This window comes from Copidosoma floridanum, unplaced genomic scaffold, assembly GCF_036245765.1.
Source record: "Copidosoma floridanum isolate Cflo_tuat_1 unplaced genomic scaffold, Cflo_Japanese_pri ptg000014l, whole genome shotgun sequence".
In the NCBI taxonomy this organism is placed as follows: domain Eukaryota; kingdom Metazoa; phylum Arthropoda; class Insecta; order Hymenoptera; family Encyrtidae; genus Copidosoma; species Copidosoma floridanum.
In genome coordinates, this window is record NW_028321891.1 from 3437648 (window position 1) to 3540651 (window position 103004).

Genomic DNA, 103004 nt, shown 5'->3' on the forward strand with positions numbered 1-103004 from the left:
TATAAACTTTTGGCTCTCAATTTATAATAAATCCCAAGATTTAGCGGGAAAATTGATCAATGCGTACTAGCTCCAATCCAACTTGCTAATGAAGAGGTTCGAATAGTATACTTATATAATGTTACCAAGCTACATTGCTCACACGCACCCGCCCAAGTATACATACGAGGTCTGGGTCTTTGGCAAAAACATCAAGTGCCAAAAGCGTGTAAGATTACCAACTACTCAAAGTAAAATTACCAACTCAAAGGTATACTAACTAGATGATATATTTTAAAACTTGGCCTCGACGACTCGATCGTTAAGTAAATATTAAGTGAAAATCCTTCAAACGGTCGATAAATGTTGTAAGATATACTTATGTCTATTTTTTGTACAATTCTCGACGCGTCAAGTCCACAGTTAAAATTTATAACGTGATATAACTCGATAATGATTCAATTTCTTGTATAGGTTTATGATACTCAATAAACGTGACTATGGGCTTATGTTATATTTACCACAAAGTTGAATATCTCATGTCCCTAGACTTATTTCCATGCTTTCGTTGGATGTCTCGCATAACTGCAGATTTTAACGCTTGGTATCATCTGCGATTTCGTCAAATAAAAAATGGTTTGTTAAATTCACATTATATGTTTGTTAACGTGTTAATACATAAAAGGGCATTGATCGAGATCACGCATTCTCAGCAATAGCTGATTCAACTGAGGAAATTTTTTTTAAGTAATAAGAGCGATAGATAAGCTAAAGTCACTCGAAGCAACAATTTCATGTAAGTCCATCTCCTTGATGCATTTATCTTTTAAAAGCCCAAAATGTTTGCTCTAGTTGAATCATAGCTATAAATATATTATAAAATGTGTGAAAGCTTAACGTGCGTACTTTTTAAATCGATTTATACTGGTAACATGTGAATAGTCGTACATTACCATTATGATAATATATCATTCTATTCGTGATAATTACTATTGTATGACATTCATATAATACTTGGCGGGAAAAAAAATGTATTAAGATTTTTCAAAAAATAATAACACTGATACTGCATCATTGGATTCAATAAAGCGTTCCCCTTACAGACTTGGGCACAATTATTCAATGAAAATGACTTTGATTGTTGTATTTTCTAATTTTTTTTTTTCATAACGATCAAGAGATGTATAAGTTTATAACGGCATTCGTGTTGAAATTTGGTGAGTTTATGACATGTAATCCCTTAAAACATACGAGGCACTGATCTTTGGACTCTATGATGTAATTCTAATTTTTTGACAAATGCCACAAGTAAATACAAGCCGAAGGCTATAATATTACTTGAACAGTGCATTATAGTCCCGAAACAAAGATTAGTTTAACATTTTGTCGAACGAATATTAAAACTCGCGAATTTTCGTTCTCATTTATGCCAAGATCCACCACAGCTCTAATGCATAAACAATCTGCACAATCAGTCGAGCTAATTGTTCACTTACAGTAATTATGAAAAAAAATATTATTCATTGATATTCATTTTTGCGATAAACCACGTAGCGACGAAACCATCATTCCCGCAGAAAAAAAAAAAACGGTACTTTAGTCGTTCGAGAGGCCACAAGTTGACAATGCCAACTTCAAAAAAAAAAAAAAAAAAAAAAACGTACATGGTACACCCTCTCACGGGTTTCGCCCGAGCTCGTAATATATATATAAAGGAAAGCCACTGCAGTGGCATAAAAGTTGCCTCCACCCACACACCCCTTCTCGTGCACTGTATGTATATATGTATACAGGTTTCTCCCTACGGGGGGGACATGCGCAGTCGCTCCCCACGACCGATGGCAGCGGTGGCGGCAGCAACCCCCTCCGTAGCAATCAATAAGCTGATCGGGACGATCGCCGTCGTCTACGCGGTGCAGAAGAAGACGAGGCAGGAGAAAAACACCGAAGCTGTAAATTGACAGAGCCACAACTGTTTCTCGAACGGCTCCGGGGACAGCTGCTGGGGGGAGCTTCGGCCTCCGTTCCCCGGCAGGGGAGCCTCCTCCTCCTCCTCGCCTTGGACGAACGAACGGACGGACAGGATGGCCGACACCGAGTTCGAGCAGTTCCGCTTTTACTTCGACAGGCTGCCCCAGCACTTCAAGGCCCCCAGCGACTCCTACACGTGAGTTTGCCTCGACATCTATATATTAATGTATGTGTATTATTGTACACGCGTGAATACGATGACGTGCACTGTCGGGGGCCCACGTACTATATAATATATTACATGTTGGGTCACTCGAGGGATACTTCGTTGACATCCGAGTTGGCCTTTGTTTTGTTGCTCGCGTGGATCATCTTATGTATAATTAAACACGTCCAATCGACTAGACCTCGTTCCGGGGCTTGGCCGAGATCTAAAGAGGCACATCCATGTATATATACATATACTCGTTTCCATTTCCACACCTAATACCCTACTTATTCTCGCACCCTCTGCTCGTCGTATCTCGCAACCACCAACTTGGAAATCACTTCATTGTCCATCATGGCATCGGACTAATGTGTCCGTCAACTTTTGATAAAAGTCATATACCCTTACGTATATACAGGATTATAGCAGATAGCCATATGCGCTCTGTTAATGCGACGGTCAACCCACAACTTTCCATGCGGGTGTCGTTATCAGGCTTCCGTATGTATAACTTTCAATTATGGTACACATGCACAAGTATCAGGTGTACTTATGTGGCACCCGCGTTTAGCAAATATTCGGGTACCCCCGTATATACATTATGCTTACACATTATGGGTGAACAAACGGTAAAACGCATCGTTGTATCAAATTTTCAGTAGAAACAAGCCTGTACGGTCGGACGTGCGCATATTTGAGTACAAGCTTTTGCGACCCGATGAAATAATAATAAAACCCATGTTACACGGGTGTGCACACCACCATGTGTATATATGTATATCCTAAAAGAGGTCGGAGTTGCTAGATGCAAGGAAAATAAACAAGTTTGGTAGAGAAAAAAAAAAAAAAAAAAAAAAAAAAATACTCACACCCAATGATTATAGCTGTGCAATGATTTGTGCATAATTATTACACGTATGGTGGAAATAAAAATCATCACGTGTGTGGGTGTGTGTTGGAGTGCAGGCTGGTGCATGGGGTCATGCTGGACGAATCGCCGACGTCGTCGCAAGAGAGCGACAACGAGGCGGGCAGGTCGTGCGTAGGTGCGACGATAGATTCCGAGGACGAGGAGGTCGTGGTGCTGCACAGGCATCACGAGGCTCACAGCGGCCACAGCTCCGCCGACGAGGAGTGCGAGCAAATGTGCTGCTCCTCTATCGTCGCCGACAGCGACTTTAGGTATACACGTATATCCACATTATTTCTTTAGACGTTTTTTTTTTTTTTTTTTTTTATTTCTTCCCCCTTTGTCCATCTATTGGTATATATCATCCTTTAATTGGAAATCTCTCAGGTAGAACCTCTACTTTTTAATGTTAATTTCACGAGGGGCATATTTAACGATCTAGGGGGGGGAGAGGGGAGAAATATGCATGTACATAAATATATACAGAGCATAGCCAAAAAAATTGATGTACTTGAAATGCGTGTATATGTGTCAGCCTGTTCGCCGGATTGAGCAGTAGTAGTAGCTGCAGCAGCAACAACGGGGACAACATGGGAGGAGGAGGAGGAGGAGGAGGACTCGGCCGGGCGCGGGACAGCGGCCTCGGGAGCGAGGTGGGCGAAGCCTCGTCCTCTTGGCCGACGCCGGAGCACCAGCCCCGATCGGCTGGTCTGGGCGAGCGTAGGCGCAGACTGCCCGAGATACCCAGGCGGAGATGTGAGTCTTCTTGCGACCTTTGTTTTTGTTCTGGTCAATCGAAATCGTTCACCCGTGCAACGATGGAGGGTTTAATGGGACTAAGGGTCGTTTGAAAAAATTGGCTCGGTTAATTCGTTCGCTCGAAAATTGTGAAAACCGTAAGAAAAGTTTTTTTTTCTTTTTTTATCTATTAAACAAGTGAATTTTTACATTATTACGTAGGTTTAATAACATTTTTGCAAAAATTCACGTTTTTCCTTGTTTGAACATTAATTATCAAAGCTTGAAGGTGAATAGTTGGTTCTTGTTTTCTTCGTTAAATCTCACGCGAGTATAAAAAATTAAAAAAAAAAAAAAAAAAAAAAAAAAAAAAACTTAATATTGCTGTAGAACTTTTTGACTCAGCAATTTTAATTGTCGTAGTCGTTTTTTTGTGCTACTGTTTAAAAATAATTTAATACCCATTGTTGTTCTATGCAAGAATTAACTTTATAAATTTTTGATAGTTTAATTTCAATTATAAAAACTATAAAGTACCATTTTTTTCAATACTTTACGATGCGTAGGTAAACGAATTTTGCAATTGTTAACTCACTGGACTAAACTTGTTTTTCATAATTTAAATGATTATGATAATTTAAATCGATTGTCTACGAGTATTCACAAACGTTGTTTGGAAAAAGAATGTTTACGCCCTCTTTGGCACACCTAAACGAGCGAGCCTCATCTACAGAAGACAACTTAAATTTAAACCTAACTTAATTTTTTAGAAAATTTAAAACTGAACATTATTAGCTAAATTATTATATCCACCAAGTTCCAAAATCTCTCTGGATTCACGCGTATCGTGAACCATTTGAACCCCCATTATTTCTCCACGAGCGATTCAATGAAAGTTGCTTCGTGCTGAATAATTATACGCAACAACTTTAAAACGCAGCCACGCAGTCGTCGCCGTCGCTGGCGGAGGAGCTCGAGGCGGCAGCCGCGGCATCGGGAGTACCCTTCGAGCTACTCGAGGCAACGCATCGTAGCCTGTACCGGTTCATCCGCCGGCACCACGATGAAATCGACCTCGAGATCGGCGACCCGATTTACGTGCAAAAGGAGGCCGACGACCTCTGGTGCGAGGGTCAGTGCTCTTCCCCACAGAAATATGTATTTTAAATGATGCGTATACTAGTAACAACACAAAATTGAATTTATTGGTCGTGGACCGCAGGAGTGAACTTGCGGACGGGCCGACAGGGCATCTTTCCGTCGGCGTATGCCGTCGACATGGACTACAGCGACTTTGACCCCGCGACGCCGAAGGTGAAGAAGGAGCGCTACCTCCTGGGCTACCTTGGCTCCGTCGAGACCCTGGCTCACAAGGGCACGAGTGTCGTTTGCCAGGCGGTGCGCCGGATAGTCGGCAACTCGACGCAAGAGCCGCCATCCTCGCAGAGCTGCATCCTCGAGGTCTCCGATCAGGGTCTCAGGATGCTCGACAGGAGCAAAACCCAGGTATTATTTTGCCACTTGTCAGTTTTTTCCGTTACTGTATCTGTGTGGAGGTGGTTCTCTCGGTAAAAAAAGGGACGCAACTATGGCGCTAGTCCTCGGAGACTAATCGTTGAAATGTGATCGAAAAATTCAAGGATATACAGTATAGATGTTACAGTGTCCGGACCCTCAAACTTTATTCCTTTTGCTGGAAAAAATAAATGAATTTTAATTTAAAAAAAAAAACAAAACATTGTCAATCTTTTTAATAAATAAAAATGTATTTTCAATCAAGACTCGTGTCAAATTAAACAAGAGACTAATATTTGAAAGTATAGATAATCTTTGCTTCATTCGATGGACAAAGTTACAAATTATTTTCGTAATTGTGTAGTGCCTTCTTCTAACGTATTAATTTATGTACAACAAGAATCAATGATACATAGCAAACGGTGTTAATAATATACCCACTTGTACTCAAGTACTTAAATAACAGTGCTTGACAACTCGAGAACACAGTAGCCTGTTGTGAATTGCAAACTTCTTTTTTTTTCAATTTCAAAGCATCTAGAAAATAAATTATTATTGTTCTACGGATAAAAAAAAAAAACAAGTCGTACGTCGAGGGATCCACGTTAATTTATCGAGACAAGCGTCTTCATACATAAGTTTGTATTTGAGCACTTCTTGTATTGCGTATAACTGCACTTTTAAGTTGCGGGTCCTTGACCCTGCGACAAGCGCAACACGTGCCCGTATTATTATTTTTACATAAGCACATGTATTAATGCGCAGAAGAGCACTGGCCCGTGTCACGACTACTTTTACTCACTGAAGAACGTATCGTTCTGCGCCTTCCACCCCCGGGATCATCGTTACCTCGGCTTCATCACAAAGCACCCCACACTCCAGAGGTTCGCCTGTCACGTTTTCATCGGCCAAGAATCGACCAGACCTGTTGCCGAAGCTGTCGGGTGAGTTTTTTCATCGCGACGATCATCATATCATTACACATCTTCCATTTGGTTCGCTAACCGAATCTACATTGACGCTTGTGACCCTCGATTTTCAGACGAGCTTTTCACCGGTTTTACACAAAGTTCATCGAGACGGCTTTCCCCATAGAGGACATATACATCGAGTGAGAGTATGACATCCCTGGACGAGGAATTACTTGTAAATACGTTAGCTTTAGTGGCCAGCGCACGGCCAGACAACTGCGACTTATAAATATATGAAAATGACTATGTATTTGGAATCATAAATGTATAATAAAAAAAATACATATATATATATATACATGATCAACAGTTCGGTTGGATTTTGTAGCTTTAAAAAATACGTACGTCTATATGCTCGAATAGTATTTCGAGAAAGAAGAAAAAAAAAAAAAATTAATACGCACAGGTGAAAGTTGAAGGTGTCTTTTTTTCCCTTCGGTTGCGTTCTTTCAAAAGTATAGGTGGCAAGGTATAGTTTTTAGTTGAAATCCAGTTCACAAACACCTCAATGAAAATTTAAGCTTATGTAGTTAGAACGTATATTCTATGTAACATTAAATACTTACGCATTTTCAAAATGTTTTGGTTTAAAGCATTTATAAATTATGTGTACAAAAGACCATAAGTCATATTAGCGATTGATAAAAGTTAGAAGATTCCAAGTTTCACCTGTATGTATAACTTTGTATGTAGCATTTTGAAGAAGAAATCGATGCTACCTCATTGAATATATTATTATCATTTCGCGAAGCTAGTATTTTTATGATGCGCATCCGTTGTCAGAAAATTCAGTAAAATTGTATATGTCAACACATCGCGTAAAAATAAAAAGTTACTCGAATACACATGCTTGTAACGCATCGATCATGAAAATGCGATTAGGGAGATTTTACTTATAAGTACTGAGGAAAATTAACAAGTAGCAAAATTTATGAAAAAGACTTTGTATATGGGTTATTCTGCCAAAACTTGCAGTATTCGTATTAATTAATTTCGATTATTTTATAAACTTGTCATTATTACAATTTAAAAAATCAGACAGATAATAGTCATTAGTATAATAGGTACCAACTCCACCATGATAAGATAACACGTCTGACTCAAGAAAGTTTTTTTTTATGCCTTCTAGGCTACGATAAAATCAAAATATTCTTAGATTGTTTCGTTGAACGTTAATGATTTTTGAGTTACAATTTCGTAAAGTCTGCTCAAATAAGTTTACGAGTTTATAAATTTCAAAACTTAGATATATTCTAGCAAATAATTTATTTTAGAGACCGATATTTCAGAACACGTTCTTTATTAGCGAGCGAGAAGATAATGTTGGGATTGAAAAAATTCCTCAAATTATCATAAGTTACTATTCCTGTAAATATTTCTAAGAAGCGTCGAGTTGAAGTTGTGTGACTCTCCGATTATTATAATCGATGTGACGTCCTCAGGTACTATACTCCAGTGTTTTTCCTACGTTTACCTGAAATAACGTAACTTCCATGCGTTTACGTAACTGACCGTAACGAAACTAAAATTTGGCCTTTTAAATTTTACAATTTTATCACGAGATATGATTTTTACACGAAAATGGTATTTATAGCCATTACGTGCTTTTAAAAAATCAATTTTACTAAAAAAAAATATATTTTTTAGTCAGCACGTGGGGTATTTAAGAAACGACGTAATTTATCATTGCAAAAACAACTTGTGCGAATAAATGATCAAGTTTGAGGTGTTAGGTGTTATCCATCGATTACGTATACAACATCCAATAGAGATGATTTTGCTCTAGATTGAAAAGTACACGTTCAAATTTACTTTACGACTTGTAGTATCAGATAAGTCGTTATGCTCAATATGTACTTTCAGACCATAGGATCGCGTTTTTTTTTTATTTTCAATTATTCGTATAAGGCTTGATCGACAATATTCGAGTTTTGTCAGAATTACTTATGTGTATATATGTAACGTACGTCTAACATATTTGTCACCAGAGAAAAAATATTTAACACGATTCGCAGTTCTGTAATTTTTCAGAAAATTTATCATTTTTGAAATCCACCACCAATGTTTTGTAATGGATCCTTTGCATAATAATAAAAATAGCTTCTGAAAAATGATATTTTGGCCGAATAAAAAAGATTGTCTTAAAAAAAAAATATTTGGATAACATTGTGGATAAAAACCAAAAAATCGAACTCTGAAGACTTACAACTTTTGTGTTTGACTATTCATTAAAGTGTGTCAAATATGTGGTATTATTAAATAATTTTTATCATTTAAAGCATTAAGTCGACATTTTAGAGAAACATGTGCAATAGAAAAATTTATATTTATGTAGATATACAACTTTTTAATTTAATATTTATCGAAGAAAATAACTGAGGTAAACAAAGCAGTGTTCCAAATTTGTTGGGAAGAAAGTACCATCTTAGAAAATTTGTTTTAAAAAACTTGTATTAGACAACAATTTCTATAAAAATGTTTTTACTCGTATTTTTATAATTTTTTTTCTATTTTCAACAAAATAATAGTGGTGATGCTTTCTTTCCAAGAAATTCGAAGAGTGATGAGATACATACCTTTTTATTTTTCTCAAGTATAAAGTTGGAAAGAAAAGCGCGTTAAAATGACTATTGAATATTCTATTGAAGAGATACGAAAAAGCGAGGTTTGCGTTTTGAAGCTTGAAATTACCTGAATGATTGTGAATTTTCTTAGTTGCCGATGAAATTGATGAAGTAGTTTTGAAATAACATTAATTGAAAAATAAATTATGATAACGAAAACTATAATAAATGACGTTGAGGGAGTCGGAAAATAATCATTCTCAACAAAAAAATTATTTTATCGTGTTTAATTCGTTTTTTTTTTTTTTTTTTTTTTTTCCTTATTCCTCATAATTTTTACATTAATTTTTTTATAAGATATTGACAAAATGTCCACCTCTACAAAGTCTTGATAATTCAGTCTTGACACAATAATTATTACAGTAATGTTGATTTAAAATTATTAGAAATAATTCATTTTTCATTATGACAAATAAACCCTAAAAATTCTATTTTTCGTTAAATTTTTGTTTTAATTTATAGTCCTTATATAGTAAAATAATCGTTTTTTAAATTTAGTATTCCAACGTGTCAATAAAAACAGTCGATAATTTTAAATATATCTACGAATAATTTATGCCAAACCAACGATTAAAACTTAAAATTTTTTGATAACAACTTATAAAAAGTTTAAATTTTTTAAGAATTTCGTCAATTTGACAGGTACTTTTTCAGACAATCAATTTTAAATAAACTGCTCCTACAACAACGTGCTACGTAGGCTTATCAAGTTTGCCCTCTTTACTATAACGGTATACCTTGGTGGTCTCATGTGCCAAGGAATATTTGGATTTAAGTATATCTATATCATTTATCAACACCACGAAGAATTTATTCCAGAAACAAACATTTTCATATCTTAACGAGAAAATAATGATTTAGCTCATAATTTCATCAGACTTTTTAAAGTTATACCATATAATGAAAATGTGATCAAATCACTCTTGAATTTTTTTGCCCCTATATTAAATATAGAGCTGTATTATGATTTTCCAGTAGCACGCTGCAAGCAATTGAAACATTTTTTTTGTACATTGTAACTTTGTCGAGAATATTTCGACATTACGTACTTTTTAAATAGTTAAAGTTTTCTCGAAAAATGGTTGCCTATTTCAAGTAATTGTTTTATGTTGATGATACTGAATTAAGTACATTAAAAAATAGTGCTTAAATATATTTTAAAATCTCACCTTTGAAATATTCACAATTGTTTGTACAGTTCCTTATACGGACATAGAATAAAAGAAGTGATAAATAAGTAAAAATTTTTTAGACAATCCGACTTGCGAGAAAACCTTTTACATTTAGGAGATGCACAATCGACAAATTTTTTTTTTTTTTAATTTCTGCAGGTAAGTTAATAATATTAGCTTTTGTTTCAATCGTAATTTACAATATTAACAAGTTAAACGTAAGTATGATATATTCTACACGCGTCAATGAGCTATGTTGAATAATTTGGTCGTCAAGATATTTTGTACGATTATTGACAAACCGCGTCGAGTTTTCATTCTATGAATTCATTTGGAAATTAGTAAAAAAACACTGAGATTACGAGTACTTATTTGAGACTGCATTTTTTGCACAAAAACATTGTTTATTAACATGCAATCGACAGCAATGATACAATCGATCAAGATTTTCAACGTAATCAAGATCACGACCTTTAATAATCATTTCAAAATTTCACCTTGATCATTATTCCATTAGCTTTTAAACGTAATATCAATTAACAATTTTCATCAATATATCTTTTAAAACATGGATCGTTTCATTGACTGCTTAGTTATTATATCCTAGTCGGACACAATCATAATAATAACGAATATAATAATAGTGAATTATAAAATGATGACATTAAGATTAAATAAAAATAAAAATAATAATGATAAAAGATGCATCTCCAATATTATTCATGAAACGCGTGTAAACAAACATTAATTAAAATGTATCAACACTAGTAAAAAAATTTTGTTTACAAAAAACTTTTTGAATATGTACATTTATAAAATGGATGCTTAAACCAAGTCACGAATAAAAATGTACAACTGCAAGAATTTTAAGAACTTATGTAAGAACCAACAAAAGAACTTGAAATTTTCATGTGCAGATTGGTATTTGAAGCATGCACAAAAACCTGTATAAATAACTTTATAAATGTTTACGTAAACTCTCCTCATGCTCATTATTTTTTGCTGAAAATAATATATATCTCGATATAATTTTAAAAAATCTACGATTCTGCTTATAATTCGATTAAAATTTGTTTAAATGTATTTGATAACAGTATTAAATTTCTTGGTATAGTTACTGAAATTACGATGAGCTAAAGAAATTGTAGTAAGATTCTATGTCGAAACGTCTGGATAAATAAAACGTAATCATTATTATTTTTATGAATGTTTTCGTGAAAAAAATGTAACGACGTTCATCTACTGTTAACATTCCTAAAAGAGGGACCACGAGAAATAATATAACTTTTGACTATCAATTTCTATATCTAAACTGAAAGAAAAATATCATGAAAAACACTCCACAAGCTTGAATAGAAAATGAGAATTACGTTTTTGACTCAGTCGCATGAATTTTTGTGTTTTCAAGTTACTGTTTATACGAATTTTTCATCAACTAGCTATTTTTTCATGATGAAATCAAAAATCATACCTCTGATGTTCCCTCTCTCCATTGATCTAAAACATGATTTTTTGATAATTTTCACGTTGCAGTCTTGTAAATGAGCCAATTAAAAATGGTACCAAATAAAGTAAATACATCATACAACCTTGATTATCTGTATCTTAGCATAAATATTTTGCACTCAGTGTTCCCAGAATTATGTACACAATTTAAAGTCGAACACCACTTGGTAAAATTCTTATAAACTACATGAACTATTTACAAACTTAAACATTAACCATACATGAACAAATAAATCAATGTAGGGCACGTTTTATCAACAACGAAAGCTGTTCAATCTTTTCAGCCGGCCTTAGCAAACAATAAATAGCAGTTACAGTTTTCTCTTCAATCGATTCTACTTATTTTCAACTACATTTTGCACTCGCCAAAGAAATGCCCTGCACTGCTATGGTCTAGTCAGTTGAAAATTCTTTTGTTCTACAAGTTTTTGTATTATAAAATTTTCGGTTATTTTAAATTTGTACAATAATATTCAAACGACTAGACACAACACCTTTATTTTGCGACATTGCCGAACTTCCATACCCTCTATCTTTCGTTAACTTATACAAGCATAAACTGCCTTGTAACGAGAAGAATATCATCTCTCACTAGGTAGAGTATGTTTAGTCACTTTTAAGATTGCTAATTGCATATGCTTGAAAAGACCTATCAAGTTGAGTCTAAATGTTAGATTCATTATTTAATTTAACCAGAAATGATATAAATAAAATTTATACTTTCTGCTACCCGCATATCTTATATAATCTCCTGTTCTATTAGCCAAATGGAGCAATTATTTTAATTACATTTTATCATTTGACGATTTCAACTTTAATTACTGTTTTATCGTAAAAGATTTAAACTTTTACAATATTTAACTGATAAATATTTTATTCTCCGGGAGTTCCTACAAAAATTATCTTCTATAATTTACAAATACGTCGAGTTAAGCATTAGAAAATATAAAATGATTCATTTACCATTATGATGAATCAATAGAGGAAGATTATTAAACAATTTATCAACTATTTCTAAAGTAAGAATATACAACGTTATTTTCAAAATTATTGGAAAAATACGTGAAATTTGTCACTTTTCATCACAGCAATGACTAACCTGAGTTACTACTATAACTAGAGTTTAGTAGTCGTTCATTTGTATCCATGCATTGATTTTCTGTTGATTCGGCGGTAACTTGATTTACATCTTGGATGTAAGTTGGATAATCTAATTCTCCAATGATACACTGATTAGAATCATCTATATTTATCGTTTTCAGATTTTCACGGAGATCTAGAATTTTTCTTTTCACTGGCATCGATGCCAAGTCTCTCGTATCATCATACAATCTTCTTAACTTTGACCGCTGCATAAAAGATTAACGTTAAATTTTTCAACTAGTTGCAAAAAATGTTTCTTCATCGAAATCGATCTGTCACAAAAATAGCTAGATTATTTTATACTAACTTGAAGTTTATCCGTGACCGTGATGTTGAATGATGACGAATCAGATGTTCCATCCGATTTATTAGAAAAGGGACTTATCGTTTCCTCAGATTCCGATACTCTCTTGTGAGTCAATTCCACCACTGACCTTTCATCTTCAGAAGTGCACTCGGACACCGACCCGTCAACTTTATTTTTTAGTACACTGTGATTCGTTTTTTTTCTTTTATACAGATGGAGCCCCGGGTCGTCTACGCCAATTTTTTGTGCTTGAAAATTAGCTGGAGGCATTGCTTTAGATATTGCGACAACTTTTTTATACTCCAGCTCAGGAGGTGGCTCGATTATTTCTAAAGCCTTTTTTGTTATCGTTTCTGGCGCCTGAATGCCACTAACCAAGTCTTGAATCGCTAATTCAAGTTCTTCAGGATCTTGCGTAGGTGATTCATATTCACTTATTTTCAAACTATCTGATGAATCTGATGAATCCTATTTCAGAAAAAAAAATCATCAATAAGTAAAGGAAATATTATTGGACCAAGATTTTTTATCAAGATGGTTATAAACTTACATTGTCGAATTTGTGTTTTAAAGATTTTGCATTTTGCTCGTATGTTCCGGAATATGCTTCCTTCATCTCATTCATAAGCCTTTCCCCTTCTTCTTTCCTTTAATTGATCATGTAACAATAAACCAAGTTTAATAATAATGCTCATGTAATTAACACAAAAAAAAAAAAGTTAAAACTATAATAAGTTGGCTGAATAAGAAAATGCACTTACGTTACTAAAGTGTTGACGCAAACAAACGACAAAAAATCTTGATCTTTTCTATTGAATTCTAAATAGCCATGCGTTCGAAGATAAATAATATCGTCGTTTTTTGTTCGCAGTCTGTAACACGTTTTTCCAAAGTACTTCAACATATTGTACACTGTGAAAAAAGAAATTTTTATCAGTTTATTGGTTTTTTTTATTTTTTTTTTTTTTTTATTACCACAGCTGTAAACGATAACTACTGAAAGACTTACTGCTTTTTAAAACCATCATAATCCATTGAAGATCGTCTTTGTGGATGTAATTAAAGGCGTTCAATCCGCTAACTTCTTCAGGAAGATAACCAGCTATCGTAGCTATCCTATAATCGCAAAAAATAATCTTGCCGTCAATCAAATGTCTCGTGACATATTCGTCCTTAGTAGAATCCAAAATTGCTATGTCTTCGATTTTTTTTCTGTTTAGTAAAGTTATAGTCCCAATGAAGACAACATCGTTATTTGATCTGTTTTCTGCACAAACAAGTAAACTAATTCAAATAAAAACCTCTTCACACTTGACGATATTTTATTTATACTAGTGAAATGCAGTGTTAATTATATGCTTAGAGAATATTAGTTTACTGGAAAAGAAATGAAAAATGGAGTAAGAACTGATAAGGGCAATATTCAACATTTGATATTTAATAAATATAAATACCGCATTTCAAATACGATTTTGTATTTACTCCAGTATTTAACTACACGTATTTACGAATGCCGTAATTAAACAAAATACCCGACCAATGAGTATTTAAAAATACAACAATCCATTAAGATATTTTAAAACTTATACATTTATAACTACTGTATCGTGTCATTATAACTATTGTACCTATTTAACATCTGGAGTTATAAATACACCTTTACTGTTACTCTTGGTGAATAATAAAGATTAATTTGTAAACAAAAATTGCAATACGGCAGTTGAATGCCATGTCTCTAGAGCAGCTTATTTAATAGTTGTAAGGGAATTTTGTTTGTTTTCAAGAGAAGGGTGGGGTGGAAGGATGGATATTGGATTCTATGCAAGAGAATCAGAGGATGAAGCTATGAGTCGGGCGGTCGAGAGGGTGAATTGAAAATGCGATGGGAGACGCACCCAGTTGCCAGTTATCACCCGAGTTCTTTTTCCTCTTTCTGCAAGTGTCGTTAAGTCGTATGATGCCGCTCATGGATACGAATTCGTAACGCGTGTCCTCCCTCCGTGAATTCGAGCGCGTGGCTATGCGAAAGTACATGGTTTGCTTGTCGTCGCAGCCAATGTCCTCGGTGATTGTCGGGAGGGATTTCGAATTTTTGGACGTCAGGAAATTCTGCACCTGCTGGCAATCGGCCGAGTACACGTACGTGTAGAACGGCTGCCCCTTCACTTCTTCCTGCAATTTCATACAATCTCTCGTTAGTAAAGCTGCTGCTCCTAAATTCATACAAACGCTGATCTGCTTTTCTCGTCGCGTCGCGGATCGAGAGACGTCAAGAAGAGGCCAGAAATATCTCGTACACCTATTTGGATAAAAAAACAAGAAAAGTAGTAGCTCGATGCCGCGCAGCAGGACCCCTTCCTTCTCAGCAACGAGATCTGATTGACAACGGCTTATTTTCCTCATACATTTATCGTATATGAACCTCCTTTATATAATACACACGGAATTTCAGAATGACACAACCACGTTAACATTATCCGTATTCATTTTCTTTATCTCGAAAATTTCTGTTCATTATTTAACAATTTTGTTTCGTTACGCCCGATTCTCAGAAGTGCGTGGCACATTATTCCACTTTCATGTGAAACGTCGCGCGTGTGTGGACGATATACACATATGCTTGCCAACATTGACACCCACCAACTGAATTTATTTTTCGTTTTGCCACTACATATATAGCCAGGAGCAAAGTATTTCGACCAAAATTTAACATTTCCTTACTTTCCGATGCGAGGGTGTAATTTAAATGGTAGAAGCTAATAGATCAAAAGTGTGTATGATATGACTGCGTATGTATGTATAAAATTGTTGTGTTCAATTTAGCGCTTACGTCAACTAACGTCGGAGTGGCCAAAAAGGACACCCAACCTTATTTCAGGTTCAATTTCAATTTCAGAGGGTGCATTTTTTGTTCTTTCTAACTGTATTTTTTTTTTTTTAATACTTTCTTGGGCTGGGGCGAGGGGGTCACAACTACTTTGAGTATACATATACATGTGCAGAAGAAGGTGACGAATCGATGTTAAATCAAAGAGAGGCAAATCGTTTCGAGTGTTATATTCGAAACCGGTAAAAGTTCAAGGCTGAAGATTGAAATAAATCATATCATAATGGACAAAAACATTAAAAACGCAGCTTTGCGCTTGAGCCGATACGATATTATACGATTGCATTGTTCTTTCATACGAATAATCGCGATACGAAGGCTAACTCGCGTTAGGAATTATCATGTTTCGCACGATCGGTTTCTCCTTACTTGGCTTGTTTTAAACAATAGAACTGTTATACGGGATCCAAGTTGTGTCCCCTTGTTTTCCAAATATCCGAGCTGTCATAATTTTTTTTCTTTTTTTCACGCAACAAAGAGCCCCGGATCGATTGGTGTGCTCGAAACCACGCGTCGTAGAAAAATTCAGCCCACGCGTGCACGCGCTCGAGAATCGGGGTAATACTGTTGCTTTGCAAAATAAAAACTGAACAAGTATTTGGCGCGTGCACGCGCGACCGAGAAAAGGGGTGGTTACAGCAGGACCCAGAAAGGTTGCCATGGGAGCAGTTGCTCCCGGGATCAGCGCTGTAGCTCTACATACATACGGCTTTTTCTACATTTGTTACTATTTTGGTAAATAGGCGGTATTTGCCTGGTACTTGATCGATAATGCGTACGACTGCGTACAAATACGCGATGTATGTTTATTATGTGCGTTGTTGCCTGCTGCCTTGTTATATATCACGTGAAACGCGCATTTCGATGTGAAACATCTTGCGTTATAACGCCCAAGTGTACATATTATATGCTGGCACGTGCAGTTCATTTTTTTAAACACTTGAGTCAGAGAGACGGATAACTCATGTCAGTGGTATCGACATTTAATTAAGTACATCTCTCTTTCGCCACTCGCAGTTTTTATCGTCGCTTAATTTCGATGCACCATCGACTCGACATAATTTTTTTCAAATACGCATGCAGGTTTTATATTTTTTGAACTGAACTCGATTATGAGCGGTGTATCGGTGATACCATTTTTAAATCACCATTGTACTGAAATTTATTGGTAAAATATTATTTTAAAAACTTGATAATACTTCCTGAAGCGTTTTTTTTTATTGAATCGTTTGATAAAAAGTCTTAGAACTTTATGATTATTTGACAAAAATTTTAACTGTAACTCAGACACTTGAACTAATGAAAAATCTATCGGAAACTAACAATAATTTCATTTTCTGAGTATATCAGCACTTGTTAATAACGCAAATTTTTATCCAGAGCTATTGAGTAAAAAATTTGTATAAGTAGCCTCGTAAAAATGCGTTTTGTCGTACGGGATTGATGTGCTTGAACAGCAGACGATGCTCTTTTTTTTACATGTATTTAGATCATACCGATTATATAGTCTGTCCCCGCTTTGATTTATATTTTTTGATAATTGTCGATACTTCGTAAGATTTGTTGCATTAGTTTTTCGTTATTGTGGTAATACGTTATTTGTATTATTTCTTAAAAATAAGTACAAAAAAATACAGGTTGATTTGAAGATGAAAAAATTACGTGATTAAAAATGTATAGAAAATTCATGCCCATTCTTGACAATCTAATTAATATGATACTGATAAATTTCACCTCATTAGTACTCAATTTGTAATAGGTACATGGCCTCTAAAAGTAAAACTTGGATGATCCATGTGTTGTAGTGTAAACTGACGATCTGAGCATCTGAGGTTTCTTAATTTCCGGATGTGGTGCACACACACACACACACACATGAACGCGCGATTTTTAATGCGGTGTGGCGTTTTCTACACATGGATGCGGAACAGGTGACAGGCAAATCAATTACTGCCACAAATCAGAGAGGAAGGGAACGTGTTGTCAACTTATTTTACGTTTTGGGCTTAATATAGCGGCTCTGTTTACACTCGATCAAATTGAGAGAATATAATATTAGTTGTGTTTATTTTAGATAGTTAGTCTGGACGGCAAAATTTGGTTTTAGTCAAAAATTTTAATCACAATTTTTACTTTATTTTTTTTTTTATTGTAGCGTTTTTATTTTAAAGTTTATCACAGAATGCCGATTTATTTCTGTAATAGAAAAAAAAAGGATTTTTGTTGTTTTGCACATATTCTGAATCATATTACATGTGTAATTACCCAACAGTAAAAAGTTCAAAATTAAAAACATTTTTTTTAGCTCTACAGGTTACGAATTAAAAATAATTTCTTTCGGTATTTTTAATCGTTTATTAATAGCGGATGTAATTATATTTGGCTTCCTAGAAAAAACTAAACTGTGTAAAAGTTGAAATTCAGAAAGATGTACAACTTTTACCTCAAACTCATTAGAGTAAAACGTTATTTGGCAAAATTGTAGAAAAGTTTAATAAACGTAAAAACATTATTTTCAGTAGCCAAAGTTTTGGCAATTTTTACCAACTCATGAATCACTTCTGACTGCAAACCATCACGTTTAAGAAGAACTGAGACAGAGTTATCTGCTTAATTTGAATCTGATTAGATAAACATTATTTGATTTAGCCTTACAACTTATCTACAGACCTCGTTGTTTCTACACCTAATGTAACGCGCTCATACCACATTTACATGTATTACGTTTTGAATTTGTTCCCTATATCAATAGTAAGACGATTTATTGGTGGTTACTCTATTATTTGCTCCAATGAAAATATAAAATGTTCTACAGTAATTACCTTATTGTAACCGAGATGCTGTTCAATGTGATCGCTGACCCACACGACGCTTCCAGCCGATGTGATGACAATGTGAAAACCATCATTTCCAACCGACGCGTGTAATATCAATTTTCGGATTTTTTGCTCTACCGGGTCAAAATTTTCCGCTCTCATCTCTTCGTTATTCCGACCTTTCCAATTAAAAACTGCAAAAAAAACAGTTCAATATTTATCACATACAAACATAACAGGTGAACCAATGATCAAAGATATAATAAGTGTACCAACCGTAACACATTCGCAAGAAAGCGGAAGTTGCTCGCAAAGTGTTGATTTTGTCGGACTTTTTGCCTTGATCGCCCATGTAATTCTGCAGCACCGTGATGTGCGCGTTGAGGTTGTCCCTCCGCTGCTTCTCGGCCAAGTTACGACTTTGCCTTGCACTTTGGCTGAAATCATAAAAATTTCATTTTACAACTTCAAATTCACATGTTATACATAAAAATGCTCAAATCACTTGCATTCGATCATACGAGAACTCCTATACAAAGCACCGAGTATTTATTTTACACTGAAATATTTACATTTCATCGCTTTCTTGAACGTTAATTATGATCTTTTGGAAAATTGTTGATCCGCACCCGCGGGGGAAGGGGAAACAATATATTTATAACAAACAAAAAATAAAAAAATACGCCTGATGACTCGAGCATCGACGAATTGCCAAATCGCGCGTGAGTCTGCGTTCGTGTGAAATTTTTTTTCGCGTCTGCGCGACCACGTACACATTCACGCGTACATCAAGCAGTTTACGATAATCTGTCCGAAAGCAGCTTTTTACGGCTGGCACTTTTTTGCCGGCTTCCAAGAGTAATATGCTTGTTTACACAAAATTCGGGGATCTCGACGTTCGAATATACTTGTTTGTCCAGTAATAATGATATTCCTCTTTTCCTTTTTTTTTTTTTATTTCATTTTTTTTAAGCGCAGAGTTAGTCTCGTATACACATTGTATTCGGTTTTATATGAAACCAAAAAACCAAATTGTGTACACAATATCCTCTTCTTAAAACTCTAATCGTTACAATAGTATTTTCCAAGTTCTGATGTAGTGTAAAATTAACAAAAATAATAATGCGATAGCTTTCAATATCAGGCAATGAGGTATTGAATATTTTCGCCACAGCAGTGGTCGAAACGAAATGATAAAATTTATTTTCAAATCTAAAAAAATTGACGCTTTATCAGTTCTTACGTGCAATTGCACCACCTGATAAGAAGATGCATGTAAACAATCATTTCTTTCACCAAGGCCGCAAGATTCGTACTTTGGGCGTGTGTGTGTGTGTGTGTATTCGTTGGCAACCGGAGCCGATTTTATTTGTTTTGTATTTGTTTTTTTTTTTTTTTTCTTCAATACGCGTCATTCGGGCAGCATATTATTGAATAAAATCACAAGAGTGCACGGATTTATTTAAAGTTTAAAATAATGCTGATGCTTATAAAAACGACCGGGTCCAGTTTTTTCCTCGTTCAATCGACGTGTATGCGTTTATCGGATGATGGAGTCACGGAAAGGTTACTCCCCATCAACGTTTCCATTCAATCGGGTGAAATACACCTGCATGATGATGTAGAATCGGAGGAAAAAAAAAGTCACGATAACGCGGAGACAATCTTTTATCAAGTATACGGAGGAAAAAAAAGCTGAGCGAGCAGGTCGATAAATGCTCTAAACTCTCAAGGATTCGAGGAGTTTTTTCGGCGCGAGTGTATGTACGTGTATGTGCGCCAACCCTCGTGTACAGCATTTACTCGGCCGTAATAACGGCGCGGCGCTCGGTGCGACGTCCTCTCCGGCGTCAAGGTCCCGGGGAGCCGTGTGGGTGGTGCTTTCGATCGTCTCTTCCAGCCCCACGGCAACAACGGGAGACACACGACGCGACGACGAGCTGCCAGTCGCAGGAATGTGTGGTATCCCAAATTTATTCGATCCGGACTTTTCGTAGGGGGGAGTGATTTTTACTATTTTTTTTTTTTTTGAACAAATAAAAGTTCTGAACCACAACGTTTGAAATAAATAAAAAAAAAAAAAAACAGTATCAACGATGCAATCGTAAATATACACTTGTCCTACCTCGGGGTGTTTTTCGTGACATTTGGACGCAAAGTAGCCCTAGCGAGGATGGCGCTCAAACGACTGTTACGTGTGTACAAAACTGGACTGCTCGTATGAAAGCCTCACGATTATGAAATTCATTATTTCAAGGGCTCGAAAGTAGGCCAAAAGTCCCCTCCTAATTAAGTAAACTGCAAGGGTACGCGGCCAGTTTTCAGCGTATACGCCAAGTAGGGTAGGGTGGGGCGGCCGTGGCACTCTAACTTAAATCAAATGTAGAAGTAACATTAAAGATGAATTCAATATTAAGAAACAAAAAGAAAAATTGAAGTAGAATATTGTAATCCACAGTCAAAAAATTTTATTTTTTACATTATTGTCAATAAATGAACTAAAAATAGTATACCACCTGCCCTACCGTCGGGAGTGGCACCCCGTGGGGCAGGTGTAGCACGGTCACAATATCTCATTTTTATATTGAAATTTTTATGGCATTTTTCTTTCTGTTTTGATTAAGTAAACATCGAAGGGTTGTAATAAATTTGTTAGTTGTTGTATATTACTATTTATTTTTATTACATAAAATCTTTAACAAAACTTAAAGTATTACTGAAGCATACCGACTTATGTTTAATTAATTGCTAAATCACAATATAATACTTCTTGTTGCCTTATTTAAAATTATTGCACTCAAGAATTCTTGATTAAAAGATCTCTTAGATAAATCTCATCTGTCAATAATTTACCTACAACTACTGAAGTATTGCACTTCTATTTTGTGGACTGTTTACTTCAGGTTTATAGGTAGATAGGTAGGTGGGTATACCTATACGTAATAGAATAGGTTAGGCGCAGTCAGCTGATAAAAAGTGCAGTAAATAGAATACATACCGCAGCTGCTGACCGTGCTCCGCCTGCCCTACCCTCGGTGCTACGCCTGCCCCATTTTAATGAGGTTTTATATTGTTTATAACATTGTTCAGATAAATTAAAAAAAAAAAAAAAAAATAGTGTTTTGAAGCTGAAGACTTAAGCTATCAAATGCATCCATTTTCGTTAAAAAAATCTAATATTTTCGAGTTGTTTCAAGCCAATGAAAAATGAATCCAACTTTTTCTCAGCAGTGAAATTTTTAAAATTACATAATAAATCGGAAACGTAATTTTTCGACATAGAAAACATAGAGGATAATAGGATAAGCATTTCTTATTACATTTATGGCAAAATTCCATTTTTCAAGTCTATGATTATTGATATTATGAGGGTGCCATGCTGAGCCGCCGTGCTCTGCCTGCCCCACCCCTCCCCTATATAGGATTCGGCATTTAACGGTATAGCCGTTGGAAATCACGTTGTTCCCATTGTAAATGTGCGAAGGGGCGTCGTTTGGTTTATTTATAGCGGCCTTTGTGCCAAACGCGCAAAGTCGTTGGGTTTTGACACTCGGCGAGTTTGTTTACTCAAATAGACCGAGTTCGATAACCCGCGGCCAGACAGGTAACTCTGGGAAATCAATTTCACTGTACGTGCTCACTTAAATCGTGTGGCCCGATGCTTATTCGGAAGCCATCGGTCCCCGTACTCGTGAAAAATGAAAGGCCATTTTTTAAGCAACGAAAATTAATTAATTTAGATCAACACGGAAAATTCTTAGCCACACAGGGTTTTAATTTTAACACCAACTGAAGTAAACATTATGCTTTTGAATTATTTTCAAACTGAGTTTGCTGTACAAGATTTTATGTTTTTTTTCTTTTTTTTTTAAGAAGAGTGTACGTATACAATGTGGTGTTGACAAACATAGGTCCCGCCCATGGAAAATCAAATACATATAATCTACATGTGCAGTCATGAGTACGACGCTTCGTCAAATATACGCAAATGCAGATAACGAGAGCTGACAGGAGATGGGAATAATCTGGGATATGCACTGAAAAAAAATGAAAAACAAACTTTATCTTTCTAGAACTATAAACTGTTTATACTTCATCACAAGCATAGTCTTTTTACTGTTGTCACGATCATTTTTACTGTTGTGATTTAACGACGACAGTTACTGATAGAAGTGAAAATTATAATGAAAACAGTAAGTATATTTTCTAGGTAAAAAAAAAACCATCCATATTATTTTTCCACATCAACAATTGTAATTTTTAATGCAATGATTAGATTTAATTTTACTTTTTAGAACAACAAAAGTTTTTTACGTAAAAATATAACTATTTATACGTGACAGTAAATTTTTATTGCTGGCATCTAAAAAAATTAGTAGTTACAACCAGTATAACGCAAAGTTGTATTAAACTTTCAATAAAGTAGTAACACGACCAGTCAATAATACATTGTGTAATTTCTGGGTAAAATTTATTACATATTTATATTTATCTGTACATGCGAGCTGCTATACACACACCTGACGTTTGCTAGATAGAAGCGTGCATGTTTTGCTCACGTGTCATTTCTTTGTACAATAATGCATTTACGTATATGTATATGAGCATCGTACGTTCAAAAATAATATTCGTACATTTTTTTTTTTTTTTTTTTTTTTTTTATTCACACATTAATACACACAACTTTTTTTTAGCAAAACAAACTGGGTCAACTTCAAATCCACCGCTCGATTGTGAATCACATAAGAGCCGGGACTTTCAACGCGATGTTTACGTTCCGTGTTCTTATTTTCAAAAATCAACCTACAACACCGTCCTTCGGCGCGAGACTTTACCGGAGAACTATAAAAAATTGAAGAGCCAAACTTTCCTCGATGGGCGCGTAGTGATAAAAATACAGTTGGACGAAAAGGGTCGGGGTTGAGAATATTTCGCACAGAAAACCACGCCCAAATATTGAACCCAGTCGCACGTGTAACGTGTGTGCGTACGTATACATACATAATATGCAGAAACGTACACGACGGGATCTCTCGGCGGAACAACGCGTGTTTACCGATTCCATCGATTTATTTGTCGCCGCCAATAATTTCGAAGTCCCCTTTTCATCTCCCTATCTCACTCTCCTCTTTATCCGAAAGAAGCGTATCGTGACGAATATTTTGCCTCATTTGCAAGTGGCACTTGTTCAATGGAATCAAACTGCGGGAGAGAAACAATATTTGTACTTTTTTTTTTTTTTCTCTTTCCTTGACGCAATTTCAACGGGTTATTTTTTTTTCAACTGCAACTAAGTACTTACGGAAAAGGAATGTTTAGTTGAAGTCGGGAGAGGAGCACCATCAGGAGGCTGTATGTAGATGTAACGAGCGAGGGTGAAAAAAAAGGGGGTGAAGAGGGCACCAAAAAAGTTGGCGGGCGTCGGAATAGGTGCCTGTGGAAGAGGAAAGAAAAGTCAGACGGCGTCTGACGGTGCCGACAGTGCGGACTCGTTTGATGGCTACGCAAACTTTTGCACGTAACCACGCACGCACGCGCACACGCACACACACGAAAATGTTCGATAAAAAGCTGAATGGACGAAATCGCGAGCGAAAGCGAGCATCGGTGTGTACAGAAGGAAAAAAGTGTTGGGAAAGAAGGAGATTTAGGGGTATAGCGGAAGGTGACCTTGATATGCACATCACCGTCTTTCTTTTCTCTCGCTATCCCATTTTCTCTTTCAAATCGTTTTTTTTTTTTTTTTTTTTTTTTCCTCATATTCGCGCGTAAGTGAACGCGTACACGCACACGCGCGATTTGATATACTTACAATCAACAAGCTTTTGTTCGAGATCTAATTCTTGATTATATTTGTCTCAGAAAAATTATACTTGATTTCTCAAGCATTGCTTTTTTTGTTTCATTCGCAAACATTTGCAATTATTTAATTATTTATCGCACAGTTGAACACCCAAGATTTATCGTGAATGAATATGGTAAACAATACATATTATTTATAGAATCACTAGATTGCCGAATAAATAAGTGTATATGTACATAATTGCGTGCAATCAAAGTGGTTTGATTAACATTTGCTTATGAGGTGACATTTTTTTTTTTTTTTTTTTTTTTTTTTTTTCATTTCAAGTTTCATGCCAACCTCAATGTTTCAAGAACCAAAAACTAAAGATAACCAACTTTAAGGAAAATTATCAATGTAGATGGGATTAGCGAAAGATAAATAAACTTGTGTAAATAAGTGTACGAAAAAAAAGAAAAAAAATCCAAATCCACAGCATAATTGCAAAGACCTCAAGCAATAACAATCGAACAAAGATGTAGAAAAGGCTTGGTGTGTACGAAAAGCGCGCGCGCGCGTGTGTGTTAGTGTACCGTAAGTAAAGAGAGCAAAATTTGGCGAAGGCCACAAGTGCACTGAAATAAAGATAACTGCTTTACGTATACGTATAAAAAATTAACAGGCTATCGTCTGAATCCGACTTTATTTAGGACATGGGTCTTGTGATGTAATCATTTAATTGGGAACCATGTCACGTGGTTACGTCTCTAAAGTCACAGTATAAGTATTTTTACTCTATAAAACATATAAGCATATACATAAGAACTTAAAAAAAAAAAAAAAAAAAAGACAAAGAAGACGATATTACCGGAAAATAAAAACAGTATTTAATCAGTTGTAAGACGTAAGCAAAGTTGAAGCACGTTTGACGTAAACACAGCGTTCTTTGTCACTTTGAAACCAGCTCATAAGACTGTTGCTGTAATTATAAATTTTAAAATATTCTGTTCACCGTATAAAATATTGTAGAAATTAATAACATTTTAATTATTTGTGAGGGTCGTTCAATACTTGAGGTACTCTATGCAATTAAAGTGCTTGATTCATTTTGTTTTTATGTTTTTTTTTCTTTTTAATAATTATAAGATAGATAACATGTAACAATACAACGATTACAAGTGAAACGAATTGAGGTTAAAAAATGTGCAGTATTTGGGAGCTATGCTGAATAAAAAGTGATGATAAATAAGTACACAATTCTGAGGAACGCGTATGACAATGGTCAATTGACCTCGAGATTTTTTCTGATATCTTATGTTAAAAATCTCAATTTCAGCATAAATTTGTTTCGATATCGCGATCGAGTTCGAGTTTAGACTGCCACTTTACTTGCGGAAGGGGTGGCATGTAACATTTTCGTCACGTTTTCGTAACATCTAATGAAATGTGACAGTCAAAACATGAACTCGATCGCGATATCGAAGTGCTCGATCGAACCCCAGTAATGGAGACTCATATTATTTTTGTCACTGTCACAATGAGTAGCACATGTCTGAAAAACTGTAAAAAAACTACTCCTCGTATTAAAGACTCTTATTTTATTTTTGATTTTTTTAAAATAATTTTAGCCTCATAATTATTGAGTAATGCTTATGGTTAAAATGGCTGAGCGAACTATGTTAAGTACCTTTATGAGAAGATCAATTCGTATAAAACTAATTTTACAGTATACAACGTTATTGTATGCTTGATTATAGGAAATCACCTTTCTGAGTCCAATGGATTCGAAAATAGCAAAATATTAAGTATATTACTTTTTACAGTTTTTATATTGAGCACTCATTTGGCTAGTATAGTTGGTATATGTAATCAACACGTACGTTTTTTTCTTAAAATAATTTGACGAGAAGTTGAATAGCTATAAATTGCTTAATCGTAATCAAAAAATACAAATCATGTCAATGGTATCTTCAACTTTCAAAGTTACTTGAAAAAAAAAACTATCTATTACATTTTTAGTTGTAATATCGAGTTAATATTTTTCGAGTATTTTTTAATTTGAGATCTAAATATTTACATTATAAATTATTCAATAGTCTTGAAAATAGGTAAAAGTGAAAACTAATTTATTAATGATGCCAGTATTCTAATACATCGATAATACCTGTGAGGATTGCTTATCTAAATGTTAAAGTAAAATTATGATAAAATAAGTAATCGATAATACTTCTTGACTAATTATTTGTTTATTTACCTAAATTTTATAATGTAATTATTTTTAATAAAAGCTGGAGGAACTCTGCTTGTCCTACATATCAGCAATGTATCTCTCTGTAGTATCTTATATTTATATAATTATTTACAAACACAGTTTGAGTCATTCTTACTTTATATCAAGTTAAAACACTGTCAAGGTCATCGCAGAAAAATAGATAAAATAAGTTGTATTGACGTTACGTGTATACAGTAGTGATGGTTTAAATAATATTCGATCGTGTATTTCATAAACACTATCCATAGAGACTAACCTTATACCTTAACTCATGTCTCTATGAAAAAAAATCCATTTTGAAAGCCATTGTGTTATTCATTGTAAAAATAGTCAATTTACATCAAATATAAATTTCTTGCTTTTGTATTTTAATACGTTTATTTATCAATTCTAATCTATCTTCAGGTCACTACTGCACAGTAAAGGTACAATCAAGTACAATCAACAAAATTTAAAATTTTTCTTCAAATTTTCACTCAAATAATCCAAACCAATTATTATTATTTTGTTTTTTTTTTAGAAAGGGACTGTCATTGTACACATCCAAAGTTATGCTAACTGAAAAACGAGCATTCTGATGAATGAAATAAAAAAAAATAACCAAAATAACGTAGTAGAGCTGTAAATGTATAAGTGACAAGACTAATCGATGTATAAACGCCCAAGGACGTTCAACAGACTATGTTAATAGAACTGCTAAAATATTCAGCATTTAAAAAAAATTACTAATGTAAAGTTATTGTATTGGTTTTTTCCTTTTTCCATCTAAATACGCATTCTGCGATTCAACTTTACATTAACCACTACGTGAGAATGTAAGACAAGATAATTATAAGCATGTTATAATAAAAAATTAAGTAGCAAGTGTACGTGCAACAGAAACATCAAAATCAATTTTATACGGTATTTCTTGCCCATCCCCAATTATTGTCACCACAATATATCTCTGCTGCATTAGGTGTGAAAATACGCGTAACTCAAAAATTTTTAAAAACAGGCATTTAAAAATATGCATACCCATGTTATGAGAGAAGAGCTGTAAATTGGTATGTCTTCTCCATAAATATTCGTTGTTGTAAGAGTGTGCGGTCGTACAAGGCTAAAACGTTAAAAAAAAAAATTTTAAAAAAACGCAGCCGAATGGACCGAGGAAAAAAGTGTCCAAGTATACAAAAGTACGTGTGAGTCTTCTGCTGAGTGAATGCATGATTGAGGAGCCGATTGCCAAGATGAGGAAAGGTGTTTTTTCGTGCTATATAATTATATTGCAATGTATAGGTGCTGTATACATTGGTGATTCTATAAAAATTTCATTTAGAAGGTCTACTGTAATCGGAAAAAATTAAGGAACACCTTTGACTGAAAAATTTGCACTTCACAAATTTTATTGAACTTCTAGAGATGTATCAAAAATTTGTAAAGAAATATCTTTGTTCTACAACTGGACCATAACAAAAAATTTCCGAGTACAAGAGACTCTTAACTGGAGTTGTTTCTGGAATTTCTCATACATATACAAAAAAAGCGAGGTGACAGGTATTAATGTTATTTATATAGCGGTGTGAGAGAAAAAACAAGCAAAAAAACTGTTTCGATATCATGGTTTTTACTTCAACAAGTAGAAACGTAAAAAAGCATCCGAGCGCAAAAAAAGTCTGAATATATTACCAAAAATAGAGAATGATGACGAGCCGACAAGTATTTACGTGCATCCTGAATGAATCGCTGCCAAGGTTACTTATTTAATTTTGTAGAAAAAACTCGCTATCTAAAAATTATTTCACAATAAATAAGACATTGAAACAATTGAGATTAAAACTTTATTTTGTTCATCCTAATTTAGTAATTCAATTGTTAGTAAGATAAATCTAAGAACTATAATGACGTAAGAGTATGCATTTGGATTGAAAAGTGGACGGAAAAGGTTTGGAGAAAGCGAGGAAGATTAGGGAAACGTGATAACAAGTTTGGAGTTGCTTTGACCTTACAATAAAATAATATACGTGAAGAGAGGAGTTATTACCAATTAATATTAGTAATCAGCGTGTTGGCTTTGTACATAAGGCTTTGACGGCTCGACACACGTTTACTACGAAATATCCTACATTTACACATCAACGTAATGTAACTTGGTAATAAGCTCCCAGTCATAATTGTGTGTTTAGTAAACTAAGTGAAAGAAAACAAAACAATTAAGACTGAACGATGTATCTGTTAAAAGTCTACGGCTAATGTAAAATTACTTAACCTTCTTATTTAAAAAAAAAGCAATATAAATACCTTAATAAATTACTAATAGAATACTGATAAAAGGAAAAGGAAAAATTATGCTCAAGGCTACTTAGTCATTAACTACATGTTAAAAATAAAATACAGCTTTATTGACAATTAACTACTCGATGACGATATAGTGAAAGCTTTCTGAAGCATAACTTTTCATAGAATACACCAAGAAATTCTTTGAATTTAAGGTCTATTTTTAAAGAAAAAGGGAATGTTATCTTTATAAAAATATAACGAGTGGCAAAATTTAAACGAAAACAAAAAACAATTTCTTGGAAGAAAAAATAACATACACGTGGTGCAAATTACTTGCAATTTTGTTGTGAACTTTTCTTATTGACACAATTTGTGAAATAACTCATAAAATAGTAAAAAGTGCTTTATTTAAGTACAAACAATGTTATAAATGTCATATGGTTTATTTCTTTGGCCTTGTTGAATAAGCAATGTATCGTGCATTACAGCGTTTTTCTGCATAAGTTCTTTGCACATGGTAAAAGTGTTTTTGTACGTTATGTACACTTTTGTTTCGATTAATTTATTCCGTTTTACAAATTGCACTTCAAAATTGTAAATCTCTGAATACGTATGATTCGAATAACACACGTGTCAACTCCGTAAAATTTAACGTATGATGAAAATTCATACAAATTTAAAAACGTATCTTAGCAATTTGAATAAAAATTTAATAAATTATATCTTTTTTAGTCAATTATTGTACCAGATTTTTAAAACATAATGGAATTTACAAAATTCATGCTAAAAGGTTGATGTAGATTCAAGAGTGCAAATGTGTAATATTTGTGACAAATTGCTTAGCACTTTACCAACATTGAAGTTTTGTTTAAAATTATTCAATTTTGTTGAGCTATTAAAGTTAATTATTTTTAAAACGCTTATTATTAACACAAGTGATGTGCGTGTTCTGAAAAACAGCGATTTTGATGACGCGCTTAAAGCGTGTTATTTAAATTTTCTTAGAACAGTATTAGTATGTTTTTCACATTTGAAAATTTATAAGCAGCTATTCTCAAGGTAGAAAATCACTGCGCGCCTAAAAGTGTAGATACAAGAACATACTTTAAGTGTGGGTAGGGAACGTGGGGCGGAGGTGGGCATAGCCGATAAAATGGGCATGCAAATATTTAAAAATAAAAACATATTTTTAGCTGAATGCTCTGTAATATACATATACAACATCAATAGTTTCTCTATCCAAACAAATTTACCGGACTAAAAGCTTTTTTTTTTTACTACGAGCTGATTCAATTCTTAGTCGAAGATAACCTACAAAAAAAAAATTTTTAATCACTTGGCAAATTTATTATATATGACCTACATAATTATCCATGATATTATTCGAAAGCTTAGATCTTTAACTTTGACAGGCTATTTTTTTAATTTTTTTTTTACTTGTAATAAAAGAGTTATTAATAAATAAAAAATATGTGTTGCGAGGGTGGGAATGGGCACCAAGGTGGGGCGCAAATGGGCCCGAGCAAGAAAGCAGTTCCGCATCGAGCGTCTGCTATTTGTAGGTATAGGTATACCAGTTGTATGTGGATAGCTGTCAGCTGTCATACTTTATAGGTTAGGCTATTTATTTTTATTTTTGTTGATTTTTTATGTAGTTTTTCAAATAGTTTATAAAAGTATCGAAGCCAAAAGTGATATCGAAAATAAAGGTGACGAAGCCTTTAAAAATTAATAAAAAAAAGTTAAAATTACAATCCAACCAAGTCGATATACCTACAACACATGATACGATTGAAACGACAATTGATAGTGTACTTAACTCAAATATTCGCATCGAGGAAGATTGCATCTCGATTGAAAATATACCAATTATTTTTCAAAACGATATCTAATTCTTTATTTTAATTATTTTTCAAAATATATTACTTTTGAGTGTTGTATTAGCATGAATCAATCCAAAGAAATGCGATAATATTGTGATTAAAATGTGATTTAAAATTACAAGAGATTAATACTTAAAAATTATGTATATTATATTATTTGTTACAATATTTTTAATACGAATACTGTAAGTACTGCAAAACAAACTTAGATTTAAGATCAGTTTCAAAACCTACACACTTTCATACTGGGTTCATTATTTATCCGTGCCCATCCGCGCCCCACCCCCTGCTCACCCGTACCCTATGGTGAGGCACGAGTGAGCAGTTTTGGATGTTCTCGTTCTTCAGCATAAAAAAAGTATATATACATAGATTAAAGTTTAGCAAAGTATGGCACGGTAAAGTTAAGGTTCTTACCGTGTCAATAACGCTTGGACAATAATAAAATACTCAAAATTGTTGTCACAGTGAAATAATGAAAAAAAGGTGCCTACCTCCGCCCCACGTTATATTTATATTATTTCTCGTTCATGCAGTAGCTCTGCCTGATTTTTATTGTCGCGATTTTGTCAGTCACTTCAGACTTCTTTCAGTGTTATAAATCCTAAAAATCTATTTAGTAGACAATTTAATTACCAAAAAAAAAATATTGTTTGATTCATAAAATGAATTGTTATGAGGATTTTACTGCTTGCAGATTGACGCTCCACTGCTTAAGGGTAATAGTAAAGCTGATTAAGTAGCCTTCATAAACTTAAGTAGATAATAGCTAAAGTTGAATTATAAAGAATTTACTTTACGGGAGATTAAAGGCTTATCATATTAGCATACATATAATATATTATACACTTAGTTATTTACTTGAAAGTGAAATTTCTTGGATTTGCGAGATTACGAAATCGGTGTTCGAAGGTTTTGTTGCTGAGTCACTTACATCCAACGGTATTAAGATAAGTATTTATATTAAAACTTTAGAAATAGTTTTAGAAATGTCCACAAGTTAAGATATTCACGTGTACTGTAATATCAGAAATTTGCAATGAAATATACTTGCGACACATTTTTCCTGAATTTCGTTTTTGCGTATTCGTTTTTACCCAACTGCTTTACAAGACGGGCTATATGTTTTGGACGTAACCGTTTGTCTGGCACAGCCTATAATCTAAACGGCTTAACGTACTTTTATACACCAAGTATTGTTGTATTCATCTTGATCGCGAGAGTTACGTAGACGGGATGATTTTCAAAAAACTTTAACGTTTGTGGTGATTACTTGAACAAACTTTTCAAAGATTTTTCAAATATCGTGGAAAAAAAAAATACTTTCCAAGAATCCCAAATTTTGTAATACGCGAGCAAAAATCAGATGATAAGCGAGAAGGAAACAATTAAAAAGCTGGAAACAAAAATAATCTATAGTTTTCAGCATCGAGCATGGAATAAAGATAACCATAGCAATCGTTGGAGCTTCTACTACTACCACTGTGCAGCCATAAGCAGAACTTGGATGGAAATGTTTCATCAAATTGATTACCCCTACATGTATGTTGTACCGTAAAAAAAACAATATAATATCAAAGTTTCTGGAATCTTTTATCACCCCGCTGTCAATGCTCGTATATTCGTGGTCCCCCCACCCCCCCCTGCCTGCTGAAGATTAAGAGGTCGCGGGAGGGCGAGGTTGTGCCAAACTGGAGACACTCGCCGTTGCATTATATGTACTCGGTTAAATTCGATGGAATTGAAAAAAATTGACACCCTACAAAGATCCACAAAAAATACACGGGCTCGAATCACTCCGAATGTCCGTAAGTCGGATCGATCTATACAGCAAAACGCGATGAAGCGTTTTTCGTGCCTCAAACACAGGAAGTGTGCGTAAAACGCTCGCGATCACTTTGATGGATTCATATTATATAGGGCGCAGAGAGTGTTATCGGCGACAACAGACGGGCTACTCGGTAATTATACCTGTTTGGTGACGGTTTCCCGGCTGGATTGAACCGCGCGTGGGACACGGCAGTAACGACCCTGCGGTTTTTGTTCGACTTCTGCAGCTTCGTCGGTACCTCGAGCCGAAACGCGTCCTCCCTCTCGTCCCCCGCATCCTCCTCGTCTACGTTGTCCTCCTCGTTGACAGTGTCGACCCGCGCCGGGTACAACTGAAGCGCCGAGTCGTGCGACACCTGCTCCTGGTGCGGGGGGTGCTGGTACTGATACCACACGTCCGACGGGGACGATTGCAGGGGACACTCGGACCAGTAGGTAGGGGCGCGCACCGAGGACACGCACCTTTCGGTCCAGGCTTCGGGCTTCCAACCGTCGGAGACGCCCATCTCCTGGAACCAGCTCCTCGGGTGCGTGAACTCCATAGGGGCCCTCGGGTGGCCCGCTTTCGCGGACCGACACTCGGGAAGAGCCAGAGCTCGCGGATCAACGAGTTATAGACTGCCGATACGAGCTACTGACGGCAAGGTCCGCGAAATTCGTGCTTTCTGGCTTGCTTTGGACGGAGTCTGTGTTTGTTGTTACCTGCGTCACGGCTTCTCAAATTGGACGGGCGAGAGGGATATAGAGACGCCGGCCGGTCGCCGCTGCCAAAGCACGGCAGCTGGGGCTAATAATAGCCGTGGGCAACTGTAATCTGGTTGGGGCAGCGGGTGATAAATTCACGGGATGCGCGACGCGTGGCGCACGTTGTTCAACTGGCGAGGCTCTCTCGGTGAGCGGCGGACCGTGGCTTGCGAGAAGCTTCCCCGGCACCAGCCCGATGGCCTACGCCTATAGGCGCGAGATAAGCCGGGCCGCGCGCGCATTCCCGTGCTTGTTTTGCCCCACCCCCGGTGTGTGTAGGGCCGCGCGGCTGCGTAAGAGCACAGCTTTGTACGCGCTCTCGGTGCCAACCAATGGCCATCGCGGCCTTTTTTTTGGTGCGCTTTTTACGTGCGTGCACCTTGCGACTTGCAATCTTTGGCATATCGAGGGTAAAGCTACGCACTTTCGATTGCACTATATAAGTATACACGCAACAGGTGGTGCAGTTATCACCGTTTTGTTCCAACACGCCTGTGGTGGGTACCGAATGCGGATCGACTTGTAAAATCGATTTTTGAAATTATACGTCGACTTTTACTCACACGAGCATGTAATTGTGTTGCAGACAATAGAAGAAGTCTTTATTCGTGCCCTTCAAAGGCGTTTATTTCGACACGGATATTTTATGTGTGTACCACAGCTTGGTAGTCCGAACCGATTTTACGGAGGAATCGCGCCAACAAACAGATGCGTGATAACTGAATTTATCGCCCGTATCGTTGTAAACTTTGCAGGAAGTTTGCAGTCGGTTTAGAGCTTAACGCTCGTTTTCTTTCATTTTTTTTTTTTTTTTGTCTCGACGCGATCCACCCGAGTACCAACAAGACCACTTATCGACTTGTCCCATCCGTCGATCGAACCAACAACAAGTCTTTGCTATTATATACACATATCGTCGTGAATTAAATAGCTTTTGGGTATAAAAATTATTATTACGTTAGCATTGCGTGTCCCAATAAATTTTTCCTGCTTATGAGCGTTTACTGCGTCCTCAGTAGGAAAAATAGTGGAATATTCGGGCGCAGTATTTGTCCTGGCGATATACGTCATACAATACAAAATCTTCTATTGTATAATGATATAATTATGGTCACTAAACAATCAGCTAGCTATCAATTTATTAAACTGAGAAAAAAAAACTGTCATCAAGGTAAGTTACTCTACTATTTATGCGATGAAATCCACCAAAATCACCATTCACTGCTCATTGGAAAGTATTTTAAAATTCCATGAGGGTTTGTTACCCTCCCCTTCGACTAGGAAAGCATTTTCCACGCAGAGGGTGCCAAAATACTTTTCTAGTTACCAGGCCATGCGATTTTTACCGGTGAGGCTATGTTGCTTTTTCAGCCCTGAAATTCAGAAAAAAAATTCGTACTTTCACAAACACACTTTTAAATAGGAAAGTAGATGTCAAGAAAGACATGTCGAGTCAATGTCAAATATATTTTCAAGCACCGTATTTTGCATGATGAAAACACGGGCAGGAAGAAATATTCGGGCCCAAAGTTCGTTCCCACCCTAGGGCGGAAAGTAATTGACTGGCCGAAAGTGAGCCCACGGGCTCAAAGTTGCACTTTCCGCCCTCGATACAAAAAATGTCGTTCTCACCTCGGGCACAAACATACAACATTGTACTTTCTGCCCTAAGTAAAAAATCTACTATTTAGCAATTAATTTTATCACACAGATATACATACGCAGCACAATTAATAGTAGTTTCCAAGGCCCGAGTGTGCTTTCTTGCAAAGCTACGCCCAAGGGGCCTTTGGGAACCACCAAGATGGATGCACATTAGTGGCGATCGCTATTTTTCCTACCGAAAGTGCAGAAAACGTCCAAGTGTTGAAAAAAAAAAAAAAAAAACGCCCGAGGATCACCTGCAAATGGTAGCAATAGATAAAAAAGGAGAGATAGGTGTTAATAGTTTTTCTATCTCTTTCTAGAAAACAGCGATAAGCTCGATAAGTAGACACAGCTCAAGCCAATCACAGTGGAAATTATTGGTATCTCTTACTTTGTCTCTGTTACGGCATCAGAGTTTTCGTTCGATCTATTTTCTTATGTACATATAATCTTTTATTAATAAGTACTTGGTATTTGGGAAAAACGACGCAGAATAAATAATTGCGTCTTAATTAATAACAAATTATTGTGCGGTTATAGGTAATTCATATGTTGTACCTTCGTAGTTGTCGTAAGGTGACATATCCCAATATCCGAATAATAATCATTATACACTGGACTTTCAGCTATTTTTCGTAATTAGTTTTTTAAGATCTTCTCGTTTGACATTTGCAAGTGCTTCTTTTAAAATGTCTTTTTCTTAATTTCTCCTTCGTTAAATAATATAAATAAGCATAAGCATAAAAAATTTTACTTACTAGGTAACAGGAACTGAACTCTCGCTCCCCGAACATCCGGGTACCATTCTGGAGTCATCGTCGATTTCGTCAAACTCATCCATATTTATGAAATCCTGCGAGAAGTATGAATGTGTTAATGATACGGTGTAATGAAAATACATGCAACTTCGAAAATAAACTCATACAAGTAGTAGATTTGCAGCTAATTTATTCACACATGTGAAAGTATAAAAAAAAAATCAAATGACCAGTGATTTTCCAAAGTATTGTCAAGCTGACTAATTTTTTTTTTCTCATACTCGACTTTGTAAAACCAGATGTGCAATCAACTTTTTTTTAAACCAGGATCAATCCAGTCTGAATATTTACATTATGATTTTGTTACATGTATTTTTCGGTGTTTCAAATTAAATGACTTACCAAATATAATTTTGAATGAATCATTAGTCATATATTATTGACACATCATTATTTTTTATTATTACAATTGTAGATAAACATTATTTTCTATCACACAATAAAAATAGTTCGACTTTTTAAGAATTAGCCCATGAAAACTAATTAATTCGTATATACATTAAGTAGAACCTGACAGTAAGATCGCGCACCGAGGGGTTCAACACTAAAATTTTACTGATTCCACACTTTTGATAATTTCATCGATTGCTCTCATGATTTTACATACTATCTATAGGGGACGTTACATTGGTATAAAACGGCATTTTTTGAAAATAATTAATCACTTCATGATTAGACTCTAGAAAAAAAAATTACTAGTAAGGTTTTACCGTGGTCTATCGTTGTTTTGCATTGATTTTTACCATAGTTTCTATATACATAGGTAACATTTTGCAACGACTCCACCGGGATGACATGAAATTTTCAAAAAAACGTGATTGCAGTTATCTACCAATATTAAAAAAAAAATATCTAAGGAAACGCATTTTTAAATTTATACTTATCAACACTTATCTAAGTATATCGTTTTTCGATCATGACTTTCATAAACATTTGACGCTTGTTTAGGAACAGCAACAAATTTTTCTTGATTTTCAGGTTTGTTGAAAAATAATCAAATAGTATTAAAGAGACAAATAAATGAAAAAAATGTATCCTATAAGCATGTAAAAAATAGCACAAAATCCCACGACTTACGCAACACCTGTAGTTATGGCGCAATTAAAACGTAAGTGTTTATTAAAAAAAAAAAGTTAATAAATAAAAACGATAACATAATAAATAGCACATCAGACAACACAAAAACTCAAAAAATGTTAACGTATACGTTCAAGAATATTAGAAAAAATATTTGGGAACAATTTGTTGCAGGAACTGTTACTATTCTTTGATGCGTAGTTTATTTCAATATTGCTGTTACCACACGGTCATACGCCGTACTGGTTTTTTCATTCCCACTGTTGACTAATTTTGACGTTTAATCAGAATTTTTTTACAGTTTAAAATTTGAAAATTTAAATTTTTTCATGAAACCACTAACAATCAAATAAGTTTCATAACTTCATTTCTCTCTATCACTATTATTATTGTATTATCTTTTTTTTATGATAACAAATCGCTTGCACTCTGCTGATCCGCTGCCACTTGATATCTTACACTGTTGATATAGTTTATTATCGCATTCTCCGAGAGGAACCCTTACGGAAAGTTACTCGGAACTGTGATACGAAATAATCGCTGCAGTCAAAGAAAGCGACTGTATGCGTTGCTCGAACGTAATCAGTTAAAGAAATATCACTACAGAGCGCAGTTTATCGCTCGATAACTCAATTCCTTTTTCAATAAATGTGACGCTTATCGAAAGAAATTTTCTTTTACGGTAGTACCATACAGTTTTAAGGTCAAATAAGTGTAATCTGAAGTTAAAAAACTGTCAGTTTATCGAGCATGAGTGAAACTGAAACGATAAGTACACTAAAATAATGAAAAAAGTATTGTCACTGTAAATTATAAATGAGGGATTGAATTTTTGTGAATGTTCATATCAAGATTTCTGCAATTTTGTACATAAAAGAATAAAACGTCGATGTGCTTTTTGTAATAATTGTTTATCATAGACGTTATTTATAAAATGATAAAACGTCACAAATTTAAAACTAATGAAATATATTCTAAATTTAAAAAGTATTTTTAACTTATGAACCACTAAAAATTATTTAATGATAAACAAAAATGCTATTCAATGAGCCTTTGTTGTACATGATACGATAAAAAAGTTATTTTACATTGTAGTGAATAATTGTAACTGTTAAACTGTTGGTTGTATATAAGAATTTTGAATAAACTTTTTAAAAATACCTAGCTTGTAGGTATGTCAATGCAATCGAGCGTATAAATAAGTTATAATTTAAAAAATGTGAGCAAAAAAATAAATAACTAAAATTTTTTTAATTATGCAATTTACAAGGAACATACCCATTAAATAAAAAAAAGATGTACTAATGACAAAAGTAAAAAATAAATGCTTGTTTGATTTTGAGACCTGAATAGTCTAAATGTCTTAGGAAATTCTTTGACTTTGGCATTGGAAGTGAGTACATGAAACAAACAGAAGAAAGAAAAGAAAGTTTTGGGGTGATTACAAAATCAAAATACGAAGGTTGTTTCCAAAAGCCACTCCAGACAACGATGAATCTAAATCGCCTTACGTCATAAATTGCACTGTGTGTATACATGTAAAGGATTGTTATAGGCAAATTGTGGTAATTTTTGTATAAAGCATGCTTCTAGTTTACCCTGGACTCAAAAATTTCCAATATTTAGGTCATGGCTTTGAAAAATTGAAAAAAAAAATTTGTTCAGTTTTTACATGTATTTTTTTTATTATTTCCATACTTGTATTTTATTTGACGAATAATATATTCTCAGTGATTTATCTACAATCCCTGTTAGTCTGCGACTTAAAATCTTGGAGCTGAAAAAAATTTTTTTTTTTGAACTTATTCAAATTTACTTAAATTCATTCAAAAACTGTGTGGCTCAGAAAACAAATCACTAATAAATTTTTCTTCGAAAAATGTTAGAACAGTACTTAATTCCGTATTAAAAACTTTGTAATTTCTAGGTATACATAAGAAAAAATACAAACAGTGTTTACTGAGATGTGCTTTTGTAAAAAAAACTAATCCACTTCACAACCCCGAACAATATATATTCTAATTTTCTCAGATGTGTACATGTCCACAGTAAATACTGTTTACTATTGGCTACATCCACGACGATGGTTTGAGAGCCAGACTCTTAAATTAATAGGCCAGACGTAATCTAGCAAACAGTCTGAGGCGGGCTACGACAGTATAAAATGAGCGAAATTAATTTTTCAAAAGGTAGGAAGTTCACTGTTACAAAACACGTACAGCATTCAGATGCGTATCGATATGCTCGAAGCTTAGTGTATAAATTAAGACACGTATGTATAGGTAGAGATTAGACGGAGGATTTAAGTGTGAGCGATTTTGAGTGTACAATGTGTGCAGTCTCGTCTGGAGCAATGAACTCGATCGCTCGAGGGCTCTCCCGCGAACGTTTGACCCACATGTATTAAAATTGACGAGATCCCTCCGGTCCATGTTGGCCAAGCGCAGAGACACACTTTTTATCGTAATCTCATTTCTCTAACGAATACGTTTAGCTGCAATTTTGTCTTTTTACTTTTATCCAAATGTCCTATTTATTTTTAGCTATCATTTTTTTTCCATGTATCTTCTTTCTGAATAAACTTACTGTGTTATTGTAAATACTTTCCACTTTTTTACATCTCGCTCAAATCCAATTATCCATTTGTTTCAAAGTTGAATGTAAATCGCACGTGGTAAGTTACGATTTTCAAAGCGAGAATATTTTAATACGCGGAAAATTGTGCAAAATACAGCTATGTTGGTACGCGTGTCGTTGAATGGTTAAGTTATTAATCTTACACCTATCCTATCTACACTGACCCTCCGCGCAATCGAACTTCATCCAAGAGCAATTAAAAAAACAAGGGTAACGACAGTGATTTGAATGCTCAGAGTGGCTCTGGCACCAATTCAGTATTGGGCCAAAAAGAGAGGCACACCACTGATAAATCCACCAGCCTCAAAAGCTTAACATGCATGAACCATAACTCATAAAAACGGACATGACTATCTATGCATCGGTGGAATAAAACAGACGCCAATCCAGTTGAGCTAGTGCCGTGCAAGTATAATCATTAAACATTTGAATCGATTCGAGTTAACAAAGATGATTTTCGAAGAGGACATCGATCGAACACGACGCTTTGTTTCTCTCGTCACAAAGGCCTTAACGGTATGTCTCTCGTGAAAAGTATAAGTATATATACCTAAGGACAAAGTTCCTTTTGCCTTGCACAAGGCGGTAGTCAGCGAACTGCAGATATCACGTCTCCACTTTTTTTTCACTTTTTCAGAGATTACGCACTTGCCAATCAAACACTCAGGTGTATCACTTGAAGGTGTCTATACACGCTCAAAATAAAGAAAACATACATAAATAAGTTAATGGTACTTTTTTATCGTCTTAAAAGAAATTAAATCGACACTTATATAATCGAAAAGAAAATTTTTTGTTCTCAGTTTCATGTCGTCAGTGAGCTTGTAATAAAAAGTACACCAGTTATTATTTTTCCAATCACAGTTTTATGGTAAAACATTTTTTAAGTGCACCAGAACGAATTGTACTGGTGAGAGTAAAGTACAGGTCGTGTAGTTACAAAGAGCACAAGTTTCAACACTTTTTTAAACGAACAAATTTATAAAGTAACAAAAAATGTGAAAAAAAAAAAAAAATTAAATAATGTGTCAAGACACATAAACTGTTGCACTTTGCCGATTGTGTACTGAAATAATAAGTGTTTATCCGTTTCCTGCTTATGAATGCATATACACAAGTATCGGCCGCAATAATGCGTGAGAATGAGGGAGCCCGAAAACAAGTCAAGAAGTATCGCATATACATGTAGGCATATATATGAGTAAATGGAACGACGAGTAGGGGAGGACGAGGCTCGGAATAAGTATAGAAAAAAAAACTGACCACGCACGAATATATATGATACAGCTCGTCGCGTGACCTTGCCACAAAACATATACATGTATAACGTGACCGGCTTCTTTGTCGTTTAAACGTATATATAGTTGTAGACGTCGGTGCGGTCGTTATGTGGCCGACTGCTTCTTATCTCGCTCTAAGTATTACTTCATTTTTTTTCTTTTTCTTCTTTTTTCCGTATTTTTGGCTACATGGGCTTGCTATGATGTAGCGATGTACAAGTCCATGTGGCCATTACCAAATTGAGTTTTTCGGCCATTTCGAAAAAAAAAATATGATCCAATCTCTGTTTTGTAATATCAAGCTATTTATATTTTCAATGCTAAAAAATCATGAACCGGGTCCTAGACAGAAGCAACGATAAATCAAGCGACAGAGCTTCAATTAACTAACTTACTTTCAGCAAGAAATTCTATGAGTTATTTTTTGATTATATGCCTATTTAATTGAGGAACTATTATCGTATTGATTACGGATAAGTATCATCTACAAGGCCAAATTTGAGAATTCCGATTAAAAAACCTTAGAGGTTCGATAATATATTCGGGTTTTATATTGAGGCCAAGCAGAAAAAGTGAATTAATGTTTCACACTTTGTCCTCCTTATAGATAATTTAATTACATATTTTCTACAATTAATTTTTAGAGTCTTAAAAAAAAAAAAAATTACAATCTAGTAAGATTAATTCAGACTTAGGATTAATCGACTTTTTCAGATTTTAAATCGTCGCATGAATTTAAAAAATTGAAAATTCAATAGATTCAGCAATCCAGAAAAAAACTATAAGTAAAAATTATAAATGAAAAATAGATAAGTATTCTTTTTTTTACGTCAAAAAGTTGTCACAAAAATCTCCTCTTATTATATGTATAAATATAATTGTATTTGTACTGCATAGATTGGAATTGTAACAAAGTTAGTAATAAATATTAATTTAAATAAGGTTTTGCGTCTGTCAATTAACAGACTTTGATGTTTTTGATATTTATTAGCCCATTGTTGGTTGTTTATTGAATATTACTGAAAAACTTTGGGACTGACGTAGTACTTAGTTTAAATTTTGCCTACCACATAAGAACAATGAAATCAAGTACTTAAGTATAACTTTTTTTTATTACACTATAGCGAAAAACTGCCGTATAAAGTTTCAAAAGGAAGAATTAATAAGGAAGAAATTTTACACACTTTATGGATGCACTCGATTACAACAAGCTTACCACGATTATAAACGATGTACGTAGCCGAAATATATTGTGATATGGCAGTTAAAGGTCTCTCGTTGATTTGTAAACGACGGCGGAAAAAACAAGTTTGAGGCTCTTTGCTTCGATAATTCAACCAAACGTTGACTGCATGCTTCTTGGTGATATACACTTATGAGTAATTCTACAGAAATTTCAACATTTGGGTTACTTACGAGTACCTACCATTTTTCGGGGAAAAATTAATTTTTATGAGTATATTTACACGAACCATCCATTTTATCTTATTGAGTGTACATATTTAGTCAGATAAAATACCATATGATTCATACTTGTTTTGAAGTAAAAATTATCCAAACAGTACGAGTAAAACAATAAAAATATGAAAATAGTTCTGATTAAGCAACTTCTCAAGAGCAACTTGGCGATGTCGTTGTTCTATTATTGATAAAAAATACAATTCTGAATTTTTTTTTAACAACGAGAGAGATTCTTAGATTTTTTATTGTAAAGTTACAAAATTTCGTACTCCCGAGCGTGCTTAAAATCTAAATACATTAACTTTTGAAATTGTAAAAATTTTTATGATCTTTTGTAGTTTTCAGGGATAACTGAAAAATTAATGTCAAAACCTCCAAGTAGTGCTTTTATTTTTTGTCGATTCATCGTTTTTCCAAGAGTTTATCAATCAAAGATTGAATAAAGAACTGAAATCAGATTTGTTTACACTGCACTGAGTACATAATATGTGTTTATTAAGATAAGAAATGTTTAAAATAAATGTAACAATTTTTGAACTATTGCAGGTGTGTAAAAACAACTAAATTTGTTTTAATTAACGCATTTCATTTTTTTCCTCGAGACAAACAATTCAGGACAGGTGGAACGTGTTTTGTTATCTTTCGTAACAGCAATAACTTTAGACTTTATCAAGCTATAGTTTTTTTTTATTTGTTGCATAGAATAATTTTTCGAACATACATAGACGTAAATGTGAATTCTGCCTTTTTTAATTTTGAACCCTAATCTACTGTCCACGTCGACGTTTTTCATGATAAGCATTTAATGCAGACCAATTACAATTATCACGAAAAGGGGGAAAGTCTCACCCAAAAAAATTGTATGACATAAATTTTTTGGACCATTTTAAAATTGTTAAAACAAATATCTCAAAAAATTTAGAAAAAAAGGCTTTTTCTCCCCGGGGATTTTTATTTGTAAATATTTGTCAGAAATCCGAAATTCAAAGTATAAAGCACGCAAAACCTAGATTTTGAACGATAATTGTGACGTCAAAAAATAGTGCACAGATACAAATAAAATAATTAGGACTAGACCTTATTCTTTGACGATTAAGAAAAGCAACACATTTGTTGATTGTAACTTTGTCAAAACGAATATAATAACCATAGCTAAATAAACTTCAACAAAGCCTTGAAATTAGAGTTTTGGAGTCAAAAATTATTGTTGGGAACAAAAGTTACTTTTGTGAAAAATTCACGATGTTGAATAGAAAAGGATAGGTAGAAAAAAAAGAGATCTCAAATTATCGATGTATTTTTTTGAAGAAACTCTAGGGAGTAAGGAAGAAAACGAAATTAAATTTACAAGCATTGATCGAGGTCTGACGCGTATACATGAAATTGCCGTGAGTATGGCCTTGGTAATCTTTCGCACAAAAAGAAAGAAAGAAAAAAAAAAAAAAAAAAAACACGAAAAATGAGTAATTTTCGAACCGATTAGTGCGCGCGCGCACATATTAATGAGTCACATGCACTGTTAGCGAGAAGTAAAAAAAAATCATAGTGCACGGAAATAAAGTTATTTTTCTGGAATCAAAGGTAAACAACTGCGATATTGTCAACTACGAGCACCTTAGTCATGAAACACTTGTCCATGTGAGCTGAACTTATGGTGTTACGGTACCAATGGCGCACAACATACAGCACCCCTAAAACGCTCTCGCAGCCGTGTATATAATATACGAGTTGGAAGCTGACAAAGTTGGCGAAACAAACGACCAGCACATAGCCGTGTAAGTACAGACATCGGAACTCGAGTTCCAAGGTTACGCCTAACTCGGGCCTGAGCAGCTGGTAAGTATATAACAAGTCGCGAGAGAAGCGAGTAACTTGCTCGCTTGTTCATACATACGTACTCACAGATCAAAAAACTTTTGCTCCATCGGATTAATTAGAACGGCAGATGTGAGAATATATTGCCGAGCCGATACGTCGCGAATATTGAACCCCCACGCAACACTTGCCTTAGTCCGACCGATGAAAAAGAAAAAATATATTCATTGGAAACGATGAAAAATATTCTCCATGGCGTTTCATACGGTTCATTGTAGGTATATTATATTAACCGTCCGAATTTCAAGTCGTAGATAAACGCCCCAGACGTTTTATTTTCGCCTTTGCGGGGGAGGGGGAGACGCGTGCCGGAGGAATCGATTGGCCGAGTGGTCCAGAGGCGCCGGACCGCCTGTTTCTTTCTTTTTGTTTTCCCATGTAAGTGAGCGCCCATCTATTTTTAGGAAACCGACGGATTCGAGAGGGAAGGCGAAAATACAAGAGAGACGGCCAACGCAGCGTGTACGGGAGTAATCGACGGGTTGTATGGGTACTCCGTCAAAATTGATAAGGACTTAATTGGTGAGTTCGCGCGACCGCGCACGTCCACAGTTATAGACCTGAGGTGTCCACAAGTAGGTACACATCACGTCGCGGACGGAGATATGATTAGTACACGAGATGCCATCAACAAGCGACTCAAGAACACAAACATATATATATATATATATATATAAATAAGCAATCAGAGTGGCGTAGCGCGAGAGTATTGGAGGATGATATATACGTATAATATGGCTCCAAAAGGAAGAGTATATTATACTAGACACCGACAGAGTGGGGGTTTACTACTTGGTGTGTTTACGTCATAGCTCGTAGTAAATAATAAGCTCTAGCCACGCTATAGCCAAACAAATGGCGCCCTTGGATTGGTTTTGCATATGTGCTCGTTCGTTTTTTATTTTTATTTTTTTATTATACTTTCCCAACCGTGCATAGGTGGGCGGCTCTTTCGGGTTTACAACAATTCGACGATTATTATACCTTTTAAATTTTTTGGGGGACCCCCGCGCACGTACCCATACATATAAGTATAAACGAAGAAACGTGTGTTGTTAATCGATAGCCTTGACCAATTTTTTATTCTCTCTCCCTCTCTCTCTCTTTGCACTTTTAATTCAGAGAGCCGCACGAAAGCTCGAAAGTTACGTGTGTGTGAGTAAAGAGCGGGTATATACCTATACATGTATTTTTGTGCCTATATGCATCAGGCGTGTAAATATACGTAGTGTGCGTGGGCGTCGAAATAAAGCGATTAAATGAATGTGCATGATAATAATAATAATAATATGGCGATGATTAAAAAAATTTATAGTGGAGTGAACGATAACAAGGACAAAACACGAATTCTTTCTTACCTCTCGCGTCAGCTTGAACGGAGGAAGGTTCTAATGTACGTGTATGTATATATATATACAACAGTTGAGGAGGTGGCGGTGGCAGCGGGCGGGTGGAGCTCGCAAGTTCGCCGAACCAAGTCAATTGGTAGCTGTAGCAAAGTTACAGTTGGTACGGGTACTTTTGTATAGCAACAAAATCCTACGGGGCACTGCACCTGCCTGTATACACACGCACATGTGTACGAATGTACAATTCACTTTTTGACAAAACTTTGGCAATGGCGATCTTGTTCTCGTTGCGTTTCCTCGCTGTACCAGTGCCACCCGAACTTTGTTGTACCACTGCTGTTGCCGCCGTGGTCGCCAGTTGTCCCGATGCTATTGCACATTATTCCGGCTGCCGAAAGTAAGGATCCGTAAGCCAGCATTGATTCCACACGAGTGCGTCGAGATGCAAAAATTAATTGCTCCTCGATTGTTTGTGCTCGTGCATCTTTGCTGCGATCATCCGTTGTATACTTATTTTTTGTCCTCGCAACGTTAACTCTTCCTCCCTCGTTTTTTTTCTCTCGAGTGGAGCGAGCGAATAACAATGTTGTCAATCGTTCGGCCTTTTTGCTCCAAAACAACAGGACATCACTCTACATGATAATAATACTGAGCAAAACAAGTAACCGTATAAGTAATTAGTTTTAATGGGTATTATACGTAATACTACTCGTGTTGTTCTATTGCAAATCGGAGCACACGGTTATCGGACCAAGTGTGCCGCGAGCGACTGCGGAGTGAAGCCAAGAGGAATGTTACCTACCTAATACTTACACATCTATGTGTGCCTACACCGCAGGGAGTATATATTATGTGTTCCGTCTCTGTCTCCTGATGTCTTTCTCCGTTGTGCTTCGTGGATGTTATTTGCCAAAGAGTATACGAATATAGGTACACGCTTAACTACTCCCGATGACTAAAAAATTCAACATATCAAGCTCGGCAAAACAATGGTTGTGTCGGTAGGCCTGTCCGACGTGCATTATAATCCGTCCATATGTCGTTACAATATTATGTTGCGATTGAACGTACAGTATTGTGGAAGACATTTTTACAAGCCAGGAGGGATATCTCTTCACACATTGTATGTTGTCCGAGCTCACAAATGTTAACCCGTGTGCGCGTGTATTGGTACTGGGAAAAACCCCGGGGCCCAGGGAGGCTTAAGGGCTGTACCTATAGCCGCTGCATGTGCAGGCTGACCAAAAAATAGGAGGACGGGTGGGAAAGCTTGAACCAGTTTCCACATATACTTATGAGTACCGGCTCGCTTTGCGTGTGGACGAGCACACCTACATACATATATATATATACTCTTTACATCTCGAGGGCATTTTTTTTTTTTAATGTCAAACACTAAACACATTTTTGGCAGATCAGGGCCCGTTTTTTATTTCATGAAACAATAAGAGCACCGAAAACACGTACACGCGTAGCTACACGGCAAAAAGCATACATGAACCTATCGGAAAAATTGAAGGGGATGTTGTTCGTCGATGTCGGTAAGTTAACAATCGTGTGTTTGCCGTGACTTGAATTGCATTTTATTTGTTTATCTTCGGCAACACGGAGCCAACCGGGTAAGTACATTCTCGCGCAAAGGCCTCGACACGAAACGTCACGCGAGGCGCGTTATTCGTGGAGGTACGCGAAGATATGATATTAAATGTACGTTATAACAAACGTTCGTTTATGGATCCAACAGTTTTGCATAAAACAACACTGCGGATGCGTTTACGTTTGAAAGGGTGAATTGAGGAGAAAGAAGCGAAGGTTCAGTCATGTAACATCTTTTTCCCTCATCGGAAATTATAAGCTTTAAATCTATTTTCGCGCTTAAGTAAGTATAATTGTGCAACTGGACTTTTGGCAGCTCGATGTAGGCCTTTTTGATTCGCGTTCATCGGTCTTGGCTGTTAAACGTTTGACACGTGTTAAAAGAAAAGATACCGTTATCGCTGATGACTAAAAATTCAAATAAACAATGTTATTGCAGTTAATATAATGTACCTGCAGGACGACGATTCAAAAGATGACGCTAAAATAAGCGGCAAATGAAAGTGTGCAGCATATGCGCGCGCATAGAGCATACAGCCAGGGCAAGCAGAAGACATATCTAAAAAAACACGCACCCCCACAACATATATGTATGTATATATATATACAAGCTGTGTCGCGTTCCCTTTAAGCCCGCAAATCGGGACTTTTCACGGATTTAAAAGTACTTGATAAAAAAGTAGCAATAAGGACAATAAGTGTAACAAAATGAATGTTCTGAGGCAAAGAGTGACGAACGGCCTTGGCCGACAGCCAAGGGAAATAAGCGCCCTGTTCGTGCCCCGGCTCGCCATGTGCCAACCAAAATTATGTTGCACTGAATCTAAGGTACTCGTAACCACTTAGTTGATAAGTTGTGCAATTCATTTGTGCCCATTTATTACCTAGTACTCTATGTGAATGGAACACAGTCGTCGTTTCTTCCAGCTCTTTTGTTGTCCATCATACAACTCTATACTTACAATGTTTCTATCAGCTAGAGCTTTCGCGCTTTCATTTGTTATTATTCGTTCGTTCGATACAACACAGGGGCCGTACCATATAACTGTTTTTCTGTACATCGGCCTATGTTATAACATGGGCCCGCGAAGCTAAAAAAAGTTATATGGTACGGCTCCTGTTGTTGCTGAGGAATTGAGGATCAGTTGATAGAGTTCAGTACATGACACATATACTTACCTATACACTCACCAATCATACCTTTCATTTCGATGAATTCATTCGTGGAATAGAAAAGCACGTCATACAGTGATCTATCAATAGATTTTACATTCGTTGATTTAACACTTTTTATCTCATGATAGTATAGCTTCCGAATTTGTCTGAATTTGTAGGTTATGAAGAATATTTTACATATATACGCGCCATAATAATTTAAATTTATAATTGGAATATTTTTTGTAAAATTAATTAAGAATTTCAACGTATTCGAATTGCTACATATTCTAGGATCTTCAAAAATAACAATAACAAACTTTTCACAATATATGCGATAAAACTGTTTTATATAATGTTTTTTTAACCTTTACTAAAAAGTAATTAAATTTTTTTTTTTTTATATATATATTTAACTTTTAACAGTATTTTTAGCCCGTCAAATAAGTGGAATGTTTTTCAGTATTATCAAGTCGAGAAATGATGAAACCATTACGATAAATACGTTTACGAGTTTGTTTTCGTTATTTTTAAAATTTACTTTAAAAAGCAGTCAACAAGTTTTTTTATTTAAAAATACATAATCTCACCGTTCGATTAATTGTGCGAATAACGGTAAAAAAAAAAAAAAATAATAATCCATACAAACGCCGGCAATTGTCAACTATACCGTTTGTTATGAATATTTCTGACAGATAATGTTTATTTATCGTATCATTTTTGCGCATCAGAGGTTAAAAAATTTTAATTTGTAGGGATGTATTCTTGCAAGACTAAAGTAAAAATACTATTTAAAAAATGCAAATAATACAGATATCATTTATGTGTAAAAGAAATTAATATGTATGTAAGTACACGTTAAAGATGGGCGTAAAGCATGATATCTTACATAAGCTATATTGGCTTGACAAATTAGATAAAAGGTAATAGAGGAACCAACCATTACATCAATAATGGAAGACTTTGAAGGCAAACATATGTACGTAGTTATAGCCAGGATTTGTTTATCAATGACAGCTCGTATAACGTTATACGTTTGAAAACCACAGACTCAGTTTGCCGGTAAATCTTGAGTATGCGGGCGTTCGTGTGAGAGTATCTAATGAAATAAAATAATTTTAAAAAACAATTTAAAAGAAATGAATGGAGCAAAAAAAAAGTATAATACCTATATACTAATGTCGAGAAAGGGAGAAAGGGAGAGAGAGAAAAAGTGAAAGGCTCGCAACAACAGTATAAGAAATCAACGTCATCTCTAATGTACATTTATATACAGAGATACCTATGCGTGTATATCATAGTCTGTGGTGAGAGATTTCCGCCGCTTATCATTAACAACGTCGAAGAGAAGTAGTAAAGTCCTCTGCTATGTAAACCTCCGTCTGATGCAGACTTTTAGTGCTTCGACGTACTTTGCTCAGTTAACGCAACTGCTGCTCCTCTATTCTTACATACCTACCTTTAATTTTTCTTTCACGTGACACGCATCACACCATAAACACACAACATGCTTGGCGTTGGTTTTCTTTGTTATATTTTGGATTATTTTACTTTTCGATCTTTTCATCGGCAAAATTGAACGATCCCTCTGATTTTTTTTAAATTCAATACGTTTTGTTTAGAGATGGCGAAGTGGCGAATTCAGAGTCGAGAAGGATACCTTCGGTGAACTGAAAGTACCGGCAGACAAGTACTATGGAGCCCAGACCATGCGATCGGTAATGAACTTCCCGATCGGCGACCAGTCCGAGCGCATGCCAGTAAGTGTATATACTAAACCATACATAACTACAGCTTACTTTAGGACAATTAAAAAAAAAAGTTCACCACTGCATCAAACTTAAATCTAATTAGTACTTTTCAAAAGACATTGTATGTTAAAAATCGCAGAACACGCCGTTTATATAACGTTTGATCATCAAAAACATGAAATTTAAACGATTTCTCATTTCAGAAAGGTGTCATCGTCGCGATGGGCATTTTAAAAAAGGCCGCCGCCGAGGTGAACAAGGAGTACGGACTTGACCCAAAAGTTGCCGATGCTATCAGCAAAGCAGCCGACGACGTGATCAGCGGGAGTCTCTACGACCAGCATTTCCCCCTGGTCATCTGGCAGACCGGCTCGGGCACGCAAACCAACATGAACACCAACGAGGCGCGTATCATCTATACGACTGATAAATTTATCTCGCGTTAAAAAATTGAACCACACGCCGTATTGATAAAATTTTAATTTTCACCCCAACGTGCTTGTATTTAGGTGATTTCCAACCGAGCGATCGAGCTCCTGGGTGGTGAGCTGGGCTCGAAAAACCCGGTCCACCCGAACGACCACGTGAACAAGTCGCAGAGCTCGAACGACACCTTTCCGACAGCGATGCACATATCCGTGGCCCTGGAGATCAACAAGATCCTGTTACCCGGTCTAACTCAGCTGCACGCCGCGCTCAAGGAAAAGTCCGAGGAGTGGAAGGACATCATCAAAATCGGCAGAACGCATACGCAAGACGCGGTGCCGCTCACTCTCGGGCAAGAGTTTTCGGGTGCGTTACCAAAGCAGCTCGATTCACTGGACACTCGTAATGCTCTGTATGAATATTTTTTAATTTACCGTGGTTGTCGCGTTTGCACACAGGGTACACGAAGCAAGTGGAGTATGGTATCGCCAGAGTCAAGGACACGCTACCGAGGCTGTACGAGCTGGCCCTTGGTGGTACGGCAGTAGGCACGGGTCTGAACACGAGAAAGGGCTTTGCGGAAAAGACCGCCGCAAGAATCGCCTCCCTGACCGGTCTTCCCTTCGTATCGGCGGCGAATAAATTCGAAGCCCTCGCTGCTCACGATGCTCTCGTCGAGGTTCACGGTTCTCTCAATACCGTCGCTGTATCTCTCATGAAGGTTCTTTTTCTCTTGTTTTCTACGATTTACTAAAAACGTACATTCTGTTTTCGTTTATCGCTTCTATTTTTTTTTTTTTTTTTGACGTTATCGTTGTTATTGCTCAGATCGCAAATGACATCAGATTTTTGGGAAGTGGACCACGGTGCGGACTGGGCGAACTCTCGCTTCCTGAGAACGAGCCCGGCAGCTCGATTATGCCCGGCAAAGTGAATCCAACCCAGTGTGAAGCGTTGACGATGGTGTGCGCCCAAGTGATGGGCAATCACGTGGCGACGAGTGTCGGTGGAAGCAACGGGCACTTCGAGCTCAACGTATTTAAGCCCATGATCGTCGCCAATGTGCTCCGATCGACGAGACTGCTCGGAGACGCGGCGGCCACCTTCACGAAGAATTGCGTCGTCGGTATTCAGCCAAACATCGATAACATCAAGAAGATTATGAACGAAAGCTTGATGCTAGTCACTGCCCTTAATCCTCACATTGGTTACGATAAGGCAAGTATTTTTTTTATAGCGCCGTAACACTTTTAAAAAGTTAATCGATTTTAATCAAACAAGCAAAAACGTTTTCCGTGAATTTTAGGCTGCAGCCATTGCGAAACAGGCGCACAAAGAAAAGTTAACATTGAAGGAATCGGCGCTGAAAAATGGCCTGACTTCCGAGCAGTTCGACCAATGGGTGAAACCAGAAGAAATGTTGGGGCCTAAGTAAAGTGTCGTTAAACAATTATTTTTCACAATTATTGTTGAAAATCCATTTCCAATACGCTATAATGCAATGGATGAAAAAAAAATACTTGTCAAATATTGTTTATAGATACAAAACCTTTTGAATTATATATGTATAAAGTAAGATAAGACCAGTGTTTATTCATCATCATTCCTTTGAAACACTTTAAAAGTTTTTCCTACTTTTCGTATGAGATAAGAAGTCTTCACACAAAGTGATACGCACTATCAGAAGCGAAAAAGAGGGGGTAGAGGTCATTGAGTAACTTTTCTTTCTTCAGTGAGTTTTTTTCAAGTTAGTCACAAACTTTAGGTAACCATGTTAGGACAAAGTGTTAAGCGATTTTTTTCGAAAATTGGGCTGAGAAACCATGAAAAAGTGGGTATTATTGGAGTGCCATTTAATAAAGGACAAGTATGTTTTAAATTAAATAAGTATATAATTTTCCCCTCCTATTTTTATTAAGCTTTGTTTGTGTACAGAAAAAGGGAGGAGTAGAATTAGCTCCTGACGTCATAAGATCGGCAGGTCTCATTCAAGAACTACAATCTTTAGGTGCGTTTTCAGCAAAATAAAATGTTTTGAATTTAGCAAACCATTTTTTTCTTTATTATTATTATTATGACTGCAGGACTAGATGTTCACGATTATGGAAACGTACAGTATCAAACTTCAAACGTTGAAGTGGACAATATGATGCATTTAAATCACGTGGCTGGGTGTACACAAAAGTTGTCAGAAATGGTTCAACGTATTTTGTTGGATGGTAGAAATGTTTTAACCATAGGAGGCGATCACAGCATTGGTATTGGATCTATTGATGGTCATGTCAAAGTAAACAAAATGCTTACGCAAAAAATGTATTGTTGCAACAAACTGCTATTAAAAATTTTTTTAAATATTTTTTTAGATGAAGAAAAACGTTGCAATATTGTGGATTGATGCTCATGCTGATTTAAATACAAACAAAACCAGTGAAAGTGGAAATGTTCATGGTATGCCAGTTGCGTTATTAACGTCCGAACTAGCTGACTACTGGCCTTATTTGCCTGGGATGGACTGGCAACAGCCAATGCAAGTATTTATTGATACTTCAATGATACAGCATTTTAATAAGCAATAATTATTTTTTATTATAGGCTTTCAATTAGAAATGTAGCCTACATTGGTTTAAGATCGGTTGATCGTTATGAAAGATTGGTTATAGAAAAATTTGGTATCACTGCTTTTGGTATGGAAGATGTTGAAAGATATGGTAAGTATGTGTTCATATCAATAATAAAGCTGCAAAATGATTACTTGTTATATATCAAATTTTATGATGTATAGGAATTCACGATGTCATACATATGGCTTTGACGAAAATTGATCCAGATGGCAACAAATCATTGCACGTTAGTTTTGACATTGATTCACTGGATCCACTTGAAGCTCCAAGCACGGGAACCCCAGGTATGTTTTACTAGTTGGATACAAACTTTGCTTCATTTAATTTATCACACATATTTTCAGTAAGGGGAGGTTTATCTTTGAGAGAAGCTGTTCATGCAATGGAAGAACTACACAGAACTCGTAGATTAAATGCTGTTGACTTGGTAGAAGTTAACCCAAAAATAGGAAACCAAATGAGTGTGGATTTAACAGTTTCTGCTGCCATTCATGTAATACAAGCTGGTTTTGGATACACTAGAAGAGGCTTAAAAGCCCCTGAAGGTGTCACAGATATGCCACTACAAGTCTTCAAATAATATAATGCTTTTTAAAATCTCAAAACTATTCGGATTTTATCATTAACTTGTAATCCTTAAATTTATCAACTGTGAGTTCAACTCGCGATAACTCCGGTGAATTTTTGTCATAATCTTTCACTTTTACATTGTAAAACAAAAAACCTTTTCCATTTGGTCCTGTCACTGGTACTTTAAACCACATTTTTTCGTCATCAGCACCATAATGATCTGGATCAGATACCAGGATTCTTCGAGCTGTTATTGGTTTGCCCAAATACTTTACGGCATCTGCATGATTAGATAAAAGTTCCAAGGCCTTCTTGTAGTGTTGTGTCTCACGAATTCTACGATTTAATATAAATGGCACGGAATTTATTGCAACTACTGTCGCTAGGCCGCCACATACAGCAATTCTGAATGCAATCTTTTTCAAATGATCCATTCCTGTAATTGAAATTTATATTTATATAATAATAAACACATGATATTTTTGAACACATATATATACATATACACAAATTAATTTGACCCCTTTTACCTGTCTATGCATTCATAATTACGCGAGTACAACTGTTGTTTCTAGTACTACACCAGATTATTTATTACTGATTACTGAACTTTCTTCTCTGTGTAGTAAGTTACTTCTTTTGGTATCATGCTCCTTTTATCCCAAAAATCATTAAACTAAAAACACTTATTAAAAAGTATTTTTAAGACACAAAAAAGTAATGCTACACAATTAAGTTTGAATAAGTGTTGATTTTATTGCGAGGCATCTGATGGCTGTCTCTAAGATGGACTGATGTGAGCTTTACAAATGATTTGCAAGCGCAAGCATGGGCACTAGCTTTCTGCTACCGGCAAAAAAAAAATAAACCACCCACGCACGCAAACATATACATGTATGCACTTGTGGCGTCACCCACGGTCATTTTTCAAATATTTAATTCTAAATATCTACTTACCATATGCATTACAACAATTATTAACAACTATCTAATTTTACCAACTGATGGAAGTGTCTATAGATTCATATAGAAAAGAAAACTTGATTTTTTCAAATATGCTATCAAATGGACAATGAATTTTAGGCAATTAATTTCACTTAATAAGGAATGCAAATTATTAAACGAAGTTTTTTAAAATTCTGTCTAATAAATAGAGTTCTGTTGGTTTGTCAGATGATTGAAATTAAAAAATAAATAAGTAAAGTGTAAAAAATGCAGTATACTGTTTATGCTGTATATATATATACGTCGTGTTGTGAAACTCATCAGTAGAACCGTGAATAGGCCCTAAAGCAATAGCGGCATTGCCATGCGTGTAAAGTATGATAAAAATAAATTAATAAAATTATCTTTTAAATAAGTGCAAAAATGTTTTTGTGTGATATCTCGCCGTATTTATTAAACATCTCAGAGAAATAATTTCAATCCAGATAAAACTTGTATAAACTTTAGAAACATTAGAGTACTTAAAAACAAGTGTTAATTACGAGAAGTTTTTCGAATCAGCTTAAATTACATATTTTAAAGTGTGCAAAATGCTTCTTTCAACAAAGTTTTCACGTTTTTCCAAGTCGCTACGGTTTGCAACTAACAATCAGTGTCTCGATAAATTTACAAATGCTAAAAGTAACAGTTATTTGTCGCAAGCCTCTCATCTTCATACACTGAGAAAGGAATTTGAGAAACTACGCTTTTCTGATTTAAATTGTATTGAGTACCGCCCAGGGAAATCAGTAAATCAAATTTGTTGTTTAAAATATTCAACAGAAGAGATACCTCCGTTGCCTCCACCACTTCCTGAATCTGATGTGTTTGGTGCAATGGGTGGCTTAAAATATGAAGCAGTTGCATTGGATACCGATGAGAAGAAAGAAGAAGAAAGATTAAAAACCCTGGGAGGACGGGTGCCGCGTAAACTCAAACCATCTCCTGGACAATACGCTGACATGATGAAAGCTTACATGGATAAAGGAGATTTCGAATCAGCGGAACAAATAATTCTTGAATGCAGAAAAAACTACGATAAACCTACACCTTACATGTTTACCCTTATAATAAGAGGATTAGCCATGCAAGGAAACGTTAAAGGTTGTTACAAGTATTTCGCGCAAATGAAAGCGGCAAAACATAAAATCAAAGGCAATGTCTACACAAGTTTGTTTAATGCTTGTGCCAATTCGCCAAATTCTGATAAAGCCTTAATATACTTGGAAAAAATCAAGGATTATATGATGAACCAAAAAGAGCCTATGAACCATGCTCATTACAATGCATTGGTAAAAGCTTATGGACAACACGATGAGTATGAAAAAGCTTTGAAACTCTTTCAACAAATGATGGATAAAAAAATGAAAATTGGCATATCAACGCTGAATAGCTTAATGTTTGCTGCAAACTCGAATAAGGAATCTGGACTGAAGCATGTTTTACATGTCTGGCAACTGATGAGAAAATTAAGAGTAAGTCCTCCATAAATACTTGTAGTCAAATTTTGTTAATTACCTTGAAACATGGGAATTTTTTCACAGGTTCCGCCTGATATATTCACTTACAATCTTATACTGAGAGCCATTAGGGACACCAATTTTGGTAGCGATTGTTCTGTAAGTCAACTACTTCTTCCAAGTGAGGAATGTCCAGCAATTATTACAGACGATAACAGACCGGATTTGTTGTTGTACCCACCAGTCATTAGTTCTTTACCCTTGAAAAATATACACAAAAAAGCAACAAATCAGCTTTTACTGGATGCTCCTACTTCAGAATCTACAGACTCAGAACCTTCAGAGTCGACAGATTCTATGTTCTCAGAAAAATCTGTACAAATTTTACCACCGACACTAGCCAACTTGGATTTAGATGCAATTTTAAAACAAAATAAACTAATTCTGTTTGGGGGTGTTGAAGGATTTTTACAAAAAATGAAAAACGACAAAATAACGCCTAATGTTAAAACCGTAACGTATTTGATTGAACTAGTTCCAGATTCTGTGGCTGCAGAAGATGCGATTATAAAATATGCTCGATCAGAAAAGTTACAACTGGATATAGATTTTTACAATATGTTAATAAAAAAACGTGCCTTAAGAGGTGCTACCAAAGATGCCAAGGTAAAAAAAAAATTTTTATAAGAAAGTGTATTTGTCGTTTTGGTGTTTTATTTTTTTTTTATATTTTTTCAATCTCATTACAGAAAGTTCTTGACGACATTCATAGGGCTGATTTGAGGCCCAATATCGTGACGTATGGAGTAATGGCTCTTGCATGCAACTCGACAAATCAGAGTAAAGATCTTTTAGCAGCTATGAAAGCCACTGGTCATACCATAAATAAATATGTTGCAGATACATTGTTTCAATCTGCTTTTTATCAAAGAGATTTCAGTTTCACATTACAGTTGATGGAGATAGTTAGGCGCGAAAGAGTACGATTGGAAGAAACGACTTATGAGAAACTAGATACTTTTCAACAGAAAATGTCGGGATTGCTCAAAATGAAGGTGAAAATAAAATAAAACAAAATTTAAAATGTTAAAAAAATTTTACGTACGCTTATTCTATTTGTGTGATTCTTTAGCATCCATGTGCACAAAAGGAAGGATTTAAAGTTGGTTTCGCAACTTTCAACTTACGATACAAAACTTGGCTACAAGATATGGGTAGGAAAGTCGTAACAGAACGAGAATCTGTCGCAAAATGAAAAGAAAATGTTCACTTATTATAATGCAACAAACAATGATTTCAAGAGAATTCATAAATAAATGTATTTAATTGTTATGTACATTATTAGTCTAGTTTTTAATAAAAGTTGTTTTTCTATAAACGCCTGTCGTATTGATAGTAAAATGGAATAAAATCAAACGTATGTATCAGTATTTCATTGAATTCATAGTTATAAAAATAAAAAGTTAAAAATAAACTAACGCATGTACGAGGACCGAGTTTCCGGAACCCAGGGTCTGCTTCGAGAGTTACTTATGACACCTCTTGATTGACTCGATCCTCTGATGCTCAATTTATTGTACCCTGTTGGTCCGGTCGGTTGTGCTCCACATGTTTCCAGAGCTACGAAATCATCGACGTGCAGAGAAGGCGGTCTCGAGGTATTGGGTGGCCGAGAGCGAAATGGATCCGCTCCTCTTCCAACACCTCCGCTCACTGAATTTCCTCGCATCGAATTAGAATACTGATTTCTGCCTCGCATCGGTGCAACTGTAAATAACAAATGTTAATGGAAAATTCTAAAATTACGAGTAAGTTTACATATATTTATTCAAGCGACTCGAATTTTACCAAAAGGTTGTTTCGTTTTAGTTGTTGGCGCGTTTATTTGTTTTTGACCTTCCCGCGAATGCTGCACTTCTTCCTGACATTTGGCGTGGGTCGTGTAGTAAAGAGGCACCTTTGAGCACACTCTCTGTGCCTCTGATAACAAGTTGAAATCGGCAGGCAGCAACTCCGTGGCTAATGCCAACAAATCCACAGTATTGTCACTTTGTACGTCTAACAATGACTTTTTTATGCTGTTATTCTGCCTAACCGTCGTAGATCGTTGAGCAAACTGATTCAACAGAGCCTCGGGAGGCAACAACAAAGGCTCGAGCATTTCTGGCACAGATTCTTTTTCTTCCTTGTCTTCTAGACTTTGCAAGATTTCGGCCAAGTCGGCTGCTTGTCGAATCCTTGCCAATGGATGATTCTCTTTTTCCCAAGATATCAATACCGACAGCTGAGCCGGCCGAAGTGACAATGTTCTCTCGGTAGTTTTACAAGATATTAAACTGTCCAGGAAATTCACGATCAGTTCTGATAAAGATTCGTTCTTCTGTGGCTCATCTTCGTTGTCTTCACCTTTTCCTGAAACGAACGAGAGAAAACATGTTGTACGCTCCGTGTAAATTAAAAATGATAAAAAATAGCATACCTTGCGCGACGAACTCGAGAAGACTTTTCAATGCTTCCGGATTGTTTTCCAGACAACTCTTGACGTGATAAAGCCCGTAGTTGTGACTCGTCAGTGATATGAGTATCCTCAGAGCAGTTTCAAGGACGTCAACTTGATACTTGGACGTATTGGCGAGAATCTCAATCAAGGCCGCGATGATGGCTAGCAGCGGCTCTTTACTCGGGATCGAGTGGGCCAGCTGCTTCTCAAACGATTCGGTACTCTCCTGCACCAAACTGAGTTTGTGATCGCAAAGCGTCTCGAAAACATCGACCAGCTCCCTCTGAACCCTGGCATCGCTCGTGCTCTTCAAAGCCGCGCACATCATCTCAATGACCGGGGGGTATTTCTGATCCGATTTGACTTGTGCCCTGGAAGCAGGGCTCGTCAATGTCAGCAGTGTAGCCTTCATGGGAGCATGCCTGGTCAAATCGGCGAGCAAAGCCAGCGTCGGCAGGTTGCTCTCGAGAGGGTTGGCCGTGAGGATCCCGTCCAAGAGACACCGTCCAACCAGCAGCGCGGTCGGAGCCGCGAGGTCACTCAACTGCTTGCAAACGGCAGAAAGCAAAGCCAGCAGTTCCGTGTTCCAGCTGGCGCAAAGCAGTCTAAGCGTCTCGGTGAGGCTGGTGGCCTGGGCCTGTAAATGGGCCGACCACAGCTTCCTGAAGCCCAATACTCTGACCTTGTCCCGTGAGCTGAGCTCCACGGGTGACAGTATGGGTGGCAGCAACTTGGCCAACAGCCTCAGACCTGGTATGAAGTTACACGGGTTCGAGGAGACCACTTTGAGGACCTCACCGAGCATCTGCGTCCACAAGGACTTGGCGACGTTACCCGAGCCGTCCGAGTCAACAGCCCGAGTAAAGACCAGAAGAGTCTCAACGATGTCGTCGGACAAGGCGCGAGTCTCGCTCTCCGGGAGCATCGCTTCAACGAGGCAGTAGACCCCGAGCAGCGGTACGACCGCGGTCAGGTCCTTGAACTCGGTGGCCATGCACTTGACCAGTCTCTCGAGTATGGCCCTGATCAGCCTTGCGCAAGGCGCCAGAAGGGCTATCAAGGCCAGGCGTCTACGGCCGGCGAGTGCTGCTCGGTGCAGCAGCGGTTGCTCGTAGAACTGGCCAATGTTTATCATCACCGCAACCAGGGCTGTCAGACCGTCCGCGGCAAACAGCTGAGTCAAGGCGTTGCGGTGCTTCAGCTCGATGTAAGGCTCCATGGGATCGATGTCGTCGTTCGCGGGAAAAACCAGGTAGTGCAAGATGCGACAGGCTGTGATAAGCTCTCCTGAAAGTAAAAATCAAAGGAATGGCACGTAAGTAAATGTACACGAAAAATCGAATCAGCTGCTCGATCAAGTATGCCAGTACTCACCAGGAAGAGTAGATGCCCTCTCGGCATATTTTCGAACGATGCTCACGAGCGAGGTCACGTCGCCGTAGTTCCAATGGGCGGGCTGAGCTGCCACGCTCAAGTGGGGAATCACGTCCCGCAGAACCGAGTGATTGGCGTGCTTCTCCAGCAGCAGGTCGGCCGCCCTGTTCTGGAATATTTCGATCTCGCTGGAGTAGCGAACGACGGTGGCTATCAACTCACCGGCGAATTCAACGAGGTCGCCGTTGGGAAGACAGCCTATCAGGACGTCTACGAAATTCTCCATTGGGACGACGCGAATGATTGCCCGCAGACCCTCGGAGTGCACCAGGAAGGAGTGAAGCTTCCTCAGTGGGGTCCAGTCCCCCGTCTGGCGCTCGATAGCTATCAGGCACTGCACTACCTGCAGCCGCCAGGCAATCGTGGAACCTAGACCAGGCTCGTCATACTGCAGGACCCTCAGTAGAGTCTTCGTGACTTCTACCTCCTTAAGGAGATACAACAGACCGTCCTTTGTTTCAGCCAGAAGGGCTAAGAATCGCCGACAAGCCCGTATCAGGCTGACCTCGGAGTCGGGGGAGCAGAGTACCAGGAGCAGCCGGCCCGCGAGCTTCCAATGATCGAAGTAGCTGATCAGATGCCTCTGGGGGTTGCGGTTTTGTTCTCTCTCGAACTCCATCTGGGCGCTGACGGGCAGCTGGCGCCTCGGCTGGGCCATCAGCGTCTGGGCGTAGGCGTACGCGTTCGTCAGCTCGGTGATCTCCAGCTCGGTGAGCTCCTGCAGCTCGGCGAGGGTCTCGTACACGTGCACTTTTCTCAGCAGAGAGCTGAGGGCGTACTTGAGTCTCGCCAGCTTGGCAGAGTCGAGCATCACGAGGGTCAACTTGTATAGTTCGTTTTCGACCCTCAGGAACTCCTCCACGATCTTTGGACTGATCAGAGCTGCATCGACGGCTCTGATGGCCGCCAGTTTAACAGGAAGCGCCACGTTTTCACGCATGCACAGCGACAGCAGTTTTCTCGGGGCGTCGACCTCCAAGAGGATCTCGGGCCCCGATGGTAGGCGACACAGGGCCTCGGCTAGTCTGACACCGACCTTGACGTGCCGGACTTTGTAGGCTGGCTGTGGCTGCGAGCACGCGAACTCGACGTTCAGCCCAGCATCGACAACGCTGGATAAGCTTTTCAGATCTTTATCGCCGAGCTCGAAGTTTCCTAGGGTTACACACAAGTTTTCGCAGTTGTGAACGAACGTCTCCTTCTCCTGGCCAGAGGCGTTACTGAAGTTCGTGACCGACTTTGACAGACTGTTAATTATGTCGATGAGCTTCTCGGCGACGCCCTCGGTCAGTTTGTCCTCGTACTTGTCGAGCTCCAACAAGTCGGGTGGGCTGATCGTGTACAGCTCGCCGAGCTGGATCGAATTATCGTAGTCAAAGTCAACGGACGGAGGATCGTCGTCCGCCATGACATCCTCGTCCGACAGAATCGGCTCGAACGGCTCCACGGCGCCCGGCTCCTCGACTTGCTCCCGCTCGCCTTCCTCTTCCTCAGCGGATATAGATTCCGGACTAAGAGACACAAGGGACTCGGTTGGCGGTGTGGAGGGCCTCTTTCCAGTCTTGTGCGCCACGGGCGACGACTCCTGTTCTTTCCACTGTGGGCCCTCTGGCTTGGTAGGTTCTGGAACTGCCGGAGCCTTTGTAGGTTCCACAACTGGTGAGACATGAACTGGAGGAGAGGGTGTTGCTGTTGCTGCTTCCTGTTGTAATGCACGTTACAAGAATGAAAACACAATTTCACGCTGTAGTTTTCGAGAGTCTGAGAAATATTTCAAACATATTTACCATTGTATTGGTGGCATGAGCTTGGTTCTCGTAGTACCATTCTTGTTCTTGGTCCGGAACGGCGGGAGCATTGCTTGCCGGTGCCTCTTCTTCGACAACGGGAGGAGCACAAGGCGGCGGTTGAGCCGCTGATGCTGGAATTTCTTGGGGATTGCTCAGGGATTTCGTTAGACTACCGTACACCGCCAAGGTTATCGTCGTATACCAGCCTCTCAAGACCAATCCGTCAGTGGGCAAGTGCTTTCTGTCGCATTCGAGTTGAATGTGAACGTTTTGCTTGTACTCCAGTCCACCGAGTGACTCAAACGTCGAGGCTCCAGGTTTGCTCAAGTCGTTGACAAAAAATTCAATTTCGAATTGCGACGGATTAGTCGCCCTGAAAAAAAAAAAAAAAAAAAAAAAATAGACCCCATATGGTTGTGGCCTCGATATTGAAGCTGCTGGATGAAAAAGTTGGTTACATACCCGAGACGAACGCCACCAGGAAAATCAGCCTGTACTCGAGCTCCCAAGGGGATGATTCTTACCTCGCTTATGTACACTGGCTTGGGAAACTGCACCAAATCTAAATTTAGCTCCTGTAAAATCGCACACTTTTAATTTCGAGGAAAGTGAAAAAAAAAAAAAAAGCATTGGGTAGGGAACGATTGCTCTTACCTCGGATATGTCGTGAGAGAACGTATCGAAAAACAGTAACTCTATATTATCCATTGCGTTTGTATCAAACAGTGGGACATAAAAATTTCAGCTTTCAGAAATAAGTATCCTGGACGGCAGCATTTTTACCGAATTATACAGAAATTAAATATCTTTGCGGCTTTACAACTATCTTGAGCGTGTGTTTGGCGTTGTCGATGCTATATATATGCATGTATGTAAACACAAAAAGGTTAGGTGAGTGTACGGAAGGTAAGGTTAGTCACAAGCATGCACGGGTGAATGCTTTCTGCTACACGGTCTACGGTGCACTCTTTTTTTTAATGTTCCAAACGTTGATGAGTGTAAATTGATCGAGAAAGAAAATAATAATAATAAGTGTGCAACTTTATCGTGAAAAATGGAAATCGGCGCTGATGGTAAGCCCTGCCGGGCATGCTCGGACTTTAAATATTGGGCGAAATTACAGAAAAAGGCATTTTACAACGAGTCGGTAAGTGCACGTAGTTTCGATGACGAAATTTCGTTTCTACTTGTGTAATTTATTTTATATATTACAATGATTGTTCTTTAGAAAAATAGCGAGGATAAAAATCCAGACAAGAAAAGTGTCGAGAGTACCGCGATAGTATCCCGCAAGGACTGTCCACTGGATAGAGGAGAATTAGGTTCAAGTACGTGGTCGTTTTTACACACAATGGCAGCTTATTATCCGGACACCCCGACGGCCGAGCAAAAAACTAGTATGAGTACGTTTTTTAATTTATTCGCGAAATTCTATCCGTGTCGCATTTGCGCCGAGGATCTTCAAGCTCAACTGGAAGAGTCACCTCCGCAAACTGACTCCCAGCATCGGCTGTCTCAATGGTTGTGTGACATTCACAACGAAGTCAACGAAAAATTAGGTAAACCACTTTTTGACTGTAAATTAGTTAATCAAAGGTGGCGTGATGGTTGGGCTGATGGTTCTTGTGATCAATGATGTAATGTGCTTTAGTTGCTGTAAATTAAAAAGTGCTCTCGAGACTAGGAAACGAACTACATAAGTAGTGCATGGATATTAGGTTGCCAAGAAAAACATCGAGTATTTTTGTAAATAAGTATATAAGTTGTTTTATTTTTCACATAATAAGAAATATGTAAATAATCACAATTGATTTCATGTACAAATATATTAATATAAGAATGTTTTTGTCCTCTTTTCCTTTTTTTTTATTTTTTTATTTTTTTTTTTTTTACTGAGTATTAGTATTAAAATTTGTTGGTGTGGAATGTGAAAGGGTGAAAACCGTCATAGCTGGATGAGGATAAGGTTCATAACTGTGGCCTTGTCCTTGACCACCTATAGGAACTACTTGACATGTTCTGATATGAAAAGGAAAATTAATATTAGCCGAGGAGGGTCTAGTTACATAAAGAAAAGTAATATGGCCTACGAATACTATCCAAAGAGAGAAGCCCTTCACGACGCTCTCTCTCACCCATTTGTCTACTAGGAAGGTGATAGTCAAAACCTAAATATTTTATTTTAACATTAAATCTTTTTTGTTTTCTTATTTGATAATTTTATAATTGTAAGAAAAAAAAAAGTATAAAACGTACCGTCAACGGCTGACACAGAAACCATCCTGAACCAAGAGACAAGAGTGATCCATAAAAATGAAATTTCGTTGAATAAAGCTGACTTGTTTTGTAGCAACAAATGACAAAAACAACCCAAGCCCAAACTTTTAAAGCCAGCAACGCCCACCCTGGAGGAGATTCATAGATGTACAAAATTAGCCCCGGGTCGAATGCTTCCGACTCATAAATGAACAACAATATCTGCATGGATATAGTTATTCCGATGAAAGTGCTCAGTCTCCAAACTTCGATTGGATTCAGCAGACTTTTGGTCACCGTAAAACCTAGGGACATCAATAACAAGAGAGTCGTGAACGAAGTCTCGGAGCAGGCCTCGAATAAATTCCCAAGCAAAGTAAATCCTCGCAAATCGTGTCCCTTTATGGCTCTGTTTATATAACTGTACAACTCGCACATGAGTCCACAGAGCTGTGCCACCAGGGATATCATGAACATCTTGTACGTCACGTGCAATAGTTTTCTCGTTCGCAATTGAATTGCCACGTAAATACTAAAACCCACCAACAACGTGTAAATGCAAGTCGCAATCATGAGTTCCGGCAAAATATCTGCAAAAACCAAGTTGTGCAAATTAAAAAACAAGTGGCTAAATTCATCAAAAAGACTATATAAGGCACGACTGATGCGTATAGAGCAAAAAGTGTATAATAATATTATACACGTGTAATGTGAAAACTTGTAACTGAGAATTGAAATCTTTCCTCGCTCCAAACACAGGCAATTTAAAAGTATGAGTTTATACACTTGTTGCTCTAGCAAATAAGTGCCAGTCGTGGTTGAAAACGAATACCGACAAAATTCGTCGGCCGAAAAGTGCTCGCGCCAAAAGCTGCCGGGCTCGGCGTTCGTCAAGGATATCCAGTAAGAGATGTTCAAGCCCTTGTCTGTGTGACAGTCGGAAATGGCTATGAACCACCACCTCGGCCTCGAGGACCGAAACTCCCGGTAACTCTTGCAGTGGACCTCTGCCCGACTGTTCCTCTCGAACTCACAGCCCGAGATCTCGGTGTACGCCGAGTACGGCGACAACGACACTATCTGGCCGAGGTCCCGTCTGAGAACGGCCTCGCGCTCCGGGCAAGTTTTGTTGGACGGGTACACGCTCGGCCACTGGGACGGGCTGTCGTAGTACAGGAGCAAATTTGCTTCCGTGTCCTTGTCCCGAATGGTCAAGTCATACTTGAACTTTCCCTTTTCCGAGAGGAAGCAGAACCTAGCTAAAAAGGCCCAGTTCTGAAAATTTCACATTTAAACCTATGACATTTTTTTGTAAGCCATCATCAGACATGTACGTATATATGTATGAATTGTGTATGTATACTTGATGCGTTATCAGTTGACCGGTCAAAATTTTCGCGTCCGAGTAACGAAGGGAGAACAGACTCGCGACGAAAAGCACGATCATCGCTACCATTTCTCCGTTAAATAAGCGCTCTTGGTGCCTTTCATCGCAAAACTGTTATGTGGCTCAAAGGCGCTATTAGTTGCCAATGTCCATCGGTCGATCTCCCCGCGTTGTCCTGGAATCGATATTTTGCCATGTAAAGCACCAGCAACCGTTCACGTATGTTGTATTACGTAGCGCGTGCACGTAGCAAAATGTACACCTTCTGTACACTATCTATCCATCTATGCGAATAAAATTGATTCGTTAAAGCAGCTTCAAAGCGTATATATTGTTTCACACGCAAACTGTGTACATGTTGTCACTGTCCGACAGAGTGAATAAATAATTTTACTTTTTTACATTAACAAGTCAAAGCTACAGAAAATCACTTAACACTTTTTTATCAGTCAAACATAAAACTTCGCTACTTCCGCGTGTGTGGTACTTACGGGCAAGTATTTTGCGAATTGCACTATTTAACGTAACTGCGCGTTACTTTTCCATTTTTACCAAGCATTATATATTATATTATAGCACACGGTGTTTCGACGCTCGTTAAATTCCATGCAGTTTTGTCAAATGAGTATAGTGATTCGAGAACGCGTTGTTTTTTTGCACGAGTACGAGGAATTATATAGATAGCCAACTAATATTTACGCTGCTATTTGTGTGTACACTTATTTATGCTACGTAGGTGCTGACTGTATGAGCTCGTCGTTAAGGGAGCGGGTGTACTCTGGTTGTTACCACTAGGTGTACGTTCACTGTATCAAACGATCGATCGATGCATTTGAATCTGTAACGATTGTTGGATTCTTACTGTACCTACACATTAAGACACGCGCGCGTGTTTGTAACAACTATAATTCATAAAAAGTAATGCTATACCTATAGATGTAAAAAATGAACGTCAAAACCAAAAACGATTTTCTGCAGCAACGGCAGGTAAATTTTTCTAATTACGAAAGAGAAAAAGAAAAACCGTTGTTTTCTATATGTCAATAATTTTATTTGGTAAAATATAGATTGATACTATCGTTTGCATTATTTCAAGTATACTTATACACGCGATGGGATCACTGCGAGAGCCAATTTTTCGGATTCGTTATGGTAATGGCGTCAATGTCTTGCTCCGTGAATCCTTTGATTAGCATTTTCGGAACAACGTTGTTCAGTATGTGAGCGTACCCGTGACCGCCAAAGTTCATCTGCAACGAACAATTATGTCATAAAAAAAAAAACCAACCGATAAATTAATTGTATATATGGTCAGTTGTACCAGGCGATGTTTGGTGTGTATGTCGTGGCTCATCAGCAACTTATCCAACCTCCCGTCCTCCCTGATCAACAGCATTTTTTCGAGGCGTTGGGCGTCCGAGGGCATATCCGTGGACTCGTGCAACTGGTAGTACGAGCACTCGGTCCCAAAAAGATCGTACTGTAAGTACGAGCCCAATTCGGCGAAATCCAAAACCTCCTCGCCCCTCAGCAACGTTCCTTCCGCGAAAAAATATAAAATACATTGTACATTATTTCAGCTATACACACAAGTATATTACGATGGTAATACATTATCATTGTTATTATTTCGTACGGTCGAGGTGCGACATGACGGCCTTTGTGGCACTGCCCCCGGCTTCCGTGAAGATTCTCATAATTTCGAACGGGGCCGCGGCGTCCCTGCCGGGGTGAAAGCTCACCGGGCACTTGAGCTGCTCTTGCACGCGTGCCGTGGCTCGTATGGCTCTCTTCTCGAAATCTTTCAAATCGTAAGTTTTTTTTTTTTTTTTTTTTTTTATAATACGCACAGGTTGTACACATGGTACATCGATATTTATATTTTACCAACGTATACCTTCGATGGGCCAGGAACTCCCGACTTCGCCGATGAAGCCCGCCTTCACCGATGGATCCTCGTCGCAGCCCACCGTCAGTTCTTTCATCGCCACGTCGTACAGCTGTTCCTCCGTCGATTTTAAAACGCTGTCGTTTTGAGTGAGAGCTACGTAATGGCCTTTTTGGGACAAAAAAATTGGTTTTTTTTTTTTTTTTAACCGCCAATATCTTTCTTCAGTGGGGGATGATCAAGCTTGTCCTACTGCCAATTCACTTTATTATAGATATGAGTAGTTTGGGATATCACATCGTTTTCTCATATCACAACCAAACCAACTAGAAGTAAGATTAGCTGGAAAAAACTCACTTTTTTTTCCTACAGTAAATGGCATTTGTTTTTTTTTTTACATCTATTTTATTTTTTTATGGTTCATCCCAAAGCGAGATGTCAAAAAAAAAAGGGTCATTTTAAGCTTAATTCCTTCCCCGTAAAATATTCATGCAACTTGACGCACCAGTGCCGGCAATCACGTGTACCCCAGTTTTTTCGCTGACACTTCGCATCAGCGGGATATCTCGCTTTATACCGTGACTCGTGTTCTCGACGATCGTACCGCCCCCGCTTTTCTTGTAAAAGCCCACGTCTTCCAGCACAGCTGCTGCACTGTCGTCATCGTTGAATCTGATGTTGTACTTGCAGCCGTAGCTATACATATATGTATTAAACACGTTATCGTCGATTTGACATTTTTTGTCAAATATATTTTCCTATGTAGCATGATGTACTAGTACTTACGGGTATTGTTTGATAACACCGACGTTGGCCAGGTTGATGTGTCCACTGACGAAGTTTTGCAAAAGTTTCGGCGTTGGCGCGTAAAATTTGTCGAAATCCAGAGCCAAGTGCTCGTGAGTCAACACCCTGCCGAGCTCGGAGCTCCTCACTTGGCCCAAAACTTTGCGAGAGAAACGAGAGAAAATACGATGTCGTTGATAATTTGAAACGTTTATTTTAAGAAAAAAAAAAAAAAAAAAAAAAAAAAAAAGAAAAGAAATAGATTTACCAGTTTCGACGATTCCACTCATTTTTCCCTAGAGAGATGTATCTATATAATTTATACTTTCATTCAACCGAATATACTGTCTACTCAATTACTCAGCAGCTTGCTCGGACGGCTTTCATGTTTATAACACATTGATTGTAACGAAGCGAGCAAGGTCATACCGTGGCATCGTAGTATGAGTGTGAAAGCCACCCGTATCACATTGTAAATACGGCGCGTGTATTTATTGCTACTATATGGATACTATATGGGTTTAACCACGAATTTAAATAAATTTGTTTTTTTTTTTTTTAATATTCTGATTTGTCGGTCAGGAAACTGTTTATCCACCTGGTGATTCTAACGATTTGCGATAACTTTTAAGTTTAGTTCGATCTAAGCTTAGCTGGTTCTATACAACTAAAACGCTCAAAAAAAAGCACTTGTTTTGCGAGTAGTTTGAGAAGAAATGTAAAAAAGATGGCAAATATACATGTGTGAAAAGAAATTTAAAAAAAAAATGTTTTAGGAGTTAGTATATTTTATGTTGACATCAAATAAAATTTATCAAAACTTGAAGCAAAATATTATTTTTATGATATATGTATATATTTATATCACAAGTTTTTATGTTACATATACGAATGGGTATTACACCCCTGTACAAAAGGAAATCGCACTGATGTTCAAAGATTATTAGCGTAGCGTTAAAATGAAATTTGTTCTGCCTCGTTTTGAACATTGCACAGATTCGTATTCCCAGCGAGTATATTTCGCTATATACTCTTGACACAAAATTCTGTCGTAAACATGGAAAAAATTTTTTTTTCTCTCTACATCATTGTTTACTCGGAATTTAAAATTGATTGATTTTTTTCATTTCTTAAGTCGTGATTCCGCATCGAGCTCGTACGAAAAAAATGTATAAATTTTTTGTTCATGAATTTTTACATTAACTACATTTACCAAGCTTTTAATCTTGTAGAGTTAGGTATAAATGCTTTCAGTATGTTAAAGAAATACATTGTTTGATGCTTACAGTTAACTTTTTAAACCACGATTAAGTTTTACGTTATGGCTTCAATATTAAGGTATACGTTTACGCGTATGTGTGTGTGAGTCTGTGAGCATATACATTTACACGATCATTCAAAGGTAAGTTCAAGGAATTATTATAAAAAGGGTTCACGGTTTTGGTTAAACAAGCTTTACCTTTTTTTTTTGTATTAAATTATCGGATGTAAAATTACTTAGCGTTTGAGTAATGCAACAAAGCTTTGTTGTACAGTTCATCATGCAGATATGGGGATCTTTTCACTTGTTTTTGTTCGGCACATTGTATGAAGATATATGCTATCAAAAGCTTTTCAATAGGAATTAATATATATATTTTGCATCCTTATTTTTTTACTCGTATCTGCAATTTACATTCATTTCTTTCCATTGAATTGCTCTCAACATTTTTACACAAAACGCAGCTCCTCCATCGGATGCAGCTTAAAATTAACTCTGTCAATTCTACAGCTCCCAATAAGGAAAATTGCATTATCCGACTGGTCTCTTAAACGAGATTTGCCAGAATCACTCGACACATAAAATAATATAGATCATCAATAACACAATAATTTACAATAACAAAAGTCTCTGTCTCATCTAACCACTTAATTGAAATCACTCGACTATACTTTCTTTCTTTCTTTTTTTCTTTTTTTTCTTTTTTTTCTTTTTTTTTGGTTTCGCCTTTTCTTACACGTTTGTATTTTTTAATGTCATCTATCACTTGGACAAATTAAATTAAACAAATACTAAAGAAAATCAGACGTTGACTTCTTGTTATTCACTCGAGTCGTAAAAGGCAGCACAATGTATCAATGTAAAGTAGTTAATTTTTCATTAAAAATGTCCAGGTTTTGTTCTTTGTCACTGTCATGTCATACACTAACACGGCATACATCATCATATCACTCAAAAATTTCAGTACTTTAACTAATTTGAATCTTCATAAGCTATCATCGCTATCTTCTGCATTCGTCTCAATAGTTGCATTAGCAGCAACATTACTCCCTTCCCCGCTTGCTTCTCGGCTAGCTTCACCTTCGGTGGAACTTTGTTGCACTGGTTCATCTGATGAAAAAAAATATGTAAATACGGTAAATTTGTTTTAATTGTGCAATTAAGTGATTTTGAAAAATTTTTATTTACCAGATTGAGTTACAAGAGACTCGTCTTCATTTTGTCCTGGGCTTAAGATAGCTTCCTTTATTTGACTATTAATACCTTTCGGATCTAAATCTGTGGCCCAATTGAAGTACATCAATGCAAGATGAGTATTGCCTAATTTTTTATGAATCTGAAATATGCGCAATTATTGACGATCATATTATATAAAAAAAAAAAAAAAAAAAAAAAAAAAACTGATGTAATTTTTATAAAGTTTAACATCACTCACATTTCCTATCGAAAAATAGACTAGCGATTCTTTGGGTGCAATATTTTTCAGTTCTTCAAATTCAACAAGCGCTTCCGCGTGTCTGCCACTGTTAAAATTAATACTTGCGCGATGGAATTTGCAAAGTGTATTATTGGGATCGGCTTCAATTGCTTTGTTCAGAGTTTGCAAAGCCTGATCAACCTTCTTTAGAGCATTCTGCACGACTCCAATGTGACACTTTATCGTGGAATTGTGAGGATTTATATCCAAGGCCCTTTTGAAGTGTAACTCTGCCAAAGTGAAGAGTTCTTGTTTTGCGAAAATAGTACCCAGGCCAAACCAGGCATTGTAATGCCGTGGATCAAGCCTTATGGCATTTCTAAAAGCTGTCATTGCCTTGTCAAGCTCTTCAGTAATAACGTACTCGTGACCCAGAAGATTGTGTGCATACGAAAAATTTGGATTGACCTAAAAAAAATGGATGTAAGATGTGTTAATTACGCAGGTATTATTAGACGCTCTAAAATATAAACACTTACTTGAATAGCTCGATGCAAGAATTTAATAGCAGTTTCATGTTCAGTTTGTGCGGAAAATAAATTTCCAACGGCGCACCACGTTGCAGCTGAATTTCGATCTTCAGCAACAAGATCTTGGGCTAACGTCGAAAGTTGCACTTCAGCTGGTAAGTGCCACAATGTTGTACTATATATTTCCATTAACTCAGTTCTGTGAGGTTCCAAAGTTCTTACTTGTGAAAAATAGCTACAACAAACATTTGGATAAGAAAACTATGACAACTCAATACCAATTGGTCTCAAATTGCGAGAAGCTATTTTACCTGGCCGCCTTTTTATAATCAATCATTTCAAAATGTGCTTTAGCTAACATGGACAAGACCCAGCCAGTGTTATAATGGTGGCCTGGCAATGCAGTCAATATTTCAACTACTTCCATGCAATTGAATTGACACAAATTTTGATATGCCGTTCCGAGTTGTCGTAGCAAAGACATTAAACCCTCTATTGATTTGAAGAAAAAAAAAAATCTATACATGTATTAAAATTGATTTAACAAAGCGTGTTAAAAAACGCATGTACCTGCTGAATGTTTCTGAATAGATACTGGACTTGTGAGTGCTGCACTGTTACTTTGATTTAACGCATTAGTGTTGGCTACAATTTTTTCCGACGTGATAGTCTCACTTTTTTCCTTCTCATTTTTATTTTTTTCATTTATTTCGTTAAAACTAGTCTTAAGATTATTCTTTGCCAGTCTTGTTTTATTTTTTCTTAGTGGAGATTTTGGAGTAGCAAATTTACTTCTGTTTGGAGATTTGTTATTTTCCTAGAGTTTGAGAAAATATAATAATCCAGATTCTCCATTAATTTATTATTATCAAGTACATAATTATGACCCACCTTTACTGAATAACTGTGACTAAAAAGTCTTGATGACCTTCTAACGTTGAGACCTTGAAGAGTTGGTTGAGAGGGAATAGGTGTGGTTGGAGTAACAGTAATATTTGCGGTATTACTGGTATTTCCAGACTGTGAGAATACTAGCTTTCCTTGTTGCAATGGAGTTTCTTTTCGTGAAATTAATTGCTGCAAACAGAAAAAATAAACTTTATGAATTAGAAAATTTGTGACTAATGTCAATTGACAAGTTAATCTTACCCCAACATGGGCTTTTAAACTACTAACGCGTTTAGCCAAGCCTTTCTGGTCATTTGCTTCTGTGAGTGTCGAGTGATTAGTTAAAAGTGGAGGCTCTGGCGTGTTCATGTCCAAAGGTAGAACTCCAAAACTGGGCGTCAAAGGACTCATTGAACTACTAAACATACTTCGAAAACGTGGCGGTTTCGCGCGAGGCGAAATAGTTGAGCAACTATTATAATTTGTAATTAAATTTTGCGGACTTTCGTCTATCGAAGAGTGCAGTCTGATATTATTTGGCCCCTGAATTGGTGTTCTAAAAATAGTTTTAAAGCTTTGTTTTCTAGTATTTCATCAATCCACAATACACAATGAAAAATGAATACTCACATATTTAAGTTGTATGACGTTGGAGTGTTGGGAGCACTGGTATTAGGCACGATTAATTCTGGCTCTTGAATATTTAACGTGATGGGTGCACTACCAATACACGTCGATAAACTATCTAATTTATCCAACTGAAATATTTTTCCTGCATCAACCTTTTCGCCTGTGTTACATAATTCTTCGAAAGAATGCCACAAGAAGGGATTTAACTTTAAGGCCAGTTTGTGAGCTTCGTTTCCTTTTGCAGTCCTTGTCATTTTGTAACATACTTTGGCTAAAATTTGCAGACAAAAGCAAGCTTCATCCCCAAACTGGGCAACGATTTCATCAAAGTTTTTCAACTGCTTGAAATAGCCACCAATAATGGCTGCTTCTGCTTCTGCATATTTTTCCAAATCGTAGCAACATTTGGCTAGCAGAAATCTACATTGAGGTGAGCTTAAAGATCTCTTTGACAGCAATCCCTGTGCTTGCCTTACTTTACCAGAACGATAATAACAAGTTGCTAGTAGAAAAAGTGTTTCTTCGTTGTCCACTACGAATGGAACACCGAGGATTTAGTACTTGATGTTCAATGCAATGAAAAATCATTCAACCTACCTTCGGAAAAAAGTCTTTCTGCAAGGAATATTGCATCCGGGTAAGCATAGTGATTCAAGCAATGCCATATGGCTGCCTAAAAGTAAAATATTTTTCATTCAGTTATTTGACGCACATAGTGCCAATGTATCTCTAAGATATTAGAAAATTTCCAGCAACAAGTACTTATTTTACTTTCTCTACCCGATTTACGCTTTGAACATAAATTTCTCGATGTGTTGCAAGGCTTGTAGATGTACTAATTTTTATTTTTATTTTGCAAATACATTGTAAATAAAATTATACGAGATGCAGCATAAAAATACAAAAGCACTTAAAGTCATTGCAGAAGAGTACTTTTATCATTTCTGTTGTAAGTACGTCTACTGTTTCAGCATGAAATTCGTGATTTATATATTTCAAGCAAGTATATATGCATAAACAAAGATGAACAAATAATCCGTGAGCCGGGAGGCAGACGGGCTGATCATCATCATCATCAGGGTGGAAAGTAAGTAAGGGAGAGATCGAACTTATGAGTAAGCAAATGCTGTGCTGATGCACTTGTCCATGTTGTCGCAATGATAAGTAATCAATTTACCTCTATTATACCTATAGATCCGATTGGTATAGATATACATAATGATAAAAGCTACTCGCGAAATCGCAAATAAGGTTGACGATGCTTACTTGCACTGGCTCCTGTACAATCATTTTGGTTTCTGGTTTGCTCGGACGACTTCCTCAGGAACCTGGTAACACCACCACCTCGTCGTCCTCGCCTCCTCGTCGCTTTGGGCAGATCGTGGGTATATGTATTGCTGTTTTTTTATCCTCCCTGCTCTCTCAAGAATCCATCTTTACCCAGCAACTCTCCATTTCTTCACTCTACTGTGACTATATTATAGAGTCTACTGCTGCTGTTGTGCTATACAGTAATACAGTGTAGTGCTACTGATGCTATCTCACTCTTTGAAGCGAGAAGTATGCGGAAAGGCCAAAGTTGACAAGTTGACAACATTGCGAGCACATTTTATGAATCGCGCGAGAGCACGTGTGTGCTGGTACCACTGGCGTGTGTTTTGGGTCAAACTTCTTGCTCCCGAGAGTGTCCGAGGTTTGTTTTGATATTTTTTGATTCAGCAGAGCTTCGTTGTGCAAAACGTTTATTGTTTGTTGATTAAGTGGTTGTAATAAATGAGCGCTATGTCTGCGGGTGAAATAAAGCAATCCTTGAGAAAATTGGATTTTCCGGTAAATGCGAAAGAGGCGCTATGTCGAATAGGTTCGTCAATATTAATTTATTTACCATTATTTACTAACTTTTTGAGTATATGATTTTCGTTGAGCTTGATGTTGAATTTTAGAAATGCTGTGCGGCAGGTCGGGAAAACAAATGGATCTTCAATCGGAGCTGATGTCAGAATTTGTTTTCGGAGAAATAGACAGGCGAAAAAAACGCAACGTGCCTCATGCGATACAAGAATTAATATTGATCGATGTTTTTATTGATTTCTTTGAAAGTCCTGGTGGAAGTCCTGCAGTGAGGAATGCGGTTTTCTTGTCACTTTTTCCAGCGGAAACTCAGAGGCTCAAAATTTTGGGAAATCTGGTTTCTTTGAGCATAGCCATGCAGCAAAAAGCCGTTCTAAATGCTGCAGGTATCTGGATGCAACAGTTGGGCTCTACCTCGACGCAGTGCGTGGGCTTGGCAAAGCACCTAATAAATGATTACTTTGTTCTTATACCTGATTCAGCAGTGAGACTCAAACCGCTTCCTAATTTGGTTCCACATTTTACTGCTAATTTATTAACAGCAATTGGTGAAGTTTACAAAGATACAAATCCACCTATAGAACTGTTACAATTAGTGGGTGACTGGATCAATGATAATTCTAGCCTGCTACTAACTTCTCTAACGGATAATCCTGCACTTCCTACTGGTAGTATCCCCATGACTCCAATAACACCGATAGCAGGCCTCTTTAGGTAGTACATGTTCACTTATTTTAACAAAATATTAAAATTCCTTTTCTTTATCATGGTAATTTTTATAGGTGGTGTGTATTAAGTCCACTGAGGATATCGAAAGAAAGTGCAGATAAGGAAGAACAACAAAAGTGTTATTCGAAAATACAACAGTTGTTGATGGACGCCGTATTGAGATTAAAAAATAATGAGAGCAACAAGCACGCAATTTCCGCCCAACATTTAGCGTCAACTACTCGAGCGTTGACAGATACGTTACAGGATAATGCTGAATTGGAAACTGTTTGCAAAGATCTCGCTATGGAAAGGCTTGCTCAGTCAGTAAGTTCTGCAATGTCTGCCAACTGTATATATGGGAATAAGCGTAAGTGTTTTAAAGGCTATTTTTTTCTGTTTCTTGATAAACCTTGAAAATTTTATTTTGAAAGTAAAATGATAATTATTTACAGAGGAGCTGCTTGCTCTCCTACAGCCACTTGCTTATCAGCACTTTTTAATTGAATGGACCCTTCAAACATACACATCTAAAGCTGCATAAATATCAAACAGTCGTCCATTGTAAATTGGTAAATTTGTACATAAAAAAATAATCGTTTATCCATAAATTTATTTACAAAACAATACAATAGTTATTTTACAAATTATATTTATAAATATTCAAAAAGGTTTGAAATTTCTTTTAGCTTTAATTTGTTCTAGTTTTTTCTTATCTAATTCAAATTTCTTACGGAGTTCTGCTAGACCTGTAATTAAGAAGAATAAATATTTTAAATATTAAAAAAAAACTAACTTTTTTCTTCAAGTGACTCGTTTTTTTACTTACGTTCTTTCTTAGCTTCTCTAATTTGGAAAGTATAAAAGTTCAATAGCTCTCTTTTAGGTTTCTTAATTTCTTCCTTGGCATGAATTTTTTTGAATGTTGATTCCTTTCTAGCGACAGCCAACTTTCCTCTCTTTTTTTTACTAGTTACAGTTGTCCACCCATCACTATCTACCTCTTCAAGCATTTTTTCTTGATCTTTTTCTTGTTCCTTTTTCTTGTCAAAGTTAATTAAGCATTGGTTAATTATTTCTTTGATCTTAGATTCATTTTCTATAGACTCGTTATACTGCTTACACCATTCTAGAAATAAAAAGTCAGTTTTATTAAAAATAAAAAAAACAGAAACAAACAAACATAATAAAGAATAAGCTTACTTTCAATTCCTGTTAATACTGGTACACTACTTGTGTTCAAAGTTAACGTAAACTCTGACTTCAGAGATAAAGCGTTTTTCACAGCTTTTTCCTTTGCAAATACTATGTAAGCCGTTTTGAAACCTAAATTTTGATCTGGATTTTCAAGGAACTTGACAAGTTTCACAGCTCCACAAACATCACCAAACACTTGAGTCACAGATTCCGTTGTTGCATAGGGCGGTACATTTAATACAAAGAGAGTTTTTCCTTTTGGATATTCTGGAGCTTGATTTTTCACCGAATATTCTTTCATAAACAATTGATGTCTATCCGAACTCGTTGTACCGTAGCGAACCCAAACAGCTGAAATTATAATTAAATAATTTTTTAGATCCGATTGAATGAACAATACAAGTCTAACCTCGAAGCAAAATTTCAATAAATGAGCAAGAAATCAAATAAAAATAACTTTTGACTTAATGCAAAGAGTCTAACTTTTAAAATTGTTTTCCATCTTTTTATTGACTGTCATTCTCCAATTGTTGATTTCTCCAAATTGTAAATACCAGACACATGCATGAGGCAAACCAGCATGGGACAACGAATCACGACCAAGTATTTTGGCCCGTTTATGACATTTGTGTTTTTCTGAAGTTCAAGGATTCCAACTGTTCCAAGTTCCAAGAGAATTACAGCGGTAAGATTTAAAAATTTTCGAAGATTGGAGAAAAGTACAATTTAAGAGGCACATCATATTGAGATAAAAAAATTGATGTAAGATTTTTTAATATTTATTGGAAAATTTAAATAAAAATTAATCATTTCACCTCTGCATTGCCCTAAATAAAATTCATTTAGTACTATACTTTTTTTGTACTTATATACCACATGTTTTCATGCAGACTTAATATTTTTTAGATTAAAAATTTATTACAGGGCTATATATCTAAACAAATGTTACATCAAAGAATTTCTACTACACTCACAAAAGTGCGTCTCAAAAAAAGAATTTTCTAAAGTTTTGAAGACTCTTCTAGAGGGTGTCAATTTCTTGCGAAATCACTCAAGGTGCGGAACAGACAGTCCAATACTTAGAGAATATATACATGTATATATTCTCTAAGGTCCAATAGAATACTGTCTGCTCGCTGCGAATGCGGAAGCGGAACGTCTCAACGTCGGAACGTGCGGTCCTGGTGTATATATACATATATAAAGTGGTGGCGTGGCATCTTTCACGCTATAAGCCGATCTTGTCTTGCACTGTGGCCGATACTTAATTACCCGATAAGTATTATTCGATCTTCACATCAGAGTGTGGCGGCAGCGGGCCCTGAGCTAAGAGTATTTAAATCCAAGATATTCCGAGCCCCAGAGAAGAAGAAGCAGCAGCAGTGTGCCGTTAATCCTAGCAGTCACGCACCAGCAGTGAGAGAGAGAGTACAGGGTTCAGTCCACCGTGCTTTTTTATTCTCCCAGGACACGACTACGCCAGTATGGTCGCGGTCAAGGGCAGGAAGAGCTCCAACAAGAACCCGCCGATTCTCAGCCACGAGTTCGTCATCCAAAATCATGCGGACATTTTTTCCTGCGTGGCGATGGTCTTCGTTGTTGGTCTTATGGTTCAGGTATGCTTATGACAACCACCATCACCACCGTGCTCTATTTTTTGAATTGTACCGGGTTGGCCGAATAACAATCGTTTGCTTTTTTTTTAACTAAGAGTATACCCATGTATGTGCTCCAATAGCGGCTCGTCCGCGAGAGAAAATCTCCCATTTTTTTCAAGAGATTCGATACCTTTGCTCTCGTTATTACTATTTATGTTTACGTTTTTCTAGCGTTGTGTTTACAAAATGACCTATTAACAGTGTATTCTTGACTTACCATACATTTTAACAAATGACTTTGTGGACTATTTATGGCTGCTGCTGTTATCAGCTGTTGCCATATGTTAGTGTCACAAACTACGATAGTTCTTTGATTACTTGCCAAATTTCGTTTCGATTTTGAGATAAGATCATCGTTGATGATGATAATCAATTTGTTAACAGTTTTTGTCAAAATTTTAATTCAACTATTGTTCCAATAGGCGACATCACCATGGGCCTACACCTTCATTGCTCTTCACCACAATGCTACATCTCTGATTTCAATCGATGGTACAGTCCCTCCTCAGCCAACCAAGTATACAACTGGATGGAAGGACGCTTGTGCAGTTTTCTTTTATTTTCTCATCACAATTATCTTGCATGCTGTTATTCAAGAATACTTTTTTGATGTAAGTTCCACCTGGGATTGCTGCTTTTATGTTTATTTAATTACGTATTAGTTAAAAAGTTTGTCTTGTATAACTACAATTTTTACAGAAAATATCAAAACGCCTCAAACTGAGCAAAAGTAAGCTATCTAAATTCAATGAGTCGAGCCAGTTAGCTGTCTTTTATGCTATTTCCGTGATTTGGGGGATAGACATCATTATAAGGTTGATACTCAGTTGATTTTATTACTAATAATGGCTTTTTTGTTAACCAATTTTAATTTTTACATTTTTATATTTCAGAGAAAACTTTATTCCCAATGTATCTCTACTGTGGAGCGATTATCCAGCTCCAATGTCGTTTTCTCTTAAATTATTTTTCATTGGTCAATTGGCCTATTGGTTTCATTGTTATCCAGAATTGTACTTCCAAAGAGCTAAGAGAGAAGAAATTCCCAGTAGAATTGTTCAAGCAACTATTGGCTTAGTATTTACAACTGCTGCTTACATTTTAAAGTATGAATTACGATTTTTCTTAATGTTAACTTATTTTCAAATCACGTTAAGTCTTAATCTGTCAAATATTTTAGTTTCCAACAAGTTGCCCTCGTTTTAATAGTTCTTCATCATGCTGGGGAAGGTCTCACACATAGTGCTAAACTGATTCATTTTGTGGATCAAAAAGAAAAGTCATCCAAAGGTGAATTATTCATTATTTATTATAATCATTATAAATGTGTTTGTAAAAAGTATTATAATATGACAAAAATTTGTTTTTAAAAATATTTCCCATTACTTACAGCGGCATTTATGTTGGCCAACACGGTGTACGTTGCTGCTAGAATTTTGTCTGTTTTAACTGCAGCCCTTGTTTTTATTTATGGTTTGGGACAGTTTGAAGGAGTTTTAAGCGTTAATGAAGGACACTTCAACATTCCGCCAATTCGATTTTCTGCGTTTGGAGCCGTTGTTTTATTCCAACTTTATTTGGCATACATTTTCTTAAAGTACCAGCGTAAACGTTCAAAAGAAATCGAGCCTCCAGTTCAAAAAGCTAAAGTAATTAAACAAAAACCCAAGAAAAAAGAAGGTTGGTCTCTCAATTATTCTTGATTGATTTTTGTTAAGAGATTGAATAATTGAATTATATCTTGGTTTATTAAAAACAGTAAACAAGAAATCTGGTGGTTCCGAAGATGATGCCGACTCAGATCAAGGGGCAAAGAAAAATCTCCGACCAAGACCTGCTGCTGCGAAAACGAAATAAATTGTTCCTCCTTGTCATTTGTCCAAAAATTCATTTTCACAATGGATGAAAGTAGAAGAACGTTTCGTCAAGACTTTTCGTGGCATCTTTTTTCTTCCATTCATAAATGTACGACGATATTTTGCATAACAAGACTTGAATCGAAAATAAGCATAGCATGTTATCAGGTGAAATTATTGCTGCATCGATGGTGCAAGCTCCTGCCTGAAACCGCGTTAGATATATACGTTTATATACATATAAGATTATATTTGACAATTGAAAAATATGAATCTACACATTCACGTGTGTGAGTATATTTATATAAATATATTTTTAATAATATTGAACAGAGGTTTTGAAGCGCTAGCGCTAGCTGTTTTTCCAGTTTATTCTTGTTTACTTAATGACATATCTTTTCATGCAAATTGTGCAATAGATTTTTATGCGAAACAAAAAAAAAAAATCAAATCTTTTAGAGTATAAAAAAATACACGCTTTCAATTTTTTTACGAGCTATTTTTTATTAAACAACCGACTACGATGATAATCATCATCATCCTCATCATAATCCTATACTTGTAGTGTATAATTTTATTAATATTATTATTATTACCATCACTATTGTAATAGTTGTATATGCAAAAGTAATCTTTGTCGCTCAAAGTGCAATCTTCCCCTTGGCGCATAAACAGTGAACGTTGCGAGTCGGGAAGTCAAAGATTTCTTAGCGAGGATAATAACAGCTGTCGTTCTCTCCAAGTCGAGCTGAAACGACAAATTCCAGCGTCATTCGCTCTCCTCGTCTTTGGGGACGCTGTTTTCGCTACGCTTGGATTTGCTCCAACCACTGGGCTGTGAGTGATAATGCACGGGAGCACCATAGTGCCCGTGTCCGTGCAGCCCATGGAGACCGTGGAGTCCGTGAACACCGTGAAGCCCATGGAGGCCGTGAAGACCGTGAAGACCGTGAAGCCCATGGAGGCCGTGGAGTCCGTGAATACCGTGGAGTCCATGAACACCGTAGCCATGAAGCCCTGATAAATAAGACGGATTAAAGTATATTAAAAAAAATTTATTCGATTTAATCTTATTACCAGAAAAAACAACCATTAAAATTGATTGATTGTTCGCAAGCCGATATAAATTTCGCGTCAGTTTACTTTATTTTGTTAATTTGTCAAACTAATTTACTGCGGCTGAGAATACTAAAAAAAGATCGATTGATAATAAATTCGCTTGAACCAACTGGAGGGAATTTTTATTGTTTTTTACCAGAGTAGTGTCCTCCGTGTCCAAGGTAGGCGCCCGCGTGAGCGTGATGATGATGTCCGTGGTGTAGATACACCGGTACCGGTTGCTTTATGGGCACTGGATACGGTATGGCAACCGGGTGCTTCACCTTTTTTTTTTTTTTTTTTCATATGAAAATGAAAATTGTAATCACATCGATATTGGAAATGCGGTAAACATTTTTGCGATTCGTGACACCTACGATTAGCTCGACTAGCGGTATAGAGAAGCAAAAAATTTATTACTTTTTTTATGCATAGTTTGCCTTTTTTAGTTTTAGCACAGCTTAGGATAAAGTTTCATGAATATGTATTAGCTGAAAAATGAGAATGCAAGCGTAGAGTTGACAATTATCAGTATTTCCAATTTTTAATTGAAGATTGTTTTATTTCGCTTTCGATTACTTTTCCAACCAACATTTTTACTTAATGATTTTAAGCTGTGATTCAACTGAAAAAGCGAAACCGTAATTTTTACCAAATTGTATTTTTTAAATTATTTTTTTAGGGCAAAAGTAAAAATCATGCCACAGGCCATTATTGTACCACAAGGCACATTCAGGAGTCTTAGGGTTTAAATTTGTATGATTCGCAAAAAAATGTTTCGATTCCCTGGTAATTGTTTGAAAAAGTTATGACACATAGTAAGGTACATTACCGCAATTGGTACTGGTACTGTTTGTACGTGTTGGATGTGAATTGGTACCGCCTGTAATTAAAACAATAGTTAATTTATATTTTTTCTTTCTATTCTCTTTTCAGAAGATTCAGTATTTGAAAAAATGCATCTTTTAAAAAGTTTTTCTTGGCAAAATATAATAAAAATCGATAAAACATTTAATCCTCATGATAAGAGCAATCAACGTAAAACTTCATTTTTCAAATTATCAACCTCATGTAATTAGTTACTTTGTAATCATATTTGCGACTCTACTGAAAAATGTAATTTAGTTTGTAAAATATTTCGGAACAATTTAATTTTTTTTTTTTAAATATATATACCCACGTCATGCTATACTGTATTTTTTTTTTTAAATTACATAATGTAATATAAATTGTAAACCATTAAACAACAACTGTTTCGAAAACAAGTAAAAGTATCCGCATTACGATAACAAAAAATACTAGGCGCGGAAGTTTACCGTCATGAGATCCCAACGTTTTTGCCGGAGAACAAATCTGTTTGGAAAATCCGTAAAAACTTTCGTGAACAGGCAATTAGTTGACTTTTAAGTGTGTGGCCAAATTAATGTACACAATGACAGACTTATCGAGTACGGATACTTTTTCAATTTTTTACCAAAATCGTTTATGCTAAATCAATTTTTTTTTTTTTTTCAATCACTTCGTACAACATAGACAATGCTAAATAATGACGGATAAAAAAAAAAAAAAAAAAAAAATGCCCTTTATTCAGAAAAGAAAAAAAAATGTATGGAATAATTGAGCCCAAGAGACTGCAATTGTTTACCTGGGGGTAGGGAACCGCGATGGGCCTATCAATGGGCACTGGAATGACTTTTTCTACGGGCACGGCGACCGGCTTCTCCACGACAACGTGCTTGGTCACGACGACGGGCACCGTCTTCACGTGGTGCGTCTCGTGTTTTATCGGCAGACCCACGCTCGCCTTGCCGTACTGCCACCTGCGACATCATAGTACATATAGATTATTCATTGAGTCGATGGATAATCGTTTCACATCTACATCGGTCCGATAATTGTATCAAATGTACATTATACACACCAAGTCCTTTCTCATGTAAATAGCTGAAATCGCTTCATCGAGTCGAAAAGAAAAAAAAAAAATTACGACATGACGGAGCGATTTGGACTATGAATTGTGAAGCATTTTTTTGATTTGACATTTTAAGAATTTTATTTTGCGCTACAGAGTGTAGGGTTTACCCCGCGGTGTCCAGCGGCAGACTAGCAGCAACGGGATGTCCGAGTCCGTAGCCCCCGTAAGGCCCGGACAGGCCCACCCAGCCGTCATTGAGTATTCCTCGCTTCTGCTGGATCGATGTTTCCGAATCGCCGGCTAGCGCTTGGCTGCACCCCAGCGCCAGGATCAACTGAAACATCGTTTTTTTTTTTTTTTTTGTTATTTTTATTGTTATTGTTACAATTTTCTTGAAATTTGTGAATTTTTATTTTCTTGTTTGCGAAACAATTTGAATTTAATCGCACTGATTTTACTTGTAAGAGTTTACAAGTAACGGCTCATCAATGACCAAAGCCCTCGACTCTGGAGAAGTCGAAAAATATGAAAAAAAAAAAGATCGGTATCGGTATAACGTCTCCGGGAAGACAATGAAAAGTGCCAGAGCTCGCTCACCAGGCTCCCCAACATGATGCGATTGCGCGCGACTCTGATGGCTGTTGTACTCTCGCGCCGTGGTTTATACTTTTATACTCGGGTGGCTCGAGATCGGTACCTGGTCCAAACGAGCCGATCGCGCGTGTATACCTTTCCCATCGCAGTTTCCGGGCTCGAGCTTCGGAAGCGATCGACAGGACCGGATAAACGGGAGCGCTTACCTCGCCCTGGCCATAAAGCCACTCTCTCCGATGGAGGAGTCACGCGGAAGTACCCCGGCTAGCTCGGTGTCATTCTTTTACTCCAAAAGTCGCCTCGAGCCTCGTTTCGCTTCCTATCTCTTTTTTTTTTCCGCGACCTAACGCAACGACAGCGTGCACCAGTTAATATTTAATCCATTCCATGTTACGCGTGTGTATACAGCTCGAGGGAAAACCATAAATTATTGGCGAAAACCAAGAACAATCGGATCGGCTAATATTCTCATCTCACCCGTATACATATATGTTTGGGTAGTTGCACCTGTGCATGATGGCCAACGAAAGTTAATTGTTATTTCAAGGTGGACGCTTGCTTATACTTCCGGTGAAACCAAGATGCCCCGAAAAGAGCTGCTCCAGAAATTCCAGTGCCCGACGCACTTTCAATTATACATACACGTGTCCGCGCCCACCTCATTTACCCCCCTTTTTTCTTCATTTTACTCAAAGATTACGAAATACAAATCCTCGTAGTCATGAAATTAATTATCCTCTAACAACGAAAAATCGCTGATTATAATGCATCGGAGTATCAATGTTTTTTTTTTTCTTTCGCACATGTAACATTTAAATCGGTATCCACATGTATACATACATGTACATCACAATTACATAACGATGTTTAAAAATAAAATTCGCAGGTAAGTATATTATACGGAGGAAAAGAACAACAGAGAGTATATATATATATATATATATATATACATATCATGGAGCTCCTGCGTTGCCGGGTAATTGCTTTCCGTGCCCGTACGTGTACACATACATATATAGGTATACAATAATGTATGAGTGTGTTTTCCGGACGACTTTCATTTTCTAAAGTCAAGTTTGCCGCACGTACATACGTATACATGTAGGTATAAGTCGCACGCGCGATTCATTATTCATCGCGATACTTTTGCCACCAACTATTTGCTCCGGTGCACTGTAAGTATATATATACATATACATATATTTTTTTTATATTATAGTGCTTTACGTCCGGCTCCTATAAAGGGCACTACTACACAGGGCACTTAGCACTTTGGAGAAGGAAGGGAAGAGGGATAGGAGGCCTCACATTACTGGGAGGGGGGTAGGGGGAAATTAGGCAACTGTGCTGCGAGGAGGTCGCCTAAAACCTTCCTCGAGGAGCATTGCGTGGTGAAAAAGCACATGTGAAAAATCTCAGAGGTAAAGTCGCACTAGCCGAGAATCGAACCACGGTCTACCCCCGCGTCCCAAAATCCACGACCTAGCCGACCGAGCCACCTCAAAGGAGCCAGACGTAGAGCACTCTAATATAAAAAAAAACCATATATATATGTGCTTCTGATTAGCTATATACTATTTGCGATAACCACTTCATGGTTGATTTATTGCCCAAATGAAAAATTAAAACGAGGAAAATTTATCAACTCTAGTCGTAAGAAGTAGAAAAAATAATTTAAACAATGAATACGTATGTATATCAGATTATTTTAATTTTTTTTTTTACTTTTCGCGGGGTGTATACGACAAACGTGCCATAAAATACGCATAAAATATTATGGACACGCACGGCGTGAATTGAGCAATTAGAAATTCATTAGGAAGCCCGAGAACTATAGGGTGCTGGATGCATTTGCACGTAATGTATATATACATGTATAGGAGGAGGAAATACGGACGATAAGCATCTAATATGATAATAGGGTGCGAGAAGCTTGTCAGTGTGCCAATGTAAGCAGGTACATGTATATCGGTGTAGAGAGAGAGCGAAAGTAGAATCGGTACTTCATCAGTATTGACGAGTCGTCTTCGCTTGTCCATTAGGTCCCCCCCTGTGCACGGTATAAATACTTTTCCGGAGCCAAGAGCCTCGGACAATCGTGATTTTCGTTCTACCGGCCATTCATCGATCGCGATCATGGAGCTCTTACCGGTATAACATACACACACGTCATATATGTACATATTATTTGCATGGAAAAAAAAAACAAAAAAACAAAAAAAGTGCACACCCCAGTGTCTCTCAAAGTCCAAGTGTAAGTTCCCAAGTGGCTGGAGCAAGGCGTAACCCAACATTCGTTGCCGATCTTTGCAGGTACTGTGGCGGCTGTCGGTGAGTTTGTTGCTGTTGGTGCTACTGGTGGCCCAGAGCCAGCAGGCGGCCTCGAGTGGCAATTCCGAGGTGATCAAGCATCAGGGCCCGAGCCAAGGGCATCCGAGTAAAATAGCGAGGCGACAGGACACGAGGGGCCTCCTCCAGCTGGGCTACGGGTTCCAGGAGCGGACCTCGCCGCAGCTCGTCTACGGCCCGCCCCAGCCGGTACCCGCCGAGCCCGAGTTCGTCCCCCAGGAGTCGGCACCCTTGACGCAACCCCTGCCCGTGGGACCTGCCCCGTTCATCCACCACCCCTTCCGTAAGCTATAGGATCTTTTTTTTTTGGAATTTCGTTTTTTTTTTTTTTTTTTTTTTGCCCAGTACCTACAACGTCGTACTTTTTCATTGACAAACGATGGTTTTCGTTTCGAGAAATTATCTAAGAAAATCAATAATTATTGTCCGGCAGAAAATAAATGTCACTCAAAATATCTTTAAAACGTAAAAGTATATACAACACAAGGATTAAATCGTTGAAGCAAATATTTAAATTACGTGGTGTGACTTGGTAGTCAGATAAACTCGTAGTACCGATTTTCTTTCATCTCGTACTTTAGCTTCGTAAATTGAAAATAAAAAAATTTTCTGTTAAACTTTTTCTAAAATACGTATTATACATGCTAACTATCAAATAACACACAAAGCCCATGAACACTAAAAGATGAAAAAAAATCGACTGGGATCGGTTGTAATAATACCATTGAACATTATTATTGATACCTGCACAATAAAAGGCTGGGTCGAGGAGATAAAAAAAAAAAAAAAACTTTTACTTTTCAGTTCCAGCTGGTTTCGGGTTGCTACCCGCTCCACTGCCCGCACTGCCGGTCCCAGCGGCGGTACCAGCCCTTCCGGCACCAGTGCCGGTACCCGCAGCGGTACCAGCCTTTCCCGCGCCAGTGCCACCTCCCGTGGTTCAGACCATAACCAAGCACGTGCTCGTCGATCGGCCCGTACACTATCCCGTGCACGTACCCGTTGTCTTACCGGTCAACAGATACGTACCCGTGCCGAAACCCATTTACATACCCGTCCGCACCCTCTACCATTCTCTACTGACGCGTGGCTGGAAGTAGAATCACACACTCCTCGCTGGCCTATACTTACCACCAAGATACATACCTTGAAAATCATCGTATATCTTTTTGATTGTATTTATTTTTTCTTACCGATTAAACATTGACTGATTGCGCGTGGATGAACGGCTTATTCCTTTTCGTGCCCGAAAGACCCTTCCTCGTCGTCCTTTTGTTCCAATAAAAATGTATGCTTACGTGATGGGTATCGTCAAAACATATTTACCCGAGACCTTGATAAGTGTACGTGCCTATGTGCTCGAGGAGAGAAAGAGCCGAGGTGTCCGTAATTAGCGCTGGTTGAAAAATAAACAAAGGGGTCGAAGGTTACGTAGCTCTGGTGTGGCCGCGGCTGAGGTGACAAATACTCCACCCCCCTCGTCAGCCAAGGGTCATAAGTTATGCATCGCCACTTAAGCTTGGGGAACAAAGGTCGAGGGAAGTTTAATTTTTTCCTTCTTTTTCTTTTTTTTTTTTTTTTTTTCGCTTATATCCGCCTTTACTTGGAAATTCATGCGACTTGCATCATCACGGCTACGATTTATTTACCGGGAAGGAAAAACCATCGAGACTGGAAAAATTATGACTCGTGTGTGCTTTTAAAATATCACGCATGACGAGACGCTTTTGGATCATGCAGTCTTACGAATTGAAAATTCAACTCCACTGTTTGTGAAAATTTCTATTAGCTCGATTTGTTAATTGGTTAGCCGATAATTTAAGAATGAAATGTCAATGAATCGCAGGTAAGTGTAAATGGATCCAAGAACAAATATTTTATGGACCTTTTAAACAAATAATTTTGAAAAGTTTATTTTTTTCTTTAAAAATGCACCATTTTTGTCGAAATATTTTTCATCGCAATAACGCAGGACAATTACACACCCTGTCACGTCTGTAAGTGAGTTGAATCTGTGTGACGGAATTGTAAAAGTTCCATTTTCATAGAGCTGGTGAAATGGTCAATTATATGCGTGATGCGCTACTGTAATGTACATCTTTAAACCCACAAAAATTACAGGTGTTGCTTATACATAAATATGTAGATTTTTGGAAAAAAAAAAAAAAAAAAATTTATGCGAGTAAGTCGCGACGAAAAGTGCCCACGTTCAACGGATAAGCTCACGTAATGAGTGTGTTTAAGAAGCTTGCGTATGCACATTCGGAGGTGATTGTTGGTTCATGCACCAATGGGGACATCTAATTTTCTTACATCCCGAGTCCAGTCACTGGCGAACACTTGGCCAGGCAACGTATACACGCCAAACGTACCGTGCAGGAATTCACATCTTTTTCAAAATCGATACTTTAGACTCTATAGCTCTCGATCGTAACAATAATACAACAAGTGTGACGTGAGTATACCTACACGAGGGGCCATATTGTAAATAGTTGAAAAGGCTTTATAGAGCTCGCACGGTCATTAATCTATATATTATATATACTTGTATCTGGTGTCGTAATCATCATCGAGTAAAGCAAAACTTAGGTATACCTAATTGTTTGAGCCACAGCTATACCTCTGCTTTTCCCGGTCAAAGCAATTATCGTACGTCACCTCATTTATACACGCAAATAATCCATTACAGCCGCCAAAATCCATCCATGTGCTCTTACGCGTCTCTCGCGCGGAACTAAAAAATACACACTCCCCTGCATCGTCCAAGTCGTCGATACAAAAAAAAAAAAAAAAATGAAACTGTCAAGTATTCGAAAAATCGGCATCGCCGGTGCTTCCACCCTCGTTCTCGGGCTCTTGTTTTACGCGCTCTTCCCGAACATGCTGAACCGGCAGATCGGAGCGGTAAGTGCTTGTGGTCACCTCGAGAAAAAAAACCCTTTGCTCGTTAGTATAATTATATATGAGAAAAAAAGAAAAACACCCTTTTCAGAGAGTCTCGCTGGAAAAGGGGAAACTCAGGCGGTTCATCTGGGACAAGCCGCCGTTTTTCCTCACCGCCAAGTTTTACGTGTTCAACGTGACGAACCCCGACGCCGTGATGAGAGGAGCCAAACCGGCACTCCGGGAAATCGGCCCCTTCGCCTACGAGTGGGTTATAGACGTAACAACTGCAGCGAAACACCTTTATTTCTTGTGAAAAAAAAAAAAAAAAAATTATATCTTGCAGTATGGTGCACGAGAACACGAATCAACTCGACAACGAGACGGACGACACGATAACGTTCGACCAGCGGCACACGTACTTTTTCAACGCGGCAAAGAGCGAGGGCCTGACGGGCGAGGAGGAGCTCGTGGTCCCCAACATCTTTGTCCTCTCCTCCATGAACTTTGTCCTGCGGATCATGCCCAACGCTATGTCGATACTGAGTGAGCGAAAATAACCCACCATCAACCGGAACAAAAGTACAATTGCCCCTTACATTATTACAACCCGGTGTATTGTGCTCGAAAGGTAAGGCAGTCGACAGTATATTCGGCAATCCGGAGAGCCTGTTCGTGAGGGTCAAAGCCAGGGATTTGCTGTTCGATGGGTTGGCCATCAACTGCAACGCGACGGACTTTGCCGGCTCGACCGTGTGCAGGGAGGTCCAGGCGAGCTACAAGGACTTCAACATGGCCAAGGTCGGCGACACCGAGTACCTATTCTCGATCTGGGGATCGGTAAGTCGAGTACACTGTGTTTTACAGCGCCGATCTTTCACATGACCGATTATTTGTGTAGGAAAACGGCTCGGACAGCAGTGATAGGATGCGGGTGGCTCGGGGCGTGCGGAGGATCGAGGACGTTGGCAAGGTCGTGGGGCTCAACGGCAGGGCCAACATGTCAGTGTGGGGGGTGTCGCAGTGCGACAAGATCGAGGGAACCGACGGCTCGATCTTCCATCCGTTCTTCGACGAGGACGGCGCGGAGCCCCTCGACGTGTTCGTACCGTCCATGTGCCGATCGCTGCGCTACCGGTTCCACTCGAAAACTCAGTTCTACGGTACTCCCACCAGGGTAAAATCAGTCGATAGTACATACATAGGTATAAATAATCGGTAACTCGTGTTTACAGGATTGGACGCGCTGCGGTACACTACGGACGTCGGCGTGGACGGGGAACACGTGCGGGAGCACAAGTGCTTCTGCGAGGACCCGTTCAAGTGCATGAGGAAGGGAGTCCTCGACATGTTCAAGTGCCTCAAGGTTCCCATTATCGCGTCCAACCCGCACTTTTACCTCGCCGATCCCTACTACCTGGACTCGCTCTCGGGACTCGAGCCCAAAGAGGTTCACTGTATCATTTTTGTTTCTTCTCTTTCTCATCGCTCCGTAGAGGTAAACTACATGAAAAACCCCGATATTTAGGATAAACACGCGATGTACGTGGACATCGATCCGCTGACCGGGACGCCCGTGGTGTTCAGCGCCAAGGTGCAGTTCAACATGATGCTCGCCAGGCAGGACAAGTTCCGACTGACGAGCAACGTGACCGACACCCTGTTGCCGCTCTTTTGGCTCGAGGAGGGATTCGAGACGCCCGACTTTCTGATGGAGGACCTTACAATGGCCCACCGCGTCCTATCCCTAGCGACGTAAGCCTTTTTTTTTTCACCCTCCACCTTTTCGAGTGGTTGGTACTTGTGTGGTATGCAATCTCTCTCTTTTCTTGCCAAAACCAGGAGCTTCAAGTATCTCACGATCATCTTCGGGTTCGTCCTGTCCATTGGCTCGATGTACCTGTACTTGACCACGAGCACCGGAGGTAGCGATCTGGTCTCGAAAAAAGAGGTGCGCTCGGCCAACAGTAATCCACCGAGCGGTGGCAACAAAAAATCGCCCATCACCATGAGCACGCTGCAACAACCGCGTACTTGATCTTTTTTTTTTTTTTTTTTTTCATGTCTCGTCTATTGTCTTGTCCTCGAATGCAAATAAATTTTCTGTGTAACGTCTCCGCGAAACGTTGGAATAAACGAAAAACCGAAAAATCCTATTGGGTACACTGTTGTTTTTGAATCTCTTATTTTTCTATACGTATCATCCGATGCTCGGTGTAATTGTCAGAGATGTCGGCGATGCGCCGAGTCATTCGGTATAGCATCGATGACAGTATTATTTATCGCGATGATCCAGCACATTGTGTAAGTACGGCGTCACGATAAAGACCACGCGCCAAATCGGAAGTGAGCAAGACGAACAATTGAAAACTATACATGTGTATGTAATACATGCAAATAATTTATAAGAAAAATTGCCAATGGCATATATATATGTATTTATGAGCTCTTGGTGAAATATGGTAAATCACGCGCTGTCAATTATTCGCAAGATTTGATACATTAAAGATATGTTACCTCAAGCCTCGCAATTATTATAAATGAAGCATTCGCGAGCTTTCGACTGGAATTTCCAGGGCTGAATCGATCGGACGTGACAGGGTCAAGCTTTCTTATGCACACACATTTTTGAATGGCACTTTTCGCGCACGTATATACACAACAAGCCCACAAGCAAGTTCCATTCTAGTGGTATTAAATATTAGTGCGCGGGCGTACTCGATCGTATAGGCTCTAAGTACCGTAAATACCGTATCGGAGTTTAGTCTCCGATTGGCATACGTTGCGGTGGGTGTCGTTGTCGTTGGGTGAGCAAGTGTTACTGGGGGCATCACAATAATTGTGCACCCGAAGGTACAAATTGCGCAATTATTTCTTCATTTTAAAGACTGTATGATAATACCAAATATTAACTGTATAAATCACAGTTATGGGCCGCACGAGAAGATTCGGTATTGCGGGTGTCTCCCTGTTTTTGTACAGCATGATATTTAAATTCTTAATGTTACCGCCGATAATGAAGTTTCGAACAAAACAGGTACACGTATACATTATCGTTTCGTTATTGCATAACGGAATATGTATAGGTATACGCTTTAAATTTGAAATAGTTACGAGTATATAAATATGCAATGTGTTGAGAAAAAATTTTTTTTATTTTGAATTTCACTATTTTCTAGTTGCGTACTTATAACTCGTAGAAATAGCGGATTTTCACTGGGAAACAGTCAATAATCACCATTTCTACTGGTTGAAGTTTCAGTAATGTAATTAGTTGCAGGCCAAGTTCGACAAAAAGCAGAAAAATCTTTACTATTACAAATTTAGAGAGTATACAAGCAAAGCAAAAAAAAAGCGTATTATATATACAGGTAATATTGTCATTGAGCATATGAATGTTGTAGCAAACCGAATTGAGACCGGGAAAGTTTATGAGGGACATATGGAGCGCGTACCCGTTCACGTTCGACAATAGTTTTTATGTGTTCAACATCACGAATCCCGAAGATATCGCTGGCGGAGCGAAACCAATACTTCAAGAAATCGGACCTTTCGTTTATGAGTAAGCTATACTTATCGGCATTGTGTATCATTCATATTATCCGTATAATATACAGTCATCGAGAGGAATAATTTAATTAGGCATAAAAGACGTTAATTTGACGATCGTTGGAGTGTTTCGAGGTAATGGCGTTGACAAATTTTTCCAGCCAGTATCAAGAAAAATCCAACCAAGTGGACCACGACGAGGACGACACTGTATCCTATACGAACAAGTACACGTACCACTTTAACGCCGAAAAAAGCAAAGGACTCACAGGGGAAGAAGAGGTCGTGGTTCCCAATTACTTCATCCTCGGTTTGGTGAATTCCCTGCTGATAGACAAACCCTCCGCAGTGCCCATTATAGGTGTTTTTAGCGTGAATTATTTGTTGCATTGCAATGCTTTTTTTGTTTTATTCGGTATAAGACTAATACGACTGATTTCGCGGAAGGAAAGGGAGTCGACAGCATATTTAAAAAGCCGAGCAGCATTTTTATCAGGGCCAAGGTCAAAGAAGTGCTGTTCGACGGGTTCGTCATAAATTGCACGGTCAAAGATTTCGCGGGTGCTGCCATTTGCTCCGAGGTAAGAGACCAGTACACGGACTTGAAAATGATCAAGATAGCCGAGGATGTGTACCTCATGTCCCTGTTCGGATCGGTGAGTGATGATGCATTTTTGGATTACGCCTTTTTTTAGGCACTTATTTTAGACCTAATTGGGGTAGCTTTAATTTCATGTCACAACCTGATGTTTTTCAAATCGACAAAGTTTGAATCATGTTGGAAAACATTTTGTACACAGCGAAACTCTAAAGAAAAAAAAAGTTTGCTCGGGAAAGTTGTTTCATTTTCTGTCTACTTGTGACCAAAAAAGTTTGTAGCTTTGACGAAAGTGCCATTTTTTTGTCGCGAGCGTACAAATTTCCACGACTAGTAATTATGGAAAGTGCTGAAAAGTCATTACCCCCAATGCGACGTAGTAGCGTAAAATAATTGCTCGAATCAATTCGATGATGGCAGTCGAACGGGACCAGCTCCAAGTCGACGATTCGGGTTAACCGGGGCAGCAAGAAATTAATGAAACTCGGCCAAGTGACCGAATTCAAAGGTGTACCGAATATTTCGACGTGGAACGACCCCGTTTGCGATCTTCTGAATGGGACCGATGGCTCGATATTCCGTCCCTTTTTAAAGAAAAACAAACCATACGGAGGCATATTCGTCGAGCCTATTTGCAGGAATTTGCAACTCAGCTGGCTCGGAAGTAGCAAGTATTCCGGTAAACAAATCTTACTGTATTTCGTCGTAGAGTTTACGTTGATTTTTTTTTTAATAATCTCTAGAGTAAATTGTTAAAATCTGTTGATGACAAAAAAATCCACGTAGTAGCACAAAAGGAAACATTTTTTCCAATCAAAAGAAAAAACTTGATTAATTAAATGCTTCAGCTTTTCGAGATAGGGGTGTATCATAAAGAATTTTTAAAAACAACAAACTTGTCAACAGTTACGTTTGTACGAAACCACAAGTTTTTATAATTCAATACTGGAGCATTAGAGTGGTAAATCAAAAAAGAAAAAAAATTTCAACATAAGAATTATTTCTCTTGCGTATATTGCACAAATCCTTAAGCTTGATCAGATTACTTTAAAATAAGCTTACTCAGCGAAAAATGCCATACCGATCACATCGTTCGATTACTATACATATAGGTGTGAAGACTTTTAGCTATACTTCGAGCTTGGGAGTAGACCCGGAGAGCAACCCCCACGACAAGTGCTTCTGTCACAATCCGGACGAATGCCTCAAGCCTGGAGTTTTCGATGCGTACAAGTGCGCAAAACTACCCATAATCATATCGAACCCTCACTTTTACCTTGCCGATCCCCACTATCTGACCTTAGTCGATGGGCTCAAAGCTGAAAAGGTTTTTCACTTCTTGTAACCAATCAAATCAATATTTTTTTATTTTTTCATTATTTTTTTGTTCCTTTTCCAGGATAAGCACATGCTCCACGTCGACCTCGAGCCCAACTCCGGAGTTCCCATTCACGCCAACACTCGAGTTCAGATAAATATGCTGTTGACCAAAGTGGAAAAGTTCAAGCTGATGAAGAACATGCCCGAGGCTCTGTTGCCCTTATTGTGGATCGAAAACACCCTCAATTTGCCGAATTCCCTCGTCAGGGTCATTAAAATGGCTCTGATGCTTCTCCTGTTAGCCAAGTGAGCCAAGAGATTTTATATATACACGTCAAATGATAAAATAAAATAATGGTACTTTTTTCCAGAATCACGTACTACCTGGCTATGATCGGTGGAATAGGATTTTCCGTTTACTCTGGAATTTTGTACTACAGGGCAATGAAAATGAGAAAGAGCACGGAGATCCAAAAAGTCCCTCAACCTATTGCCGAAAACGAAAAACCCGATGTCGTGGACAAGACCCTGCCACCAAATTTTCCCAGATTACAACCAGCGCAATTGCCACCAATTATCAATTAATGTTAAAATTTTCTTATGTTTATTTGTTATTTTTTATCCCATTTCACTCAACTTAACTGTATTGCGGTAAAATAAGATTTGTGATAAGTGAGTTATTGTGAACTTTTAATATATTTACGTTAAATTAGTATTTTTTCATACAAACTCTAACTGTCCATGATAAATTAGTGTAAGATTTAGCTAAAATACCATAAAATGTCATATATTAAGGGTCCATAAATGCCATAAATTATGCGATTAAGTTTGTCTATTATTATCTTATTTATATACATGTTAATTATTAAGTGAATATGCACTCACTCCATTTAATGACACATTTCTTGTGGCATAATATTGTAACAGTAAACCCAATAAGAGATATCATAATTTATTTCTCATATTTTTAGTACTTCATGTGATATTCATATAGTACCATTCAATGTTATTTATTAAATGCAATTATATACGTACGTGTATAATATAATTACGATATTTAATGAAAAATTACACTCATTTGATAACATGTATTTCATAAGGATGACAAACATTATAAACAAATACAAATTTTCTAACGAAATAAGTACAAATTGTTTTTCTTGGTGCTTTTACATTCTAATACTATCTATATATGTACAAACTCAAATGATAACGAACAATAAAATCGTCGTCCTTCTCTCTTGTGCTTGAATAAAATGGTCCCTTACACATACATAGGTGCAAATCGCGTGCAAAGAAGTCGGTGAGCGTAAAAGTTAAATAGGCATTATGTACGTGATATAGGGGGAAAATCTCTCATCGACGAGCCTGAGCACCGGCCGCCGGCGATTCACCGCGACAGAAAAGTACGTTCTTGTAGGCGCTCCTGTACTCGGAGCTCATGACCACGTAAATGACCGGGTTGATGCAAGTTGTCAGATAAATAAGCAGGTAACCAGCTACGTCGAAGCCCCGCCAGTCGAGCGTCCCCTTGAATATCTTGGTGACGGTTATCGGCAAATAGCAGACGACAAACGACACGAATATCACGAGGATCATACGTAGCAGCTTCCGGTCCTTGTCCGTCATCATCTTCCTACTACAGCCAGCCTCGCTGCCACGAGGCGTCGTCGTCTGCTGCTTAGTGCAGAAGAAAGCACCACCGGCCGGCAACTGCCGGCGAACCCCCGAGGGCGAACTCGACCTCGAGCTCCCTCCGTCCTCGGAACTACCTGGCTCGTCTGGAGTCCACATGCTGCCGGTCCCACCACCCGGTAGGCTCAGAAAACAACGGCTCCGTTCGGGGCTTGTTCCAACGATACTGGACCACTCAACCGCTGGATCCGGCGCGGGTAGTAGCCTCAACTCGGGCACCTGGTGATGCGAACTGTTCTCACTGGGTGTCGCGTGAGTCATCGAGCCGATGGCCGAGTCCTCCGCGAGCCTCGTCGAGCAGCTCTTGCCGATTGCCTGCGGGGGGGTGTGACAATGAATCGAGAAAGTAACAATCGGGTCAATGTGTGAAAAACTAACCTGTATTTGGATGTTGCGGTGGTCCCGGAGCTCCCGCGTGGTTTTGCGGACGATGCAGTAGATGCGGGCGTAGCAGACGACGATGGAGGTGCAGGGGGCGGCGAAGGCGAGGACGAATAAGAAAACTTTGGGGTTGCGGCCGTTCGAGTCGGCGAGGATGGAGCAGGAGCAGTACTCGGGATCGAGGCCGAATTGGCCCAGTCGACCGAACCACACGGGTACCAGGGGCCCGAAGCCACCGATCCACGTCGACAGCACCATTATGGCCAGGTGCTTGCGCTTGTACAATCTGCGCGACAATATATATTACACGTGGTGATATTAAGTATCATTGATGTGTAAAATGAAAATGTGTATAGCTCACTTGTAGAGTCCCTCCATCATCACTAGTCGCATGATCGTGATGGCCAGTACGGAGAAAAGACTGACGGCTACCAAACCGTAGCGCATCAGTACGTGGGTGCTGCAAAGAACCGGCCCGTGCACCCAACGGGAGTGGAGAAACAACGAGGTTGCCAGTGGAAGATTGAAGCTGCAGCTCATCAGATCCGACACGGACAAGTTCATGATGAACACCGTAGTCGCATTTCTGAGCTGTTTGTTCGATACATTATTATTTCAACAATTACCCTGCATGTACAATCAAGTTGCATTTTTTGGCCGATTTTGTGAAAATAAAACACTATAGAACGCGTGCAAATATAAAATACACACCTTGGAAAAATGAAGCTAATATATGAAAAAAAGGTGCGATGAAAGGGGAGCATCGAACAGACGCGTAAAAGTGTCGCCTCATCGATTTATTGACACCTCAATTTTCTCGTATGGACGTCAATCGAACGGAGCCTCTCTAAATGCTTACCCCGTACTTTTTTTTTCACACCCTTTTCCACCGAAACGCCACTTGTATTTGCGGGAGGTGTAAAACGAGATATTTTTTTGTTTCCTCGTATCACACCCCCAGCAGATGCGCTCGGTATAAAAATGTTGGCTTGGAATTGCCGGGGCGAGCTACTCTCTTGTTAAATTCCCAACGAAGCCTCCCCACGTGGCAGTAAAATCGGGGTGGGACAAGGATGCAGGCCGATGCATTAGGGAGGGAATTTCTCGTTGGGTGAGGATACAGGATACGAGAGTGGGATTTTTCATCTGGTTTACGACGCGTCGCGCGCTCGATTCCGGGAGCTGCGCGCACATATAAAGTCTTGATGGGCGGGCACGTATACCCCACATGTTGGGCTATCGGCTCTGAATGCGGGTGTGAGATGCGATCGCACGTGAGACCGAAAAATAAGAAAATTACATTTATTTAACGTCAAAATAACATAGGTTTTGTTTATTTCTACACTTAGAATAATATTAATAAATGCACAAAATTAGCGTACGAGAATATAGTGTTATTAAAGGGCCGAGATACCCAAGATTTGCGTTGTTTTCACAATACACGTGTTCCAAATGTAACTTACACAAACCGTGTGCAGCCTGTTTAACTTTTAAACATGATTTTTCAAATTTGAACAGTGTATAGAAGCTACGTAAAGCAGCGCAAAAGTATATATATTACGTGCAACGGATGACACTCGTTTACCTTGCAGCTTGGAGTATTATATCAACTCACAGAAGAACTCTCTAGCGTAAAATGAGTCATGCGACGCGAGGACGGTTCCATTATTTCTGTTTCTTCGGAAACAAAGTTAACGTAGTTTAAATGCCGAAACACTGCACGTAATATTAAAATTCCCAACGGCAGAGGTATTCGTTAAAATTCGTCCCCGAGATACTACGGTATACGTATATGTATTTGATGGGAATGATATATTGATCTTGTTTTAGCTCCTTCCGCTTACTTTGATTGCTCGGGCAGTATGTGGGTACAGGTACGTCAAACAGTCGTGTTTTTCTCATTTCTCGCGAAACTTTTCTCGATACCAAAGTTTTTAGTTGCCCCTTCCTCTGTGTGTGCGCGACCATGCTCCCTCGGAAAGTCGGAAAAAATCACTGATCTCAAAAAGTAAGTGAACGATCACGTAAGAAAACTTAATGTTAACAATCATGGCCACAATAATGTTAATTGGCAACTTTTATGTAAATAATATCAATATTGTTACATCTATGCGGATAACCAGGCAAAGGTTGTTTTGAACGAGGAAAAATTATTGGCACACATGGTGATACCTAGATCCCAGTGTTTAGCTGTTGAATAGTGAGCCACTGTATCTATTAAGAAACATCAAAAATTTTCTGGTAATAAAATAACCATACATGTTCTTGTATACGAATATACCGTTGTACATTGACAACTGTACCTACGCACGCACAAGTAATAATAAAACATGTGTTACTCGAGTTTGTGTGAAGGTGTAGTCGAGGCGAGAAGATTTGTTTCCAAAACTGAAAGTTGGAAAAAATGAATAAAAGACATTGTCATTTTTTGACAATCGAAATGAGGAAGATGAAACTAAAAACGTGTATCCATACCTATCCCACATCTTCGAAGGCGCCCATCTTCTATTGGGTATGATGTGCATGATACCCGCTACCACACGTGGAGGATTAAAGAGGAAAGGAAGAGAAAACTTCTTTCTGTGTAACAATATGCCCTAATCTTCGTTGTCTCCCCACATTTAACCGCATCAATATTATACGTACGTTTATGATCGATATCAGTGAGTATATACTATGGTATACTTTAGGCTCCAATTGCCCAGCACACATAATACGTATCTACTTTTATAGGGTGGTAAGGCTCACTGCGTTTATATATAAACCCGCATAAGTCATCCATTTCCAATGGTAAGATATATTATATGTAAGTAATACACGTATTAATTTCCTCTGACATAATTTCACGGGAAAAAGTCGTTACACGTGACGTTTTTCTTCTTTCCCCCCCCCCCCCCCCGGAACTCTTTGTAATTTGTTAAACCATTGAATTTTCCAAGCGTAAACTACAATGTCTTCTCGAAAAACAAAGTATTCAATTTATAATTCCACACCAACAAATTGTGCGCGGATAAATTTGGAATTTCTCCACGTAAGATCAAAGAATGATACGATTGAATATATAGGAATACGTTGCCGATTGAAGTACGTGACGTATCGGCAATAAACGACAGGCGCAGCTTGGGTCTGGTTTAATTCGAGAGCCCATTAAACGCGCGCCTCTTTAACAAAGCACGTTGGGGTTTAACAGTTTTCGCGGAGCGTTTTTAAGTTTTCTCGCGCAGATTGTATTTCTCAGACATTTGGAGTACTCTATATGGGAAATGTTGTTCTCCAAAGCGAACAATTGTTCGTCGGAGTATGTAATAAATCATCCCTCGAATAATCAATTTTTTTTTATTTCACGTAACAAAAATTTTACGGTACGAGAAAAGAAAAAGATTACGCGAGAACCCGATGAAAAGGAGGTGCTCTCAAATGAGTTCGATTATACGCGTGCGGTACAAACAAAGCCCACTTTGCCCCTTTTGCCGACACAGTATAGCGTAGATATAATATCTACATGCATCAAAAGGGAATTGTTGACTCTGTGGATGTGTCGTACAATAGATCAGTTTCTGTTGTGTATGTACATACGCACGTGTACACAACGAAAAAAAAAACCAAAAGGTACATACATACACTCCCACACACTGCAGTATCCAATATTGTTTTCTCGTTAATTTATTACCCAGTCGACAATTACTTCCCATATATATATCCGGTACTCCGCGGTGAGTCATCGCAGCTGCAAAAGTAATCGCCGAGTTGAACGTAAAAACGCGCGACCGAGTAGCCATCAACAGTTGCACCGGCGCGACGGGTAACACTTTCATCGGACTAAGAAGCCGCGTAAAAGAGTACATACATATATATATATATATATATATATATATAGCCAAAGCGCGGAAGAGGGTAAAAATAAAGCGTTGGATACACGGACGGCTTGTTTGACCAAGAGAACTCGCGCCGCGCCCGTCACACCCTATACGTACACATACATTTTATATACATATACATATAATACAGCAGTCAACATTGGGACGACAACCAACCGGTTCTTCTTTTTCCCATTGGCTCGTTGATACTCTCATTTCGCAAGTGCGGAAATCACGATGGTATAGAAAAAAAAAAAAAAAATCTCAACTTGTTTCGGTAAAAATACCGGGTACAATAACCAAAGGAACACAATGCCGACGGAGAAAAGCCGGAGATTGTGAACGAGGAGTCGTGCCAATCAAGTAAAACAAAGTCACCGCCACTCTCGATAACCTATGTACACTAACGTCAACGTACGAGATTTTTTTCGTAATAACATTATAGAGAGAAAGAGACGTCATCGCGGTGGGATTTGTTTTTCCTTTTCCTCTGCGTTCGTTCGCCAGACACGGGCAGAGCGTCCAAATAAACGGGGCGAGAGGTGTAAGCGCTTTTATCTCTGGCGGCACGAAAAAAAAAAAAAAAAAAAAAAAAAAAAAAAAAAAATCTCTTTACCCGGTAACGCGTAATACGAAGGTATGCATTTATATGGACTCCAAACCTTTTTGGCGCGAGGAAACAGCGCCGCCAGGGTTATTATGTTGCCGGGGATGCCGACGAGGGTGAAGATGAAGCAACAGACCGCCGCCAGGTAGAGCAGCCAAGGTGGGTAGTTGGCGAAGAGGCAGCTGGAGCTTGCAGCTTGTACTGCCGCTGGCTCCATTCCGCTCGCGTTGGAGCTGGTGTTCCAGTAGCCGCTGACGAGGCCGATCATCTGCAATCAGTTTTTTTTTTTTTTTTTTTTTTTTCCAATTTACGCGTAAATAATATTTACTTTTATGGCCGTTTTGAATCAAGCCTAGTGAAAAATATTGGGTATCGAGTGCCATTTTTACCGCAAAGTCGTATCTCTTCAGAGAGCTTGTAATATTATACAGGGGATACATTGAACTTTTGGTGAAACTTCACTCATTAGTCACTATAGTTTAACTAAGATTTTAGCTAATTTTTTCGATTATTTATAATTTTAATTATTGACTGTGTGGCAATCCAACAGTGACTAATATCTCCTCAGATTTTTTTTTTATTTTCTCATTCATTTATCTTAGGCTCACTGTGTTATTCATTTATCTTTTTTCATTCCGATAATCAAGGATGAAAATCTTATTTACTTGTTTGAACTCTCAGAAAAGAAAACCACCACCGTTTGTTTTTAGATATAATTCCATATTTATCTTACATTACACGGATACCTTTATGAAGAGTAATTTTGTTCAATACTATTATCATATCAAAAAATCAAACGTTTTGGCGGATTTCAAACTATCAATAATGTTTATATCATTGGGGTGACATTGTTTCAGTAAAAAAATGTTCAAGTGCAGTATTTCTTAAAACTCGCGTGATTGTGCACATCGCCCTGAATTTTATATTGCACGCCAATGGGTACAAATATTTTATTCGCTTTAGAAATTGAGGAAAGGAAATTTCGCCGAGTATGCGATTCCTCCGTTGACTACAATCGAATTGATTTTCTTCGCAAACACGAAATAAAAGAAAACGTTTGTTATAAAATCGTAAATTGAAAGAATAAAAATAAAAGCTCTCCCTTATCCGGGATGTGATGCAACGGGAGAGTTGTTTAAAGCCCAGCTGCAGTAGGAGCGAATAAAGTTTTAACGTTATTCTCTCGAGCAAAAGATAAAAACCAGCGACGGTGTAGCGCGGCAATAGAGGCAACAACGGTATACGTATATAAGCAGCGAGTAAAGCTGTATAGGGCGAGAAGCAGAGGTGAAATTTGCCACGCGCCCGAGTGTTGTTTTCCAAGCAAAAAATGTTAGGGGAAAATTACTTTGCGCTTTTCTTCCTTTCTTTCTCTCTTGGCTAAAAATACCCTGCTGGGTTATTGGACCATTATGTATACCGGAGGGATGGAAATTGCGAGGTGTACCTTTACTTACCTGGACTGTTTTATGTTTTACTCGTCTTATATGTGCAACGAAACAATTTAGGATGGCGTTACAGACTTGAAAAAAAGAATTTGTTTTAGGTGTTTTAAAACTTGATTGCCTACTACTATTGCCCAAATTTTTTCTGTGTAAGTGTATGAAAAATTCTATGTAAAATAATGTCCACTTTGTGGATTAAAGTGGCGTTTTCCTTTGAATCGCTAACAAGCTATTTCAGATAAAATTGAGCAACATTTTGTAAAATTTTCGACCATGCAGTTATTTCAGCTACTGTAAATCAGTGACTGTAAAATAAAGTTGTAGTAGAATATAGTCAATTAAAAATAAAATACCATGATTTTTTTCGCTCATATCATTATAAACAATAAATATCAGGTTCTAAGTAGTTGAAAAACTTTACTTAATTGTTTTGCAAAACCTGCATGGAATAG

General features: G+C 37.7%; 17 protein-coding genes across 23 annotated transcripts; 9 read left to right on the forward strand and 8 right to left on the reverse strand.

Annotated features, from left to right (window-relative positions):
• The first annotated feature begins 2028 nt into the window (after positions 1-2028).
• On the forward strand, positions 2029-7229 carry Aplip1 (JNK-interacting protein Aplip1). Of its 2 annotated transcripts, none has more exons than XM_089591812.1 (7): positions 2029-2146; positions 3125-3340; positions 3604-3845; positions 4747-4938; positions 5029-5312; positions 6087-6265; positions 6364-7229. In XM_089591812.1, the coding sequence occupies exons 1-7, from the start codon at positions 2064-2066 to the stop codon at positions 6434-6436; spliced, it is 1269 nt and encodes a 422-aa protein (XP_089447938.1). In that variant the 5' UTR covers positions 2029-2063; the 3' UTR covers positions 6437-7229. The 2 variants fall into 2 exon arrangements, with proteins under 2 accessions (XP_089447938.1, XP_089447939.1); XM_089591813.1 differs by having other exon boundaries at positions 3604-3824.
• Positions 7230-11088: 3859 nt separating this feature from the next.
• On the reverse strand, positions 11089-42266 carry LOC106638237 (circadian locomoter output cycles protein kaput). Of its 2 annotated transcripts, XM_014351313.2 has the most exons (12): positions 42193-42266; positions 35923-36017; positions 19024-19184; positions 18754-18941; positions 14940-15216; positions 14054-14311; positions 13806-13956; positions 13595-13691; positions 13045-13512; positions 12694-12943; positions 12558-12608; positions 11089-12484 (listed from the first exon to the last, which is right to left on the reverse strand). In XM_014351313.2, the coding sequence occupies exons 2-12, from the start codon at positions 36003-36005 to the stop codon at positions 12468-12470; spliced, it is 2001 nt and encodes a 666-aa protein (XP_014206799.2). In that variant the 5' UTR covers positions 36006-36017; positions 42193-42266; the 3' UTR covers positions 11089-12467. The 2 variants fall into 2 exon arrangements, with proteins under 2 accessions (XP_014206799.2, XP_014206798.2); XM_014351312.2 differs by lacking the exons at positions 35923-36017; positions 42193-42266 and adding an exon at positions 32915-33623.
• Positions 42267-47868: 5602 nt separating this feature from the next.
• On the forward strand, positions 47869-52157 carry LOC106638238 (fumarate hydratase, mitochondrial). Of its 2 annotated transcripts, none has more exons than XM_014351314.2 (7): positions 47869-48085; positions 50035-50172; positions 50367-50567; positions 50673-50955; positions 51048-51310; positions 51418-51807; positions 51896-52157. In XM_014351314.2, exons 1-7 carry the CDS (start codon positions 47966-47968, stop codon positions 52022-52024), a joined length of 1524 nt encoding a protein of 507 aa, XP_014206800.2. In that variant the 5' UTR covers positions 47869-47965; the 3' UTR covers positions 52025-52157. The 2 variants fall into 2 exon arrangements, with proteins under 2 accessions (XP_014206800.2, XP_014206802.1); XM_014351316.2 differs by lacking the exon at positions 47869-48085 and adding an exon at positions 49773-49928 and having other exon boundaries at positions 51896-52155.
• A 122-nt stretch (positions 52158-52279) lies between these two features.
• Positions 52280-54245, forward strand: arg (arginase). Its single transcript, XM_014351319.2, has 7 exons — positions 52280-52456; positions 52525-52597; positions 52674-52876; positions 52953-53116; positions 53182-53297; positions 53372-53494; positions 53555-54245. The coding sequence occupies exons 1-7, from the start codon at positions 52361-52363 to the stop codon at positions 53788-53790; spliced, it is 1011 nt and encodes a 336-aa protein (XP_014206805.1). The 5' UTR covers positions 52280-52360; the 3' UTR covers positions 53791-54245.
• Positions 54246-55094: 849 nt separating this feature from the next.
• On the forward strand, positions 55095-57602 carry LOC106638207 (pentatricopeptide repeat-containing protein 1, mitochondrial). The gene is made up of 4 exons (XM_014351277.3): positions 55095-56239; positions 56309-56890; positions 56974-57279; positions 57357-57602. The coding sequence occupies exons 1-4, from the start codon at positions 55316-55318 to the stop codon at positions 57477-57479; spliced, it is 1935 nt and encodes a 644-aa protein (XP_014206763.2). The 5' UTR covers positions 55095-55315; the 3' UTR covers positions 57480-57602.
• vir (VIR_N domain-containing protein) lies at positions 57004-62817 on the reverse strand. Its single transcript, XM_089592213.1, is given in 7 exon segments — positions 57004-57991; positions 58073-58694; positions 58696-60011; positions 60099-61860; positions 61946-62321; positions 62411-62523; positions 62603-62817. Coding segments are annotated over 7 exon segments (4536 nt in total). The 5' UTR covers positions 62657-62817; the 3' UTR covers positions 57004-57698.
• Positions 62818-62877: 60 nt separating this feature from the next.
• Positions 62878-63729, forward strand: Alr (Evr1_Alr domain-containing protein Alr). Its single transcript, XM_014362554.2, has 2 exons — positions 62878-63095; positions 63177-63729. Exons 1-2 carry the CDS (start codon positions 63003-63005, stop codon positions 63582-63584), a joined length of 501 nt encoding a protein of 166 aa, XP_014218040.1. The 5' UTR covers positions 62878-63002; the 3' UTR covers positions 63585-63729.
• A 108-nt stretch (positions 63730-63837) lies between these two features.
• LOC149374751 (transmembrane protein 145) lies at positions 63838-65858 on the reverse strand. The gene is made up of 4 exons (XM_089592025.1): positions 65568-65858; positions 65041-65479; positions 64205-64794; positions 63838-64116 (listed from the first exon to the last, which is right to left on the reverse strand). The coding sequence occupies exons 1-4, from the start codon at positions 65658-65660 to the stop codon at positions 63838-63840; spliced, it is 1401 nt and encodes a 466-aa protein (XP_089448151.1). The 5' UTR covers positions 65661-65858.
• Positions 65859-66638: 780 nt separating this feature from the next.
• Positions 66639-68667, reverse strand: LOC106638218 (phosphotriesterase-related protein). The gene is made up of 7 exons (XM_014351290.2): positions 68534-68667; positions 68266-68425; positions 67985-68175; positions 67489-67647; positions 67228-67392; positions 66913-67130; positions 66639-66841 (listed from the first exon to the last, which is right to left on the reverse strand). Exons 1-7 carry the CDS (start codon positions 68553-68555, stop codon positions 66710-66712), a joined length of 1047 nt encoding a protein of 348 aa, XP_014206776.2. The 5' UTR covers positions 68556-68667; the 3' UTR covers positions 66639-66709.
• Positions 68668-69135: 468 nt separating this feature from the next.
• On the reverse strand, positions 69136-74481 carry Cdc27 (cell division cycle protein 27). Of its 3 annotated transcripts, none has more exons than XM_089592218.1 (11): positions 74258-74481; positions 73589-73664; positions 72992-73523; positions 72623-72887; positions 72365-72550; positions 72044-72290; positions 71785-71965; positions 71483-71708; positions 70962-71411; positions 70715-70862; positions 69136-70636 (listed from the first exon to the last, which is right to left on the reverse strand). In XM_089592218.1, exons 1-11 carry the CDS (start codon positions 74279-74281, stop codon positions 70512-70514), a joined length of 2460 nt encoding a protein of 819 aa, XP_089448344.1. In that variant the 5' UTR covers positions 74282-74481; the 3' UTR covers positions 69136-70511. The 3 variants fall into 3 exon arrangements, with proteins under 3 accessions (XP_089448344.1, XP_014206704.2, XP_014206703.2); XM_014351218.3 differs by having other exon boundaries at positions 72650-72917; positions 74258-74480; XM_014351217.2 differs by having other exon boundaries at positions 72623-72917; positions 74258-74480.
• Positions 74273-76194, forward strand: LOC106638269 (integrator complex subunit 15). Its single transcript, XM_014351368.3, has 4 exons — positions 74273-74852; positions 74935-75556; positions 75625-75920; positions 76006-76194. The coding sequence occupies exons 1-4, from the start codon at positions 74765-74767 to the stop codon at positions 76092-76094; spliced, it is 1095 nt and encodes a 364-aa protein (XP_014206854.2). The 5' UTR covers positions 74273-74764; the 3' UTR covers positions 76095-76194.
• On the reverse strand, positions 76149-77350 carry LOC106638270 (ribosomal RNA-processing protein 7 homolog A). Its single transcript, XM_089592219.1, has 4 exons — positions 77231-77350; positions 76754-77098; positions 76380-76679; positions 76149-76299 (listed from the first exon to the last, which is right to left on the reverse strand). Exons 1-4 carry the CDS (start codon positions 77265-77267, stop codon positions 76214-76216), a joined length of 768 nt encoding a protein of 255 aa, XP_089448345.1. The 5' UTR covers positions 77268-77350; the 3' UTR covers positions 76149-76213.
• Positions 77351-77954: 604 nt separating this feature from the next.
• On the forward strand, positions 77955-80753 carry TRAM (translocating chain-associated membrane protein 1). The gene is made up of 7 exons (XM_014351275.2): positions 77955-78363; positions 78828-79016; positions 79105-79220; positions 79299-79511; positions 79586-79695; positions 79798-80085; positions 80165-80753. The coding sequence occupies exons 1-7, from the start codon at positions 78232-78234 to the stop codon at positions 80260-80262; spliced, it is 1146 nt and encodes a 381-aa protein (XP_014206761.2). The 5' UTR covers positions 77955-78231; the 3' UTR covers positions 80263-80753.
• A 277-nt stretch (positions 80754-81030) lies between these two features.
• Positions 81031-83886, reverse strand: LOC111644101 (uncharacterized). Its single transcript, XM_089592105.1, has 6 exons — positions 83872-83886; positions 83442-83608; positions 83005-83179; positions 82192-82242; positions 81517-81643; positions 81031-81278 (listed from the first exon to the last, which is right to left on the reverse strand). Exons 1-6 carry the CDS (start codon positions 83884-83886, stop codon positions 81031-81033), a joined length of 783 nt encoding a protein of 260 aa, XP_089448231.1.
• Positions 83887-88562: 4676 nt separating this feature from the next.
• LOC106638200 (sensory neuron membrane protein 1-like) lies at positions 88563-91240 on the forward strand. 2 transcript variants are annotated; one of them, XM_014351267.2, is made up of 9 exons: positions 88563-88806; positions 88907-89121; positions 89210-89367; positions 89447-89646; positions 89732-89940; positions 90002-90263; positions 90336-90550; positions 90629-90855; positions 90943-91240. In XM_014351267.2, exons 2-9 carry the CDS (start codon positions 89011-89013, stop codon positions 91136-91138), a joined length of 1578 nt encoding a protein of 525 aa, XP_014206753.2. In that variant the 5' UTR covers positions 88563-88806; positions 88907-89010; the 3' UTR covers positions 91139-91240. The 2 variants fall into 2 exon arrangements, with proteins under 2 accessions (XP_014206753.2, XP_089448115.1); XM_089591989.1 differs by having other exon boundaries at positions 88563-89121.
• A 789-nt stretch (positions 91241-92029) lies between these two features.
• LOC106638139 (sensory neuron membrane protein 1-like) lies at positions 92030-95156 on the forward strand. The gene is made up of 8 exons (XM_089592106.1): positions 92030-92137; positions 92505-92662; positions 92811-93010; positions 93097-93305; positions 93668-93926; positions 94360-94574; positions 94647-94873; positions 94939-95156. Exons 1-8 carry the CDS (start codon positions 92030-92032, stop codon positions 95150-95152), a joined length of 1590 nt encoding a protein of 529 aa, XP_089448232.1. The 3' UTR covers positions 95153-95156.
• Positions 95157-95919: 763 nt separating this feature from the next.
• Positions 95920-101375, reverse strand: LOC106638138 (G protein-coupled receptor moody). The gene is made up of 4 exons (XM_014351190.2): positions 101163-101375; positions 97005-97234; positions 96641-96929; positions 95920-96577 (listed from the first exon to the last, which is right to left on the reverse strand). Exons 1-4 carry the CDS (start codon positions 101373-101375, stop codon positions 95924-95926), a joined length of 1386 nt encoding a protein of 461 aa, XP_014206676.2. The 3' UTR covers positions 95920-95923.
• Positions 101376-103004: the final 1629 nt, after the last annotated feature.

What these genes read in the sequence shown, in the direction of transcription:
- Alr (XM_014362554.2), top strand. Translation starts at nt 63,003, where the DNA reads ATGGAAATCGGCGCTGATGGTAAGCCCTGCCGGGCATGCTCGGACTTT. An exon ending in AGGCATTTTACAACGAGTCG is followed by an intron (nt 63,096 to 63,176) that starts GTAAGTGCACGT and finishes ATTGTTCTTTAG; the next exon opens with AAAAATAGCGAGGATAAAAA.
- LOC106638218 (XM_014351290.2), bottom strand. Translation starts at nt 68,555, where the DNA reads ATGAGTGGAATCGTCGAAACTG. An exon ending in CGTCATGTCGCACCTCGACC is followed by an intron (nt 67,131 to 67,227) that starts GTACGAAATAAT and finishes TTTTCGCGGAAG; the next exon opens with GAACGTTGCTGAGGGGCGAG. An exon ending in TACACACCAAACATCGCCTG is followed by an intron (nt 66,842 to 66,912) that starts GTACAACTGACC and finishes TGTTCGTTGCAG; the next exon opens with ATGAACTTTGGCGGTCACGG.
- LOC106638237 (XM_014351312.2), bottom strand. Translation starts at nt 33,315, where the DNA reads ATGGAGTTCACGCACCCGAGGAGCTGGTTCCAGGAGATGGGCGTCTCC. An exon ending in TATGATGGTTTTAAAAAGCA is followed by an intron (nt 13,957 to 14,053) that starts GTAAGTCTTTCA and finishes CTTTTTTCACAG; the next exon opens with TGTACAATATGTTGAAGTAC. An exon ending in TGCGTCAACACTTTAGTAAC is followed by an intron (nt 13,692 to 13,805) that starts GTAAGTGCATTT and finishes GATCAATTAAAG; the next exon opens with GAAAGAAGAAGGGGAAAGGC.
- LOC106638207 (XM_014351277.3), top strand. Translation starts at nt 55,316, where the DNA reads ATGCTTCTTTCAACAAAGTTTTCACGTTTTTCCAAGTCGCTACGGTTT. An exon ending in AACTGATGAGAAAATTAAGA is followed by an intron (nt 56,240 to 56,308) that starts GTAAGTCCTCCA and finishes ATTTTTTCACAG; the next exon opens with GTTCCGCCTGATATATTCAC. An exon ending in CGGGATTGCTCAAAATGAAG is followed by an intron (nt 57,280 to 57,356) that starts GTGAAAATAAAA and finishes GTGATTCTTTAG; the next exon opens with CATCCATGTGCACAAAAGGA.
- LOC106638270 (XM_089592219.1), bottom strand. Translation starts at nt 77,267, where the DNA reads ATGACAGTCAATAAAAAGATGGAAAACAATTTTAAAA. An exon ending in AGTATTAACAGGAATTGAAA is followed by an intron (nt 76,680 to 76,753) that starts GTAAGCTTATTC and finishes TTTTATTTCTAG; the next exon opens with AATGGTGTAAGCAGTATAAC. An exon ending in TAGAGAAGCTAAGAAAGAAC is followed by an intron (nt 76,300 to 76,379) that starts GTAAGTAAAAAA and finishes TCTTAATTACAG; the next exon opens with GTCTAGCAGAACTCCGTAAG.
- LOC106638238 (XM_014351314.2), top strand. Translation starts at nt 47,966, where the DNA reads ATGAATGTTCTGAGGCAAAGAGTGACGAACGGCCTTGGCCGACAGCCA. An exon ending in TATGTTGCACTGAATCTAAG is followed by an intron (nt 48,086 to 50,034) that starts GTACTCGTAACC and finishes CGTTTTGTTTAG; the next exon opens with AGATGGCGAAGTGGCGAATT. An exon ending in TCTCGGGCAAGAGTTTTCGG is followed by an intron (nt 50,956 to 51,047) that starts GTGCGTTACCAA and finishes GTTTGCACACAG; the next exon opens with GGTACACGAAGCAAGTGGAG.
- Aplip1 (XM_089591812.1), top strand. Translation starts at nt 2,064, where the DNA reads ATGGCCGACACCGAGTTCGAGCAGTTCCGCTTTTACTTCGACAGGCTG. An exon ending in GCCCCCAGCGACTCCTACAC is followed by an intron (nt 2,147 to 3,124) that starts GTGAGTTTGCCT and finishes GTTGGAGTGCAG; the next exon opens with GCTGGTGCATGGGGTCATGC. An exon ending in TCGACAGGAGCAAAACCCAG is followed by an intron (nt 5,313 to 6,086) that starts GTATTATTTTGC and finishes ATTAATGCGCAG; the next exon opens with AAGAGCACTGGCCCGTGTCA.
- LOC106638269 (XM_014351368.3), top strand. Translation starts at nt 74,765, where the DNA reads ATGAGCGCTATGTCTGCGGGTGAAATAAAGCAATCCTTGAGAAAATTG. An exon ending in AGAGGCGCTATGTCGAATAG is followed by an intron (nt 74,853 to 74,934) that starts GTTCGTCAATAT and finishes GTTGAATTTTAG; the next exon opens with AAATGCTGTGCGGCAGGTCG. An exon ending in CTGTATATATGGGAATAAGC is followed by an intron (nt 75,921 to 76,005) that starts GTAAGTGTTTTA and finishes AATTATTTACAG; the next exon opens with AGGAGCTGCTTGCTCTCCTA.
- LOC111644101 (XM_089592105.1), bottom strand. An exon ending in CAGTACCAGTACCAATTGCG is followed by an intron (nt 81,644 to 82,191) that starts GTAATGTACCTT and finishes AAAAAAAAAAAG; the next exon opens with GTGAAGCACCCGGTTGCCAT. An exon ending in ACACGGAGGACACTACTCTG is followed by an intron (nt 81,279 to 81,516) that starts GTAAAAAACAAT and finishes CTTATTTATCAG; the next exon opens with GGCTTCATGGCTACGGTGTT.
- LOC106638139 (XM_089592106.1), top strand. Translation starts at nt 92,030, where the DNA reads ATGGGCCGCACGAGAAGATTCGGTATTGCGGGTGTCTCCCTGTTTTTG. An exon ending in TCATGTCCCTGTTCGGATCG is followed by an intron (nt 93,306 to 93,667) that starts GTGAGTGATGAT and finishes CGATGATGGCAG; the next exon opens with TCGAACGGGACCAGCTCCAA. An exon ending in ATGGGCTCAAAGCTGAAAAG is followed by an intron (nt 94,575 to 94,646) that starts GTTTTTCACTTC and finishes TTCCTTTTCCAG; the next exon opens with GATAAGCACATGCTCCACGT.
- TRAM (XM_014351275.2), top strand. Translation starts at nt 78,232, where the DNA reads ATGGTCGCGGTCAAGGGCAGGAAGAGCTCCAACAAGAACCCGCCGATT. An exon ending in GGGATAGACATCATTATAAG is followed by an intron (nt 79,221 to 79,298) that starts GTTGATACTCAG and finishes TTTATATTTCAG; the next exon opens with AGAAAACTTTATTCCCAATG. An exon ending in ACTGCTGCTTACATTTTAAA is followed by an intron (nt 79,512 to 79,585) that starts GTATGAATTACG and finishes CAAATATTTTAG; the next exon opens with TTTCCAACAAGTTGCCCTCG.
- arg (XM_014351319.2), top strand. Translation starts at nt 52,361, where the DNA reads ATGTTAGGACAAAGTGTTAAGCGATTTTTTTCGAAAATTGGGCTGAGA. An exon ending in GGAAGATGTTGAAAGATATG is followed by an intron (nt 53,298 to 53,371) that starts GTAAGTATGTGT and finishes TATGATGTATAG; the next exon opens with GAATTCACGATGTCATACAT. An exon ending in TCCAAGCACGGGAACCCCAG is followed by an intron (nt 53,495 to 53,554) that starts GTATGTTTTACT and finishes ACATATTTTCAG; the next exon opens with TAAGGGGAGGTTTATCTTTG.
- Cdc27 (XM_014351217.2), bottom strand. Translation starts at nt 74,281, where the DNA reads ATGATTGTACAGGAGCCAGTGCAA. An exon ending in TTGTACAGGAGCCAGTGCAA is followed by an intron (nt 73,665 to 74,257) that starts GTAAGCATCGTC and finishes TTTTACTTTTAG; the next exon opens with GCAGCCATATGGCATTGCTT. An exon ending in TCTTGCATCGAGCTATTCAA is followed by an intron (nt 71,412 to 71,482) that starts GTAAGTGTTTAT and finishes CATTTTTTTTAG; the next exon opens with GTCAATCCAAATTTTTCGTA.
- LOC106638200 (XM_089591989.1), top strand. Translation starts at nt 89,011, where the DNA reads ATGAAACTGTCAAGTATTCGAAAAATCGGCATCGCCGGTGCTTCCACC. An exon ending in CAACGCTATGTCGATACTGA is followed by an intron (nt 89,647 to 89,731) that starts GTGAGCGAAAAT and finishes TGTGCTCGAAAG; the next exon opens with GTAAGGCAGTCGACAGTATA. An exon ending in CTCGAAAACTCAGTTCTACG is followed by an intron (nt 90,264 to 90,335) that starts GTACTCCCACCA and finishes TCGTGTTTACAG; the next exon opens with GATTGGACGCGCTGCGGTAC.
- LOC149374751 (XM_089592025.1), bottom strand. Translation starts at nt 65,660, where the DNA reads ATGGTAGCGATGATCGTGCTTTTCGTCGCGAGTCTGTTCTCCCTTCGT. An exon ending in CTTTTCGGCCGACGAATTTT is followed by an intron (nt 64,795 to 65,040) that starts GTCGGTATTCGT and finishes TGGTTTTTGCAG; the next exon opens with ATATTTTGCCGGAACTCATG. An exon ending in TTCTGTGTCAGCCGTTGACG is followed by an intron (nt 64,117 to 64,204) that starts GTACGTTTTATA and finishes TAAAATATTTAG; the next exon opens with GTTTTGACTATCACCTTCCT.
- LOC106638138 (XM_014351190.2), bottom strand. Translation starts at nt 101,375, where the DNA reads ATGATCGGCCTCGTCAGCGGCTACTGGAACACCAGCTCCAACGCGAGC. An exon ending in ATGATGGAGGGACTCTACAA is followed by an intron (nt 96,930 to 97,004) that starts GTGAGCTATACA and finishes ATTGTCGCGCAG; the next exon opens with ATTGTACAAGCGCAAGCACC. An exon ending in ACCGCAACATCCAAATACAG is followed by an intron (nt 96,578 to 96,640) that starts GTTAGTTTTTCA and finishes ACCCCCCCGCAG; the next exon opens with GCAATCGGCAAGAGCTGCTC.